General features: G+C 44.2%; 1 protein-coding gene across 1 annotated transcript; it reads left to right on the top strand.

Annotated features, from left to right (window-relative positions):
* The first annotated feature begins 67,854 nt into the window (after nt 1-67,854).
* On the top strand, nt 67,855-138,429 carry LOC115475004 (exocyst complex component 1-like). Its single transcript, XM_030210744.1, has 14 exons — nt 67,855-68,801; nt 71,189-71,337; nt 82,471-82,579; nt 83,101-83,170; nt 83,958-84,107; nt 88,231-88,333; nt 94,277-94,398; nt 97,710-97,823; nt 101,726-101,790; nt 107,701-107,974; nt 110,722-110,905; nt 116,436-116,629; nt 137,211-137,405; nt 137,916-138,429. The coding sequence occupies exons 1-14, from the start codon at nt 67,855-67,857 to the stop codon at nt 138,069-138,071; spliced, it is 2,832 nt and encodes a 943-aa protein (XP_030066604.1). The 3' UTR covers nt 138,072-138,429.
* Nucleotides 138,430-144,179: the final 5,750 nt, after the last annotated feature.

Here is a 144,179-nt window from a genome sequence, read left to right as displayed (position 1 = left end):
TGTCACTCAGTTGTCATGAACAGACTCCTGAAGCATGTCATAGGCCGAAACACATTACTGTGTTGAGTCTTTTATCAATAAATCTTCCTCAAGTATCAAGATTGTTCTTCTCGTTTCTGAACAATTTAAGAATACAGGACTGAAGTGTTAGAGGCTCTAGTGATGTGTCGCATATAATAGTCCTTTTCTGATTTCAAAATAGATGCCTTATATATATGTGCTAGATCTTTGTAAGCAGTTAGAGAGGCGAATGTATGCTGCCATCTCCATGTTCTTTGGGCATGAAGGAGTTGATATTTAAGAAGTTTTAGGTTAGGTGTATACCAGGGATCTCTAGCTGTGTGGAGGTGGCCTTGTCAGACGGGGGGGGGGGGGGGGGGGGGGGGGGGGGGGGGGATATGATCTACTGCTTATTTTAAGGCAGAGTCCCATTGTAGAGTTTGGTTAGATAAGGAGAGTTTAGCAAAGTCATGGAAACACAATTTAAGGTTGGATTCCAGGGCCTCAGATATCAGTTTGGTAAGGTCTCGATGAGTATGTGTAAAGGGCAGGGGCTTGTGGAGGGGGAGGGGGGGGACACCAAAATTGGAGCCAACTCAGTCCTTTCTTTCATTAAGGGGTCCTTTTACAAAGGCATCTCTAGTGTTTAGCGTGCACTAAAAACGCTAGTGTGCCTTTGTAAAAGCCCCTCTAACTGTGTTTTTTAAGGTGTCCTTTTATAAAGGTGTGCTAGCGTTTTTAGCGCACGCTAAAAATAAGTCTGCGCTAAATGCTAGAGATGCCCATATTATCCTATGGGCATATTTAGCGCTCACTAATCATTAGCATGCGCTACAAATGCTAGCATGCCTTTGTAAAAGACCCCCCAAATGCTGTGTGTCTGAATCTTTACTATGGATATATATATATGTCTGATGCTGAGGAGTTCAACAATTTCTAGAACATCTAGTAATTCATAGTCGTTGTGTTAAATGTAGAATTCTGCCTTTGCTTCATTGACTTTTTTGGATACAGAATGAATTGCTTGCATTACTGCTAGCCCTCCCTCAGAGAGAATAAATTAATGGTTAGCTTTTTGCATTAAGAATGCCTGTTAGTGCAATTCATTTACAAGGGAGTTTAAGATAGGTTCTTCATTTCCTCTTAAAATAGCATTCATCAAAGCTTCATAACTGTGATAAGTAAGTACTTCCAGGTCTCTTAGCAGGATTGCCAAAAACTAGCTAGCAGTGGCAACACTGGTAATGGCAGCTGTTATGGAAATCTTACACTGAACAACCACAGCAACTCAGCAGTTTCTCAGAAGCAATATAAAATATATGTTTTACAATCTGAACAGGAAATGGCAGCTGGTCTGAGTTGAAAATGAGCGGAGGAGTTTTAAATACATTTGCTTGAACATTTTTGCATTGGTACAGACTGCCTCATATATCATAAAATGTGAAAGGTCTAGGCACCATGGTTATAAGATGCTTGTGTAGTAACATAGTAAATGATGGCAGATAAAGACCTGTACAGTCCAACCAGTCTGCCCAACAAGATAAACTCATTTTACATGGTATGCAATACTTTACATGTATACCCGAGTTTGATTTGTCCTTACTATTCTAGGGCACATACCGTAGAAGTCTGTCCAGCACTGTTCTTGTACTAAACGTTCTGAAGCTAATGTTGAAGCCCCTTAAAATTTATACTCTAGCCTATCCATATCTATTCAGTCACGATCAAGACATAGACCGTAGAAGTCTGCCCAGACTGCCCAGCACTGGTTTTGCTTCCCAATTACCGGTGTTGCCACCCAATCTCCGCTAAGATTCCATGGATCCATTCCTTCTAAACAAGATTCCTTTGTGTTTATCCCACACATGTTTGAATTCCATTACCTTTTTACATCTCCACCACCTCCCGCAGGAATGGGATGGCATTCCATGTATCCACCACCCTTTCTGTGAAAAAATACTTCCTATTACTCCTGAGTCTGCCCCCCTTCAACTTCAATTCATGTCCTCTAGATGTACCACCTTCCCATCTCCGGAAAAGATTTGTTTGTGGATTAATGCCTTTCAAATATTTGAATGTCTGCATCACGTCACCCGTGTTTTTCCTTTCCTTCAAGGTATACATATTGTGCATGTAAATATAGAGAAAAATTAGCACTTATGGGTTTAAGTGCCTTAAATACTATTCTAAAAGAGCATCAGCATGAAACTGCAAGGGGAGCGTACACACACACACATACACATGGAGGGAGCACAGGTGGGGCTCCCAGTTACATAGGTCCTTATCGCATTTATGTGACCACATGAAAATCAGGTCATTCTCTAGTTTTAATGGAAGCTCTGAAGAGGAGTAAAGGGTTAGCTCATTCTTCTGCAGTCAGTGATAGTGAAGTCATAAAGGAAGTAATGAAGTCATAAAGAAAGATAGTGAATTGATAAAGCAGGTGCCAGTATTTAGGTGTCAAGAATGCAATAAATGACCAGAATATTGGCATATACTGAATATTGCCATTTAGCGCTTACCCCCAGATTCTATATATCGCACCTAGAGATCTGTGCCGAAATCTAGGGGCATTCTATAACAACATGCATAACTTAATTGGCTTAATAAGCTCATCAGCATTGATAACAGCACTTAACAAGCAATAATGAGCACTAATTGGCAATAATTAGAATTTACTCGCACAACTCACTAAGCATATTCTGTAATGAACTGCACCTAAATTGTAATGCTTGCAGTTCAAGAGGGGCATGGCTATGGGTGGGGTGTTCCAAAATTTGGGTGTTCCAAACTTAAAAAATGCGTAGTTATGGAATATGGCCTAGTGCATGTAAATGTGTGCACAGGGATTTAGGTCACGTTTTCATTGGCCTAAATGGACGCATGTGGTTTTAGGCACTAGGATTTCTGCCTAAGCATATTCTATATACTGCGTTGCTCATAGAACATACTTAGGCGGAAATCTTTACCGCATGGATATTTTAAAGGTGCCATATATAGAATTTGGCCCTTAGCGGATAACCTACTACTACTATTTAGCATTTCTATAGCGCTACAAAGCATACTCAGCGCTGCACAAACATAAGCATACGCAGCGCTGCACAAACATAAGCATACGCAGCGCTGCACAAACATAACCAGTTATATCACGTGATATAACTGACTATCCACTAATATTCAATGCATTACCAGCTAAGTTTGGCGGCCAAAATGGGCCACCGAAATAGCAGGCTTATCTTTGGCCAGTTTCAACTGAATATTGACTTACTGGTTAAGCTGAAACTGGCCACAAATAAACCGGATATTCAATGCTGGTCACCGTAAATGGCTCAGCATTGAATATCTGGGCACAGCGCTGACCGCAGGAGGCAGCCTGGCTACCCCCCATGGTCTGAATATCGGGTCCTGTATGCGTAGGATATCATTTCAAAAAACAAACACAAAGAACAAACCTATGCACAAGATGAGCAGAAGCAACAACAGCAAAGGTGACAAAAAATCCCAAAACAAACAGTGTGGTACAAAAACTTTATTGATGGGTAACAAAGACTCAACATATATCTTGTTTCAGCCGTCAGGCCTGCATCAGGTGTCTACAAACAGAGCAAAACATGCATATACATATCAATCAAATAAAGTCAACATCAATGAATCTGAAAATACAATCAACTTAAAAAATAATGTCAAATCATAAAATAGTGTGTTTTAAAAAGGTATAAACTGTGGAAACCAAAATAGATCATAATATGTATATAAAAAACATATGGCACAAGCACATGTACAGACACATACGTTCAACTCTGGACAGGGTTAACAATTTTCTTGTGCATTAAAATGCTGGACTGTTGTTAAAATTAGTAGTTCCTAAAATTGTGCATCAGTATTTTGACTTGCATACAAATACAGCTCATGTTGCTGGAATTTGGACATCCGGAAGCTGATGTACACAATCAAAAGTTTCCATGAAGAACAGAACACCGCCTATCCTTTTTTGATCCGTGTTACAGTGGGATAGATTAAGGATGTTAATTAAAACTTTAACTGGAGGAACTGTTTCACAGTCATTTGCTGTATTATACTTGATGTTTCTCATCAGTTCTCCCTTTTGGATGTTAAATGGGAACAGATTTCTACAGTGACCTCAACTAACTTTGAGGAGATTGTTGTGTACAGATCATTTCCATTTGAATTGCTTACTGCATCAGAGAACATTTTTTTTCTTCCTTTTTGTATGAGTTAGAAAACCCAACTAACCAATACTTGCATATCCTGCTCATCCAGAGCAGAGGCATTTATCGTGCAGAAAATAGATTTAAGGCAGTAGTAATACCTTATTGCACTTTAGGACACCAATCAAACCACACAGGAACTAAATGTAGAATAGTTCGCACCAGCCAAAAAAACATTCAGGAAATTACAGAAATATCAGAACAAGAGTGTTAACAACAGAATGGAGAAAAGACCTCAGTGAGACCTCGATAGTGAAGCCTTTCACAATAATATCAACAGCTTCCACAAGGTCACAAAAACTCCATTACCACCACAAGTGCTCCTATGTTATACAAAAATATCCTCAGTTCAATTTCCTCAAAAGGAACGCCCATGGTTGCCTATTCAAGCATAAAGGCTCTCAAGTTCCAGTGCTGAAAACGAATAGGCAGAGAATATCAACAACTTCGGCATCTTAAATGCGCACTAAATTGCAGAGCATCGGATTTCCAACAGGGATCCTGTTTCGCTCTCGCTGCCTCAAAGGAACCTCTGAAAGCACAAAAGCTTCCTTAGAAAAGCTATTGATATTATTGTGAAAGGCTTCACTATCAAGGTCTCACTGAGGTCTTTTCTCCATTCTGTTAACACTCTTGTTCTGGTAGTTCTCTAATCTCCTGAATGTTTCTTGGTGGTATGAATTTTAGTACACCAGCCATTTAACTGTGCAAGCGATGCAACCGCACAGGGAACAAGGGAGATGGGGGGGGGGGGGTGCCAAAACTGTTCCCCATCCATCGCCTCTCCTTCTTGGCTGTGGTGCAGTCCTTGAGAGGATGGGAGCCAGGAAGCCTTGAGCATGTGCAGATGCTCAAGGGCCCACACTGGCCCAATTTTCTTTCATTTCTGTGTTTACGGTGGTGGCAGCAGCAGCATCCAGGAGGTAAGAAATGCTGGTCACTGCGGAGGAAGGGTGGGAAGTGAGAGAGATGTTCCAGTCTCGTGGGAGGGGGGTAGGAAAGGGAGGGAAGTGGCCATTACTGCGGGGCGGATGGGGGTTGAGAGGGCAAAAATGCTGCATAGCAAGGGTGAAGGGAAAAGGGAGAAATGAAGGACACCACAGAGGAGGAAAGGATATATTTGAATATAGCCCCCCTTCCACAGCTTATACTCAAGTGAACAGTTTTCCCCCTTTTTCGGGGGAAAACTGTTAACTTATATCTGAGTATATACAGTAAGCCATAAAAAGGAAGTCACTCATTCCCAATGGAAAATGTTTCTATCATATTGGCCATGATAACAGTGATTAGTTCCCTTGCCGATAACAAGTGGTCCCCAAAATATTTTCCACAGTCTTAGTTGCATTAAACACATAGCCTTTCCTTCTTAAAAATCTCTGCTATCGATCTCTGTCCTCTCCTATCGATTACTGCTTTTCTTTCACATTGCTGTCCTCTAACCAGATCATTTAGTGGAAAGCTGCAGATTCAGCTGATTTATTTTACAATATATTTCTTATTGTGGAAAGATACTATGCAGTTTACTTTAAGAGCTTCAGTACTGTTGCTGTTATGCTACATCGATGCCACTGTGACTTTGCTAATGTAGCCCTTATTCAAGCTGGGCTGATAGCTGGGAAACAAGGCAAAGCTGCAATCCATATATTAAACACATGAAAACTTCCAGTGCACCAAAGGATAATGCAGTAGAAAACAGATCTGTACAAAGAATAGTCTGGTCAATGGATGTAGCTCCTATAATAACTATAGTATTTCATGAGAAATAGAGATCTCCTGTATACATATTGAAATACTTGTTATATCAAAAGGAATTCAGTTTATGTAATCAAAAAGTTGGGCTGTTCTCAACGGAGAGAATTTATGCATCCAATTATATACACAAAAAAAATATTTTTTGTAGTGCCCCCTTGTAGGTGTCCCAGGTCCAGGACTGACCTAGCTAGAGTCCATTTTGCGCAGACCCCATTGTCCCTGATTGATTGGTGCTTAATGACTCTACCTGATGAAGAAGGGTATTACTGAGCTGGATTTCCCTCAGGATCAACCCAAAGCAAGTGTGATTGTGAACTAGAGAACTGCATGGGAATAGGGATTGTGGGAATCCCGTAGAATCTGCAGGACTCACTTGGGGGTGGAAGAATTGCCACAGGATTCCGGTAGGGATGGAAAATGTTGCCACAGGATTCCCATGGAAGTGTAGTCAAAATCTATGACAATGCCAGAATGAGGCTTGGATTACACTGAGAGAGGCAATTGGAGTGCCACAATGAAGCCTGTAATGCCCAGAGAGGGTTGGAACACTCATTAGATGACTAATAACTACCACCCAAAACACCGCAGGAGGAAATGAAGTGCTGCAAGAGAGTAAGTAATAGCATTGACTCTTGTGGATACAGGTGGAGATGGTGGAGATCAGTTGTGGGGATGGGTGGAGATCAAGATCTTAGTTAGTACGGATGGGTATGGGTTAGATTACAGTAGGGATGGGTGAAATTTCTGTCCCCATGCAACTCTATATTGTGAACAAGGCTGGCTGCTAATATTTAAAAGCCTATTCAACTTATACAACTCTAGGTTCATGATGAGTGCCAACAGTGCAATTACACAGTGGAGCTTAGCCATTCAAAAACCAGCAAAGCATCCCTTATACAATATGCTTCTATAAACCATTCAGGTAATTTGTGGCTACCAAAAAGCATTTATAGGCAGCCTGACCCCTAGCGATAGTACCATGAGACTACTGCTAGGGGTTACCAGTGCCATTATGAACCTGAAGCCTGTAGTGTTGCCTCTAGACAGAAATATTTGGGATGGTACCAGGGGGGCAAGCTAGATATGGGGAGGGGGCAAGTCAAAGGGCATTTTCGCGCATCATACCTATCCCCCCCCCCCCCCCCCCCCCCCCCCCCCCCCCCCCCCCCCCCCACTGCTAAATTAGCATTATAATTGATAGCATCACTCAACAAATCCTTCTGTATGGGAGTGTTCTGTATTCTCTACAGGACTGGCCAGAATATTTATGTAAACCCTGAAGGTCCAGTTCTATAATCACAAACTTCATAGTCTCCAACAATGGAGTTAACCTTCTTAGAATATGCCATACAAAAAAAAAATATTCAAATTGTGATTATCACTTCGTGAACAGCACAAGCTCCTTCTACTGCAAGACACTTTGTTTAAAGCAGACAAGTTTTAGTTTGTGTGGTGACTCTATACTACTACTACTACTTATAGGAGACTACTAGTCCTTTCCATTTTTATTTTGGTAGACAAAAGCCACCTTTGGCAACTCTTTCCCCAGAGTCTGCTTTCAAACAGACACCCACCCATGAAAAGACAGTGTTATAAATATTAGACTGGGCCCTAGAACACCAATATACCTGCTGCTGGGAAACTGGAACAAGCTGGACTGTTACACAGTCCTTTACAGACACTACATTTTAGCAGAATCCTTCAGTCAGACAAGCAGAACACAGACAGACCCTCACCTGATACAAAATAGGGAACCACAAAAAACATGCAGAGAAATGGAGACCCCCAAGTAAATCAGACGTTATAAGCAATGAAAATACTGGTAAAAGAGAAACAGAAATGCATTTTCTCCCGTACTCTGCTAAATACAAAAATAGAAAAGATGTACATTTCCCAAAGCAGACACATACCAATCCTTAAAATGTATTAAATATATATTTTTCTTTTTTTACTTTTGTTGACTGGGTACTTTTCTAATTGGGTTGGTCCCAGTCTGTTCCACTATTTGTGTCAGTCTTCCAAATTTGTTCTAGGTTTGCCTTTCCATTTCTTCTGTACATCCATCTGGCACTGATCTTTTTTTTTCTTTTTAATGTTTCTTTTTTCAGTTTTCTCTCCTCTGCCTCTATATCCACCCATATGTGATTTTTACCCTGCATTTTCCCTCTCTCTCACCCCCTAGTATTTAGTCATCTACTTTTCACCTCTCATCTCCCTCTTTACCTCTCTCCAGCAATTCCATTGTCCCCTCTGTCTTTCTCTTTCCCCAGTCTACTAACCTCCCTCTATCTTTCACCCACTCTCTAGTCCCCCATTTCCATTCTCTGTACTCACCCTTTCAGCCCTCATCTACCCTCCACTGCTTCTCATCTCCTCATCAGCCCCAGCTCCATCCCTGTCTCTTCTTCCCTCATTTGTCTCCAGGCCATTCTGTCTCTAACATTCATTTTTGTGATGGGCATCCTTGGTTTCCATTATGACCGAAAACCGGGGATGAACATCTCTAAGGTCGACGATCTCAACATTGGTCAACCTAAATGTTGAGATTTGGGTGTCCCTGACCGTATTATCAAAATGAAAGATGGACGTCCATCTTGTTTCGATAATATGGGTTTCCCCGCCCCTTCGCCGGAACGTCCTTAGAGATGGACACCCTTAGAGATGGTCGTCCCCATTCGATTATGCCCCTCAATGCATATGATACTGACAAATTCAGCTCTTATTATGGAGGTGTTTTATATAATCTGCCAGTTAACAGCATAAAATAAGCCAAGTCAGCAGGAGCCAGTCCAGCTCACATCTACTTGGCAGATCTCAAAGAGTAGATGAAATGTTTCATAGCTCATCTCATGGGATAGTTCCCAAGTTCATCTGCCTAATAATTTTTTTATGAACTTTTCTTCCAGGAACTTTTCCAAACCTTATTTGAATCCAACTATAAGATTTGATTTTGATCTAAATTTTAATTGCAATGTAACTAATGCTGTGTTAATGATCACTAATATTAAATTAATATTTTAATCTATAATTATTTTAATTGAAAAAATGCTTTGTTTTGGTCCTCTGTCCTAGGTACCGACTACAGTAATTTTATTTGCTCCTGCCTCGTTTGATTACTGACATATCTAGACTTCCTGTTTTTGTTTCTCAGATGAGTCAGTTTCCTGATCATGGCAGACTGCAAAGCTTGTACTTGATTTCCTGGTGAAGACGCCACTGTCACTAACATTCATATTACTACTGCTGCCACCGGTTCTGCAAAGTCTTCTTTCTTATAACGGCAGGTTCTCTTTTTCATCTTCCTCTCATGAGTTGCTTCATATTTTACTCCCTCAGAGTTTGGTCTTATCAGAAATTTAGTTCAATAGAGATTTCTGCTTTAGCATGTTAACAGTGCTGCATACAGAAATATCACTTTAAAAGAGTCATGTGCATACTTTTATCAGTTGTAGATATATATTATGTGTGAACAGTGGTTGCTTGATTCGGTTTCTTGATTCTTAGCTAATGGTGTAACATTATGTGTTTCTGATTTTCAGTCTATAACTTCTTGTTTTGATATTTTCCACTTTTACATTCATATACTCTGGTCTGTTAGGTACAGGATGCTTGAGCATGAAGTAGAAGGGATAGATATGTATCCGCTGCAATGATGATAAAGAAGGGATAGGTATATGTACTCACAGCACAGAATGTAATGCTTCTTGATTACATAGTCAAAAATTAAGCATATATTCCCTAGTATCTCACAAAATAGGTATATATACTCTGAAGATGAAGAAAGGATAACAAAAGATGCTCTGTTTACAAACGAGGAATATGTGGTCAACAATGACATGAAAGGTTAGGTATTGATGAATGGATGAAATAGAAAGGATTGTTGCATATTTTGATAACGTAGGATATATGACCCAGTATTCAAACTGACTTGGTTGGATAGCAGTGGGTGCTGATCAGATCATTTATTTTTTTAAAATTTTGTCTTTATTCGGAGAATGCTTAAATTTTAACCATATAAATCAGTACATGACCAACGTTTATCCAACTCCAGAGTGGGACAGGCTTAGAAACTTTCTGGGGGGAGGGGCTTCACTTTATACAGGAAACTGCAAAAGTTTGGTTGCTCTCTGTTATCATTTATGTGGATAAACTGTGGCATCCAAATGGCAGGTATAACTTTGTACAGATAACTTATCCATACAAAGCTATATGCATATATTCAACAGCAGTGCTTGTTCTGAATATACCTTGTATGGATAAGTTATCGATGCAAAGTTATATGATTGGCCTTCTTCTGAAAACTGACCTTGTATTTTATCAGAGAAAGGGAAGGTACTTTGGATTTAACTCATTCTTTTTCAGTAGTATCTCAAGGTGAGTTACGGATTAAATGCCGGATTCTATATAATGCATCTAGAGATCCGCACGGAAATCCAGATGTGTTCTGTAATAACACACGTAACTTAATTGGCTTAACAAGCTAATTAACATTGATAAGGGGTCAACTTGCAATAATGAACACTAATTGGCAATAATTAGAATTTACTTGCACAACTCCCTAAGCATATTCTGGAATGCACTGCGCCTAAATTCTAATGCACACAGTTCAAAATAGGTGTGGCTATGGATGGGGGAAATGGGAGTTTTGTGGGTGTTCCAAAATTTATGCGCGTAGATTATAGAATATGGTACAGTGTGCGTAAATCTATGTTTTTGTTTGTGCAAATGGACGCATATAGTTTTAGGCACTGGGATATCAAATAAGTGAATTCTATATATCTAAATCTAGGCACTCTTTATAGAATACACTTAGATGGAAATGTTTACTGCCCAGATTTTTTAGAAGCCATATATAGAATCTGGCCCTAATTGAATTTCCAAGAACACAAGGAACAGCAGTGGACTCGAACCTAGCTTCTCTGGTTCTCAGTTCACTGCTCTAACCATTTAGCTATTCTTCCTGATGTAGAAATGACAGTTTAGTACTGCTGAACCTTTTGTCAATTCACGAACCACATTACCAATGAGCCAATTAGAAACATACCAGCCGATATTCAGTTGGCGGCAGACAGCATTTTTGTTGTCCATCACGGGTGCTAAAACTGGAAATTCAATGCCGGGCCCTGGGCGGGCCTCAGCACTGAATTTCTGGGTTTTTTTTTAAAGCTGGCTAGCACATGACCAGTTAAGTTAATATTCAGACTTAACCATACATTGGTTAGCGCATAAAAGGGGTCTTTTACAAAGGCACGCTAGCATTTTTAGTGCATGCTAGGTTTTAGAGCATGGTACACACATATACATTCCTATGGGTGTCTCTAGTGTTTAGCTCATCCTTAATTTTAGTGGATGCTAAAAACACTAGTGCTCCATTGTAAAAGGGTCCTAAAGAAAGGACAACTATTTATGCAGTCCTATGTATGCGCTAAATCTGGTTAATTAAATCTGAATATTGGGACCCAACTGGATTCTACCCCCAGAATACCCCGGCATATCTGGCTTAAAGTTCAGTGCTAAAATGGCTAGATAGCCGCAACCAATCAAGTTAACTGGTTGGCAGCTGTTTTCGGCTGGTTAACTTACTTTGAATATCAGTCGGATAGAACATTATGTTACATGAGGTCTGTAATGCCCATTCAAACTTCCCAATTTATTTCATTTTATTGATGCTTCTGTTCTGTGCATTTATAACCCTTTCCATAAAGAAAGATTTTCTAAAGCTATTCCAAAGTTGCAATTTAAGAGAAGACTCTCAGGCCCCTAGGAGGAATGAATATCTGAGGTTGTTCTAGAAACTTCCTCTTCCCTGCAGGAGTCTCAATTTTGTTCTGCAGTTGTTAAGATGTGTTTAGCTGAAGTTCCAATTACTGTAATACAGGAGTTCTTAACCTTTTTTTGCCCCTGCACCCCTTTAACTGATCAATTAAACCCTTGAATCCCCTTCCTAAACTACATGTCCAGTAGTGATTACTGGCAACTACGTATGTCACTATCGGTTAGCCTCTAACAGTGTTAACTGCTAACATGTCGCTAAAATTAGAGTAGTGCACACCAAAGAAATCACACCTAAAGCTAAAATGCTGCATAATATTGTTGAATAAAATGGCTGTTTAGAAATGATACATACAAGGAAATTTTCAGTCATAAGCATTGCAACAATAATTCAGTAATTTCAGTCATTAGGTCACAGCCTTTGTCATGAAGACGTGACTGTGCAACCTGAACTGTGCAAATGAAGTAAAAAAAAACAAAAATGAAGTTTTGTCACCATTAGTGACAACCAACACTTGAAGCTGTGGTTCAGTTTTCAACAGTGCAACATGCATATCATCACATGCCTTCAGTCTGTTTCTGTTCTGGGCAAATTTCTTTGAAAATTGTGTTAATAACTGCCTTTACGCTGTCTCTTTCAAGACGTACTCCTTTTACTTAAGGTTTAAAGCTGAGTCCATGCTTTGCCAGATTAGGTAACTTTATTTTTGATAAAGAACCCAGAGATCGTGTAATTTAAAATGCAACCAAGGGCTGCTGGGGATGGAGCTGGATGTGAACGTAATAGAAGTTATCACAAAAACAAAAACAAACAAAACAGACAACAACAAAACAATAGGATTTCAGATAGGTGAAAGGAACAGTTGTGTAGTCAGCAGTGAATTTCTGGGTGGGCCCACACATTTCCTCTCTATACCTTCTCCTTGCCCTCCCTGTATTAAAATGTAATACCTTGGCTGACTGAGATTCCCAAGGCCTGCCAGCTGAAGATATCCTCTGTCAGAACCCTCCCAGGTCATCTAAGCAGTGGGGAAGTCAGGAGCATGCAGCCACCAATAGGAGGACATCCCTGACGAACACTTGGATGTGTTCACCCGGACCTGTTTTTATTACGACTAAGGCACAAAAAGGTGCCCGAAATGACCAGATGACCACCGGAGAGAATCGGGGATGACCTCCCCTTACTGCCCAACCCCCTCCCACCCTCAAAAAAACATCTTAAAATATATTTTGTGCCAGCCTCTATGCCAGCCTCAGATGTCATACTCAGGTCCATGACAGCAGTATGCAGGTCCCTGGAGCAGTTTTAGTGGGTGCAGCCCCATCCCCCCTACCTGTTACATTTGTGGAGGAAACAGCGAGCCCTCCAAAACCTACCACAAACCCACAGTACCCACATCTAGGTGCCCCCCTCCACTCGTAAGGTCTATGGTAGTGTTGTACAGTTGTGGGTAGTGGGTTTTGGGGGGGGGGGGTTGGAGGGTTCAGCACATAAAGGGATCTATGTTCCTGGGAGCAATTTATGAAGTGCACTGCAGTGCCCCCTAGGGTGCCCGGTTGGTGTCCTTGCATGTCAGGGGGACTAGTGCACTACAAATGTCGGCTCCTCCCACGACCAAATGGCTTGCATTTGGTCTTTTTTGACATGGATGTCTTTGGTTTCAAAAATCGCAGAAAATCAGAAATGTCCATGTCTAGGGATTTCCAAATCTAGGGATGGCGAAATTTAAGGATTTGGACATCCCTGATGGTATTTTCAAAACAAAAGATGGACATCCATCTTATTTCAAAAATACGGGTTTCCCCGCCCCTGGATTTGGACGTTTTGCAAGGACGTCCAAATTGCAACTGGTCGTCCCTTTCGAAAATGCCCCTCTTTGTCTTTCCCCATTTTCATCCTCTGTACTCACTCCTCCCAAGCCTTCATCTATCTTTCTCTGACTCATTCCTTCACTTGCCCCAGCTCCTTTCTGTAACTCAACGCTTCCTGACATCTAGACCATTTCTTCATTTTCTTAATCCCTACCAAGCTTCCCAAGTCATCCTCCTTAACTTCTCTCCAGTCTCACATCCATATTCTCTCTGCTCTTCATAGTCCTATTTGTTAACACCAAGATGTCACCCCCCGTTACCATGGGACCATTTAGCGATAAGAACTGTGTGATTTTGCAGCTCTTATTGTGAGATTGGTCCTGTGGCAGCAGATGACATCATATTCACATGTCTCCTGCTGCCAATGGAGGAGAAAGTTGCCAGACCTACTAAGAGAGAGTCTCAGTCAAATTGGTGGGAGTGAGGGGGATGACCTGTGAAAAACTTGGCAGGTATTCAGAGGGAGGCAGGATCAGTAACAAGGAAAGAAACATATTTCTCTATTGCCCTCCCCTGCATCACTGTGGCATGAAGCTCCTCCCAGAGGAACCTAGATGTTACTGGGGGGTGCTTAGGCTTCTACTACCCCTACAGAGCTGGTGCCTGTGCCCGTCAGTCCTCCTTTTGTGCTTTTTCAGAAATGTCCTCCAGGTTTTTGATTTTTGGGTAAAAGTCCTCTTTTAGTGGGAGAGGAATCCTTTAATGTCCCGGTAATCAACATGCCTTCGTACTTGATCAGAGTCCATCTTCAGCCTGTCAGTCTGTACACAAGGGGGTGCTACGGAGAGAGAAAGGCATCAGACTCCAGAGACAATGATCTTGCTCTCCTAGCTATTTCCCTCTGAAACTCTTTGGTCATCTCTGTGACACTGCTGCCTGTGCTCTGAATCCATGCAGATCCACTTCAGTGAGACCTCTCCACCCAGTTCAGCTCCCCTGCTTCTTCCGTAAAGAAACAGAACTTAGATTAGGTAAGAAGTGACTATCTATAATATACTTTATAAGTGGTTTAAAGGCAGTCCTGTCACTCAAAAAGGAGCAATGGCATCACACTAATCTGTAATTCACTGGAGAAAGGAATAAAAATTCCTAAACACAAGTGTTTCTTTGCTGAGGAAATGGGATTAGGAGGACTTTGAGAATTTTGTAAGGCCTGGGAATTCAGGGAGTGGGTTGGGAATGCTTTTTTTTTTTTTAAGGGATTAGTGATAGGCACTTACTTTAACATCGCTGGCCTGGCCCATGAAAAGATAACAGCCTAACTTAATGTGCTGTGGTTAGGAACACACAATGCTCAAAATTTGCTGCAAGATTCAGTAACCTGTGTTACTGAGGTAATGTGGGTTAGTGACTTCCAAGGTAAATTTTCCATAGTTTAGAAACATGTAGGGCCTGATATTCAGCTGACAGAGTTATTCTCAGATAGTCAAAGCTGGGCCCTGTCCTGGCTTCTGCTTTGATTATCTGGTTATTTTTGAGCCGGCTAACACATTGCCACTTAAAATGACATTCAGCAGGGGTGGACTGACCATTTGGGCAACCGGGCAGTGCCCCAGGGCCCAGAGGCTCTAGGGGGGCTCAGAGGCTCTGCTCGGATACCCGATGCACACTTCAGCCCTCTCCGGTCCTACCTTGAAAGGTGCACTGCTGGTGATCTAGTGGCCTCTGTGTGTGTGTGTGTGTGGGGGGGGGGGACATGTTCATTCCTGCCCGGCCCGCTATGCTGCCATATTTTTAAAAAGACAGCCAACACTCCCTGCGGATGTCTTGCGAAACCCGCAAGTCTACCACGGGAGGTCTCGGCCACCATTTTGAAAACAAGATGGCGCCGGCAGGTGGGGGAATAGCGTCAGCGCAGCGGGCAGGAAAGAACATGCTCCCCGCAGATGCCACCAGACCACAAAGACCCCTCAGGTAGGTCCGGGGCATCAGGGGTGTTGGCTGCAGTGGCAGGAGGGGTGTCAGACAACGGCTGGGTGGGGGGCCCAGACCACCCTCAGTCTGCCTCTGATATTCAGCACTTAAGTGGCCATGGGCTAGCGCATAAAAATAGGACAGACTTTTGTGTGGTCCCATTTATGTGTTAAACCTTGTCGTTTAAGGGCTGAATATCAGCACTTAAACAGTCAAGTGCTAACTGCACCCCCCAGAATGCCCCCAAAATAGTCGGATTTGATTTAGGTGCTAACTGCAAATTTCAGCAGTACTTAGTCGGTTAAGTGTCTCTGAAAATTAGCAGCCAGCCCCGACCAAGCGATTTAACCAGTCAGTGGCTGGCCAAATTGCTTTGAATATTGTCAAGCCTATTTTTAAATTGGAACCTCAATCTCTAGTATTTACTAGTATGTAGTGGCGTAGCTAGGGTAGTTGACACCCTGGGCCGGTCATTTTTTTAACCCCCCCCCCCCCCCCCCCCCCCCCCCCCCCCCCCCCCCCCAAAAAAAAATCCAGTACTAGGCATACCGAGAATACAAAACACTCAGGACCTATAGAGCAATTCTACCATACCATAGACAGTAATTTGTACGAGTCACACAAGGAAAAGGAAAGCATCTTAAACACTACAGTAAGCACTAGAACATCAATTCACCTATTGTAAAACGAAAACAGACAAATTAGTACAGATCATCAATCCTGCACAGTCAATGCCAACCGAAAGCCATGTCTTTTTCACAAACACAGATACATCCTAATCCACTATAGAATAAGTAATCATAAACTTTCTATTTAGACAAAAATTAAACTGAACCCCCAAGATGCCAGACTCTGCATACAATGCAACACCACAGAAACAGAAAATGTCCCCTAGTACTGTGCAAAATATAAAGACAGCAGATGTAAATTTGAAAAAAACTAACAAATACCAATCACCACTTTACAAATTAACAAATAGAAATAAAACAAATACAGAAAATAAAATAATACCATTTATTGGACTAATACATTTGGCTTCCAGAGGCCAAAATCTCCATCCTCATGGCAATACAGTATAGTACTGTTACAGTATCCTATCCTGACCTGAGGAAGGGGGTTTTCTTCTCTGAAAGTTAAGTCGAAATGTATTAAAATTAGTCCAATAAAAAGATTACCTTATTTACATGTTCTATTTATAAACATTTAACACAGCTACAATACTATATCCTAAAGCAAAAAAATAAAAATATATATTTTATTTACAGTTTGTTGTCTCTGGTTTCTGCTTCCCTCATCTTTTTTTCACTGTCTTCCTTCCATCCAGCATCTGTCTTCGCTCTCTGCCATCCAGTGTTTGTCCTCTCTAATGTCCCTTCCATCCACTGTCTGCCCTCTCTCTCTGCCCCTTCCATTCACTGTCTGCCCTCACTCTCTGCCCCTTCCATCCACTGTCTGCCCTCTATTTCTGCCCCTTCCATCCACCATTTGCCCCAGTCTGCCCTCTTTCTCTCTCCCCCTTCCACCCACCATCTGCCCTTTCTCTCTGCCCCTTCAATCCGTCTGCCCTCCCTCTCCCATCCATCCAGGGTCTGCCCTCCCTCACACTCCCCACTTCCATTCAGGGTCTGTCCCCTCTCTCTCTCTCTGCCCACTCTTTTCAGCCCCCTTCATCCACCACATGCCTTGCATCCCCCTTTTTCAGCCCCAGACCCATTCTCCCACCTGCCCCAGGCATGGATCCATTTTCCCTCCTGCCCCCTTGTCAGACCCCAGTTACAGCTTCAGACCCCTTCTCCCCTCTGAGCACTCCCCTCCCCAGTCCCCTTCTCCCCTCTAAGCTCTGCCACCCTCCCCAATCCCCTTCTCCCCTGAGCACCCCTCTAAGCTCCCCCACCCTCCCGAATCCCCTTCTCCCCTCTGAGCACCCAGTGACCCATCTAAGCTCCCGCACCCTCCCCAATCCCCTGCTCCCCTAAGCACCCCTCTAAGCTCACCCACCCTCCTCAATCCCCTTCTCCCCTGAGCACCCCTCTAGGCTCTCCCACCCTCCCCAATCCCCTTCTCCCCTGAGCACCCCTCTAGGCTCACTCACCCTCCCCAATCCCCTTCTCCCCTCTGAGCTTCCCCCTCCCCCGAGCCTGTCCCGTCCTGTGCCCCCTCCATTGAGAGCGGACAGCTCTCGTCTCCTGCCGCTACCCTGCTTTTTTTTTTAATCCATTGCAGCGACGCAGGCAGCACTTCCCGTCTGCCCTGTGAAGGAGAAAATCGCGTCGCTGGCGTCGGGCCTTCCCTCGTTGTGTCCTGCCCTCGAGGAAATAGGAAGTTACCTCAGAAGAGGGCGGGACACAACGAGGGAAGGCCCGACGCCAGCGACGCGATTTTCTCCTTCACAGGGCAGACGGGAAGCGCTGCCTGCGTCGCTGCAATGGATTTGTTAAAAAAAGCAGGGTAGCGGCAGGAGACGAGAGCTGTCGGCTCTCGACGGAGCACCCCCCACCCGCCGATACCCGGGGCGGACTGCCCCCACCACCCCGCCCTTGCTACGCCACTGCTAGTATGTAAAAGCAGTAGAATGCAACAGCAGAGGTTTATTGACATTTGTTTACTATTTCTGTCCATGGGTCTTAGTTATTGTTTCAACACATGACTATAATGTGTATATGAGCAGGCAATTAATACTTGATTCTATAAAAGGCACGAGGGGCAATTTTGGCACCAATTGTGCCCATATATTATCCCCAGGATTCTATATATGGCACCTTAATTTCTGCACGGAAATCGAAGTGTATTCAATAACAATGTGTGTAACTTGATCGGTTAACTAGGTAATCAACACTGTTAATTGGGTGTTAACAAGCAATTATCAGCACTAATTGGCATTAAGATTTATGCACACAACTTGCTAAGCAAATTCTGTAACGCGGTGTGCCTAAATTATAAAGTCGCATAGTTGAAAAGGGGTATGGCCATAGGCGGGGCAGAGCTGTTTCTAAAATCTATGCACATTGTTATAGAACCCACCCACTCAGTGCCTAATTTAGGTGTCGGGATTTACGCCAAGTAAAACATGGCATAAATGGCCGTGACTACATTTGGTTGTGTGGAGAGGCGTTCAACATTATTCTATATACCATGCGAAAATTTAAGCCTATTCTATAAAATTTAAGCGTTCTTTAGAGAATGCGCCTAAGCATATTTTTTTCCACATGGAATTTTCAGGCGCCTTATATATAGAATCTAGCCCTATATGTTTATCCTTACATTTATTTGTTTCCTTGGTATACCGCCTTTCAAGAAATGATCAAATCAGTTTACAATCAATACAAATACATAAAAACTGAGGGAAAAGAAAGCCAATAATAATAGTGGACGAAAGTATACTATTTTTCTTCTTTTGGTTTTCAAAGTATTATATTAAGGGATATGTATATTTCCTAATTTCTGTATTATCTCATTTATTGGGATATGTTGAAAATAATAATAAAGTGGAAGTTAAAAAAAAAAGAATACCAATAAAATGATAGGAAAGGTATAGTGGAGGAGTGGCCTAGTGGTTAGGGTGGTGGACTTTGGTCCTGGGGAACTGAGGAACTGAGTTTGATTCTCACCTCAGGCACAGGCAGCTCCTTGTGACTCTGGGCAAGTCACTTAACCCTCCATTGCCCCAGGTACAAATAAGTACCAGTATACAATATGTAAGCCGCATTGAGCCTGCCATGAGTGGGAAAGCGCAGGGTACAAATGTAACAAAAATAAAATACATTCATTCAGTGGAGTAGGGGGAAGAGGGAAAAATTGGGAGACAGGTAGAGAAGGGGATCAAGTAGAGACTACTCATTGGTCCTTCAGTCATACCATCAAGAATCATGATGTCAATGATCCAAATGTAAGTTCAAAATAGTGAGTTTTTAAATGAGATTTTAATTTTGGAAAGGAGCATTCAGCTCTAATGTTAGCATCATGAATTGCTATATATGCAACTAAGTTCTAGGTGCTACTCTATAAAATATGCACCAAAATGGCTTAGCACAAGGGTAAGGGGGTAAACGTGGGCACAGTATGGGCAAGTCATGGGCATGTCTCTGAGGTAGGCACATACCTTATAGAATACTATAGGTTATGCGGACTTGAGGACATACTTAGACGCCAACAATTATGGCTGCCATTGACTTTGCTTAGCTGTTGGCACCTCATTCTAGGTGCACCAATGCCAACTTATTCTAGTATTCTATAATGGAATTTTGGTGCCAAGATGCTGTTATAAAATTGGTTCTAAGCACATGGCATTGGGGCACCTAAATCTGGCACCTAAATCTGGGTGCCAATTTATAGAATTGCCATCATATAGCTTTTAGTGAACTGCCTTTGTATCAGGCAATTTTCTGAATTATGCAGGTCGATGCAGAGCCTAGTAAGGTACATGTACTATGGATCATTCATCAAAGAAAAAAGTATGCACATACTTTCCTTTTAAAAATTATCTAGGGAAAAAAGTTGTCATGGAGTTTTGTATCTGATTTTCCTGTGTATAGTTTCTCCTTACTAAACACTGGGTCTGATATTCTGGACAGTAGCAGTGTGGTAGCATGGGAGACGGCCAAGCCTAGTTCCTCAACAAACACAGCTGTATAGGGCTTTGCAGGTAAAACAAACACATTTTATTACTGTAGTCATATATATAGAAGCAGCCTATTGCTTCATAGGCTTAATGCTGTGCCAATGAAGCCTCTTTCTAAATCACAGTGAACAGTTTTATTAGGGCTGGCTTCTGGCCAGGCCCAAATACAATGTGCAGTTTCAAACTACTCACAAGGCCTAGTTCCAGCTCAGACACCCAGGACCAGGGTCTTCATGTATAAATTGAGGCAACTTTGTTAGTCTTTTTTACCTCTAGACTGCGGAGACCAAAGCTTCAGACTGCTCCTCTCTTACTCCCAGTACTCCCCGTCTTGTTACTGGAACCAGCTTGGGACATGTTTAGATGAATCCTTCTCTGGGGCCTCCTTGTTCTTTTGCCACGCTGGAGTTTTTATTTCCTCTCTGCCTGAGTCCTGCCCTTCTAGCTAGGCAGGACTAACATATTGTAAGGTGACCTGGTGAGGGAATGCTCTTAAGGGGAACTAGAGTTTATCTAGGCAATTCCTTAGAGACAGCCATTATCAGGATAAATACCTTAGCAGCTGCTATCTGTGGATATTCAGCGGCACTATCTGGATAAGACTGCTGTGGAACTATCTGGATAGTGCTGATCTAGTGTGAGGGCAAAGCAGCAAGTCATCTGGAAAATGGTGTTATCCAGACCAGTGGCATACCAAGGGGGGGGGGGGCGGTGGGGGCGGTCTGCTCCGGGTGCACGCCGCTGGGGGGTGCTTGGCGCGTGCCTGCTCCGAGTTCGCTAAACTTCGTTGCTCGTTTGCTGCAGCTCCCTCTGCCCCGGAACAGGTTCCTTCCTGTTCCGGGGCAGAGGGAGCTGCAGCGAAGCGAAGTTTAGCAAACTCGGAGCAGGCGCGCGCCGTGGCACCCCCCCAGCGGCATGCACCCGGGGGGGGGGGGGTCATTTCGCCAGAGGGGGCGGGGAAGGTGTAATTTAGCTGGGGGGGGGGGGGGCGCATTGGTGCTTCGCCCCGGGTGCCATCCAGGCCAGGAACGCCACTGATTCAGACCACTATCCAGGTAACTATCCAGATAAACCTGTCCTAATTTTACTCAGCAGTCTGAATATTGAAACTGTCTGGATAGCAACACTGAAGCCTGTTCTACCTGCATGTTCAGCCAGACCTGCCAAGACTCCTGCTTTCAGCGGGAGACTACTGCTTTCGTGGGTCATTTCCCATCGAGAAATCGGGACCTCCCACTGAATGGCCTCCTATCCAGTGACAGCAGGAGATGATGTTTTATGAAGGCATTTCCTGCTGCTGCTGGATGGGGAGACCACTCCTGTAACCGCTGGCTGTGAATCAGCTGTGCAGGGGGGCGGAGAAATGGGTGGAGCAATGGATGGAGCTGGGTGGAGCAATGAGCAGGGCAGAGCTGGGGTGGGCTGGGGCGGACCCTAAATCTCAAGCTTTGTGGATCATCTCCCTTGGCAGCTCTGATTCAGCGCTGCTTGCTATCCAGATAGTGGCACTCGGTATCCATGTTTTACTTAACTTCTGTGGCCAGTGTTTAAAAGAAATGCTGAACATGGCAGCTGAATATTGACCTGACTGTGGATAGGTGTGGAAATTTTCAACCTTATCCCTCATCTGCAACTTTCTCAAACAAACAGATACATTGTTCATCCCCAAGCATAATTTCACCCACATACAGGTCTGACATTTTCAGACAATCTATGCTATTTTCCATGATAAAGGGCTTTTGAAGATTGCCCTCTAAGGGCCTGACTTAAAAGTCCAGAAACGTACCTATTTTAAGCTATTTTATAAAGACAACACAGGGACCAATGTGTCTTTAGAAAATAAGCTCCCAGATCCTGCTCTAATAGCACACAAATGCCGATGCACACATTCGCACCTGCTCCACCGAAGGTGTAAATATGTGCACGTGCTCTGGTGGGCAGATGATCAAAAGCCCCATGCTGTTCCAAACAGCAGTCTAAAAATAGCGCTGGAACAGCGCGGGGCTTTACCGCCCCTATGATCTGAGATAATAGCATGCAAATTTAAGGATGCTATTCTCTGTGATCATAGGGTAAAAGTGCAAGAGAATTGTGCCTGTGCATGCATTCAGGCACAATTCTCCTGCACTTGTTTGACAGGTCTAGGCTTTCAAAAACCCAGACCTATCAAACACAAGGGCTGGAGGTCCATGGGACCACCAAACCCCACCCATAGTCACGCAACACGGGGGGCTGGAGGTCCGGTGGACCTCCAGTCCCTCGACCTGCTCGACACAAGTTTGGGGTGGCTGGAGATCCGGTGGGTCTCCAGCCCCCCTTACCCCATAGCATCCCTTCAAATAGAGCTCTGGTGGCCCAGTGGGCCATGAGTCAACCCCCCCAACATAGGTTCAGGAGGGGATGGATATCCGGTGGATCTCCAGCCCACCCCCAACCCCACCTGGCATCCCCTCACATGATGGAGTCCTGGTGGCCCAGTGGGCTGTGAGCCAGTCCCTACCCCACCTCCCTGATGGTCTTAGTGGCCCTTCCCCACTCCATACCTTTGGTGGAGGAGGGAAGTGGCCTTCCTCCTCTTCCAACGGCACCACCTTGAAAATGGCGGCACCTAGCCCTGCCCAGTGCATCCTGGGAGTAATGGGTCACCTAGGCTTAGTAGGAAGGCATCTATTTTATAAAGACACAGAGATGTCTATATTCCACTCAAACCACGCCCCTGCGATACCTGTATGCAGATCTCATAAAAGTAGGCACACACTTTCCGTGCTTATACTTTTTATATATAAAAGCAGTCATGCTCTTTTATAAAATCCCTTTTCAGCAGGTTTTACATACGGAAAAAGCTTTATAACATTACTCTCTAAAACAAAGCCAATGCGTTCATTAAAATTTCCATGTATTGTAATACAAACATCTAAGGAGCTCTATCACTAAAGGACATTAAGCCCTTAGCACTTGGTTAATGGACACTAACAGGCTACTGCAGAATGTGTTAAAGTGTTTTGCGGTATTTTGCCTGTATGCGTGCAGTAACCCATGCATTATCTATTTTTAGAAAAGTATCTTGGGGGGGGGGGGGCATGTCATGGGTAGAGAGTTTGTGTTCTTTTGTTAACCAGCTAGTATGATATAATTAGTGCATGCAAACTGGATAACGCAGGGTTAAAACAGGAGCACTTAATTCCTCCTAAATAGGAAGCAATAAGTGCTCACATATTAATTTTTTTGGTGGTACCACATGCTAATGCAAACATTAGCATACAATTTGCAAAAAATTAAAAAAAAAGAAAAAGCTCTATAAAAATGCCACATTGAATCTGGGCTTAGTGTGTGGGAAAGTCCCACATTAGAACGCACTAAGCCCACATTTTACTGCACTTTAGAAAAAAGGCCCCTAAACTTCCAGAGCATAGTGAAGTTTTTGTATCCATGACTGCATTAACCTGCAGGGGAGGGAAATGTACCTCTGTAAATGGTTATTTAGAATGTTAAAAGGACTGTTTGGAATTGTATAGCTTGTATATGGGTAAAAGAATGTGTGTTGTTTCCTAATGGATGTACTTTAACCTGCATCCCATGGAAGAATTCCCAGATGTGGGATTGGGACAGGTTGCTACAATGCATACAGTGGGGTGTTTTGACGTGCATTATTTTAGTCAGAGATCGTACCCATAGGAAAATGTAGACGCAAACCTCTTTGGGCACATTTTCCTTAAGCAATTTTCAAAGTGAAAATACAAGTGAAAATTGGTTTAAAGAAGAGTGAGAAATACCCACAGATTTTGCAGCAATGAGGGCCTTAGGAACCAACTCTCTGGGTGCAATGGGTACTGAGCACCCTCAATATTCAGCATGTTCCTTCATTGTGTCACAAGGAGGGTAATTTGTATGGTGTTTGGCATCCCAAATCATTTTGTTGGCACCTATGTTGTGGGCAATGTGAAAACTGTTCTCCAAACACATTAACACAAAACAAAATCATATCTCATGTTCAGCTCTAATGTGAGTTTTACCATGTTGACTCTGTTTAGCAAATAGGCCTCCAACAATAACTCCAAGTATACTGTATATCCATGACCCTGAAGAAACATAAAAATATCTGAAAACATAATTAAATAAAATGGGTATGTCATATGCACGTTTTGCTGAAAACATGTTTATTTAGGGTTCCACCCATATGGATACAGGTCAGGAAGAATCTAAGATATGGTATTTCGTTTTATTTATTATTTTTCATAATTGTCTGTTTCATTTATAGCTCTGAATCAACTGAATAACTAGGAAGAGACTGATTTATTTATTCATTGGTCTGCCATAACTCACAATGACCTCCCCTTGGAGCCTGTTACAGAGAGAAGTATTTACTCCCCAGGAGGAGAAGCTGCTGGAGATGGTCCACGTGTGGAAATCCAGCAAGAGGAAGAAAATTTCTATTCTCTGTATCATAGGTTAGTGGGACTCCAGGCTAACTAGCTGCCAGACTTTCTAATATCTCTTTTTATTTATCTTCCCTGTCAGGATTTAACTTGAATTACTTAAACCATTGTTACCTTTTGTAGATTTAAAGTTTACTCATAACAAGTGGGGAAAGAATGTTGAGCATGGTTGATAGAATTATTTCCAACACTGATGCATGTGTTTGTATCTGTGTTGCCTCTCTTATGTCTATGACTTGTAGAGGAGATGAGAGAGCTATTTTGAATGGTGCAATTACTAAACATTTTTTTGGGGGGGCATTATCAGTGAGGGCTACTGTTAATATGGGCTATTTTACTGTTAACTCAGCTTATTAGTAACTAGGTCTGTTTCTAATTTGTGTATTCTTTCTAAACTTACTGAACGTATTGTCTTTGACCAGTTAACTTTCAGAGTCAATGATTTGTCTATCTTTCATCCACGTCAACCAGATTTTCGCAATTCTCATAGTACAGAGACTACCATAGCAGCACTCTTGAGCGAACTTCATTCTACTTTAGATGTCTGTAATGTCACTCTTCCAGTTTCTCTTGATTTATCTTCGGCCTTTGATCTTGTGGATCATACTCTTCTCTTATCTCACCTTGCTTCTTTGGGACTCTCGGGTATGGTTCTTTCATGGTTTGTTTCCTTTCTTACTTCTCGCTCTTTCACTGTGGTCACTGCCTCTTCTGCATCTACAGATTTTCCACTGTCATGTGGGGTTCCACAAGGTTCTATACTTTCTCCTCTTCTTTTCAATATTTTCCTTAGTCCATTTGCTACTTTGATTCAAAGTTTCAATATAAAATTCTTTATTTATGCTAATGACATTCTTCTGCTTTTTCCAACATCTCCTTCTGATCCTGACCTCAGTAATCTGCAAATGTGTCTTGCTGCGGTATCTGGTTGGCTTTCTGGCAATCATTTGGTTTTGAATACCACAAAGACTGGGGGGGGGGGGGGGGGCATTCACTCCTCCGACACTTGTTCCAGTTCTTTTTAATTCACCAATTTCTACTGTTGACTCATTTAAATACCTTGATGTTTTCTTTGATTCTGCTCTTTCCTTCCTTTCTTTCCCAGGTTTCGTCTGTCCTTCAGCGTGGTTTTTGCTCTCTTAGGCGTCTCTGGGCTATTTCCAAATTTTAAGAATATTCTGATTTACATACTCCGAGATATGCATTTGTGATTTCCCACCTTGACTATGCCTATGTGGTTTATGCTAGGTTACCATCATTACAACTTCGCCGTCTTCAAGCACTGCATAATGCTGCCGCCCATCTGCTTTGTAAAGGCCATAGGTCCGATTCTGTTACACCTCTTTTGTCCTCACTTCACTGGCTTCCAATGAGATTTCGGCCTTGGATTAAAATTCTTTGTATCATTCACATGGTGCTTCATTGTGGTTCTCCAGATTATCTTTGTTCTTTTATTATTCCTTATTCACCCTCACATTCTCTTCAATCTCTTGATTTTCACCGCCTGGTTTTTGCCTTCACCGAAACAGGCTCATTATGAATCTACCTGTCACTCTGCTTTCTATTTTCTGGCTCCAAAATTAAATGACCTCTCTCCTGCCCTTCTCTCTGAACTGTCCTTTTCTCACTTCAGAATTCTCTTGAACACTCACTTTTTTACTCTTGTGTTTGGTTTCTCACCTAGAGGAAAATGCCACCAAGAAGGTGGAGGTATGCTAAGATCCTACGCAAGGAAACGCACACAGCAGGGAGTAGGAAGGGAAGGCTCCTCCTCTTGGAGGAGCCTTCCCTTCCTACTCCCTGCTGTGTGGTTTCTCACCTACACATTAGTGCTGGGTACTAGCCATCGGCTATCTCCTCAGTCGAGCCATTAGTTTATTTATCTGTGTATGAATGATCCTGTCCTAGCAGATTATGGAGTTCCTTTTCTGTTTTAATTAACATTTTTTTTTTTTACTGTGAACTGCCGCAATCTTGCTGTAGTAGTGGCGGTATATTAAATTTTAATAAACATAAACATTGCATAAAATGGGACCTGTTCTAAAATTGTTGTGGAAAAATAACGGTAACCCACATTAATAATTTCTCCCCTTAGTTGGTTTGAAAAGAATAATAAAAGGAAACCAAGGGGTCCTTTTATGAAGTGGTGGTAAAAAGTGACTCACGGTAGTGTTGGTGCCTGGAATTGCTGCACACCAAGGACACTTTTTACCACGGCGGTAAAAAAGAACTTTTTCTTTTGCAGTCGTTAATGGCTGTCCGCTAATGCCAAAATTAGCATGCGGCCATTTACTGACTGAGCCTTACCACCACCTATTTAGCAGGTGGTAAGGGCTCACGTGCTAACTTGGCAGTATTGGGCAGCACACAGCAATGTGCCTGCACTGCCTGATTACTGCCAGGAATGCCTACTCCCCGCCCCCCATGTTAGAAAATAAAAATTATTTTCTAGCATGGGAAACGGCATGCTTCAAACTCAGAACTACTGCCAAGCCCTGGACGCACATGGTAGTTGTGCTGTTTTGCCGTGCAGTTGCCCTACCACCCTTTTGTAAAAAGGCCCCCAAGTGTGATAGTATAGCTAACCTTTAGATGTCGCTGTCAACAAATTCAAAGAATGGATTTTGCACACAGAATGACATTTTTCCCAAGGTAACAGGTATTGCCATGGCTGTCCAACAGTAGAAGGCCATAGAAATACCTGATAATAGCAACCATTAAGAAAGCTATAAAATTCAGTCACTTGATTTCACAATGAAGAAAATGGAATACACAACTGAATCAGAAATGAAATACACAATTGAATAAGTAAGAGCCAGTCTAGCAGGAATAGGGATGTGGCAGCAGGGGAAAAGGGGTTGTGGTGGTGGTGGGGAGATATGCAGAGCATGCTTCATGGAATTGTTTCCAAACCCTTTGCATATAAGTGTGTCACTGTGTCTGTATATATGTGTTTCTGTGGATATGTGTATATCAAGTTTCATGTTTTTAAGTTTGTGATACACCGCCCGATCAGAGGATTCTCTAGGTATCTGAGGTTGCGAGAAACAGCACAAACTTATTTTGGGTGCATATAAGACTAGTCCAACAAGATTGGCATTGGGAGCACTGGTCTCCATGGCTCTGGGATCTGCATTGGACTCTGGATACATATTGGCATCCAGAGTGCATTGATCACCATTGACATCCAGCGCTGATAGAAACTATTGGGGTCAGTCGTTTATCGTTTATTGATTTACTGTGCCACCTCTAGTTGCAAACAAATCAAAGCGGTTTAGAATTAAAAGTAATAAAATTAATAAAAGAAGGAAAGGAACTCCATGAGCTAATAGGAGAGAATCAGTCAGCAACCAGCCATACAGAAGAAAGGACACAGCCATTCAACACATCTCAAAACACATGAGTTCTCCACTCCCATGGCAGGATCCAACCAAAGCGCATTAGTCATTAAATGCAAGTTGAAATAGGTAAGTCTTAAGCAAGGCACAGAAGAGAACTCTCCAGCTGGAGATGTTGTGGTAGAGAGTTCCATAGAGCAGGTGACAAAAAATAGTAAGCAGAAGACTTGATATATTCCCACCTGGCTTTGGAAGGATGAGGTAAAACTAGCCTGTTGTCAGTTAAAGACTGGAGATTGCAAGATGGTGTGTAGGGAATAGTCGGTGAAGCCATATAATGGGGAATGGAAGTGGAAAGAGCCTTATGTGTCAAGGTAAGGATCTTGAATTTGATGCTACAGTAAATTCTATTGCTAACCAGTGAAGACGTTTTAAAAGTGGTGTGATATGATCACAGCAGGTGGCTAAGCATATGATCCGGGCCACAGTATTCTGGAGCATCTGAAGGTGTTTTTGGTTGACCTTAGTAATCCCTCACATAAGCAATGTTACAATAATCATACCGTGAATTAATGTAGGCGTAGAATAAAGAGTTACTGCCAACCAGATCTTAGCTGATGCAAGAAATAAAAGCCAGTCTTAAGGACATGTGAAATTTGAGGAGCAAATGTTATGGCAGAGTTGATGGTGGTCCTTAGGTACTTGAAAGATGAAACTGTGGTGATTTTCCTGTCGAACAGAACTGGGTTTATTAGAGGAGGAGATAATGAACCTGTAATTCAGCTGATTCATTGGGGTTCAGTACAACACTTTGATCCTTTAGCCATATGGCTACCTCATGCAGACAGTTTTGGAGAGGTTGCAGATTGATAGAAGAAGGGTCTATGTAATAAACTAAGAGAAAACTACTGGCATAAGAATAGGAGCTGATTCCGAAGGTCTGAATTAGCAAGGCCAAAGGGCTTACAAATAAGTGAAGGAGCTAGAACAGATCCTTGATGAACACCACATGACAGGGTATGCAAGGTAGAGCTAGAGAGGGATTGAGTCACCCGAAAATAATGGTGCTCTAGATAAGAGGTAAACTATTTATGAACTGTTCCTGTTATGCCCAGCGAGTGTAGACGTTGGAGAAGAAGATTATGGTTGATCAAATCGAACACGGCAATAGAACTAAAGACAGTACCAAATCTATCTTACCTTGTTTCAGATGGGAATGAAACTCATTCAGGAGAGCAATAACAACAGTTTCCGTGCTGTACCCTGTTCTGAAACCCAATTGTTGTGGATGCAAGGCATTACTGGCCTCAACATATGCCTGAAGAAGAAGGAAGGATTCTTCCTCATCCTTATTGGTGCCGAGAGACATGGATGCTTGACATTGGGTGGAAGCCAAAGCACACCAAAATCTGTCCCCTTAATAACACATACAAACAAAACACACAGAGAAAAAACACACACATACAAATAAAACATAAACAGAACACTTAATAGATAGTCACACAAATAGTCAAACAAAACACATTCTCACATAAATTTATGCTAATAAAACATGAACTTAGAAGGATTGGAATAAAATTTCATGAGGCCAGAAATGTCCTGAGCTGGAATAGCACCCTGTGTGACACAACCCCTAGCGCCCCCACCCCTCCCAGTGTACTGGATCACTGCAGGCAAGACAATGGATTGGGAGAAATTTTTACACTCTTGTCTCCCTTGCACCCTGTGCTTGCCACACCACTTGCACAGTCCTTGGGATGGCCTTGCATGGGACATTCTGTGCATGCTTTGCCTATCCTGCTATTTCAATACCTAATACTGCTGCACCTCCTATTCTTGCTGGACTAAGAGTCATCGATTCAGATGTGTATCTCATGTTCCTTCTTGTAAATTCTTCTGTGAAATCTAGTGATTGAACTGTATGGATTGGATTAATGGTTGCTTTTTATGATGACACCAAGTAACTGAACTGTGTAGTTTGCTACTAGGTGATATCTGTACTGCCATTAGTGGTGGAAAATTACCAATTGCCAAGGGACTAGCTCCCTCTGGTTAAGCTGTAAAATCTATCTTTTGAAATCTTTGACAGTGGCATCACTTGGTTTCATTTTATTGCTATCTTAAAGCCAACAGAATATTTAGGTACTGCTCCTTTCAAACCGTCCCATCCAACTTCCCTCCAGGCACTGACACACACACAGAAAAATATACACCCCCACACATAGACAGACATGCACAAAGGTTGAAAAGATTTCTATTAACCATGAGCTTCATAAGGGATGGGCAACCTCGTTTCTCAAGAGCTGCAACCCAGTTGGGTTTTCAGGATTCCCCCAGTGAATACTGTATGCATGAGATCTATTTTCATACAATGGAGGCAGTGCATGCAAATAGATCTCATGCTGCCAGAATGGAGGAGTAGCCTAATGGTTGTTGCAGTGGCCTGAGAACCTGGTGACCTTGATGTGATTCCCACTGTAGCTCCTTGTGATTTTGAGCAAGTCAATTACCCCTCCGTTGCCCAGGTACAAAATTAAGTACCTGTATAATATGTAAATCTTTGATTGTTACCGCAGAAAGGCAGCATATCAAGTCCCATCCCCTTTCCTTTATGTGTTCATAATGTGGACGTTTTATTTTGAAAAATGACTGTTCATTTTGGACATTCAAACAGGAAACCCCAATGTTTTTCCTGTTCCAAAAATGCTTTGAGATGGATTTGGTTTTGGACGTTATGAGCAGGACGTCCCAATTCTGACTTGGATGTTCTTTCAAAAATGCCCCTCCTCAGGATAGATTTCAAAGTGTCTAGCTGGCTAATTTTGGGAGTTAACTGGGTAAACCCAAGGTTTTGACAATGTATCCCTCCCAAGTGGCTAAATACAGCTAGATCAGGCTGTCTCAGTTAATTGTCCATAGAGCACAGACAATTCATTCAACTGATTCTGTCCATAAGGCACATTGATTGACACTTAGATTTGTGAGCCCTTCTGGGACAGAGAAATATCAAGAGTACCTGAATGTAACTCACCTTGAGCTACTACTGAAAAAGGTGTGAGCAAAATCTAAATAAATAAATAAATTGTGAAGCAGGGTTACACTGTTACTGCTCAAACTTACCAATTCTCAGGACAGATGGAGGATGCAGTTTCAGCTGGTGCAAGCGTGTTATTTTTAACTGGCACTATTAAAAGTACAGAAAGATCTCAGTACCTCTCTTCAAGGACATGATTTAGTATTTAATACATTGCTTTTAATTTACAGTAGTAATAGTATAACATAATCTTTTATCACTCTTTAGTATCTGCCTTTCGGCCCAAGCAGCTGTTCTTGGTGAAATTAAAGAAGGCTGATCGTGGGGAGCTGTACAAGCAGGCAGAGAGATGGTCCCTGCAGGATCTGAAAACAGTAGATGGGAAGGATGTCATTCAGGTATTGAAACAATTATATTTTTCCATCTCAGGATGTAATGATTTGCAGTTGTGATATCGGGTTACATTCGCCATATCTACCTCCTTATATATAGTACCAGTGTTTCAAAGAGTGGACTCTCATTTTTTTTTTTAAATAATGCCATTTATTTTCAGCACTGTGACTGCTAAAAGACTCACAATCCATTAGAACATAAGAAAATAAAAGATATTCTGAGTCAGTCCAAGGTCCATCTCACCTAGCATCATGTCTCTGACAGCTGAGCTGGTGCAACAGGTAGAAAGTAGGTGCTCTAGGGAAACCTTCACCCTTACAGCCTCCTAAATTAACTTTCAGGTCCCCAGCCTGCAACTGCCCCCCCCCCCCCCCCCCCACACACACACACACACAAGATTTTGCTGTACTCAACAATCATGACCACAATACAAGCATCCTATAAAATGCAGTTTAAGATATATGTTTATTTATTTTTGATATTCCACAAAATATCAAAAATATGGGAAGCAAAACCGGTGCTCGGTAGACTTATACGGTCTACACCCTGATCGTGACTGAATAGATAGGGATGGGCTGCAGTGTAAATTGTAAGGGGTTTCGAAGTTAGCTTCAGAACTTAGTACAAGAACAGTCCTGGGGAGATTTCTATAGTCTGTGCCTTGAGAATGGCAAGGACAAATCAAACTCAGGTATAAAGTATTACATACCATGTAAAATGAGTTTATCTTGTTGGGCAGACTGGATCTGCCATCATTTATTATGTTACTATGCCAAGCCTCAAAGTGGTTTGATGTTCAAAAGGATGTAAGCGGCCAGGAGAGGCACTTACTAGGACAGTGCCACTGAATATCCACTCTGACCGCCCATGCAGAAACTGGCTAGTTTGTGGGTGGTGCGAAGGCAAAGTTAGGGTGGAGACAGGGTGGTGTGGAATGCTAGCTGTTTAGCAAAGATTTTCAATTATCTAACTGTCTCAGCAATGCAAAAATCTCTGTGGAAAACCAGTGACGTAATTCACATTCGTTTCTAACTTGGGCACAGTGATTTGCACAGCAAAGGGAAAGGGAAATGGGACTTGATATACTGCCTTTCTATGGTATTTTGCAACTGCATTCAAAGTGGTTTACATATATACAGGTACTTATTTTGTACCTGAGACAATGGAGGATTAAGTGACTTACCCACAGTCACAAGGAGCTGCAGTGGGAATTAAACCCAGTTCCCCAGAATCAAAGTCCACTGCACTAACCACTAGGCTACTCCTCCACTAAAACCTTTGGATTTAAGTTTCCTTTCTACCAACATTAGTCTGATAGGCTTGTTGACCCATGAGGCAGGCCTATGTGCCGAAACACAGTCATGTTGGGTCCCTTTACGCGATTGCCTACAATAAAGGTCCTTGCATATTGGATATCCTCCTGGTATTCGTCTTACATTTTGTTTGATCTTCATTATGTTTATGTTAAAAACAAAAGCCCTGGTTGTTCAGCATCCAGCTTTCTACAGGAAACATACAGCTACTAGATCACATATTGCAATCACTAACCTGGATGTGTGTGTTTTTTACCGCTAGGATAAAAGAGAAAAAGGATAGAACAGGGTGAGTAGGGGCTGTTCTTTGATCTGCAGCTTCTGCTCTAATCACAGGCTGAATTAAGAAACAGGATGACTTTTCTATACTCTGTCTGCTTCAGACTTATCCTTTCCCTTCCTGTTCTTTAAGTGCTGCACAAGAGGAGATGGGTCTGGGGTAGAAAGCAGAAAGCTGCTCTCTGAAGTATTGGCCAATATAGATAGGAAAACACATAATGAACCCGTCCATAGCCATGCCCCTGGCTGCCACCAAGGCACACCAAGGACTTTGCTAAGGCACATCTGTATGCCACTGAACACTGGTTGAGAAGCACCACCTTAGATCACTTATCTTTTTGGTTTTGAGTAGGTGACACCAGAGTTCGACCTGAAATTTGACAAGGTTTATAAGTGGACAGCCAGCAGCTATTCCCAGAAGAGGGCATTCATTAGTTGCTTATGGAAGCTGAACCAGCGTCATCTGTCTAGCAGGGTCCTATTTGTCAACATTTTTGCCTGCATTTTGGAAGGTGAGACCCACTGGCCACAGGGCTATATTTATTAGGGGTTTTTCATAATTTTCTTCAGAAGTGTATATCACAGTGTCTACATAGAAGTCAAATAATGCTTGGGATCCCTGACAAAATTAGATGACTTACCTTAAACCAGGGGTTCTCACCCCAGTCCTTGGGAAACACCTAGCCAGTCAGGTTTTCAGGATATCCACAATGAATATGCATGAAATAAAATTACATACAATGGAGGTAGGGCACATAAATCTATCGCATGCATATTCATTGTGGGTATTCTGAAAACTTGACTGGCTAGGTGTGTCCCTAGGATAGGGTTGAGAACCCCTACCTTAAACTAATTAATGAACAGTTATTTTGTGTGCCTATGACTTATCATACTCACTGGTGTTTTGCATGACATGTAAGTTTTAAGGGGCTAGAAATTGTACTTTCCAAGATATAAGTGATCACACCAAGAAAAAACGAAGTTTCTTGTAAAATAGGAGCAGGGCTGCACATCCCAGCCCTACCACATATACGAGAAGCAACAATTTTAGAAAACTTGATGTGGGTAAAAACCATGTACTTGCCCTCCCCACATAGACGAGGGAGCAGCTTTCTAAAATTGATGCTTCTCGATTCCAGCATCAGCATGCTCCTTCCCATCACAGCTGTACCCTGATGCATACCTCCCCACCCTTTCCCAATACCATTAAACAGCCCCCCCCTGCCATCACCTGACCCCTGCGGCACCCATCCTACCCTCCCTCACTATCACTCGACCCCTGACAGGCTCCCATTCCAACTCTTCCTATTATCAACTGACACTTGACAGACTCCCATCCCATCTCCTTATACTTTCACCTGACCCCTGAAGACACCATTTGGGAGCCTCTCCAGACATCTCCCCCACCAAGCCAAAGGTCCTCGAAAACAGATGTTGGGCTGCAAGCCTCTCAACCTCCCCCCGCCCCGTCACTGTTCCCAGGCTTACCATGGTTTCTGGTGGATAGTAGGGCAGAAGCAAAGCTCGCTCACTTCCACCTTGTGGCTGCTGCAGTCCAATACGACCACCAAGACTTCTAGCACTAATATCATGGTATTACCACTAGGGGTCAGTCTTCCATGTATAGGCAATTCCATATATGGAAGCCTGCCCCCCCCCCCCCCCAGTGGCAATACTGTGATATTACTGTTAGATGTCTTGGTCTTGCACCAGTACCCACCGGGACCCCAGTAAGCCCAGGGACAGTGTCAGGGGGGTTGGGGATATAGTTTATATTTTTGAAGGCTGGGGGGGGGGGGGGGTGAGCATGGTGATGGCTGTCAGGGTCAAGTGATAGTGATAGGGGTTGGATGATTGTCTGTTGGGGGTCGAGGGGGCTGGACAGAGTTGGTGAAAGGTGGGGAGGCTGGCATGAGGGTAGGGCTGTGATGTGGAGGAGGGGAGCTGTTTTTGCGGGCCTGATGATGTCAGGATTTGGCGCTACACTTAGTTATGCCTCAGAGCAGGTTTAAATCCCAATGTCCAGGTTTCCTAATGCATATGTGGATTCCCTTTATGAAATAAGGAATACACGTCTATATTTTCATCCCACCCAGACCACTCCCTCTCCCTTTTCTCCCTAACCCCCCCCCCCCTCCCCTTCCACAATCTGAATGCACCCTCTTTTGAAGTGGCATTGGGATAATTTATGCAACTGAATCAATTTACTCCCTTGACCTTTTTTGCATGCTAGTGCTCAAATGCTAGTACTTGAAATGAAAAATAGACAACTTAGTGCAACTATAATGTTTTTGCCAGTGTTTTTTGAAGTGTGGAGAAGTGAGGTGTATGTGTGTTGTATGCATGTATGTGTGTTTGTGTGTATATACATGTATAAGTGTCTGAACATACAAGTTTGTGAATATGTTGTGTTGTATTTATCTACTGCCTTCTTTAGACATAGTCTAATCTAAAGCAATTCACAAAATATAGCATACTACAACAATATATCATAAAAATAATCAAAATTCCATATCAAAGCACAGTTCAGATTTTGAACCCGATATTGAAAACCATTTAACCGGCCAGAAACGGTGCCTGGCCGGTTAAACGGCACTTATTCGGATATTTTCCGCTGAATAAGAACATAAGAGTAGCCATACTGGATCAGACCAATGATCCATCTAGCCCAGTATCCTGTTTCCAACAGTGGTCAAGCCAGGTCACAAGTGCCTGGCAGAAACCCAAATCGTGGCAACACTCCATACTACAAATTCCAGGGCAAGCAGTTGCTTCTCAAGTCTGTCTCAATAGCAGACTATGGACTTTTCTTTCAGGAATTTGTCCAAACCTTTTTTTTAAACCTAGACACATGAACCACTGTTACCACATCCTCCAGCAAAGAGTTCCAGAGCTTAACTATTTGTTGAGTGAAAAAATATTTCCTCCTATTTGATTTAAAAGTATTTCCATGTAACTTCTTCGAGTGCCCCCTAGTCTTTGTAGGCTAGGAGATAACCAGCTATATTGCACGATATAGCCAGCTATCAGCGAATATTTACCACATAGCCAGCTATTATAGGCGGCCACATAGGACCACTTAGGTGGAATATCTTTGGCCGGTTTAAATGTAACCAGCTATCTCCGAATTACAACTTAGCTGGTTAAGTTTAAACTGGCCAAAAATAAACCAGATATTCAATGCCGATCAGTGGAAATGGCCCAGCATTGACTATCCGTGCTGACCGCCAACCACAGGCATTAGCCAGGCTCCCTCCAACAGTCTGAATGTCGGCTGCAAAGTGTTTGCTAGGAAAATATTTGAGCATGTAGTGAACGGTGATAGCGAGAGATTAAAACATCAGTTTCTCACACTTAGGCAAAACTGAAACCACTTTTGAATGTCATGCACAATTCTTTTACATACTATTCTCTGGTTGCTGATCATCAAAGGTCTGAGAATGGAACAGGACCTCTGTCCAGTTGCAGACAAGCTTTTCATCAAGTGAGGCCACAAACTAGTGATGCCTGCTGAATTAATCTGAGAACTGCAGAGCAAGGTTGAACAGTTCAAAACAAGACAACTTCTGATAAGAACTCACAGTTTCATTAGCATACCATAAAGTATGAGGCAAACACGGCAAAATGTGCCAAGCATAACATTAATAATGTAATAAAAAGAAGAATGTAAGCAGTGTGTTATTTCAGTAGGCAATGGAAGGAACATAGTGTAGTAATCCCAAAGCATGCATCTTTAAACTTTAATTAGATTTATAAGGGCTTCAGCTCTACTCAATTATTTTGTTGTGTTTTTTTTAGCTATTTATAGTATTATAATTAAATTGTATACAGTAACTTTCATCCAAAGAGAATTCCAGCACTCTTATAATGTTAATAGTTCAGAATCATGCCTAGCACATGAGTGGTTAAGTCAATATTCAGACTTAACCAGCAGTGGCTTAACAGGCAAAGATAGGGCTGCTATTTATGTGGTCTTTTATGCCCGTTAAGCCTGACCTGGTTAAGTTCTGAATAAGGGGACTTAACTGATTATGCCTCCGGCATGGCCCCAACATTGCCGGATTTATTTCCAAGCACTAACCAAGCATTTTCAGCAGTGATAACCAGTTAAATGCGACTAAAAATGACCGGTTATCCGCCGAGACGTGAGTTAACTGGTCGGCTGCCCTTTCTGGCCAGTTAACTCACACTAAATATTGGCCAGAATGTCTATATACCATTATTAGCTGGGAAAACTTAAGAAAGTCATTGCCTATCATAAGCAATAAAGAATGTATTTACCTCTTGGGTTTCTGCTCTGTACATGTGGCCTGGATAGGTGAATGTTGGACACAGGATACTGGGCTCAATGGGCGTTTGGTTGGACCCTGTATGGCACATTTTGGAGATAATTCTATAAGGGAGTGCCCCAGTAATGTGCAGCAAGAGCCTATTCTATAATGACATCTGGGCACCCAGATTCCATTATGGAATGCTAGAGTAACCACCATCGGCGCAGCTAACATTTATTCGCTGGTGTAACTGTGGTCATGCAAAGGCAGCAAAGGTGTGCATAAATTACAATATTCTTTAAGTTACGTACATAGTGGGAGCCCTGTCTGTTGTGCACCCATGTATATGCCCTCTTGTATTTATACACTATCTAGCTTATTTTCAAAAGGGAAGGACGCCCATCTTCCGACACAAATCGGGAGATGGCCGTCCTTCTCTCAGGGTCGCCCAAATCGGCAAAACCGAAAGCCGATTTTGGGCGTCCCCAACTGCTTCCCGTCGCGGGGATGACCAAAGTTCCTGGGGGGGGGGGGGTGTCGGAGGCATAGCGAAGGCGGGACTGGGGCGTGCCTAACAGAGGGGCGTCCTCAAGCGATAATAGAAAAAAGAAGGGCGTCCCTGATGAACACTTGGCCAACTTGGTCCTTTTTTTTTACGACCAAGCCACAAAAATGTGCCCTACATGACCAGATGGCCACTGGAGGGAATCGGGGATGACCTCCCCTGACTCCCCCAGTGGTCACTAACCACCTCCCACCCTGAAAAAAACAACTTTAAAAACTTTTGTCTTTTTTTTTTTAAGAGTATGGGTGAAGGACCTCCTTTGCTATGCCTCCATCCCTGAGGACGTCCTTCTCTATGCCTCTGTCTGTGCGAGCGACGGCAGTTGATATGCCTCCGTCTGTGGGAGCGACGGTAGTTGAAGACGTCCAAAATGTGGATGTTTGTGAGAAGGACATCCATGCCTGGATGTTTCTGTGAGAAGGACATCCATGCCTGCTATGCCTCTGACACCCCCTTTATTTATTTGGATTTTAGATCACAAGTAGCAGCAGCATAGGAGGTCAGTGGCCCAACTGTTTGGGGAGGCTAAAGGGGCGGAGTTAGGGGCGGTGCCAGGGGTGGGGCTTATATCCATAATTATCTGACAACACACAGAAAAAAAAATAAGTAAAAGTAAAATAGTCACAATTAATACCTTTTATTACATTTAGATATTAAATATGTATCATATGTCAAAGAATAAAGTGGTTGTTCAAAGCACATATTAACCAATGTATACTATTAGAAAATGTTATCAATTATTAAACACTGCTATTTCCATCAATTGAAAATCCCAAAATGAAATGGTCACATTAGTGAAGTAACATTATGCATGAAAAGGCAGCACTGTAAATATTACACTGGGCAGACCCTAATACACCAATATACCACCCATACGGTAAACACAGACCATCAACAATCTTATTTATTTATTTATTATATTTGTATCCCACATTTACCCGCATAGCAGTAGGCTCAATGTGGCTTACAATATGAAACAATATTTCAATATGAAACAAGGGATCATAATATCACAATCCCTCATGTACAGCCACAAAACAACCTATCAGGGTGGATAGTGTTCACATTATAGCCCATTTAGTTATGTTTAAACAAAAGAGATCTGCATGAAACAAAATATTTATTTTTATTTTAACTTATAAAACCTCTCTCTCTCTTTCTGCCCCAATCCAGTATTGCCCCACTGTCTTGCCCCTCACCACCATCCAACATTGCCCCTATGCCTCCCCATCTCTCTCTCCTCCCTTCAACATCTAGCATCATCACCCCATCCCCTCACCACTTGTTCAACAAAGCAATAAGACTACATTACTATGATGTTCGCTATGTAGTATTATGTGGGCCCAGAATTAACTTGGATGGGCCCTTCCACCCCCCCCCCCCCCCACCCTGTAGATACAATATATTTTTTACCTTCCCCTCCCCCAACATTTCTCCTTCCCTGAGGAGACTCTCTTGCACGTAGATACATAAAATATTTTTTAACCTTCCATTCAGCTTCTGCTTATCTCACCCCACCAACATTTTGCCCTCTCTCCCCAATCCCCCCACCCGTAGATATATAAAATACAGTTTATACCTTCCCTCCCAATTCCCATTTCTTCCCCAATATCCCCTCTCCGGCCCAGCAACTCCCTCACTCTCTGAAGTTGACCGACCCTCCCCCCCCGGTCCAGCAACTCTCTCACTCTCTGAAGTTGACCCCCCTTCCCGAAGTATTGCTCTCCACCAAAGTTACCTTTCTTCTTCTTCTCCTCCGCCGGCGGCCTGGTATCTTCCCCCCGTCTCGATGTACCGCAGAGGCGCTGCCTGCAGCGATTCATTTTCGCTGTTTGTACCGGTCCGGCCAGAAGGTTTCACTCTGCTGCGTTGTGCAAGACTGCCTGCGGCCGCCTCTGGGTGGGATGTTACTTCCGGCAGAGCCGGAACCGCTGGGGAAGGAGCCTATCGAGTCAGAGAAGCAGCTGCAGCTGGTAAGAAACTAAAAGAGCCAGGGGGGGGGGGGGGGGGGGCGCCAGCAGGGAGCAGAAATTACAATTTTGTTCCTGGCTGCCCTGCTGAATTTGAGAAGGTAGGGGAAGCAGGTCACAGTTGGGCTGGGGAGGCTTAGCCTCCCCAAGCCTCTTATATGGGGTGCCTATGAGCAGCAGTGGGATTTGAACTGGCCACCTGCTGGATTGCAAAACCAGTGCTCTAACCACTAAGCCACTCCTTTGAAATTTGGCCATTCCTGTGTGTGTGTGTGGGGGGGGCAGTATGCAGGTCCCTGGGGGGGGGGAGGTATGTGTGTGTCAGCGGAGGCATAACAATGGCATTTTGGACGTCCTCAACTGCCCCCCCCCCCCCCACACACACACACAGGGATGGCCAAATTTCAAGGGAGTGACGTGGAGAGGAGTGGCCTAGTGATTAGAACACTGGCCTTGCAATCCAGAGGTGGCTGGTTCAAATCCCACTGTTGCTACTTGTGATCCAAAATCCAAATAAATCAAGGGGGTGTCAGAGACATAGCAGGCATGGACATTCTCCTCACAGAAACATCCAGGCATGGACATATTTCTTACAAACATCCACACTTTGGACATCCACAACTGTCATAGCAAAGGACATACATCCTTCAACTGCCATTGACAGAGGCATATCAAAGGACATCCTCAATAGAGGCATAGAAATATCCAGTGTACCTGAATGTAACTCACTTTAAGCTACTACCAAAAAAGGTGTGAGTAAAATCTAAATAAATAGCAAAGGACATCCTTCACCCATACTCTAAAAAATAAAAAGGTGGGAGGTGGTTAGTGACCACTGCATGCCTTTTTCCATTCAGTTAGTGCATCAGTTAGTCCAGTGCAGTGCCCCCTAGGGTGCCCGGTTGGTGTCCTGGCATGTCAGGGGGACCAGTGTGCTACGAATTCTGGCTCCTTCCACAACCAAATGACTTGGATTTGGTCGTTTTTGAGATGGGCGTCCTCAGTTTCCATTATCGCCGAAAACCGGGGATGACCATCTCTAAGGTCGACCTAAATGTTGAGATTTGGGCGTCCCGACCGTATTATCGAAACAAAAGATGGATGCCCATCTTGTTTCGATAATACGGGTTTCCCCACCCCTTCACCGGGACGTCCTTAGAGATGGGTGCCCTTAGAGATGGTCATCCCCGTTCGATTATGCCCCTCCACGCCACTTATATGCACCCTTATAGAATAATGCTTAGATGTCTGCTAGCACTTATGCACATAAGTATACACTTCCTACTATTTTCTGTAATTTTAGCGTGTAAATGCAGGCACCCTATTATAGAATTGCTCTTTACCTATTCTTATATGAAAGTCTTGTGAATGTTAAACTCCATTACCACATTATGCAATACACCATAGTAATATTAATGGAATCAAGTCTCCTGTCCCTGACAAGGCAGTATGCTACATAAGTGAATCTGCTTTACTTAAATTTCATTATGCTGCTTCAGCACAAAATTTCACATGATGCTACTGATTGCTTTCATAGGAATATGTTAACCTTTTGTGTGCATTAGGACTACTGGATCTGATGCATCCTGAGCTAAGGTTAAAGCAGTGGTCAGATTGTTGTAGTGTGTTTTTCAGATCAAAAATAGAGTGAGATCAGATGTCAACATTAGAACTGTATTGAGGTATAGTTGTGCCCTGTGCAGCTTGTCCATTGGCTTTACTACTACTAATGAGAGGAGATGGTGGGCCTCTCCAAAAATGTGTCTTTTGCAACCTCACTGCTCACACAGCCTTTGGTATATGCTGGTCAGGATCAACTACAAAAAAAAAAATAATAATAAGAAGAAGAAGAAGAAGAAGAACTCCATACCAGTTGATATTCAAAGTGATTTAAGTGGGCAGAAGAGAGGCTTCTGGTGTGAGGGAGTCAGGGTCCATCCTTACCTGGATAATTGGTTGATCAGGGCTTCTACTCATCAGGAGAGTTTCCAGGTCACCTCTAAAGTGGTGAATCTTCTGAGTCTTTAGGTTGAGTAATCAACTTTGCCAAAAGCAAACCAATACCTTATTCAGTCTCTGGAGTATTTGGGAGCTCTCTTTGATATGTAGGCAGGGAATGTTTATCTTATTGTACTCAAGAGACACAGTTGCAATCTTGCAAATTTGACAGCTGTTGAAGTTGCAGAGTGCTTGGACATGGGACTACATGCAAGTCCATCAATGTCTCCTGAGTCGCTAGTCCCCGTGTCTCAGGATTATGATTGTTGCTTTCCCTGGACCTTATGGGCAATATCCACCATGAGGTGGTGGCTTCAAACTTGCAACTTTCAACAAGGTGTCTCTTTAGCAGCTTCAGAGTGGACAGTGATAATCATGGATGCCAGTCTTTCTGGCTGGGAGGCTCATTGTTTTCACCACATGGCTCAGGGCAAGGAAAACAGCTTAGTCAATCATGCTTCTGGAAAGCCAGTAAAGGTCTTTTCCAACAATTGTGTCATATATCAACAGACAAGGAGGAACTCGAAGTGCTGCCCTGGCACTGGAGGCCCTTCTTTTCTTCCAGTAGGTGAAGGATGTGGAGATGCTATAAGCGGCACACATTGCAGGAGTGTTGAGTTATGAAGTGGATTACTTCAGAAGGAACTCTCTAGACCCTGGAGAGTGGGAATTCTCCAGGAACACTTTTTCCTTCATCTCATCCCGTTCTGGATCTTATGGCCATGAGGTACAATGCCAAAGTACCCAGATTTTTTCCATCAATGAAAATAGTACAGTTTGGTTGGCCTAGATTCCTTCATCCATGGCTGCAGAATGTTCTTTATGTGTTCCATCCCTAGCTAATAGTAGGCAGAGTGCTTTGATGGATTTCAGATTGTATATAATTTTGGTGGCTGCACCTTCAGATAGATTGCCCACCACATCATCCACTTCACAAGGCCCAATCAAAATGGAAGATCTGTCTTCTTTTGGTCTTACAGCTTGGCTCTGAGGAAGAAGGGATATTTTGAAGAAGTTATTACAATGCTAGAAAGTGTTTTACCTCAGCGGTATATGCGAGAATTTGGAGGGTTTTAAGGCATGGTGTTCCAAAAGGGTTATTTCTCTTTTCAGTCTTTGGAAGCTGATTTTATGGATTTTCTACAAAATGGTTTTAAAAAAGGTCTAGCCTTGAATATCCTGAAGATCCAGGTAGCAGCTCTTGCTTGTTTCTGAGGACATCTGCAGAACTCATTCTTGGTGGCACATCTTGACATAGGTGGGTTTTTGAAGGGGGCTGAACAGTTTGTCCAAAGTGGAATCTTAATTTGGTCCTTAAGTTGTTGCAGAGAGCACCCTTTGAGCTTCTTAGGAGAGCTACACTGAAGGATCTTATGCTACAGACATTTAGCGAAAGGTAGGCCTGCTATTTGGGTGGCCCGATTTGGCCTCCAAACTTAGCTGTCGATGTACTGAATATCTGCAGAATGAATATAGCTGGAATGTTGGGGATGTGCTGCATAGAGGGGCATAATCGAACAGAAACGCCTATCTCCATGGGCGTTTATCTCCGAGAACGGGTCCGTGAAGGGGCGGACCCAAGCATATTTTCGAAAAAATTAGACGTCCATGTTTTATTCGCCAAGTTGTGAGCTGGGCGTTTTTGCTTTTCAGCGATAATGGACAATGAAATCGCCCAGCTCAAAAACGAATAAATCCAAGGCATTTGTTCGTGGGAGGGGCCAGGAGTCGTAGTGCACTGGTCTCCCTAACATGCCAGGACACCAACCAGGCACCCTAGGGGGCACTTTTACAAAAACAGAACAAAAGGTAAAAGAGCTCCCAGGTGCATAGCACCCTTCCCTTGTGTGTAGAGCCCCCCAAATCCCCCTCAAAACCCACTGCCCACAAGTCTGCACCATTACTATAGCCCTAAGGAGTGAAGGGGGGCACCTACATGTGGGTACAGTGGGTTCGGGGGGGGGGGGGGTTGGACGACTAAGCATTAAGCAGCACAATTGTAACAGGTAGGGGGGGGATGGGCCTGGGTCCACCTGCCTGAAGTCCACTGCACCCCCTAACAACTGCTCCAGGGACCTGCATACTGCTGCCAGGGAGGTGGGTATGACATTTGAGGGTCAAAATAAAAGTTGTGAAACATCATTTTTTGTGGTGGGAAGGGGTTTATGACCACTGGGGGAGTCAGGGGAGGTCATCCCCGATTCCCTCCAGTGGTCATCTGGTCATTTAGGGCACTTTTTGGGGCCTTATTCGTGAAAAAACAGGGTCCAGGAAAAGTGCCCTAAATTCTAGCTAAAAACGCATACTTTTGTCCCATTATCTGTGAAATGCGCCCATCTCTGTTCGGCAGATAACCACGCCCCAGTTCCGCCTTCGCCACACCTCTGACACGCCCCCATCAACTTTGTCCGCATCCGCGACGGAGTGCAGTTCAAAACGTCCAAAATCGGCTTTCGATTATACCGCTTTATTCGTTTTTGTGAGATAAACGCCCATCTCCCGATTTAGGTCGGAACTTGGGCGTTTTTCTCGTTCGATTATAAGCTGGATAGTGTCCTTAATTGCAGAGCACAGTTTTGTACTCTCTATCTCCATCTGCTTGGAGATGGGCACAAACCCGCAAGCTCTGGTTTGTTAGGACTAAAAGAAAGAAAGTTAGCAGATAAGAACTAATTTTTCCTTCCTATCATCTCAGCTGGCTAGGCAATGAATAGAGATATAAAAATGTGCATCATTCAGCTGATGTCGACGAAGACTTTAATTACATTTGTATTTTCAGACTGTCTCATTCTACAGGAGGTAGGGAAAAGAGGCCTGGAAGCAGTTCCTGCAGAAGAAGATGAGTACCAGGAAGTGACTCCAAAGGAATCTGCTGATATGCTGAAGCAGATGGAAAAGTATGAGTCGCTAGTAGCCAATGCAGCAGTATTTGCAGAGAGATTGAACAAAGACCTGCAAGTGTTGGATGAGGTAAGTAAACGTTCTGTTGAAAAAGTATCAGTAGTGGAATAACATCACTTGCACTAAAGATCTCATCATGTATCTAAATTGGAAAAAATATAGTAACAGTTCTGTGAGGGTACAGTAGTTCTTAACTTGAACAAGTTTGCAGTAATCATCTAAAATGGATCTCTTCTTTTTTCTAGACAGTTCTCACACTTTACTTCTCCCTTTTGATTGTGATCCAGTTCATACTTTCCTTCATTTCATGGAGAGATTCTATTGTTTCCTAGATTATTGCTGGCAGTTGGCAGTTGACTACCAATGAGGAAGCCATTATGAACAAATACTGTTTCATGACAGGTGGCAGCAGTCATTTCTCTCAGCAATACTTTTCAGCTTGGCAGCCTTCCTAATCAGTGTGGATACATTAGCAATATCTGATCTTCTATTGCATCCGTTTCTTTACCAAAACCGTTGTGCTATCACCCAGAATGAGCAAAGAGAAGCAGAGGTTTAATTAACACAAATGTATTCTAGTGCTGAAGGCCTATATATGTTATTACACAGATACAGCGATCAATTCTTTCTACTTTATATGACATATATAGCTACCAATGTGTATGTTCATCCAGAATATATTTAGTTCCAACCTACTGACTAATGCTAACAATTACACATCAAAACTGCATAAACAAAAAATTACTTGATAGCTTTTCAGTTCTTCTATGATTTCTTATCCTCCATACGGGACCAGTCCAGATGAGTAGGTTATGTCTCCCTGCCAGCAGATGGAGGCAGAGAATAAAAACTCAGAGCTGACTTCACTCTTCATGTAGAGGTCTAGTGATGCCTTCAGCTACTCAGTGTTTTTCTGTCTCCAATAGATGATGCAGACGTGGCCTGGTGCAGCAGGAGTAGGTCACTTCCAGGAAGACTAGAGGCCCAGGCTCCCGGTGAAGCATAAACAAAATTTGGGGGGAGAGATGTTTTGAGAAACAGTTTTTGGTACTGATTTCCCTACCACCTTGAGGACCAACTTATTTGGGGTCTGAGTTCCCATACCAATGTGTCCACTGCTAGTCAGTCCCTGGCAACTTTTCACCTTTGGTGGGTTTGATAGCATACTCTCCCACTATGCTTGGAGAGCAACAGGGAGGCAGTAAAATTTACAAACAATTAAAAAGTCTTTCAGTACAGCCTTTTCCCAGACTGCCTTATGGTCGCCTATGGTGCTATGTCAGTTCTGGACTCAGTCAGGGGGTCTAAAATGCACATCACCCTTTCCTCCACTTGTAACAAAATGTCTAGATAAAAAGGAGGTGAGGTGCTGCATGTAAGCTACAGCTGGTGGGTGTATCAGCTGGTGCATTCACCTGGCCTGTGAGCTGGCAAGCAGGTGCCAGCTGGTAGAATGTGAAACATGGAGGGTTAGAATGAAACCAAAAGTGAAACTGGGCGATATCTGTATCATCTTCAGAAAACAGAGAATACTGAAGACCTGAAGGCCTCTCCAGACTTTGTAAAGGGGAAATATATCAGTTCTAAACTTATCTCTGTCTCCATCTGCTGGAAGGGGGCATAACCCATGGAATTGTCTTGCAGGACTGCAAGGAAGGAAATACAGAGATGTTGACATTTAATTTTATATTTTCTGTCATCATGGTAAACTGCAGCTGGCTCTATCAATATCAACCCTGGCAAGTTTGTAGGACAACTATGATTTGCCAGAAGTGTTCATTTTTGTAGTGCATTGTGTCTCTGGGGTCCTCTTTTCCTTTTCTTCATAGTGATGAACACTGAATTGTATCATCAACTGGTAATGCATTGTGGAAATGAGACACTTGACAACTAAGATGTCAATTTTCATGTCCCTATTTTAAAGCACTCTAAATATTTGAAATTATTTGTAAAATGATGTATCAGGAAATTATCAAAATACATGAGGGATCTTAAAGTGAGTAATGAGTTTTTATTTTCTTTAATTTGGGAAACTTGTACTTTTAGCAAATGTCTCATGTAAAAAATAATCAGTCAGGTAATGTGTACTTGAAATACCTAGTAGAGTGCCTAAAGTGAAGCCTAACATTTAAGTGTTTAACCCTTCAGTTCTATTCAAATACCTCAAAAGATATTAATAATGTACAAAAGGCAGACCTTTTTTGGATGGAAGAATGCTCTAGAACAGTGGTTCTGAAACCTTTCCTGGGGGACCTGTAGCCAGCCAGGTTTTCAAGATATCCACAATGAATATGTATGAGAAGGAACCAAATTCACCCTTCTCCAGTCCTCCAGGATCACTCCAGTTTCTGAGGAAGCATTGAAGAGGTCAGTCAACAGAGCCACCAGAACTTCTCCGAGTTCCTTGAGCACCCTCGGGTGTATCCCATCAGGTCCCATCGTTCTGTCTACTTTTAGTTTGGCTAGCTCTTCATGAACACAATCCTACGTAAACGGGTCTTGGTCTATCACACATCCATCCCCTTTAGCCTTTGTTTTCTGCAGCCCTACCCCCGGCCTTTCATCCATGAACACAGAGCAGAAATAATTGTTAAGCAGTTCAGCTTTATCCTTATCCTCTTCTACATATTTCTTGCCCTCAGCTTTGAGCCTCACAATGCTATTATGGCACTTCCTCTTGTCACTTACATATCTGAAAAAGGTCTTATCCCCCAATTTTACCATATTCGCTATCTTTTCTTCCTTCACTAGTGGCAGGTCGTGTCAGACGAATCTGACTGACTTCTTTGACTGGGTGACCAAACAGTTGGACGTGGAATGGGCGCTTGATGTGGTATACTTGGATTTCAGCACAGCCTTTAACACGGTTCTGCACAGGTGACTGATAAATAAATTGCGTGCCCACGGTATGGGGCCTAGTGTAACTGATTGGGTTAAAAATTGGTTGAATGGAAGGATACAGAGGGTAGTGGTAAATGGAGCTTGCTCTGATGAAAAGGATGTTGTCAGTGCCGTACCGCAGGGATCGGTCCTTGGGCCAGCTCTTTTTAACATCTTTGTGAGCGATATTGTGGAAAGGCTGTCTGGTAAGGTTTGTCTCTTTGCGGATGATACCAAACTTTGCAACAGGGTGGACACCCTGGAGGGTGCGAATGACATGAGGAAGGACCTATCAAAGCTGGAGGAATGGACCGATATTTGGCAACTAAGATTTAATGCCAAAACAATGCAGGGTTATGAATTTGGGTCACAAGAATCCGAGGGAGTGTTACGGTATAGGGGTGAAGTGCTTCAGTGTACGAAGGAAGAGTGGGACTTGAGGGTGACTGTGTCTGATAACCTTAAAGCTTCCAAACAGGTAGAAAAAGTGACAGTCAAAGCCAGAAGGATGCTTGGGTGCATAAAAAAAGGGATGACCAGCAGGAAAAAGGAAGTGATAGTGCCATTGTATTAGTCTCTGGTGAGGCCCCATTTAGAGTACTGTGTGCAGTTCTGGAGACCGCACCTACGAACAGGATGGAGTTGGTCCAGAGGGCGGCTACAAAATTAGTAAACGGTCTTGAACACAAAAATATAGGGACAGGCTTATAAACCTCAACATGTATATGCTGGAAGAGAGGAGAGAGAAAGGAGACATGATAGAGACATTTAAATATCTCAAGGGCATTTATGTTCAGGAAGTGAGCCTTTTTCAACTGAAGGAAAGCTCTGGAACGAGGGGGCATACAATGAATTTAAGACAGCTGGGCTTGATGGCCCCATTGTTATATCTCCTCCCCAACATACACAGAGAAACCATGATGGAGGCTTGGCTCCAATATAACATTTTTGCCCCCCTTCCCCACCCCCCCGTAAAAAGAAACAATAAGAGCTCAGTGGCCTCAGCATAACACAGCCGGTCCCCACCCTTTCACCCATCAGTGTAGTTTGCCTGCTTACATTGACAGGGAAAAGGGTAAGGAAGTCATATTTGTAGAAAGGGGAGGGGACTAATTCAACATTAGTACCTGAAACATTCAGAGGAAGGGTGCCACCTCCTCACCCCTATGCCCACACCAGATTATGCCTATACTCTTGCACCATGCAAGGAAATGATATTGATAGTGAGGGGAGAGTACCAATTCAGAATTAGTACTTGCAACATTCAGGGAAAGGCCACCCCAAAATATGCCTATGCCCCTGTTCCATGGTTCCATTTTGACAGGAATGGCTCTGCTGCTATACCCTCTCTCTCCCTCTGTGACTTCCCATTCTCCTTTCTCTCTCTCCCCACCATCTTATGAACTCTTTATCTTCAGCAACATTCTCTCTGTCCAACGGCATCCCCCCTTTTTTGTTGACCCTCTCTTTCCATTTACCCTCCTTATCTTCCTGAGCAGCCATCCAACAGCTAATCTGTCATGTGGGCTGCCTCTTCTCTTTTTCAGCTGGGAAGATGGGCTCTGCTAATTTGTCCCAGACCTTGTTACCCCTGTCCTCTTTATGTGTTTGGCAGCTGGTAGGATAAGTGTTCTCTGCTGGCCTGGGCCTCCTACTTTTCGGTGACTGCAGGGATGGACCCTGTTAGTTACCCTGGACTCTTCCTTCTTTTTGGTGACTAATGGGATGGGGTATGCCAGCAGCCCCATGCTTGCACCATGAGGATTTTCAAAGTTGACTGCTGATCTCATGATTCACATAAGCAGCCTAGGAGTCAGAAAGTAGCAGCACATTCTCAGAGTCTGGAGGCCATGTTTCCTCTACCATGGAGGGCAAGGAGCAGTCTGGTGTAGTGGCGGTAGTCCAAACATCTGAGTCGAGGTATGAGCCTGGAAACTCAAATTGGATAGTGGTAACAAAGATCTATCTGCTACTATCTTGGATCCCCCACCTTGAGCTAAAACACAGTAAAATAATGTCATTTAAATAATAGAAATAACAATGTGTCAGAACTTTGCAGGCACGCCAACAAATTTCCTTCATGTACTTTGAGGGAGGAAATAATGGTTCCCCTTTTGAATACCCATAAACAACTCTTTACAAAATGGGAAGCAAACATTGACAAATACAGACATGTAATCTAAGACAGACAAACTTTTATACAGACTGGAATGGAAAATTATTTCTTACTTTTAACAAAGGAAATTATATATATATATGTATACACACACAAAATAATAAAGGCAGCTACTATTAACTAAGTTCTTGTGACAATAGGAAGTCACTTGTTCTACAGTACAGTATACTCACTAAGTTTATAAGATGGTATAATCCCTTTTGATGGCAACAGTTTCCTGATTGCTGTTCTTTATGTATTTTTCTTGCTGTAGCATGTGGGCTGAACACAGTGGTAACAAAACTGTGAACATTTTGAAAGCTGTTAATCCTTAATAGATCTTGTCAGCAGTGATTTAGCAAGCACTTATGCCCACACGTCCTACAGAAGTTCCTGTCTCAGCTCTAGGCAAACAGTTCCTTCAGGGTTATTTTCAATAGCCACGTTTCATGCATGGTTTAACCATTCATTAGTTTGATCAGTAGTCAATAGGAAACACAGTGGAAATATAGTCATTGAGTCTTGAGCTGGTTTTTGTTATCCTTTTATCCTTTATATTCTTGACTTAGAGGCTTCTAGTCACATTCTAGTCTGATATTGTGTTTTGTACCTCCTATCGTTCATAATAAGTTGGTAATGCCCAAGAGTTGATGGTATCTGTGGGTTATTTCATGGCCAGTATTAAATGCATTGTTAATGTCAATCTTTACACAGCGGGCATTTCCACATCACAGAAAGCAAAATAATATCAGGCATTGACTAAGGGCTCCTTTTTACAAAAGTGGCGGTACTGATTAGTGGTGCGCTGAATGCGAAAAAGCCCATTCAATTCCCATGGGCTTCTTCACATTCAGTGAAAGTCCACCTGGGTGGGAACATGCTGAAAACCCACAGAGGATCAGATGCAGTAACGAAACAGTGGGAAAGCGACCATGGACTCAAGAGTCAGGGATGGTAATTTTGAATATGTAGACAGTTTATTGCTCAAAGACTCGGCACAGTAACTGTGTTTAGGCCTTGTTTACTGATATGTGTCTGAACATACAGTGTATTTGGATTGAGCATTTTTTAAGTTGTGGTGCCTGGACAGAGACTTGCAACTCAGTTATATGTGGTTAGCAAGCCTTATAAAAGTGACGTTTTGAGATGACTTACAATGCAAGTCTGAAAAGGATCATTCCAAAAAGAAAAGCCACTGTTTTGTGCTTGAGTCCTGAAAGCTGGTATGATTTTCCATTGAAATCTTCATTAACCACAAACTCACTGGCATTAGATCTCCTTTAGAAGATGCCTTCGCTGAGTGGGCCTTACATCTTATGAACTTTTTGGTGTTCAAAAATCTGGGATATGGAATCTACCGGGTTGATATTCAAAGTGATTTAACCGTCCCAAAACAGCTTATCACTTATTCGGGGTTACTGGTCACTTTCAGCAGCACTTAACCGGTTACTGCCATTGAAAATGTCCAGTTAGCGCCTATCTCAAAACCAGCTACAGTATGTTGGGGGTGTACCAGGGACGGAGTCAGCACTTAGCCCGTTAGTAACAAATCCTTGGTCTTTAGTGCGGGGTACTTAATTTAAATCTCACGCTTGACATTTCACTCAGTAGAAGTAGCTGCCTGGACCAATCGCCGTTAAATGCTGCTAGATTCTACAAGATAGGATTGAGGGAAGATAGAAGAAAGAGCCTTGAGCTAATTATTAGAGTAGCAGGACCAGCAGGGAACCCCCTAGAGTGTGTAAGAGCCTTGCACTCACCCTGCTTGCTGTAGTGCCCTCACTAAGACAGCACTCAACACCTTTTTTTTCTCCAGTGGTGCAGGCTTTATCCTGCGCCTAACCCCACTGATGCTGGAACTTGCTTAGGCCATTATCAACTGGACAGAAGAGGAAGGCAAGCGTCAGCTTCTCTCTTGGGAACACTCCTTTCCCTTTAGGCATCCCACTGCTTCCTTCCAGTGGCGTAGCCACAGGTGGGCCTGGGTGGGCCAGGGCCCACCCACTTAGGGCTCAGGCCCACCCAACAGTAGTACACGTTTAGCGGTAGCTGGTGGGGATCCCAAGCTCTGCCAGCTGAAGACCTCCCCCTGATGGTAACAAAAATGCTGCTCTCTACGATACTAGTACCTGCGAATGCTCAGTTTTCAGCACATGCCTGCTGCAGATTGCCAAGGTGGAGCGAAACATTTGTCTACCAGCTATTTTTTTGGTGTGTGTGGGGGGGGGGGGGAACACTTGGTGCCCACCCACTTCTTGCCTAGGCCCACCCAAAATCTGCTGTCTGGCTATGCTCCTGCTTCCTTCAGAGATACTGTTGTCTTTTCCCTTTGGTCTGAGGCCATGATGGTACCTTGTGGTCCAGATCTCACAAGATCTCGGGCTGTGGCTACTGCTGTTCTTGTTCTGGATGGAAGAAAAGAGGCAAAAAACCCATGTCCTTCCAAAAACTTTACTATAATGACTTTTGGGACTTGATATCTCCTCTCCTTATTTCTCCTTATAGGTAAACCAGCTAGAACATTACTGGGGGCATATACAGGGCATGCACTTCCCCTGAATGGTCAACACAGGTACAAAAATATTGCCTGTTGGTGGGGCAAGAAGAAACCTTAGATTTAATGTATAAATTTTCAGCAGCAATTAGAAGATTAATGCTGGACTTTAAAATGCTATGAAACCCCTTGCTGTAGTGCTCTGAAGCTGTTGGATAAGTGTAGAGGTACACAGGTGGAACATTATCACCACTGCCCACTTGTTCCTTGATCATGCTTTATTTTTTGACTACCACACATGCACAGCACATCGTTTTCATAGTGAGCGTTTACTGATTTTAGAGTAGGAATCCGGAGTTGGTATAAAAGGTCTGATAATGAAAGAATTCTGGCTAGCAAACAGAAAGTGAAATCATGTGTGTTTTTTTGGAAAGGAATGAATGATGACAAGTTTACAGGAAAGCCTAGCCCAGTGCAAATTGTAAGGTTAATGTCACCAGCTGCTATTTTTCTACTTTCTTACCAGTCAGATCAGATCAGACTGTTGCCTGCTGAGATTGCTTTAAGCTGCCATATGACAGCCTGGGCTCTGCACCTGATCCAGAAAAATCAGCTCTGGTGACACATCCATCAGAATTGACAGCAGCAGTTCTAGTATACATTTGAGGTCCCAAATGCCTATCTATGATCTACTGATTTCAAGAAAACCTTGCCACCTTCTCCTTATGTGTGGAGTCTTTCCCTCTATTACAGTTTACCGCAAAAACAGGAGATTAAACGTTGTGGAAACACTCGGCAGAAAAGCATGGCTCGTCTTTTAGTGTAGTATGGAGGGACATTTTCGAAAGGACGTTCAAGTCAGAACGTCCCAAATGAACGTCCACCTCGCATGTATTTTTGAACAGGATACAGCCTGTTTGAAATTTTAAACATCCATCATGAACATCCATTTTACAAATGGAAGCATTCAAATTTTGAATGGGGGGGGGGGGGGGGACAAGGAACATGGATGTCTATATGGCAGTATTCTTAGAAAATGGCCACATAGACATCCATGCAGAGCAGAGGATCAGCCTAGTGGTTCATACAGGGGGCTAGGGGACTTGTAAAGCAAGGGGCCTATGTTAAAATCCCACTTTAACACTTTTCTTTTTTAATTATGAATCCTCCAGGAACTGAAAAATACCTATTGTAACTGAATTTACACCACTTCAGTAGCCTTCAGGCTTGCAGGTGTCATATATTTAGGTACAGTAGGAATATTTATGTTTCTTATGGCTCACAATTTAATTTGAAAAAGAAAGGAATTCAAGTGAGATTTGAACCCTGAGTCTCTTGGGTAATAATCCACTGCACCAGCCACTAGACTACTCCTCAGACCTGCTTCCTACTCTATTAAAAATGCTTATAATACCTGAAGCTATATTAGAGCCTAGTATCCCCTTCCAGTTTCATTTTCAGGGGAGAGAGGAGAGGAGGATTAAGGAGGTGTTATCCATTAATCCTTCCAGTGGACAGCTGCCTAATCAGAGCACCTTTCTTTAACCTAGAAGTTCCTGAAACGGCCTAAATAATGTGGACATTTCTTCCCCTTCGATAATCGTTGTTGGACATCCAGGTGTCAGGCCCTCCTCCCTGGTGCCACCTAAAACACACTCAGAACACACCCCCTTGCTGTTTGGACGTCCCTATTCTGCCTTTGCAGCATCGAGATTTGGTCATTTCATATGCATGACCATTTCGGCAAAATGAGCACATAGTATCATAACAGACAAACTTTAATCAATAAAGCCCCAGTATTGTGCAAAGTTCAGAGCTGGTTGGTTTCAGAGTTAGCCCTTTCTTTCTTTCTTTCTTCATAACATATCTGCCATGGCTTGGCTAATCACTATAAATCACCTTCCTTTGGATTTTTTAAATTATTACAATAATTCACTCAAACTGGAGTTAAGCAAAATTTTTTATAATATTTCTTCTCTAAACATTTATATTGACAAAACAGAAGAATGCTTAGAGAAAAGATATTAAACTAGTCCCTATTCTGCTTTTTCCTCTGGTTTCCTAGTTTCTAGAGGCCTTGACCATAAGAATCGAAAGAAGGTACAGTTGGAGATCCTGGTTTCTGTTAGTCTTTCTTTATTTTATTCTATAGAATGATTGTGTCTCTATCCTGTCTTAAATGGAGTTTTTTTTTCATTTTCTGTATATTATTATATGAACCACTTTGACTTGCTTGACAGAAAAAGGCATAAATACATAAGTAATGCCATACTGGGAAAAGACCAAGGGTCCATCGAGCCCAGCATCTTGTCCATGACAGCGGCCAATCCAGGCCAAGGGCACCTGGCAAGCTTCCCAAATGTACAAACATTCTATACATGTTATTCCTGGAATTTTTGATTTTTCCAAGTTTGTTTAGTAGCGGTTTATGGACTTGTCCTTTAGGAAACCGTCCAACCCCTTTTTAAACTCTGCTAAGCTAACCGCCTTCACCACATTCTCCGGCAATGAATTCCAGTATAGCAAATCTTAAAAAATAATAAACATATAGACTAGGGGCTTACTCTGTTCCAGGGCTAAGTCTCATAGACAGTCTGCAAATCCTGGCATGGATTCTCAAAGTAGGGGGAAGTAGACACAGTAGTGATATTCCACAATAAAAATGTTTACTGAGTGAAATCAATCCAAATCAAACAATGCATATAGTAGGGGCATAAGCAGAAGTTTATTTTTGGGGGCCTCCAAAGGTGAACTGAGGGGGCCAGGTATTACTGCCCTATCCTCCTCCCCCTTCTACTGCCACCGCCACATTAAAATATACCTTTGCTGGCGAGGATGTCATGTGCTGCCAGCTGGATGTCTTCTGCACAAGTCCTGCTGTACTGCCAGAGCAGTACTCAAGTCAGTGGTGCACTTCAATCGCTAATGTTAGCACTTCTGCGTATGCTCAGTTCAGTTGCTGAACTGAGCATGTGCGAGAGAGCCAGCAGTATAGGAGATGTCCTCAGGTGGTGGGACTTGGCATCCCCACCAGTGATTAAAGCAGAGGTGGTCCAGGCCCCTGAGGCCCTCCATGGCTACACCACTGGCCTATAGTAACAGGTTCAGTTGCAGCATCCCATTATACAGATGAAAAGAACAAAGTTCTCTTTCTGGACTTCCAATGATGTCCCTGACTCTTTCAAGGACCCTCCTAGTGCCTGTTACTCCAAATACTCAAATCTCTTCCTTTAATTCCTTTCTCATTTCTTCCTCTGGACTCCTGGATTAAAGATCGATTGCATAGCGCCTTTCTTTCTTCTATATCACTCTGCACATGTCTGAGTCCCTGAAGCAGGCCTGCTGAGAGGGGGGAAAGGGGGGGGCAAGATTCCCCAGGCCCGACCTCAAATGGGGGTCCAACTGACCCAGTGGCATGGGAGGCCTGGGCCTCTCCACTTTGGGGGGCAGACGCAGGCAGGGAGGTGGGCTGGCACGGGTGGGGCCACTGATCTGGTCTGCACAGGGCTCCGCAATTACTAAGACCGGCCCAGTTGCCACATACTTGTAACCTGGATTGGCCGCTGTTGGAAACAGGATTCTGGGCCTGATTGACCTTCAGTCTGTCCCAATATGGCAACACTTATGCACTTATTAAATCCCTAGACCACCAGGGCTGTAAGGTAGACCAGAGGAGGGGAGAGGAGGAGGATTGATGTGCTACACATAGATGGGAAGGAAGAAGGGGACAATCTGCTCATAGATAGGAGGGAGAGAAAGGGGAAAGCTGCATATGAATGGGAGGGAGAGAAGGGGACAATCTGCTCATAGATAGGAGGGAGAGAAAGGGGAAAGCTGCATATGAATGGGAGAGAGAGAAGGGGTCAAGCTGTACGTGGAGGGAAGGGAGAGGAGAGGGGGACATGCTGTACATAGAGGGAAGGAAAGGAAACGGGGTCATACTGTTCATGGATTGGTGAAAAAGGAAAGGGGGACATGCTGCTCATGGATGCTTGCTTTTTGGAAATGTACATATTTTCTCATTTTGTATTTAGCAGAGTACAGAAGAAAATGCATTTCTGTTACTTTTACCAGTATTTTCACCGCTTATGGAATCTTGCTTTCCGGGGGGTGGGGGGGGGGGGGGGGGGTCAAGGTGACTGAGTGAGCATTTTGTGTCCTCTTTTTTGTCTCCACGAATATGGTATCCCTACTCATGCCTCCACCACTACACACCAGTTACAGTAGGCAAGCTTCCTTCCCCTCTGACCCCAAATACATTCCTTCTCCTGATTGTCTCTTCTCAGAGCCAGAGACGAGTCTTCTCTCTGGAATCACCTTGTGAGCCTCTCTGACCTCCATCACTGGCCTGTACCACTGTGCTAACTCCTGAAGGGGAGTACATAGTAAAATGGTTCAGCCCAACCTACTTTCGCAACTCTCAATATGCCCTCTGTTGAAAGGAGCATGGACCTGATAAAAGTCCTAAGAACCTTTTACATTAAAAACAGACAAACAAAAACAAAACAAAAAAAAAGACTGATGGACTTTATCACACAGGACTTGTGGTTAAGTGGCAGCTTCAAAACATTATAAGGAGTGGAAGAAACAGAGACAATAAGCTCATCAGTCCTGGATCTCACAAGATGCAGTCCCAGAGGTTCCTTACATCAGGGTTAGACAAAAAAAAAAATTCTGCAGCAGTCAGTTTTTTATGATTGCACTGACTGCAGTGGGCAGAATTAAGCCCAGAGAGGCAAAACATATCCGGGCACCTGCACAATATCTGGTCTCTGGTGGTGCCCAACTGATATGCTGGTACAACCAATATCCAGTGCTGTTATCCAGTGCTGTATCCTCATAGATAATTAGGCTTAATTAGGACTGCATTTTATGCGGTCCAGCATGCCCATTTACCTTTTTGGGCATCAGCAATGAATATCAGCGATGACCAGATTACTTCCGGGTCCACCCCTGGACTGCCCCAGCCAGCGGCGTACCAAAGGCAGGGTGGTGGGTGCGATCTGCCCCGGGTGCACCCTGCAGGGGAGGGGGCGCAGTGAGCAGCTGCATGGCTTTCAGCTCGGCCAGTTCCCTGCTCCCTCTGTTACTTCCTGTTCCGGGGCAGAGGGAGCAGGAAATCGGCGGATCCAACAGCCGCGTGGCAGCTCCCAGCACCCAAGGAGGTAAGAGGTAATGTATTCGGGGGGGGGGGGGGTCTTCAGATGATGCTCTGAGGGGGGGACAACGCTGCATCGAGGGGGTGCGCAGTGGCGATGTACCCTGGGTGCCAGCTGACCAAGGAACACCACTGGCCCCACCACTAACCAGAGACTGCTACAGGGATCAGAGCAGATATTTAACAGCAATGTCTGGTTAAGTACTGCTGAATATTTGCTCCTGGGCTGGGCCACTGCAGTTTAACTGGGCAGGAACAGTTAATCAATCTACAAGAGGAAAAGTAGTAAGAGATTACTTAAGGGCCCTTGTACTAAAGCTTAGCATGTGCTAACAGAATTAGTATGCGCTAGATGCTAAGAAGCCCATTTTATACCCATGGGTTTCTTAATATTTAGCTTATGCTAAGCTGTAGTAAGAGGGCCCCTTAATTTCTTATCCTTTTTCTTACAGAAGAATTTGTGAAATAAGCAGCTGGGATCACTCATATCTTGAACTCACCTTCTAGTACATCCTGGTGAATGTAGCTCTGCATGCTTCAGTGGAAAAATATGGGTATATTCCACATATGTTCCAGAGGAAAGCAGAAAAATCATTGTTCTTATGGGTTTTATTTTCATTTTTGTAGTAATGCTGGAAGTTGTACAGCAACTTGTACTAAAATATCTGGAGGCATCCAGTAATAACAAACCAATGATGTCAGAAAAATGTTCATTGGTCCTCCCCCATTACCCCCCCCCCCCCCCCCCCCCCCCAAAAAAAAGAAATCATACATAATAATCTTTAGCTGTCAGCTAACCTCAGATATCTGTTATTCATCTTTGTTTAGGCAGCTTGTGCCAAAAACAAAAACGTAAAAACTTAAGAGTTTCATCATTCAAGTTACTTTATTTTTTGTCTCTGAAGAAGCAGAGCAGAAATGGGCATATCATATGCAACGGAGAGCAGCAATTAAAGGGGCAAGCCTGCCACCTGGTGGTCATGTGGAAAAGAAGCTATAACAAGTCCATCCCCCCCCAATAATCAGCAGTCTGTGGGCAACACTTTTGCTGTCCACTACCGGCGTTAAACCTGGATATTTGATGTCGGGCCATTTATGACGACCGGCATTGAATATCCAATTTCATTTTTGACCGTGGCAATGTAACCGTTTAAGCCAGTATTCAACACTAACTGGTTAAGTGCTTAGTGTTTAAAGATAGGCCTGCTGTTAATTTGGCCTATTTTAACTGCTAAATATAGCCAATTTGGTGCTGAATATCCACACCTAATCGCTGAATTTCTGCTGTTAGGTGCTAAAACACTATTTAACTGACCAGGAACCATTGCTGGCCAGTTAAATAGTTTTGAATATCAGGCCCCATATGACCAATGAAACTAACTTAGGTTTTTTTTTCCAAAAATCAGACTGACATGTTTGACCAAGAGATCAATAAGAACAAAACATGTAGGGGCAATTCAACTATTGAGTTCCTCTATTTAGGCTCCCTGAGGATATGTGATAGGAGCCTATTATATAAAGGAATCTAGGTGTCTGGATTCTGTTATATAATACTAGAGTGTACCAATATCAACATGCCTAGCATTGAGGCAGCATACTTATAGCAGTTATAGAGCTGACAAAATGATGATGATGATGATGATTATTATTATTATGCAGTAGGGATGCATGTAACTTACAGTATTCTGTAAGTTACCTGAATAATTAGGAGCTTTGCATACGTCCTGCAGAAGCTCAACCCATGTGTATGCCCTCCTTGCAAATACATGCCATGTAAATTATACACATAGACAGAATTTTTGCATTGACACACACATGTGCACATACACATATATATATGCCTGAAAAAGCACTGTCCATCCGTAGGCATTGGGCCAAGTATCCGTGAAGATGTTGCAATCACAACCCACCTGGTGGTTTGGGTCAAGTGACCGTGCAGACTTCTCCTTGCAAGTCTTGCAAGAAGTCTTCAGGCTCCTGTCAGTACAGAAATCTCTGTCCTCCAAACAAGGGCATATGAGCAAGTGCAATGTGATGCATGTGGGAAAGAGGAACCCAAATTATAGCTAAGTAATACAAGGTTCCACGTTAGGAGTCACCGACCAAGAAAGGGATCTAGGTGTCGTCGTTGATGATGCGTTGAAACCCTTTGCTCAGTGTGCTGCGGCTGCTAAGAAAGCAAATAGAATGTTAGGTATTATTAGGAAAGGAATGGAAAACAAAAATGAGGATGTTATAATGCCTTTGTATCATTCCATGGTGCGACCGCACCTCGAATATTGTGTTCAATTCTGGTCACTGCATCTAAAAAAAGATATAGTGGAATTAGAAAAGGTACAGAGAAGGGCGATGCTAAACGGGATGGGACAACTTCCCTATGAGGAAAGGCTGAAGTGGCTAGGGCTCTTCAGTTGGAGAAAAGACGGCTGAGGGGAGATATGATACAGGTCTATAAAATAATGAGTGGATTGGAACAGGTAGACGTGAATTGTTTGTTTACTCTTTCCAAAAATACTAGGACTAGGGGGCATGCAATGAAGCTACAAAGTAGTAAATTTAAAACGAATCAGAGAAAAGCTTTCTTCACTCAACGTGTAATTAAATTCTGGAATTCGTTGCCAGAGAATGTGGTAAAGGCTGTTAGCGGGGTTTTAAAAGGTTTGGATGGCTTCCTAAAGGAAAAGTCCATAGACCATTATTAAAATGATTTGGGAGAAATCCACTGCTTGTTTCTGGGATAAGCAGAATAAAATGTATTGAACTTTTTGGGGATCTTGCCAGATATTTGTGACCTGGATTGGCCACTGTTGGAAAAAGGACACTGGGCTTGATGGACCTTTGGTTTGTCCCAGTGTGGCAATACTTATGTACTTATAAGCAGTCAGATCCTTGCCTTTATGAGGTTAACCTCACTTAACCCCTTATTGGTCAATCTGTTGAGAGATTACCCGGAGGAGGGCCTCATCCAGCCCGGCCTCTTTCCCCTCTCTGGAGTTCATCAAAAAATGTGAATCCAGCAAAGTTCAAACAAAAGGTCTGTATACATAAACCAAAAATATTCAGAAAATCATCCTTTATTTCAGATCCACTTGTAGCACACAAAAAGAATCCAAAATAAATACCATGTTGTTGGGGTCAGACCCTGTCCCAGCCTGACCGCTTGCCACCACCTGTGCAGCTCTACTTACAGCTACATCCACCTGATGGCAAGAAAATACTGTCATTTAAACTTATTCAAAAGATACTAAAAAATGAGTAGCCTGTGAGTAAATAGCGTAACAAAACTAGGGCTGCATTTTGATGAAAATGTGTAATTGCGATTTATAACATGATTAAAAAATTTTGATCACGATTAATTGCACGGTTAAAGGGATTGTATTTTTTTTTTACCCACTACAGCTCTTTGTGACTCCGGGGAAGTCACTTAACCCCCCATTGCCCCAGGTACAAAATAAGTACCTGTATAAAATACGTAGGCTGCTTTGATTGTAAACACAGAATGGTGGTATATCGAATCCCCCTTCCCTTTCTTAAAAGGACTGATAATCTCTGTCCCTCCCATATCCAATATCTCTCTATTTCTCTTCCATCCCTCCCTCTCATTTAGGGGTCCTTTTACAAAGGTGCACTAGCATTTTTAGCGCGTGCATTAAATGTACATGAGCTGAATGCTAGAGACGCCCATATATTCTTATGGGCATCATTTAGCATGCACTAAAAGCACTAGTTTGCCTTTATAAAAGGCCCCCTTAATAAAATTTTTAAAACTTTTATACAGTTTTATGTTGGTGATCTGCTACTATTTCCAGAGCTACTGCAATAAGACATATCTGGGAGTCTAATATTTTGCACCTCTACCAATTATATGGCTTGAAATCAAAGATATCATTCATGCCCTTAAATAGCTATATTGTGTGTTTGGCTAATGTCTGTTCTATTTGACTTTGTAGGAGAACCTGCAGTCCATGATTTCCTCAGAGGAGCAGGTAATGTTGCTGATGGGCTTCGTGGAGGAGGCTCTGGAAGAGGTGTGCCGGGTAGAAAGGTCATTGGATGTCCATGTCAGTATGCTGGGGAGTGTGAAGCAACAAATGGATCATATCCAAAAGGGAAACTCCCTGCTACAACTCATAGACTCTAACCGGCAGAAGCTGATGCATGAGGTTCATTTCCTCACTGTAAGTATCTTGGAGAACTTTATTCCTGGAGGAGTCTGTCTTTTTTTAGAGTTTTCTAGATTAAAATGTCTTCTACGTTATTGGTCTCATGCAATATAAGATGGTTTGGTGCTTGAGATATCTTAAATCAACTACTAAATGGTTATTATTTATATGAACTTTCAGGAGTATGCTTACTAAAGTTCATTATGGTTTTGCACTTACCGTACGTTATTTGCAAAACTGAATGCATGGTAATTGCAAAGCCCTAGGCGTGCATAGAGAAACTGATATAAAGTAAATTAGAGTAAAACAGGTTTGATAGAACAGAAGCCTGAATCACTAGTTTAAAGTGATCAAACAAAAAATATTTCCTAATCCTACTCCTACTACTACTTATCATTTCTATAGCTCTACTAGACGTACGCAGCGCTGTGCACTTGAACATGAAGAGACAGTCCCTGCTCAACAGAGCTTACAATCTAATTAGGACAGACAAACAGGACAAACAAGAGATAAGGGAATATTAAAGTGAGGATGATAAAATAAGGGTTCTGAACAAGTGAATAAGGGTTAGGAGTTAAAAGCAGCATCAAAACTGTCTCAGTTTAAAAAATACCTTTTTTTTAACTAAAAGATTAATATGAGTTCATAGTAAATGTTGAATCCAATGTCATTCCTAACACCTTTAAGGAGGATTTAAAAGGGAAAATCATGTTAATAATAATAAGATTACCATTTGGAAAAGTCCCTGAAGGACCCAACCAGTTGTTTTATCTATATTCAATTTTAAATAATTAGATTTCACTCAGTTGTCAACTATTTTAATACAGAAGAACAGCAACCCTTGTAGCCGTACAAACAAAACAATCACAACAAGGACGATGGAAAAAGTGTGGGGGGGGGGGGGGGGGGGGGGGACAGCAGATGATGTAGAAACTTCCACTTTATTAATCATGCAGGACTCGACACGAGCTGTGTTTTTTGGCCCACAGGGCCCTTTTCAGGAATCACTAAAAAGATGTATACAAATTAAAAATTACAAACATAGTGCATTGACACAGATAAAATATATAAAAAGACAGGCATATAAAAAAGATACATAAAAAAAGAAGAATACAATAAAATGTGAAAAACAACGGGTAAAGTTGCCAAGAGTAACAATTATCGATCAACAGTAAACTCAACAGGCTCAAGAAGCACAGAATCAATACCATCAAAAAAATCCAATGGTAGAAAATATAATTTATTTATGTAACAATATTTATAGCCCGCCCATCTAACCATCTGAACGGGTTACAATAAACACACATAATAATTGTGCTCTCAGATTTATCACTTTCCCCCAGATTCTATATAGTGTGACCAAAATTGTGCGCGCAAATCCAGTCATATTCTTACTTGACAAGCTAATCAGCACTGATAATTGCCACCTAAGAAGCAAGTAGTTATACTAATTGGCATTAATTAGAATTTTGCCCACAACTTGTTAGGTGTATTCTGTAAAGTGGTGTGCGTAAATTCTAATACATGCTGCCAAAAAGGGAGCATGGCCAGGGGCGTGGAATGGGCATACTGTGGGCGCTCCGTATTTACACACTAACCCAGTGGTAGTGCCGATTTTGGTGCATGCTACCCGCGCGTTAGCCTTCCAGTGACTTTTTAAAAGGGCCCCTCAGCATGGTTTCTGCAACCTCAAGCAGCACTCCTGAGACTGCCGCTAGAAATTGTGGTAGCCATTTTGGTGGCCGAGAGGACACGGCCAAGAGTGACTGGGCATCATTCCTGCCCCGAACACCCACTAAGACCACCAGGGATGGATGGTAGGCCTTGGGCGATGAGGGGAGCTCGCTCTGCATATTGGGGGGAGGAAAGAAGGGGGACTTGTTTCGTGCATGAGGAGGAATAGAAGGGACTCGTTCTGTGTGCAGGTGTGTGTGGTGGGGGGGAAGCGAGAGCAATAGGAGCCACCACTAAGTTTCAGCTTCAGCCCAAAATGCACTGGCATTTTTGGCCGAGACTGAAACAAGGCTCAACATGAATTTCATGCCAAAGCTGAAACTGAAACCAAAATTTGATTGGTCTCTAATTCTCAATGGAGCTGATATTCAGACTGCAGGAGTTAGCCGGGCTGTCTCCCATGATCGGTGCTGAGCCTGGATATTCAATGCCAGGCCATTTCCAGAGACTGGCATTGAATATCTGGATGGTTTTTTGGCCAGTTTAAATTTAACCGGCCAAGCTGATATTCAGTGCTAGGTGGTTAAGTTGAAACAAGCCAAAGATAGGCCTGCTATTTTGGTGGCGTGATTTGGCCAAGGCAACACAACAGGAAAAACCTCTGCAGTATAAATACAGGTGGCAACAAACAGCAGCGGTGGTCCAGAGGAAAAGGAGACTATCATTGGTACGTCACATGTAATTTTATTGTATGAAGACCTGACTCGGCCAAGTTTCGACACTGTGTTGTCCTTTTACAAAGGTGTGCTGACAAATGGCTTGTGGTAGCGTAGGTGTGGGTTTTGGGCGTGCGCTGATCCACTTTTTTTAGCGCACCTGTAAAAGAGGCCTATGCCAAAACATTTCACAGGTGTTACACTCTGTTCCACTCTTCCACAGGTGCAGCCTGCTTGCGCAGGGTATGGGCATTTGAGGATGCGGTGGCCATCTTGGATGTGGTATCTCCAGGATAGGACGGCCATCTTGGAGATGAGCATCTCAGGTTGTGGCAGCCATCTTGGAGATGGGCAGCTTCAGGAAGGAAGCCCATATTTGGGCCTAGGGCATCTCGTCTGATAGAGGCAGCCATCTTGGATCAGCTGCACATGTTTGAACCTAATTCCTATAGTATTTAAAGCCCTGCCTCCAGTCCTTCCTTGCTTCGGCTTCTAGTGCTTAGAGGTCGTGGTCTACATCTGTGTTCTACAGCCGGCTATCTTTGTTTCTGTGATTCCTGTGCACCAGACCCTGGATTGTTGCCTGACTATGCGCTGTGTTGCTGCCTGCCTAGACCTTGGACTGTTTCTCTGTCTATTTGCTGTGCTGCTGACTCCTTGGCTCCTGGACGGTGTCTGCTCTCCCTGCCTGTCAGGTCAGTGGCCGTGCAACCCCGCCGGTCCTGGAAGTCCTGGTGGCCGCCTGCACCTGGGGGCTCAACTCTTAGGGAACGGCGGTCGCTTCCCAGGTGAAGCTAGGGGTTGTTTGGCTGCCTGACCGAGTGCAGTGTCACTCCATCTTCGCCGTGCTCAGTCAGGGCACAAGGGCTCACATTCCCAGACATAACAGTAAGCCGAAGCCATGAGCTCGCCAGACAAGATCGAGCTGTCCAACCTGGCTCAGGTTCTACATCAGCAGCAGGCTCAGCTAACCCGCTTGTCCAAAGTTCTGCAGGATGTCTGCAACCAGCTACCGGCGCTCCAGCAACAGGTTGCCGTGGATCCTCTGGGCCCTAGGGCGGAGGCTTCCGCCGCACGGTTGTGGCTTCCAGAACCTCCCTGGTTCGATGGCACCCCTTCAACATGCCGGGGTTTTCTCAACCAGTGCTAGATCCTGTTCAAGCTGTAACCAGAGGCTTTCCCATCCGATAAAGTAAAGGTGACCTACATCATCTCCTTGCTTTCCGATGCCGCCCTGGTCTGGGCATCCCCGCTATGGGAGCTGCAGAGTCCGGTTCTGGTGGACCTTGATGAGTTTCTGCAGCAGTTCCGGATGGTACTCGACATGCCTGGCCGGCCTTCTTCTGCCTCTGGGGAGCTACTGAGGATCCAGCAGGGCTCTGGGTCGGTCGGGGCGTATGCTGTCCGGTTCCCTACCTTGGCCGCAGAACTCCGGTGGAACCAGTAAGCTCTCTCGGCCATTTTCTGGCAGGGGTTGAACGGCCAAATAAAGGACGAATTGGCTGGTAGAGAGATTCCCGCCACCTTGGACGCCCTCATTGCACTCTGCACCAGGGTTGATATCCGGTTCCTGGAGCGAGCCCAGGAGAGGGCTACGCAGCCGGCGGAGCAGAAAACCAGGGGCCGCTTCCGTCGCCCAGAGACACCTAGGTTCCTCGAAGAGGGTTCGGAAGGAGCCGAAGAGGAACCCATGGTAGTGGGGCGGCATCGCTTGTCCAAGCAGGAGAGGGCCCATCATCTCAGGAATCGGTTATGCCTGTACTGTGGGCAGGCCGGCCATTTCTCGGGCACCTGCCCAAAAAAGCCTGGGGCATCGGGAAACGCTCCGGCCCGAGTCCCGTGAAGGGAGTGGCTCTAGGTTGGCTGTCATCCCTTCCCGACAACCTGCTCTCTGTTCCCGTCCTGCTCCTTGGAGAAGGGGTCCAGATCCAGATGCGGGCCTTGCTGGACTCTGGGGCAGGCGGGAACTTCATTGATGCCGAGTTCCTGTTGCAGTTGGGTGGTTCTACAGTGCCCTGCCAACCGGTTCTCAGGGTCACCTCCATCCAGGGGGACAGTCTTCCTCGGACTATCACCCGGATCATCTCGCCTCTGTGTCTGCAGGTGGGGGCATTGCATCAGGAGGAGATCCAGTTCCTGGTACTTCCCCGAGCCATTCACCCGGTGATCCTTGGACTACCCTGGCTCCGACTACACGCTCCGGTTATCAACTGGTCCACCGGGGAGATCGGGCAATAGGGTTCCTAGTGTTTTCAGCACTGTCTCCAGCCGGTTAAGGCCCCTATACCTCTCTGCTCAGTCCAAGTTCAGAACCCACAGGAAGGGTTGCCCGGGCTGCCTAAGGACTATCAAGATTTCTGGGATGTGTTCAGTGCTCGGGCGGCAGACACGCTTCCTCTCCATCGGTCTTTCGACTGTGCCATTGATCTACTGCGGGAACCAACCCACCCAGAGGGCGTCTTTACACCTTGTTCCGTGATGAGTCCTGGGCCATGAGGGACTACATCCAGGAGAATCTCCTCAAGGGGTTCATCAGAGCTTCTACTTCCCCTGCAGGGGCCGGATTCTTCTTCATTGACTACCGGGGTTTGAACAAAATCACCGTCAAGAACTGGTATCTGCTTCCACTCATCCCGGAATTGTTTGACCGCATGCAAGGGGCCAAGATCTTTACTAAGTTGGATTTACGTGGGGCCTAAAACCTGGTGCGGATCCGGGAGGGAGATGAGTGGAAGACAGCATTTAACACTCATGAAGGACACTTTGAATACCGGGTGATGCCATTCGGCCTCTGCAGTGCCCCTGCAGTATTTCAGAACTTTGTTAATTTCATATTCCAGGACCTGCTCTACACCTCAGTGATCGTCTATCTGGATGATATCTTGATCTTCTCCACTTCTCTGCCACAACATGTCACCCATGTCCGCACAGTGCTCCAGCACCTCCGGGAGCATCGGCTGTATGCCAAGTTGGAGAAGTGTTCGTTCCACCAACAGAGTCTGCCTTTCCTGGGGTATATCGTTTCCTCCACCGGGTTGCAGATGGATCCCGGTAAATTGACAGTGATCCGTGACTGGCCGGCTCCCCAGGGTCTGAGGGCCTTGCAGAGGTTCCTGGGGTTCGCCAATTACTACCGGCAGTTCATCCAGAATTACTCCCTCATCACGGTTCCCCTGATGGCCCTCATAAGGAAGGGCGCCGACGCGAAGAACTGGACGCTGAAGGCTTTCACCGCATTCGCCACCCTGAAGAAAGCTTTCCTTTCTGCCCCGGTACTCCGCAGTCCAGACCCTACCCAGCCTTTCATGGTGGAGGTGGACGCCTCATCCCTGGGAGTCCCAGACGTCGGCATCCAGAAAAAAACATCCCTGCTTCTTCTTCTCCCGCAAGTTCACCCCCGCGGAGCGGAACTATACAGTGGGGGGGAACTTCTGGCGCTCAAACTAGCCTTTGAGGAGTGGCGCTACTTACTGGAGGGAGCAGCGCACCCAGTGACGGTGACAACTGACCACAAAAACCTGCTGTATCTGCAAAATGCCACCAGACTGAATCCTCGCCAGGACCAGTGGTCTCTGTTCTTTGCCCGGTTTGACTTCTGTCTGATCTTCAGACTGGAGGAAAAGAATGTCCAGGCGGATGCCCTGTCCTGCAGCTTCGAGGCTCCCGAGGACCAGGAGGAGTCCTACCCAATGTTGAATCTGGCATGTATTCCCTCCATGCCTGGGGTCAGTGCCGCTTGCCAGAAGGCCGTTCCGGTGGGTCTCTGTAGGAAGGTGCTGCGCTGGGGGCACGCTTCCGAATTTGCCGGACACTTCGGCTTCCACAAGACTCTGCATCTTATCTTCCAATCGTACTGGTGGCCGCGGATGGCGTAGGATGTCTTGCAGTATGTGTCTACCTGCCCGGTGTGCGCCCGAACTAAAGCGTCCCATCAGAAGCAGTGGGGATTGATGCAGCCCATGCCGGTGCCACAGCAGCTTTGGGAGGACCTGTCCATGGATTTCATTACTGATCTGCCGCTGTCGCAGGGCAATACAGTCATCTGGGTGGTGATCGACCGGTTCTCCAAGATGGCCCATTTCATTCCTATGAAGGCTTTGCCCACTGTTGCCAACCTCTCTGTGAGCTTCATCACGCACATTTTCCGGCTCCATGGATTGCCCCAGAGGATCATTAGTGACCGAGGCTCCCAGTTTACGTCTCGCTTCTGGAGGGCGTTGTGTTCAGCCTTCGGGGTTACCACCCTTTTCTCATCTGCATACCACCCACAGACCAATGGTATGGTGGAGCGGGTCAACCAGACTGCGAAGGCGTTCCTCCGGGCATACTCTAACCAGCGCCAGGATGATTGGGCTACTCTGCTACCCTGGGCTGAGTTCGCTTATAACAACAATCTGCATTCGGCCTCCCAGACGACCCCATTCAGCACCATCTATGGTCACCACCCACGTCTGCCTCCACCAGTTTTCCCCGCGGAGGTTCCACCGCAGGTGCAGCCCACGGTCCGTTCTCTTCAGGATGTGTGGAAGAAGGTCCAGGAGCAGTTGCAAAGAGCTGCGGTCAAGGCCAAGGAGATCTACGACCGTAGGAGACAGGCGGCTCCCACATTCCTGCCGGGAGAGAAGGTATGGTTGAGCACCCGGTACCTGAGACTGTGGCTCCCATCTCTAAAGTTTGCCCCACAGTTCATTGGACCTTTTGCTGTACGCTCCCGGATAGGAGCAGTGACTTACCGGTTGCACCTACCCAGCCAACTCCGGGTGCACAATGCTTTCCATGTATCTCTCTTGAAACCTTTCCGCAGGTCCAAGTGGCACCCCGAACCCAAGAGAGTGGCCGTACCTGACAGCGATCCAGATCCGGAGTATGAGGTGGATCGCATCCTGGATTCCAAGCGGTGTGGAAGGTAGCTATACTATCTCCTCGCCCAGAAGCATTTTGGACCGGAGGATAACTCCTGGGAGCCAGCGGATAATGTGCATGCTCTAGATCTGATCCTGGAGTTCCATGCTCATCATCATCCTGCTAAGCCCAGACCGAACCGGTGAGGGGGAGATCTTTCCGGAGGGGGTACTGTTACACTCTGTTCCACTCCTCCAGAGGTGCAGCCTGCTTGCGCAGGGTATGGGCATTCGAGGATGCGGCAGCCATCTTGGATGTGGTATCTTCAGGATAGGACGGCCATCTTGGAGATGGGCATCTCAGGTTGTGGCAGCCATCTTGGAGATGGGCAGCTTCAGGAAGGAAGCCCATATTTGGGCGTAGGGCATCTCTTCTGATAGAGGCAGCCATCTTGGATCAGCTGCACATGTTTGAACCTAATTCCTACACTATTTAAAGCCCTGCCTCCAGTCCTTCCTTGCTTCGGCTTCTAGTGCTTAGAGGTTGTGGTCTACATTCGGCTATCTTTGTTTCTGTGATTCCTGTGTACCAGACCCTGGATTGTTGCCTGACTATGCGCTGTGTTGCTGCCTGCCTAGACCTCGGACTGTTTCTCTGTCTATTCGCTGTGCTGCTGACTCCTTGGCTCCTGGACGGTGTCTGCTCTCCCTGCCTGTCGGGTCAGTGGCTGTGCAATCCCGCCGGTTCCAGAAGTCCTGGTGGCTGCCTACACCTGGGGGCTCAACTCTCAGGGAATGGCGGTCGCTTCCCAGGTGAGCTAGGGGTTGTCTGGCTGCCTGACCGAGTGCGGTGTCACTCCATCTTTGCCGTGCTCAGTCAGGGCACAAGGGCTCACATTCCTAGACATAACAACAGGACCCCACAGTCATTCACAAAGGAAAAATATTCAACATAAAGGAATCCTTTACAAGCTCATCTTCCAATGTGGTATACATCATTCAGTGTAAAATATGTGACGAACGATGCTAAAGACATGTGACAAGCCAGATGCTAACGACAAGATTTAATTTACATAGACATCACATGAAAAATGCTAGTGCCAGCCAGGATTCCACTCCTGTGGGGCAGCACTTTACAAAACCAGAACACTGTACCAGTGATTTCATAGTAAAAATCCTGAAAGGTAACTTTAAAACAATACAGGAAGTAAGACCTTTGAAGTCAGAATGATTAAATATTTTGACACCCACCAGACAGGACTTAACAAAGATCTGGGTTTTCTAGCCCATTATAAACCATAAAGTTGTATTGCTCTGTTTGTCACCCTCCTCTCACCTATCCACCCCCATCCTGTTAGACTGTCACTGAAATGCTGTGATGTCTCACTTATATATACTGTCATCTACCAACACTTGCTTATTTCCGATCTGACAAAGAAGGGCAACCTTTGAAAGCTAATCAAGAAATGTATTAAGTTATGTCCAATAAAAAAGGTATCATCTTATTTTCTTTTCCATGTTTTATTTTGTTTTATTTCTGTTGATTACATAATCACTGAAATGTGTGATTCCAGACTAGAAATTGAATCAATCTTTTCTCCTAACAACAATGTAAATATAACATTTGGGCAATCTCATGAATGGATATCATGGACCTCTCGTCTTCCCTTAGCTTAACCATTTGTGCACCGTAATAACATAGTAGGTGATGGCAGAAATAGACCAATTGATCCCTCCAGTCTGCCCAATTATTATTTATTGTTTATTTATAGCCCTCCTAGACCAAGGTGGGTAGCAATTATTCTATCCTGCTGAGGATATATCACAGCTCCCAACTATAGAGTGTAAAACTATATACTATCTGGCCAATATTCATAGCTATTTAACTGGCCAGAAACGACTGCTGACCGGTTAAGTAGCATTTTGGTGCCTAACTGCTAATATTCAGTGCCAAATAACCTGTTATCTCTGCTGAATATTGGCGGTTAGTGCTGAAAAGATAGCTGACTATATTGTGTAATAACCGGCAATATTCAGCACTGACCGGCTAAATTTAGCCACCAAATCGGATTGTCTAAATAGCAGTTCTGTCTGTGGCTGCTATAAACTTATACAGCCAGCGCTGAATATTAACATAGCTAGTTAAGTTTGAGCCAGCCAAAAAAAACCCTGGATATTCAATGCCAGTTACCGGAAATGGCCCAGCATCGAATATTCGGAGTCAGTACTGATTGCGGCACTTAAGCGAGCTGCTTCCCGCGGGCTGAATATCGGCCTCTATTTCTTCTTGTCAATGACACCTTATGCTATCTTATTTAAGTATGATTTACAATCACCACAGGCTCAGTTTGATGAAAAGACTCAATTTGATGCAAATTTATTTCTGTTACCATATTCCAATATGTAATGAGTGAGCTGTGAGTATAAACAATATTCATATCTAATGTGGCAGAATTGATCTTTTTCAGGATAAATTGGATTTGAGTGATGAGAACGTCCAGGCCCTGCATACTAGTGACTGTTCCAGCCCTGACGCACTCAGGGCTTGCATTACTGCTGTGGATACACTGCATTGTTGCATGAGTATCCAGCTGAAACCTGGTAAGCAACATGTCCAACATTCTTCCAGCAGCACAGATCATACCACAAAACAAACCTTTCTCCTGGAATGTAAATCAATAATCAGAACACTGCTCAGGTGATCCATACTGTCCATATCACTCCTGGGAAACACTCATATCCTAGTGAGTTATATTACCTTTCATTGGACCAGCATAAAAAGATGATGGAAAACATGAGGGCTTATCTGAAAATATGACCTATCTGGTTCTGAATGATCATGAACGACATATCCTATATAATAAAACGCACCTCCAACGTTCTGAAGCCGAGAAAGTGAAGCCTTGAAGCATTCATGCGCTCTGTAAGGCTCCATCTCCTCAATTGACCACACGTAGTTCCGAGTACGTCACCCGCAGCACTGACCAACCGAACAACAGCAGTATGAGGCCCCGCTCCTGCTGCCCTCACCGCATCGCCATGTCCCCCCAGGAGAACGTTGGAGGTGTGTTTTATTACCGCACGACAGCAGCACGATGCCCCACCCCTGCCGCAATGCCACGCCCCCCAGGAGAACGTTGGAGGCGCGTTTTATTATATAGGATGTGCTCGGTGCTTTTCTGTAGCACATGGGGGGAATTTAATATATGCTGATTAAAGTGGAGGAGTGGCTGGAGGGGGGGGCAGGGCAGATAGGACAATCGCTGGGTGGCTGGAGGGGGGGCAGGGGAGAGAGGAGAATCGCTGGGTGGCTGGAGGGGGGGCAGGGGAGATAGGACAATCGCTGGGTGGCTGGAGGGGGAGCAGGGGAGACAGGAGAATCGCTGGGTGGCTGGAGGGGGAGCAGGGGAGAGAGGAGATTCGCTGGGTGGCTGGAGGAGGGCAAGGGAAAAAGGAGAATCGCTGGGTGGCTGGAGGGGGGCAGGGGAGATAGGACAATCGCTGGGTGGCTGGAGGGGGGCAGGTAACAGAGGAGACTTGCTGGGTGGCTGGAGGGAGGGCAGGGGAGACAGGAGAATCGCTGGGTGGTTGGAGGGGGAGCAGGGGAGAGAGGAGATTCGCTGGGTGGCTGGAGGGGGGGCAAGGGAAAAAGGAGAATCGCTGGGTGGCTGGGGGGGCAGGGGAGAGAGGAGACTCGGTGGGTGGCTGGAGGGGGAGCAAGGGAAAAAGGAGAATCGCTGGGTGGCTGGGGGGGCAGGGGACAGAGGAGACTCACTGGGTGGCTGGAGGGTGGGGCAGGGGAGAGAAGAGCATCGGTGGGTGGCTGGAGGGGTTCAAGGGAAAAAGTAGAATCGCTGGATGGCTGGAGGGGGAGCAGAGGAGAGAGGAGAATCGTTGGGTGGCTGGAGGGGGGACAGAGGAGACATACTCGCACCCAGCAGTCTCACTCTCTCTCTGTCACACACACACACTCACACATTCACTCTCTCTCTCACACACACAGTCAATCTCACACATACTCTCTCAAACATACACACTCCAAGGAAAACCTTGCTAGCGCTTGTTTCATTTGTGTCAGAAACGGGCCTGTTTTACTAGTGTTTATATAGTTCTAAAGTATCACAACCTACTAAGACTCCAACAGTTCATGAAATATCAAGACCCAGTTCTGCTATGTAGGGAATCTCCAAGTTAATTTTGAAAGGGAAACTCTCTGGAAAATTTCCCTTTGAAAATTGAGTTGGTAAAGACCATGGCTACAAAAGTACCCTTGGACTTTACACCTGTTTTACCATGATCTAACTGGAGCAGCTAGCGCTGAGCGAACCCCTCTTTCCCCTGCAGAGTCCACCCTCCAAAGTAGATGACACATCCCTCTCAGGCAAAAACAATGTCCACTCGTACTCTGTCATTGCAGAGCCAAAGCTTTCCTCTGGCCCTCTGCACTTGTCCATATTATGAAGATAATTTAATAACAGGGTACCATGGGTAGGTGCTTACAGATGCATTGTTTTATAGAAACAAGTAGGCACCTACTTGTCTTTACTAGCATATGTGACAGATAATGTGCCTTGAATGTAGGCACAATTGCAGGAAGGACAAGGCCATAGCAGAGAGACTGAATTCATTCTTTGTTTCGGTCTTTACGGAAGAAGATGTAAGAAATCTACCTGTACCAGAAATCGTTTTCAAAGATGATGATGCAGAGGAACTGAAAGAAATCTCGGTGAACCTGGAGCCAAATTGACAAATTAAAGAGTAGTAAATCACCTGAACCAGATGACATGCATCCAAGGGTACTGAAAGAACTCAAATATGAAATTGCTGCTCTAATGTTAGTAATCTGTAACCTGTCATTAAAATCATCCGTAGTACCTAAAGATTGGAGGGTGGCCAATGTAACGCTGATTTTTAAAAAGGGTTTCGGGATGATCTGGGAAATTACAGACCGCTTAGCCTGATGTCAGTGCAAGGCAAAAGAGCAGAAACTATTATAAAGAATAAAATTGCAGAACACATAGATAAACATGGTTTACTGGGACAGAGTCAGCAGGGATTCAAGCAAGGGAAGTCTTGCCTCACCAATTTGTTTCATTTCTTTGAAGTCATGAATAAACATTTGGTTAAAGGTGAGCCAGTGAATGTACAGCAATGTATCAGATTTTCAGAAAGCTTTTGACAAAGTTCCTCATGAGAGTCTCCTGAGAAAATTAAAGCATCATGGGATAGGAGGTAATATTCTGCAGTGGATTAGGAATTGGTTATTGGACAGAAAACAGAGGGTAGGGTTGTGGCCATTTTTCTCAATGGAGGAGAGTGAACCAGCCAAACAAACAAACAAACAAACAAACAAAAGCAACAGCAGCAGAGACCACCTATCCAGTTCCATATCCTGAGCAAGTCCAGGTGGAACCAACTGACCAAGGAGGAGGAGGTGCTCCAGTTCTTCCAGTAGAACTAGTTCCTGAGGTGACTGGGTCCGTAAGTATGGGACAGCCTGACTTATCTGATACACCTGTTGATCAGACTGTTGCCCTGATTTGTCAGAGTCACCAGCAGAGACCCTTCCAGATATGGATACTGGCATAGGACAAAAACACGCTTTCCAGGAAGCACAGCACTCTCACCCCGACCTGGAAGCCCTGCGGCAGAGGGCTGGTCAGCCAACTGATGAGATTCGTAAAGACCGTATCTTGTGGTAAAGGGGCTTGCTGTACAGAGAGACTGATCCTGTTGATCCTAACAGGCCCTGGGCTTCAGGCAAACAGCTTATAGTTCCCAAAGCATACAGAGAACAACTCCTACAGATTGCACATGACATTCCACTAGCAGGACATCAGGGGGTGACGCACACACACTAGATTAACACAGAACTTCTATTAGCCGAAAGTATCTTGAGCCGTAACTGACTATTGTCAAAACTGATGCATGCCAGAGAGTGGGCAAGCTCCAAGATCACCACCGAGCACCCCTGAAACCTTTACCCATTATCAGTGACCCATTTGAGAGGATAGCTGAGGATATAGTAGGAACTCTAGCTGTCCCTAGCTGGACTGGGAAAAGGTATATATTGACAGTGGTGGACTTTGCTACCAGATATCCTGAAGTGGAGGTCTTTTTCTCAATAGAAGCAGAAAAAATTGCCACTGCCCTTATAGAAATATTTTCCTGGGTAGGATATTCACGAGAAATACTCTCAGACCAAGGGACACAGTTTATGTCTGAACTGATCCAAAACCTGTGGATACATTGTGGAGTGAAATCTGTCCGTACCACTCCATATCACCCTGAAACTAGTGGGTTGGTGGAGATATTTAATGGGAAATTAAAACATATGTTAAAAACTTGTGAAGTTGGGAGACCAGGACTGGGAAAAGTACTTGCCCTACTTATTGTTTACATATGGTGAAGTACCCCAGGAGTCTACCGGGTTCTCCCCATTTGAGCTGCTTTATGGCCGGAGGGTGACAGGGCCCCTTGACTTAATGAGAGAACATTGGGAAGAGAAAGTTGACATATCTGACTCCCCTATAATTGAATATATAGTCAATATGTGCCAGAAATTAGAAGACCTCATGGGCTTTGTTAGAGATAACTTGCAGGCAGCCCAAACTAAGCAAAATACCTGGTATGATCATAAAGCCCAAAATAGAGAGTTTCATGAAAGCCAGCAGATACTTGTTTTAGTCTCAGTACATCAGATTAAACTTCAGGCTAACTGGGCGGGACCTTACAAGGTCATACAGTGTCTAGATGATACAAACTATGTTATATCTCATGACTCTCATGACAGAAAGCAGCTTTTTTTCCATGTAAATATGTTAAAGGCCTATACAGATCACACAGCTATAGTGTTAGCTGTGTGCAGCCCACCAGAAGAATGTCAGGATAGTGAGCCCATACCTGACCTCTTAGCAGAGACATTACCAGAGGCATCTACACAACAAATTGTAGTGGGAGAGCAGTTAACCCCCACTCAGAAAGAGCAGCTGGAAGCAGTACTGCACCTATGCTGATGTGTTTTCTACTAAATCAGGAATTACTCATTTGGCTAATTACAATGTAGACACTGGTGACCACAAACCTCTGAAGCAGAGTACCTAGCGAATATCTGCTAAGGTGGAGAAGCACATGAAGCAGGAGACCGATGAGATGCTAGCCCTAGGTGTTGTGAAGAAGTCTCATAGTCCATGGGCTTCTCCTGTAGTTCCTGAACCTAAGAAAGATGGCACAACCCGCTTCTGTGTGGATTATAGGAGACTTAAAGAATGTACTATATCTGACACCTATTCGATGCCTTGGATGGACGAGTTGCTAGACCATTTAGCTGGAGCCCAGTACCTGACCATGATGGCCCTTAGTCGAAGGTACTGGCAGATTCCCCTAATAGCTGCTGCTCAGGAGTAATCAGCATTCATTATCCCATTTGACTTTTATGAATTTACTGTGATGGCTTTTTGAATGAAAAATGCCCCTGGAACCTTTCAGTGCTTGTGAATCGTCTGTTAGATGTACTCCAGGAGCATGCTAGGGCTTATCTTGATGACATTGCTGTGTACAGTCAGACCTGGTATGACCACCTGATCCATTTAAGTGGACTATTAGACCGGATCCAAGAGGCCTGTCTGATCATCAAGCCCAGCAAATGTCAGATGGGGATGGCAGAAGCCGAGCCACAAAAGGTGGAAGCTATATAAAATTGGCCCATTCCCCAAAATAAAAAGCAAGTATTAGCCTTCCTTGGGACAGCAGGATATTACAGAAAGTTTGTGCCTCACTATAGCCAAACCCCTGACTGACCTGACTAAAAGAGACTGCCCCAAATTATTACCTGGTAACCAGAGTGTGAAGCGGCCTTCAAAGCATTAAAGACTGCATTAGTTACCGTTCCAGTGCTGGCTGCACCGGATTACCATCAAAGATTTGTAGTACAGACTGATGCCTCAACATATAGCATTGGGGCTGTACTCAGTCAAGTGAATAGCAGAGGGGAGAAGCACTCCATTGTGTACCTGAGTCGCAAGCTCTTTGACAGGGAGGTAGCATATGCCACTATTGAGAAAGAATGTTTGGCCTTAATGTGGTCCCTTAAGAAACTGCAACCATAACTGTATGAGCGAGACTTTACTGTCATCACAGATCACAATCCATTGGTCTGGCTTAAATGAGTCTCAGGAGACAATGAGAAACTACTCTGGTGGAGCCTATCCCTGCAGATGTAGAACTTCACCATAAAGCACCGGAGGGAAGTGAACATGGCAATTCTGATGGACTCTGTAGGAAGGAAGAGCCAGGACTGCCATGATACTGGACTGTTGAGACCCGACTAGTGGACTGAAGAGGCCGCAGTCTGGGATCTCTCTCTTAAAAGGGGGAGGTACGGCGAGCAGGGGGTTTTCAAGCCTGTGAATTGTATTGTTTTCATGTAGTGTATTTCTCTTGTTTGGCAAGCAGGTGGCGTTTGTTTTCTGCTTTAAAACTGTTGCAAAGAAGACTGCTTTCTTTTCAGTTGAAGCCCTTTGGGAAGGTAGTCTGCAGTGCTGTTGGCCAGATACTTTCAAAGTTTGTGCTCTGGGTTCTGATTGACCCTGGAGTTCAAATTCAGCAAGGAGGTACTGGATTTTCTCCAGTCTCAGATAGGAAGTGCAGAGGATAAACATCTCTGCCCTGAGGCCCTGTTCAAAAACTCTGAGCAGTTATTTTCTTGAAACTCCCCAGGTACAACCAATGGCGTTCCTAGGCTGCCTGACAGCCGGGGCAGATCGCCGATGTGCCCCCCCCCCCCCCAGGTGCAGTGCCCCCTGGCGAAATTACACCCTCCCCCACCGGCAAAATTACACCCTCCCCCACCGGCAAAATTACACCCTCCCCTGGTGCATTTTTACCTGCTGGGGGGGGTGCTGTGCACCTGTTGGCCGAGTCCACTCGTTCCCTCCCTGCTGCTCCCTCTGCCCCGGAACAGGAAGTAACCTGTTCCGCGCAGAGGGAGCAGCAGGGAGGGAAAGAGTGGACTCGGCCAACAGGCACGCTGCACCCCCCCAGCGGTGCACCCGGGGCGGACCGCCCCCGCCCCCCGCCCCCCCCCCCCCTTGGTACGCCACTGGATGCCACCCAGGTAGTGACAAAGTGTTTAGATAGTTTTAATATTGATCTTTATTCAGTTACCTGTTATTGCTTGTTGTTTTTCCACCTGTTTTAAATTGGTCACTGTCCTATTTCTGTGATAATAAACCCATTAATTTATTAGCTCTGATGTCTTGGACTGACTAAGAATCCTGGTGGTTTGTGTTTTGGGTTTGTGAGTGCTTTGGCCTCAGTGTCCTAGAAATCACTGTGGAATAACCTGAGAGTGGGAGACTAGCCCAGAGGCAAGCAGGACCCAGTCGGTGGGAGGAGAGTGCAGTGTAGAGCATTTGCCCAGGTGCAGACAGGCCTCAGCAATGCTGGGGACAGACCCTCCAGGTGGCTGCAGGGTTAACCCGAGGTGGTGCTAGGCATTTCGTGACAGAAGTATTTTAAGGAAATTTTGGGGTTAAAAAATGCTGATTCTTTTCCAATTTTGAATTGCTATTATCTTCCAGGTAAAAAGAAGATTCAGGGTGACCAGCAGAAAGGAGATCAGTTGGTCTTCTCTGGAGTGGACCAGATAGCTTTTTTTGAAGATAACCAGGATACTATTAATATTAGGTTCACTCTGCTGACTACCTTGCCTTCTGACTTGGATAAGAATTTAATATTGAAAATATATTTTTCAGAAAAAGGATATTTTGTTCTGTGGTGTTAAAATTTCTGTATTACCTGATGTTTCTAGAGCTGCTCAGTTCAGGCGCAGGGCTTTTTTTTATCCCTGAAGTCCTGGGTGGTAGCTCTGGGTGCATCTGTCACGTCTGTGGCCGTGACCCCTCTCAGACTCACCTTATTTCCTGTGGTCAGCTTCTGAGCTGGCTTCTGTCTGTTCTTTGTGAATTAGTTCTGTCTCTGTGTGCTGGCTGTATTAGATTGTCGGTGTGCTGTCATCCGTTCCAGATTTCAGCTTAGTCCAGTCCGGATCTTCCAGGCTGCCCGACCCTTAGTTGCCTGGCGATTGTTGCACCTGAGTCTCAGCTGCCTGCTGGGCTTATTAGCCGTTTGGAACCTCTCTGCCTTTGCCTTTGCATTGCGTCTAAGGCCCTGGTATGTTGTTGCTTGTTGCACTTCAGCTAGTCCGGCTGTTGCCTGAGATTCTTGCCTGTTTCTTGTTAGTCTGTGTTTAGTTTAGGTTTGCTTGCTTTCCTTGCCTGGTTTTGTTGTTTGTAATTCTGTGTTTAGTTTCTGTTTGTCTGTGTTCTGGCTTTGGGGCTGCTTGCAGCTCTTAGTTCTGTGTCTTGTTAGTCAGTGTTTGTTCCCTGTTTTTTGGCTGTTCTGCCCTTTAGCTTTCCCTTCCTTGCCCAGTCTCCTGCCGTGCTGCCCATGTTCCTCCATTTCCCCTCTGACCCTCAGTCCCTTTGCTACCTTGCTGTTATCCAGTCCTGCCCTGTCCAGCAAGTCCTGCCGGCCACCTGAAGCCCAGAGCTCAACTCTGGGTGAAAAGTGGTCAAGTGCAGGTGAAGCCTAACTGCTTGCCTGAGATTTGCCTAGTCTCCGGTGTGGGGTGGTTTTGCCTGCCACTGCCGCTCCTCGGCAGTGACCCAAGGGCTCACAACCCAGTTCCTGCGTTGAAAACGTGACAGCATCCTTTTTGCTCAAATTTCCACGCAGGGGCGTAGCCACGGGTGGGCCTGAGCCCACCCACTTTGGTCTCGGGCCCACCCAGCAACGGTGCACCAAACCACGACTTTTCCCTTCCTGCTGCTTTCCCTCCTTCCAGCCACCTGCCAGTGCACCGCAGGGTTTTGTTCCCTCCCTGCTCCCTCCCCTGTCATCCAGAGCTGGTCCAACCCAGTAAGCATGGCAGGGGGGCGCCACTGCTGCCGCTTACCTCAGCAGCTCCTGGACCCTGACGGCATAGATTGGGGGGGGGGGGGGGCGAGGGGACAAGATGCTGGGCTCGATGGACCCTTGGTCTTTTCCCAGTATGGCATTACTTATGTACTTATGTACTTACCGGAAGTCGCAGCGGCGAACTGTAGGGCGCTAGTAGTAAAAGCATAAAGCAGCCAGGCTCGACTCCGTCCTTCCTTTTCTTGCCCTCTCTGCGTCCCACCTTCCTGATGTCATTTCCTTTTGGTGGGCGGGATGCTGAGAGGGCAGGGAAAGGAAGGACGGAGTCGAGCCTGGCTGCTTTATGCTTTTACTACTGCCGCCTGCCAGTTCGCCCGCTGCGACTAGAGAAGGAAGGGAGGAAGGAAGCCAGTCATTTGGGAAATCTCTGTTTCCACTCCCCTGCGCAGCTGTCACTGTTCGCTCAAAACACAGCAAGCAAACCTGTGAGCTGCTGCCTGCATCCACGTTGTCGTTCTTTATTGAGGGGTGGTGAGCAGAGGGAAGGAGCAGAAGATGGATGGGACTGGGAGGGGTGGTGAGCAGAGGGTAGTGCTAGGTGGGGTGGAGGAATAATTGTTCGATGTGGGGGGATGGATGGATGGAGAGATGCTGCAAGGGGAAAGAGAGGGAGAATTGTTGGATATGGGTGGGATGGGATGGGGAGAGGGAGGGAAAGGCTGCATAGGAGTGATAAAGGACCAGAGAGAGAAAAAAGTGTTGGACATGGAAGTGGAAGGAAAGGAGGGAGAGATGAGAGGGGAAATGTTGAATATGGCATTGAGATGAGGGGAAGGAAGGATGGAGAGATGCTATGTGGCATGGGGAAGAGAGTGAGATGTTAGACCAGGGGCTCAAGGCAGGGAGAGGAAGAAAAGTTGGACATGAAGATGGAGGAGAGGAAAGGGGAGATGCACAAGTGGGGGAGTGGAGAAAGAGGGAAGATGGATCCAGGGAGAGAAGATGGACAATAGATGGTAGGGGAGAGAAAGGGAAAAATGCTGAACAATGGGGGAGAGAGATGGGACAGGAAGATGCTGGTGGTGGGAGGTAAAAGGGATAGGGAGATACCAGGCTACGAGGGTGAGGATGGCAGAAAGAGGGAACAGATGCTGGGGTGGAGGGAGGGAGACACTGGGAATGGTGGAAAGTATGGGGGGAGGCCCAAGGAGTGAAGATAGCAAGGAAATAAATGAGAGAACAGTGATTACAGGGGTAGAAATATGGTAATGGTGCGCAGATTGAAGATGGAAAGGAATGATAGGCTGGGAAGGAGAGAGATGGGGAATGGGAGAGCTAGTGGGTGAAAGGAAATGGAAATGTGATAGATATCTGAAAAGTAAAAAGAAGGAAAAGATTTAGAAAGAGGATGAAATTTGAGTGTATAGAGGCAGAAAAGAAAAAAGAAAGAAAGGAAAGAGCTAAAATGGAAAGATCAATATTTCAGAGGCAGGTGTACTGAGGAAATGAAATGACAGGAGAAAAAAGACAAATGGACAGCCGTTTGAAGAATTAGCAGAAGACAGACAGGAAAGCGGGAAAGAGAAATTGGAACCAACACGATGGGAAAATAAAATGTCTAAGGGTAGAAAAATCATTTTATTTTGAATGTTTTAAATGGAATATGTTAGTTTTGGGAAATGTGCATAGTGGATGTCTTTTTATTGTGTTAAGTAGAAAAGGAAATGCACTTTTGTTTTGGGGTTTTTTCTCCAGTGTTGCAGTGGATGCTGAGGTTCCCGGTTCAATTTTGTCTACATATTTTTATTTCTAATTTGTGATCCCTTGTTCTGTAATTTGTGAGGGTCTGTCAGTGTGACTGTAACGGCAGATGAAGAGATTGGAGAGGAGAGGGAATTGGGGGAGGGGCTTCTTTATTTTCTGCCCTGGTCATCAGCATGGTTAACAGCAGCTCTGACCCTTGCTGTGGCTAGTGGGGATCCCCAAGCCCTGCCAGCTGGGGATCTCTTCTGGGGCTGGCCGGAGCTGCCTTCCGCCAAGCTTGGCAGATGGGGGCAGCATCCTGGAGCCACTGACAACTAAGCATATATGGGGTGCTGGCATCAGTGGCTTGAGGAGTTGCTACTGCCTGCTGGGCTTGTCGGGGAGGAGTTCTGGCCATCTCTGGTGGAGGTCCCCAGCTGACAGAGATTGGGGATCCTCATCAGCTAAAGTATTTATATTTTGAGTTGCGGAAGTACTGGGGGAGAGGGGGGAGAGAGAAAATTTTGTGCCCACCCACTTTGTGCTCAGGCCCACCCAAAATTGGTTGTCTGGCTACGCCATTGTTTCCATGTAAATGTCTTCTTACTTTTCAAGGTAAGGAATTTATATTTTGGGATTCATTGCAATTTGAAGAATTTCTAAAGGGACATGAGAAATAGACTTTTGGCTTCGGGCAAATAGAGTTCTGTTGGAATATATAGGACCTAGTTTTGGAGTTGGGTTCTTTTCCTAACTCTTTAGTTTCCTAAATAATTTCTTTATTGTTTGGTAAATTTACCTCCCGTAATGTGGGCTTGTAGATTTTTTTTTTTGTATTAACTTTCTGTCATGATTTTCCTTCTGTTTCTCATTCTATTATTTTATTGTGTCCAATTCAGCATTATACTCCTTAAAATTCATTTTTTTAAAAGTTAGTTCTTACTGGGATTCACCTATTATTATAGCCAGTTGTTACAGGGGATTTAGAATGAAACACAGACCTGATGTATGCTTAGAAAGTTTCTTCATTAGCCAGTGTGGTGCTACCACATCTCTCTTATGCTTCCTCAGGACACAGGAAGCTGCAAGCTGTAGCAGAGCAGCTGATCAAGTTTGAGAATCTGAGACAGAGCTTTGAGAAACATTTTGTCACTCACATCACCACCATTTCCAGCAGCAGGTACGAGAAGTTAAAATATACTCCTTCTTTTCCAGAAAACCCCAAATGCAGCCATTCCAAGCTATTAATAACTATCTACCTTTCAGGAAAATGTTCAAGTCCCATTTTTTCAAGCAAGTTTACCCTAATGGACCAGCTTAATTCCACCAGATCACCTACGATACTCCTGCTAAGACGTCGACGCTTACTCTGACCCCAATGTTATACTCAATCCCTCATCTTCTTCCCTCCATCCTTTACCATTTCCCTCCCATTCTCCTTCCCTTTCACCTATCATATCCTTGTCTACCTTCCCTATTCTAGTTCATTACGTTCTTTCGCATGTCCTTTGTAATGCCTTTCATAACGTAAGTAGTTATGATCATCACAATTTATAATACTGTTCCTACATTTTCTTGTTTTTACTGTATTCTTTACCATGTAAGATGCTTTCTTTTACCACGTAAGCCACACTGGACCTGCTGTATGTTGTGAAAGAGCGGGGTACAAATGTAATAAATAAATAAATTCTGTATTCACAGTTTAATGCTGAAACATACTTTGGGGTTTATGTGTTATAACATGAGTTACCTGCTGATTTTAATGCTTGATGTACTAATGTAACATGCAGAATGCAGCGGTAATATCATAGACATAGTAATAACACCAAGCTCAGTAAAAGAACAATTAGCACAGAGAAGTCTACCTGCTCTGGAAAACAGATATCAGACCTGCAAGCCCCACTTCCAGCACCAATCCCACCGTTCCAACATACTGATACCAAGATTCCCAAGTCTGTGATTCCCCCCAGTTCCTTCCCCAAGCAGAAATCAGGCCTCTGATAATCGAGACAGTACGCACTAAGCTTTAGTAAAAGAGTCCCTATATCTGGTTAGCTATGCAGCTATGGCAATGAAAATCGACCACACCTGGATAGCTTCCAGGCATCCCCAAACCCCTGGATATTCAGTGCCACTGACCAGATATGACCCAGCATTGATTATCTGGGTTTAATTTAGCTAGCTGAAGATTGACTATGCATATTATAAAATTCTTAATTTGTATGCATACTTATGGAAAATATGCATAATATTTACACCAGCCCTGGTCAAGTAGGTGCATTCTTGACTTTATACAACAGGCGCTAGATAGTTGTATGAAATTGCACGTTAACTAGGCACATTTTTTTAAAATTACCCTCCACATGGTTTTCAAATTTGTCCTTCACAGCCAATATTGTATTGAAGTGTATCTGCAGTGTAATTACATATTTGCAAATGTTCTTTCTTTCAATGGATCTGCATTAATATGTTTATTCAAGGTTTTCCTTAGATTTTCTGATCATAGAGTGACGAGTGCATTTTTGAAATATATATTTTGCTTGTTTTTCTGTTTCAAGGGTTCTGATCAGGGGTCTGCCTTGATGCACCAGGCTGGAAGACTGACCTCCCCAAAGCACACTTCCTACCACCAAGAGCTCCTGCCATACATTCCACTCATGGCCTGGTTGAAAAGCTCCAATGCTGTGATTTTCAATGAACTCTCTAAGGTGCAGTCCATTTTCTGTTTCTTCTTAGTTCAGTCAAGCATGGAGCAATTTTAGCAGCATGTTTTCAGCTTTCCCACTTTTCATAAATTGAAATGCCAATACAGGATTATTGCCCAACTAATATGATTTTTAAAAAATCTCAAGTATGCAAAATTAGAGTGGAAATTCTTCAAGAATGTGAAATCCTCATTGATAGGTGGTGTCATCTGATGAAGCTTGGTTCAGTGAAAATGAGCAACTAGCTCTTGAAGTTTAAAGAGTTTTCTAGCAAACTCAACCACATAGCACACGTGGCAGCTTTTCCTGATTCATGGTATATTTTTATCTTTTAAGTAACTTCTCCAGAAGTACTTCTCCCTCTTCCATGTATCTCCTAGACAAGTTTCTTGTTCAATTATAAGTTTCTTTCAATTTTTTGCCTTCCATTGGCCTACATTGTGCATTATATACCACAAGTCTATGTCCCTGAAGAGCCGATAGGGTTCTTCTATACAGGATGTGAGCATAACATTCAGAAAACATTTCCTTACAAAAGACTCCAGTATCCTAGCCTTCCTCCCAGGGGACAATGAGGAGTGAGTTTTGGAGCTTTTGGCTCGTTCGAGAGCAGATAGGACTACCATGAAATGGCGAGAAAGCTGCTGATTCCCAAATCTAGGAGTCTTCTGGAATCTATACACCTTCTTGTTAATAGGAGGGGGGGGGGGGGTGAGTATCCCTCATTCTTCTCTGAATCTCCTTGCGGATTCTGTGAATGGTTACTGTCACAACCACCTTGAATGGATTGAGAAATTGGAGGATATCCAGTGTTTCTGCCCTGGACTCCTTCTCCATCTGTAACTTAAATAGGATGTTCTGGGCCATCTTCCTCACAAAGAAAATGACGAAGAGCTCCTCAGGTGGGGAGGGATCAGAAGGAATGCCTGTCGATTCCTCCTCTAAGAAGATCTCTGGCTCTTCTTCAGAAGCCAGGAGTGCTAAAATTTATAAGGGTACTCCACCAGAGGTGTTTGAATCTCAGCCTGTCCCAGCGTTAGACACCACGGATTCCCCATATCTTGGGAAGCTTCCTCCTCTGATGCACTGGAAATTGATACTATTGCAGTCAACATTGAGTCCAAGCCCCTTTCAGGCCTCATGTCAGGATTGACTCGAACATTTCTGGTCTCAACATCAACAGTGTCAAAACTATGGAATTGCATTGACCAAAGAAACGCCCATCCTTTCCTTGAAATTGTGCATGAGCTGCTCCTCAAAGACTGACATCAGTATCCCAGTAGGAGCGGCAACATCTCCTAAGTCACCTGGACTGTTTCAGAACCAGGGTCTCAGGTTCATGGTGGCTGTCACATCTTCTCCAATGCTGCAGAGGAAAATGGTGGGCTTGGTGCCTTGGTGCTCTCGGTGCCGTGCTTTGATGAGGGGCAGTGTTGAGGCAACAGCTTCTTCAACACCAATGAAGATGATGTTGAATTCTTCTTTTTCTTTGGGCAGGGATCAGACAATGACTAATTCCTGTTGCCTTTATTGATGTTTGATGTCAAGGGTGATCAAGACACTTGATTCCGATGCAGCTTGAGCATCTAATGCAATTCTGGGACCCATAGAAAATGATACTTTTGATGCTGATGTCTCTGGACCAGTCTTATCACTGCTGAAAAGCCTTTCTTTCTGCTTTTCTCTACTATAAAGCCTTCTCTTTGACATCTGTGAACAGAGAATACACTGAGAGGGATCATAATTGTGTCCCAGGCATTGCAAGAGGGGAGGGGAGAGTTAACATCATCTGGAAAAACAGTCACAGCAAAATTAAACAACCTGATGATGGGGAATCACCTCGATGGGATCTTGAGACCTAAAACTGGACTGTATGACAGCAACAGGACTTACACACAGCAAAAAAATGTAGCTATGACTTAAAACTGGACACTGAGGCAAAGGTGACATAAATGTCATTTGGGTCTGCAGAAAATGAAGGACAGAGGGGTCCTGTGCCACATCAGTAGGCTGGAACAGGCATACAAGCATGGTGAAGTACTCTGTAAATCTCTGGAAAATGCTGGAGAAAACCTCTCACATGGACTCTGTTGGATGACATCACCTCAGAAAAACAGATAAATGCAGAAGAGTTAAATGACCATTTTTCTCAGTAGAGGAGGGTGAATAGTGAAGTGTTTCAGGGATATGTACTGGGACAAGTGCTATTTAACATACAAAACCTTCAGGGCTGGATTGACCATTGTTGGAAACAGGATGCTGGGCTTGATGGACCTTTGGTCTGTCCCAGTGTGGCAATACTTACATACTTATGGCTTAAAAATCGTACTGATTTTGTTCAATGGGTTGCATATATTTATGATATTTTTTTATTTATTCCAAAAACTTTCTTCTTATATATACAAATTATTCAGTAGTTTCAGGTACAAAACTTCTGTTCACTGTTATATCCATTCAGAGATCAGTTGGTCACATGTCCAATTACAATCTCATCGGGACCTGTTTCTCCAAAAAAAAAACAAGCTTCATCAGGGGTTTACCGTTGTCAATGTTGGCACTAAAATCTTCTGCCCAATGTGTGGCGGTGGCCAAAAAAGCAAACAGGATGCTAGGAATTATTAGGAAAGGGATGGTAAATAAGACCAAGAATATTATAATGCCTCTGTATCACTCCATGATTGACTTCACCTTGAGTTTTGCATTCAATTCTGGTCGCTATATCTTAAAAAATATATAGCAGAATTAGAAAAGATTTAGGAAGAGTGACTAGAATGATGAAGGGGATGGAATACCTCTTATATGAGGAAAGGCTGAAGAGGTTAGTGGTCTTCTTCTTGGAAAAGAGATGGCTGAGAGGGGATATGATTGAGGTCTACAAAATCCTGAGTGGTGTAAAACGGGTAAAAGTGAATCAGTTTTTCACTCTTTCAAAAAGTACGAAGACCAGGGGACACTAAATGAAATTATATAGAAATACTTTAAAAACAAATAGAAAAAATGTTTTCACTCAAAGAATAATTAAACTCTGGAACTCTTTGCTGAAGAACGTGGGAACAGCAGTTAGTGTATCTGGGTTTTAAAAAGGTTTGGACAAGTTCCTGGAGGGAAAGTCCATAGTCTGATATTGAGATGGACATGGAGGAAGCCACTGCTTGCCCTGGGATTGGTAACATGGAATTTTGTATCAATTGGGTTTCTGCCAGGTACTTGTGGCCTGGATTGGCCGTTGTTGGAAACAGGATACTGGGCTAGTTGGACCATTGGTCTGACCCAGTATGGCTATTCTTATGTTCTTATGACATAATGCCACCAGCAAAGGGCCCTCAAGTCTTATAAGCAAAATTCAGTAATCAAAATCACATCCAGTTTAGTATCAGGGTCAGGCCATGCATTAATATTGTCTTGTTATATACCTGAATGAGTATTAAAATAGACATTTTAAAGGTGTTGAGTTGCCCTAGTAGAAGCCTAGAGACTCTTTTAGGAATAACCAGGATTCATGTATATTTTTGTGGGGTGGATCTCGTGGATAAAAATGATTATACCTACCATAACTGGCTCAATATTATATGTATCAACAATCACTCAATCACATCAAATGTTATTAGAAGAAATTCTTGTACTTGCCAATAATCCATCCATGGCAGTGCTGGTAGCTCACTTTATCTGACCATAATTCACAGCTCATTACTATTTGGAGAAGAATTCTTTGACACAAAGAACTGTAGTATTGCAGTAGGAAGAAACAAATTGAAAAGTGTACTCTTAACAGTTTGACACAATGGCACATTTTCCTTTCCCCCATTTGCAGACTTGCATTATATCTGTTTGGAGAACTCAGTAAAAGAGACATTTAAAAGGTACCTCACAAGTAATGTGGTTATATGTCATGTAAGATGCCTTGCTTAGGCAATGTTCTGAGATTTTCTATGAAGTGATAATCATGGCATGTCAGGTGTGATGATATTGCGGTCATCACACTGGCTGGTAGACATATTTTGCATTCTTATTAAAGAAAAAAAGAAGAAATATAAACAACATACCTGTAGTACTAGAAGGGAGTTCTGGGCATGAGGGTACATATCAGCTGCAGAGTATGAGCATTTCTCGCTTGTGTTCTTTCCAGGTATATTCACAGAATCTCAGTAAACTTTATGAGAAGGAAATCAAAGCCTTTTTTGAAGTTGCAAAGCTATTACTGGGGAGATCTAAGGAAGGCCGGAGATTCAGTGAGTATAGATACATATACAGTACTGTATAAATGAATAACGACGTCACAGATAGCAGATAAGAATCCTGCTACTGCTGTTCATGCTGGCCTCTTGGGAAGAAAATGTTTAGAAATTAGTGATAAAAGAACACTCTTTTCACATGAGTATAAGGCTTCTTCCAGCTATTGCCCTGTGTAGATCCTTTTTAAAACACTTTTATCTCCTTTCCTTCCTAGGATACAGTTGAAATCAGGAGGCCGACACTCAATGGTGCGGCCACTGTTTAAACAAATCCAGGTGATTACCTGGGTATCTTTAAACATATTTTCAGTCACACTATCATTTACATTGAAATGCTCAATATGCAGTCCTAAACTTAAAATGGATCAGTTTGGACAGTTATTGATACAGTCCTGCTTGAATGGATAAAGTTATGTACATAGCACTGAATATCCTTGTAAATTTTGACCCTGTCACCTGAAGCATGTCTTGACCATCCTCCTCCTAAATGCATAACTGTCGGCCAGACATCAACATGTTCAGCAAAAGGTTATGCAGAGATAGGTGGCTTGTCCCAAAGCTGGAAATTTATTACTGCTATGCTGAGTAAGGTTTTTCTTGCAGGGCCCCAGCTATGTCTAAAACCAGCTCTGGCAGATGTATGTTTCAAAAACGTACATATTCTAATCATTAAATAATACAATTCCTTTTTCTATCTTTGTCTTCTGGTCATTTAATTTTCCTCATCATGTTGGTCCCATTCTATGGGTTCTGCTTTCCTCTGTCTTCTCTTAACTCTCTTGCCAAGGTTTCTTGGTTCATTTGACATTCATTCTCTCTCCATGTCCACTATCCATCTTCCCTCTGTGTCGCTATCACCCTGTCTATTATTTCCCCTATGTCCCTGCTCCTATCCTCCCACCATGTTAAGTATCCCTCTTCTCTGTGTCTATATTAATACCCTATCCAGTATCACCCTTCTGTGTCCCCATCCCCCTGATGTGTCATCATCCCTTTGCATCCCTACCCCCCCATCCAACCTGTGTGGCATCATCCCTCTGTGTCTCTCTCCCTCCTTGGGTCTAGCATCTCTCCCTCTAGCCCCCCTTCCTCATGACTTCCTCCCCAGGAATTCAGAAAAGGTCCCTCTCTCTTGCCACACTCCCCACTCCCACATCTTGCAGTTCCACTGTCTCTCTCTTTTCCTCCTTCCCTCGCAGATCATGGCATCATTTCACTTCATTCTCTCTCTCTCTCTTCTCCTCCCCCTTCCTGTATTTCCCTCCCTTTCCCTGCGGATCCCGCTTCCTCTAGCTCTCCCCCTCTTTCATGGTTAGGCATCTCTCATTCCTTTCCCTCCTCCCTCCCCTTCGGTTTAGTATCTGTGACTCCACCCCTTCCCTCCCCTTCTCCTACTTCAGCAGTTGTCACTCACTCTCTCCCTCCTGCACTCTGATGTCCTTTACGCTTGCCTTCCATCCTGGCCGGCTGCAGCATTGAAAGTAAGCTGTCTGGGGGCAGTCTGCTGGGCCTTCCCTCTGCTTGTTCCGCTTCCTCTGATTCTACTTCCTGTTTTCGGAGGAGGTGGAACCAGCAGAGGGAAGGCCTCCGGACCGCTGAATATCAGGGGGTAAGGTGGCCACAGGTGATTTATGTGGGCAGGAGCCTCTCCTATCTGCTTAATTGTTGAATATTAGCCCATTAACATTAAAATTAACTGCATAAATCATTGTGAATATAGGCCTTGATGTTGTGATTAATAAATTAAACACTAGGACCAATTAAGATGTTCTAACATATGTATAAACTAGGAGGAAACAACTTTACATCTGAATCATTGGTTCATCATTGTCCATCTCTGTAGTCAGTTATATAGTCTCTTAATGTACCTTGAATCTTGATATTGATTAAAACAGACTGCACACCCCTGTTTGGCATTTTGGCCCCTAGTGGTAGTATTGTGTGGCAGCGTGTGATCTTGGGTAAGTCACTCAATCCTCTTTTGCCCCAGGTACAAATTTAGATTGTAAGTCCTCTGGTGACAAGAATATACCTACTGTACCTGTATGTAACTTGCCTTGAACTACTGAGAAAGGCATGGGCAAAATCCAAATTGTTTTCTCCCACTCTAGTCAGAAGCACCATTATGAACCCAGGTGCCTGCCAATATACATCAGGGAAACCCTCACTAAGAGTTGAGGTGTCTGTGGTAAGGGTATATTAATGATGTTGTGGGGTCTAGGACTGTCTGGGGGGAATTGGAGGGGTGTGCCATTGGCTTGTGCAGGTGCTTCTTGATTGAGAACCTAGATCTTAATCGGAAGCTAGAACTTGTACGTGCTTTGGAGTAGGTGCAAATGCCAACAGGGATATTTTCCTTACTGTCCTAGTAAGACCAGTCAAGACATGTGGGTTAAGATGGAAGAAAAGACCATCAAAACGGTGAGGTACCTGTGCAACCTCAGCATTCTGGTAGTCTCTGCTTCCAGTAGATGGTGGTTTGGCAAACCTGTGCTCTGGATGTTTGGTGTGGCTTACTTGTAGGCTCGGGTATAGCTGGGAGGCCCTCAGGGTGATGGTTCCTTGGGATTCCTCTCCATGGGTGGTCAAGTGATAAGCAGTTTCTAGTTTACTCCCCCTTCACCACTCTTTGGTAGCAGCAGGCAGAAACATAGGTCTTTTGTCTGTTTGCGCAACATTAGATGTAATAAGTTATTTTTAAAAAATGCAAAGAAGATAACATAAGAAGTGGCAGTGCAGGCCTTGTGTGAAGCTTTGTTGCTGGGTAAATGATGCCTACTGAAACAACTGTGTATGGGTGGGGGGGGGGGGGGAGGACTCCAGCATTGTTGCTGCAGCAGCTGAGGCACTTTTGATAGAAGTTTGTCTGTCCTAATTAGATTGTAAGCTCTGTCGAGCGGGGACTGTCTCTTCATGTTCAAGTGTACAGCACTGCATACGTCTAGTAGCGCTATAGAAATGATAAGTAATAGTAGTAGTATTAAGTAGCTGCCATTTTGTCTTCCTACAGGCTGCAGGGAAAGTGCTCAGAGGATCTTTTGAAGCAGGAGGATGGGATTTCACTGGCCCAGAGACAACAGTTGTAGAGGCATTGAGGTCCCTCACCTGTGTAGCTCAGTAGCCTATTTCCCTGTCCTTTGTGTTACTTATGCACCAAGCATTTAAGCTTATAAGGGATTGGGGGGGGGGGGGGCATGATGCCCTCTGCCACTGGACTGTTCGAGTCCCAGATTTCTATCAGGGTCCCTCCTTTTACTCCAAAACTCATCATCCTCCTCTTTTTCTTCCCCTTCCACTAATCCATTGTTCCTTCTGACAGCATTGGCTTTAGAGGCATCAAGGGCCATGCAATCTAGGTTAGGGAGTCACCTGGGTGGCTCTTAGCTTAGCAAACTTGATGGAATGCTAAGGATTCACCATCTAAGGCTGCATCACTGGTTTCATGGGTGAGATGGAAGAGGATGTACTGGAGTTGGATTGGTCTGAGGTGAAGGATTCCATGATGATCCAATTATTCAATAAGGAGGAGTACCCAGTTCTTATCATTCAGTCAGTGGAGGCTGTGTAAAATTGGAGGAAGCAGCAAACATGCCACCCCCAGGAGATGTGGTCCTCACTGGGTTTCGAAACTTTCCAGGGCCTTTCTACGTCAAAGGAGTATCAAGGAGTTGATTTTGGCAGTGTGGCAAGCTCTGGACTCTGGGCCAAAGGTTTTAAGAACCATGAGGAAGCTGTACCCTTATGGTGGTGACCTGTAAGACCTGTAAGGGCTACAGCTCTTAAGAATTCATAAAACAGGAGAGTCAAATCTCTTTCAAAACAGTGATTTGAGGTGATGGGGTTAGTATTTCAGGCAGATATCTGTAGCAGTTAGGTAGCTATGGTTTGTCTCCAATAGGTACAGGAAGATCGAGATGGAGCTCTGGAGGAACCAGCCTCATTGACTGGTTCTTCAGACTATGTCAAACCAAGCATGGCCTCTGTTGCAAATGTCCTGTATAATATTGTTTGAGCTTCAGCCAAGAGAATGGTCAATGCAGTGACAGCTCATTAGTTCTTCTGGTTGCTCAATTGGTCTGAGAATTCTGCATCCAAGGCACATTTAAGTAAGCTGCCGTCTTTTCAGTGAGGACCTGCAGAAGCTGATGAAGGACTTGAAAAATAAGGCTTCTTTCCTTCATTTTGAGAAGAATTTTATTACAAGGTCCACTTGTGCCACAGCTGTGCAAAAGCAAATGGAATGCTAGGTATTATTAGGTAATGAATGGAAACTAAAATAGAATATTATCCATGGTGTCACTGCATCTTGAATACCATGGTTGCCTTATTTTAAAATCATACAGTGAAGGGAGATGAAAATAAAAAAGGGGGGGGGGGAATGGAATAGCTCCCCTATGAGAGACTAAATAAGTCTCTTCACTTTGGAAAATACATAGCTGAAAGGAGACAGGATAGATGTCTATGCATGAGTGGGGTGGAGCAGGTAAATGGGGAACAGTTTTTATCCTTTCGAAGAGTACTAAGACTGGGAACTAGGGGGACTCTTTATGAATCTAATTGGAGGTACTTTTAAAACTAATTGGAGGACTTCCAGTGGAGCTGTGTGAATGAGAAGATGCTGATCAGTCACGTTCCCAGGCCCTGGACCCCACTTGGCTTACTTGCACCCCTGAAGTAGCCTTTCCACAACTGACGCTTTAGTGCTAGAAGCAAAATTAAATCCCCTTGAGTGTCCAGGATATGTTTAGATGGCAATGAAGCTCCCAAAACAAACACTGTGTCAAGCCTCACTCCATGGACCCCAAGATGGCCAATGCTGCGTTTGCCAGGCCCAATGATGGACTCCCTCGGGGTGATGGAAGTTTTCCCGGCAGTAGCTTTGTTCATACAAAAAAGGTGGTATAAAAAATTTAATACACCATAAACCATGGAGAAATCTTGGAAGGGAACATTTCAAAAGATGTTTGACACATTAGAATCAAGGCTGCATGGAGATATTGGGACCTTCCAAGTACAGCTTGCCTATTTGGAGGGCATGGTGCAGGAAGCTGATAGAGCACGCATGAAACTTACAAGAAAGGTGGCTGTGCTGGAAGAAAAAATGGATGGCATCAAGAACCGCACTCGCTGGAATAATCTTTGGTTAGGTGGGCTGGGAGAGCATAACTGACTCGGAATTGTGGGGCTTTCTTGAAACATGGCTGCCCCAGTCTCTTGGACTCCCCAGTCATGCTGGACCCCTTAAGATCAAATGTGCCCGCTGCCTAGGGGTGAAGAGACAGGTAAGCAACACCCTAGAGTGGTAATTATGAAACTTTTCTTATGGATGCATTGTTTTTTTCTAATGTTAACCTTGTTTCATTGTTGTTTGTATTGACCTCTTAAAAAAAAAAAATTAATATATAAAAATAATTGGAGGAAGTATTTTTTCACCAAACGCACGACTAAGTTGTGGAATATGTTGCCAGAATATGTGGTGAAAGCAGTTAGCATAGCTGGTTTTAAAAAGGAGTTGCATTTCCTTCAGTGCAAGTAACAAGGAAAGGACTGATTCCTTAGGATCCTGCTGGGTACTTTTGACCTGGATTAGAAATGTTGGCAACAGGGTGCTGGGCTTGATAGACCTTTGGTCTAAACTGATATGGCATTCTTTTATGTTCTAACGTTCACTTCCTTACTCACTGGTTTTATGTTTTGATATCCCTTTAATGTACTGGGGCACAGCTCCATTGCTCTAACAAAAGGAACATCTAGTAAGTTTCCCATATGTGTATTTGCATAATGCCTACTAGCTGAAACCATGTATTACACCACCAGAGGGGTGAACAATACCAAGAGCATGACTAGTGTTTTTCTACGGCAAAGATAATTTACAATTAAATGAACTGGTGAAACCAGAACTGATTCCCCTTAGAGAAATTTATTGCATTTCTTTTCCAGGCTTGCATGAAGGTTTAGACAAACTCAGCAGTTCCACAACCAGTCTCCACAAGCACTACCTCAGACTGTCTGAGAACACAGATGAGCAACTGAATGAATTAGACCAAAGAAATGTTGCTAAGGTAACGAACAAACAATTTAACAACAGAATTCAGCATTTTATTTAACTTTAATTTTTATTGGAAATTTTTATCTGAACTTACAAAATCAATACAGTTGTCCAACCATACATAAAAACTCAGAACAACCTTTAGTACCCCAGTATCCCATACCATCCCTCCCATCCTCATGATTGCCATAGAAACCCCTTTTTCTCCCTAGAAATAAATTATAAATGAATGCAGTAAAAACACCATTTACACAATTGACCTCCAAAGAATGGTATCATAACAATAGTATCAAAGGGTCATTTTCAAAAATATTTGGTTAGGCCATATGTATTTATGTATGTATGTACGTACGTATTTATTTATTTATTTCTGCATTTATACCCCACATTTTCCAATCTAGTTGTTGGTTCAATGTGGCTTATAGATTGATTTGAATAGAGCAGTTACAAGGTTGTTTGGTGTAGACGCGGGCTTAGATCAGAGTCCATGATTGGTCAGTCACTGCGGTGTGTTGTTGTTCTGTAGAAGTAAGCTTTCAGGTGTTTCCAGAAGATTATGTAATTATGTGTGCCTTTTAGGGCTGATGGTAATGTGTTCCAGATCTTCGAACAAATGTATGTGAAGTTGGTGGAGTATGAGAATTTGTATTTTAGTCCTTGGCATTTGGGAAAGTGTAGAGTGAGGTAGGCTCTTTCTCCCTTTAGTACGTTGCGTGTAGGTAATTCTATTAGGATTGGCATGGATTCCGGTGCAAGGCTGAAAATTATTCTGTAGGCCAGCGAGCGTATCTCAAAGGATATGCGTGATTTTATGGGTAGCCAGTGGAGATTTTGGAGTAGTGGTTTTCCGCTTTCGAACCGCTTTTTTTCTGAATATTAGTCTTGCTGCTATGTTTTGAGCTGTTTGCATTTTCTTTAATAATTGTTCCTTGCATCTGGCATAAACTCCGTTGCAATAGTCAGCATGTGAGAGGACCATGGACTGAACTAGTGATCAGAAAATATTTCTAGGGAAGTAGTTTTTTATTCATTTTAGTTTCCACATGATTTGGAACATTCTGTTCGTAGTGTATGAGATTTGTTTATCAAAGGATAGGTAGTGGTCAATATTGACTCCTAATATTTTCAGATTGTTGGTTATTGGGAGGGTTGTACCTTTGATGGTGATGTTTGAGAAGGGATTGGTTTTGTGTGGTGATGTGAGTATCAGGCAATGTGTTTTTAATTTGCTCAGTTTGAGCTTGAACCCTGCTGCCCATGAGTCCATTATATTTATACCGTCCATTATTCTGGTCTTGATTTCATGTAGATTTTTGTGGAATGGGATATAGATGGAAACAGACATGATAGATTATATAATCCTAGCGTGGCTTAATAAACAGGGGGATACGTTTGAAAAAAAAAATTTGCCACAGAAGTTTAATTTGTGCTTCAAAAATCAAGGATGAGTCAAGAATACCCTAGATTTTTTTTCCACTGGAAGATAATCCCAAAGACAACACTATCGTATCTGGAACAATAACATTTATGATTGTGGAACCATAAAAGCTTTGTTTTATTTGTATGTAGTTTTAACATATTACCAATAGCCCAATTTTGAATTCGATCTAATGTTAATTTTTTTGTATTTGATGAGCTGGAGAGGATAGCACTCCAGAAAGTAATAATTCATAGTGGTGAACCCCCCCCCCCCCCCCCCCCCCCCCCCCCCAGTTTTTTCTGTTGAAATGATTGAGGCTAGAAAAATACTCAGAGAAGGATGCAAAGGCTTTCTGTGTTTTGTCCCAGAAACTGCCATAGGGTCCAATCTTCATCAGAATGGCACACCAGCAGATTTAAGGTAGGGAAGAATTGCATAGGAGCAGTGACTACAGTTACTGAAAGTTTTTCCCTTTCTGAGCAGTGCCCTAGACCAAGAGTATTTTCATTGAAGAATGGTACAGAAATCATTGCAATTAACTTCTTTAAAATAAAACTAAAAAAAAAGAGACCACTGAATTGAAGATGAACTCCCTGGAAGAGAGAGAGAAGGTAACAGAAGTGTAACAAATACATTGCTGGTGAATGTTAAGTCATCTATGATATGTAGAAAGACTGAAGCTCAAAACGCTGTAGATTTTAGGGAAAAACGTGAGATGTAGTTACCTGTTCAATTTTAATTTCTCACTATTTAGAGATGTAATTGAAGACAACATCTAGAGAAAATTATGAGAAATTTTGAAGCTGCTATATAAGTTTTATTTGTGGGCTGATAAAGGAGGAATAGCTGATAAAGAGATGGGTGACTATGAGGAAAGCTTAGCCAAGTGCTGTTATGGGTCTGTGACCACCCAAAGACTGTGCCAAGGAAAAACTTCTCACCCAAAGATTCAGGAAAGCATAAATATAGGAATTAATAGTTTATGGGCCCTGTTTACTAAGGTGGACTAGCATTTTTTAGCGCATGCTAAACACTAGAGTATCCCATATGTTCCTATGGGCGACTTAGTGTTTAGTGTGTGCTAATCATTAGCGTGCACTAAAAACGCTAATGCGCCCTTAGCATGGTTTAGTAAACAGGGCCCTTTGTATGCAAAGAGGTCATACTGAAAGTACTGCAGTAGATCAATGAGGTTCAGATCGATATTAAAATAAAAAATAGGATTAGATAACAGTAAAAAGGGGTAGAGGAAATTTTCAAAAACTAAAGGTTGTGTAGGTTGGTTGCATGCATCACACAAGGCCCACTGCTCAAGGAAAGAGGAGGCTTGACTCATTAGTTAGAGATCATGCTTTGAGTTTTTTAAACTTATGCTTAGACCTGGATACTGATGTGTTTGTGCTTATTATCTGAAGATGGATAAGAAGAATAAAATATAAGGGCCCACGCCCACAGGGGTTGGAAAGAATTCCATGAACCATAAGTACGTAAGTACATAAGTGTTGCCACTCCGGGACAGACCAAAGGTCCATCAAGCCATCATCCTGTTTCCAACAGTGGCCAATCCAGGTCACAAATACCTGGCAAGATCCCCAAAAAAGTACAAAACATGTTATGTTGCTTATCCCAGAAATATTTTCCCAAGTCCAATTTAATAATGGTCTATGGACTTTTCCTGTAGGAAACTGTCCAGACCTTTTTAAAACCCCGCTAAGCTAACCACCTTTACCACATTCTCTGGCTACAAATTCCAGAGTCTAATTACATGTTGAGTGAAGAAAAATGCTTTGTGTGCTGTAATGTACTTCCTATGTATTCTTGTTTTCCATAAAACAATTCCAAGTAGTATGAAAAGAAGGTGTGCAAGCTTGGATCTAAAAGGTTGGTTGTTTTTTCCTTCCTAGGTGCTAGAGCAAGTGCTGACACAGCTGGAGCCCATGTGCCGCAAGGAGGAGTCCTTCATCAATTCTTTCTTTCTGCTCACTGACTCCAGATGCCCAGAGGATCTGCAGTCTGAGGTAGAGAGAATTTCAGAGTTCTATATCTATTTCAATCTTAATTTTATCAAATAAATATTCAGCTAGTGGCTGTCAACATCTTTTTAAGTGCTGACTTCCACCAGCTATTCAGTGCTGGACCATCTATGGGGTCTCCATCCAACTCTGATCCTGGAGTCCACAACAAATATGCCAGAATATCCACAACAAATATGCATGAAAGAGATTTGAATATAATGGAGGCAGTGTATGCAAATAGAGTTCATGCATATTCATTGTGGATATCCTGAAGAGGGAGTTAGTGACTTCCTGCCTGAAAGAGAGAGAAGTGAGGACATGAAAAATTTTGTTTTTGTGGTAAAACTTTCTCTTCTTAGTTTGGACACATTCTGGTAAGCCTTTACGAAATTTGAATTATCAATATCTCAAAAATATTCTTCTTTAACTGCTTTAGCACAAAACTTGCTAGGTAATTATCCTGGTTATAATCGAAAGAGAAAAACGCCTATATTGCGACCCAAATTGGGAGATGGGCGTCTTTCTCCCGTGGGTGCCCAAATTGGTATAATCGAAAGCCGATTTTGGGCATTTCCAACTGCAATCCATCGCGGAAACGGGTAAAGTTGACGGGGGCGTGTCGGAAGCGTGGTGAAGGCGGAACTGGGGCGTGGTTATCGGCCGAGGAGAGATGGGCGTCTTTAGCTGATAATCGAAAAAAAGGCGTTTTTACCGTGATTTTGGGTCACTTTTTGTGGACCCTTTTTTTTCACGAACAAGTCCCAAAAAAGTGCCCCAACTGACCAGATGACCACTGGAGGGAATCGGGGATGACCTCCCCGGACTCCCCCAGTGGTCACTAACCCCCTCCCACCAAAAAAAACCCACTTTAAATTTTTTTTTTCCAGCCTGTATGCCAGCCTCAAATGCCGTACCCACCTCCATGACAGCAGAATGTGTTCTATTCTGTGACAGCCTTTCCCTGGTTCTGATGTGGCTCTCGGGTGAGTGTGACACCTTTTCTGTTATGCGCACTGCAGAGTCACATCAGCAATGCATTGTGGTGGGTGTAGGGTATTGGGCACCGTGATTCCACTAGCTTGTGGCAAATGCTCACGATGTTGGTAGTTGGTAGGCTCTACTCCCATGGTGCTTTTCCCCCTGCTTACTGGGTCAGAGTGTGCCCTGTTTTGTTTCCGGTAGTCCATGAGGTAGTGGCCATTTTTGTAAGCCAATTTTAGATCCCTTTCACATGTTAGCCACGTTACAGAACTTAGTTCTTACCTTGAATGTGGCTGAAAGAGGGCATTGTACACCATTCTGCCAGCTCTGACCTACTGCTAATCTCAGTACCAGGGAGACTCTTTGCCTGTGGGGCACAACCTCTGATCTGCAGTTAACTGTGAGAATTGCTTATTCCAATAAAGGACATTTTCGGAGAGAATCTTCAGGTGTCAACTGGTGTGCCAATGTTATATAGTAGCAACCAGTCCTAGAGGCCTGCGTGTATGCAGGTCCCTGGAGCACTTTTAGTGGGTACCGCAGTGCACTTCAGCCAGGTGGACCCAGGCCCATCCCCCCTATCTGTAACACTTGTGCTGGTAAATGGGAGGCCTCCAAAAACCACTGTACTCGCATGTAGGTGCCCCCTTCACCCCTAAGAGCTATGGTAGTGTTGTACATTTGTGGGTAGTGGGTTTTGTGGGAGGGGGGTTGGGTGCTCAGCACCCGTGGTAAGGGAGCTATGCATGTGGGAGCATTGTCTGAAGTCCACCGCACTGACCTCTAGGGTGCCCAGTTGGTGTCCTGGCATGTCAGGGGGGCGAGTGTACTACGAATCGTGGCCCCTCCCATGACCAAATGGCTCGGATTAGGACTTTTTGAGCTGGGGGTTTTTAGTTTCCATTATCGCTAAAAAAAACAAACGCCCAGCTGAAAAACGTCCATTTTTTTGAAAATACGGTCTGTCCCGCCTCTTCACGTACCCGTTTTCAGACATAGACGCCCATGGAGATAGGCGTTCGCATTTGATTATGCCACTCCACATAAGCTTGGAGAAGACGGTTGTTTCAATATAAAACAAATTATCTTTAATGGAAAACTCGTCTAAATTATTATCAGAACAGTATGGGCTGTAATCAAACATAATCTTTCTTTACATTGAAAGCTTGAAAATTTGGAAAATGTTATTTGCAGAAAGATGCTGGGTCCCTTTTACAAAGCTGTGGTAAAAGAGGCCCTGCGGTGGCGTCACAACGTGGATTTGCCGTGTGCAAAGGCCCCCTTTCACTGCAGTGGGTAAAAGGCTTTAAAAAATGAAATGGCTCTTCGGTAAGTTAAACAGTTGCCACGTGTCCATCTCCTAGGGGAGCCCTTACTGCCATCTATTTAGGAGGAGGTATGGGCTCCCGCTAAACATGGCAGTAACTGTGCCGATTACTGCTGGGTAAGCCCTCGGTGCTAAAAATATTAAACTATTTTTCAAGCACCAGAAATGGCTCGCAGTGAGGGCAGGAACTACCACCAGTCCCGTGGTGTAGCTATGGGTGGGCCTGGGTGGGCACAGGCCCAGCCATTCTTGCCTCAGGCCCATCGTCTAGTAGCCCATACGGCCCCCAAAGCACCTCAGTGCTGGCATCTCACGCTCCTCTCCCTCTTCTCTGTTCATGGCATGGGATCTCTCTCTGGACCCCCCCACCCCACCGTTCCTCCAGGTCTACCTCAGAGCTGTCACTGGTGGCGATTCCTATAGGCAGCCTGTGTTGGCCCTGCAGGCTTCCCTCTACCGTGTCCCACCCTCGATGATGTCACTTCTTGTTTCTTCACAGGGATACGGTAGAGGTTGCCTATAGGAATCATCACCGGCGACAGCTCTGAGATAGACCCGGGGGGGGGGGTAGGGTTCAGAGAGAGATCGGCAGAAGTCAGGCCGTGGGTGGGGAGGGGGGAAGGAGCAGATGCTGGGTCTGGGGCAGCGGAGAGGGAGAAAGATGAAGATATGTGAGTAGGGGCAGAGAGGATGGAAGGAAAGAGAGAGGGAGAGATGTGTCTATCCGTACTGACATTTTCTTGCCTTAGTCTGGATAACATTTGAAACCAATTTGTATGGCCCAATAGAAACAATTTGAGCATAATGAAATTCTATTTTGATGGAATTAGTGGCTGAAGGGAAGAAAAAAGGAAAAAAAAACTCAACTGACTTCAATCATTAATTCAACAACACAGAGAGGGTCCAAAGAACAGAACACAGTCCAAAAGCACCAGAAAAGCGCCAAGAGCCTTCAATAAATGGGACAAAAATCCCAAGATAATGCTTGACTGAAACGAGATTTGTCAGGTTATGCTGTACTTTAAGTCTAGTATTATCTTGGGATAAGGATTTCTTTCTTGTGCCTTTGGTGGGCAATCTTATTTTAAGGATTTTTGAAGATATATGACCCCTGAGGCAAGCACTTTGTGCCGAAACACGGCCCATGTTGGGTCATTGTGTGATTGATCTACACTGTGCAAATAAAGATCTTTGTCCCATTTATTGAAGGCTGTTGCACTTTTTTTTTTATGCTTTCAATCATTAATTCTACATTTTTATAAGAGAGGTTGCCATTTTTTATTCCAATTTTTTAGAGTTTATCTAGTCAAATAAACCTCATATGGGCAGGGATCTCCATATTCAGGAGTTATTGCTGTATTGAAACTTATAGTTTAAAAGTAATAAAAATAACTTAAAAAAAAATCTGATGTTTGAGCTTGTTTCTAAATTCTTTCAGTGAGCTGAGGTGTCAGATCAGGAAGAAACTGAAAGGCCTTTGCTAGCTTTCTGCAATGTCAGTACAGCATCATTTTTTATGCAGGATGTTTGTGTGAAAGAGGATTCTTCTGGTTTTTTTATGTGGATGATTTAATACCTGTTCTATATTTTTTCTCAGCTGCCTTTGAAAAGTGACACTCATGTGAGCTATGTCTCAGAAGATCCACAAAACAAAGAGTGCAAGTAAGTGGCATATTTATTGATGGAAACATATAAAGTTTTTAACTGGTCAGACTATTTGAGTGGACTATTTGGTGTTTATTTACTGTCATGATGTTTGATTTTAATATTGTTTGTATTATTTAAAAACTTTGTAATATGCATTTCTTTTGTTGTTTTTCTACATAATCTTAAATGGACTATAATTGTAATTTGATTTGATTTGATAGTCACACTAGTAAGAAAGGCCCGTTTCTGAGGCCAATGAAACGGGCGCTAGCAAGGCGCTTTCATTACCATCCCCCTCCCCTTGTTGCTGGACTTACCCTCCGTGCTTGAGGGTGGTCGTGGTCGCCTCGCCGTGCCTCGCCCCGCGACGTACAGAGTGGCTGGCTGGCTCCCCCGCTGCGTGTGACCTACAGCCTGCCTGCCTCACACTCCTTCCTTTCGTTGTCACGTAGTAGATCGATGTATGCCCCGCCCTCGCATCAAACGTGATGACGTCGAGGGCAGAGCGATGCGATTGGTCAAGTGTAATTGCTCCGCCCTCGACATCATCACGTTTGACGTGAGGGCGGGGCAAACAGTAATGGGGATAAATTCCGATCTATGCCGCTTCACAAACTGGAAGTTGCAGCTTCATTAGAACGTTCAGGTAGGGAATTATGTGCGGAAGGGGCGGGGCTGAGGGTGGGGCTATCAGTAAGAGTGAGTGGTGCCTGACTGACAGTGAGTGGTGAGTGGTGACAGCCTAAGTGCAGGGCTCCAGTGTTTCCCTGCCACAGAGTGAGCTTCAGAATGTTTGAGGTGAGAATTATTTATATAGATGGTAACATATGTGGAGGAGCATTTTCAATATGATGTCTAAATCCAACTTTGGACATTTCGTTAAAAACATTCAAAAATCATGTGACAAACAAGGCTATTTTCGAACCTGAAAACCATTTATCTTTTGGTTTCGAAAATGGCTATTTCCTAGGTGTTTTTAGACATTTTGGGGTATGTTTACTAAGGTGCATTAGCGTTTCTAATGCACCTTTAAATTTATGGCATGTTAAACATTAACACACCTACAAATTTCTATTTATTTATTTATTTATAGCATTTATATCCCACATTTTCCCACCCATCGGCAGGCTCAATGCGGCTTACATCAGTCTGCAAAAACATACATCAATTCAGCAAACACTCAAAATCAATGAAGTAAAGAGATTACCGAGTAACAGCAAAGGAGAGGAAAAGGAGAAAGAGTAATAGAGTTCAATATGTCGTAGCGACTGCAGCAGTTCAGAATTTAGAGATGCTAGGCGGGTCTGTAGCATAAGCTTTCCCAAATAATAGGGTCTTTAGAGATTTTCTGAAGGCCAAATGATCTTGAATAGATTTTACAGATTTTGGTAATCCATTCCACGAGTGTGCGCTAACATAAGGAAAGGTGGATGCATAGGCGGTTTTATAATTGATGCCACAGCAGGCTGGGTAGTGAAGATTCAAGTATGTGCATGACGATCTGGAAGAGTTCCTAGGTGGTAAGCTGATAAGGGCAACCATATATGCTGGAGCTTCACCGTAGAGAATTTTATGCACCAGGATGCAAACTTTAAAAGTTATCCGGTCCTTGATAGGAAGCCAATGCAGTTTCTCACGCAGTGGTCTTGAACTTTGAAACCTTGATTTACTGTAAATCAGTCTAGCAGCTGTGTTCTGGGTGGTTTGAAGTTTGTTATGAAGCAGAGCTTTGCACCCTGCATATATATCATTGCAGTAATCAAGATGACTTAAGACTAATGAGCAAACTAAATTGCGGAATACATCTCTTGGGAAATATGGTTTAATAGGTTTCAGTTTCCAAAGAGAGAACAATACTTTCTTAGTGGTGGTTTGTTTGCTGCTCCAGCGTTAAGTTTCTATCGCCAATTACACCTAATAGTTGTAGAGTCTCTGAGATTGGTAGGGAAACTTCTGCGAGGGCGGGACACAAGGAGGGAAGGTGGGCCGAAGGGAGGCGATCTGCTGCCCTGCTATCTGCAGCGCTTTCACACAGAGGTGAGAGGTGCTGTGATTTCAATGCAGGGAGCCCGGCCCCATGGCAGACAGAGGGGGTGGGTGGAGTGGGGGGAGTGGTGGCGGCGACCTCGGGGGGGGGGGGGGGGGGGGACCCGGGAGCGGCCTTCCCCCAGACCCTGCCCAGTCTCTCGGCAGCCCTGGAATATATATATTTTTTCATACAATGCATAATTAAGCTGTTGAATCTGTTGTCAAAAGATGTAATCAATGCAACTAAGAGCAGGTTTAAAAGAGCTATGGACAAATTCCTGGAGACTTACCCCATATTCTGAGCTATGAGAAATTTCATCTGCTTTGTTGAGGTCTGCTGGGTACTTGCAACCCAGATTGGCCTACTACTGGGGACACGATTTGGGGATTGATGGACCTTGGTCTGACTCAAAACTGCTTATCTTGTATTATAATCTTGAAGTTTCCTCACAGCCCCTATAGTGACAGGGGTTTTTCTCAGACCAGTGTCTTCAAATTGGTTAGTTTTGCGCTTACCATGACAGTAATGAATCTCACTGTTAAAGTGGGGCATGTGAAGTATGATCTCAGTTTCTCAGATTTACTGCTAACACTCGCCAAAGAGAGTTTCCTTCTGTAGTTCATAAGATGTAGCATGGATAAACAACCTATTTATTGTTGGTATTCCTGTATCTCTGTTGATTTTTCTTTCTTTCCCGGAGTGGAAATAAGTGATTCAAGCCTTTCAGAGCTCCTGCTAAGTGCTTTCACCCTCCATCCCTAGAAAACGTCTGTGTCTTTGTAGCCATCCTGCTATAGCTAAGATGTGGATGTAAGAAAAATTAGAGGGCAGAGCTTTAACGACAAAGTGTGATGGCACAGTGTTCATTTTTCAGAGGGTTATATACTGAGCTCTCAGAGTTGGAATGATTGCCCACTCCTGTTTCAACACAGGCTATGACATTCTCTAATAGATGTTGGAGCAAAGCCTTCTGTACTAGGAAAGTTCCATGTTTCTCCTTTAAAAAAACAAAAATCTAGTACATCTTGTACTTGGCTGCTTGGTTCCTAAGTTTTTCCATGGTTGATCATCTTTGATCCTTAAGGTCTGGTGATCTAGACAACTAGACTTTGCAAATTAGCCCTATTATTTAAATATGAGTTGACATATGAAAATAAACCTCACGAGAGAAAGTTTTATAAACTGGAGTGAGGAGCAGCTGTTCTCTAGCTTCATTAAGGATAGTAAAGGAAATTATGATCTTAAATTGCAGCAGGATAGATTTTGATTTAGACATTGGAAATATGTTTTGAACTGTAAAGATTTTTGAACCTTAGAAGAAGATACCTAGGGAGATATTGGAATTTCCATTATTGTTGGGTTTTAACAGCAGAATAGACAGCCATCTCTGTCCATCTTGCCTGAAGACAGAGAATGACCAAGATAATTTTTTAAGTTGCCTTCCATTCTTATCTGTACATGATTCTAAGAATTTATGATTCTGTTTGTTAATTGTGTAGTGTACTGATATCACAGCAGCAATAACTCATGGTGAGTCATGGCATCAATTCACTGCAGATGGGAGTTGAGAGTTATGGTTATTGCAGCAGTCATAATTCTTACATTTGTTGACTTTCATTAATTTATGTTAGAATTATAAAGTTGTTTTAAAACAATTTTGCAGATGTAATTGTTTAACATATGCAGTCCTTGATTTTTCTGTCATCTCATTCATAGGAAAGCTATGAACCCCTTACTTTGAATGTACAGAGCAATCTCCCCTTTAACTTTCTCTGCAATTCAGACCAGTTTGAAAAGTGTTTGGATCTATTTACTGATTTTTCCAAAACCAAAAGCAAATTACATTTGAAGTACAAGCATTTGATTGCATTGAATGGGACTGTTTATTTGGCACCATGGAATGGTTCAGGCTAGGTCCCAAGTTCATCCATTTGGTTCATATTCTGTACAGCTATCCCAGGGCACAGCTACGTGTTAATGGTCAGACATCTAACTATTTCAGGGGTCCTTTTATTAAGCTGCGGGAAAAAGGGACCTGCGGTAATGGCAGGAGCCATTCAGTAAGTGGCAATGCCTGATTACTGCTAAGTTAGCTCCGCACTACTACATTTTAAAAGTTTTCTGACGTGCCAGGAATGGCGTGCGCTGGAGCCAGAACTACCGCTGCCGGCCGTGTTGGGCCGGTGGTATTTCTGGGATAGCATGCGGTAAAAGGACACCTCAGACTTTATAGAGGAACGTGCCAGGGCTATCTGCTTTCCTCACAACTTTTCAACGTAGCAATTTAGTCACTTGCAATTGTGGAGTATAGTACATAAGCTTTCAGTTTATGCACATATTTGTACTCCCCATTTGTTCAGCACAGTAGAACAATTTTAACAGGTATCAGGATATAAGCTAGTCAAAATTAGAGGTCTTTTGGATCCATGTATGCAAACCATATGGTAAAACATTTTTTTAATTTTTTTAGGAGAGGGTGTGTCTGTCTACATTACTGTACACTGAATGAGTAGTGCAAGCTGAGCACGTGAGCCTTTACAACCTAAAAAATAGATGCCCACGTGCTAATTTTTTAAATGGCCATGCACGAATGGCAAAATTTGTGCATGCCCAATAATTTTTTTTTAAATGAGAAAATTGTCCATTTTCCAGCTGTGGTAAAAAATGACTTTAGTGCGGGGAAAACCCCACCCAAATTGCACTAAGGCTTCATAAAAGGACGCCAAAGTGGTTAAAAAAACACATTTTACTTGAGATAATCGGCTGCAGCTCCGCACAGGGCAGAAATATGGAATGCTACAAAAATTGCTCCCATCCCACTATTTCCTCTCATTGCTGGTGGCAAAGCAGGGAGGGCGGGGACACCGGTGGGCAAGTCATACAGGGTGTAACTCTAGCTTGGTAAGGTCCTGATCGGCTAGCTGAAAATTGCCCTTTCTTAATGCAGACTACAACCTGTGCATTAGTCTGAGCTACGTGCAATTTTTTTCTGCATTGAGAGACTCATGTTTAGGCTGAAGGAAAATAGATTGCATTTCAGACCTTAACCTGTACTTTTTAGGCAAAAATTTATTCACAAAAAAAGTAACCATGCATACTTAGTACCCTTTGCTTTGAGAACTAGTGCAAAGCTGGTAAGAATAAATTTATGTGCAAGCTTCACTCCAATGTCAGTAGATTGGGAATTGCCCTCCTAGTGTGATCATTAGAGCTGTACAATAACAACAGGTTGTCAAGGCTAGTTTTGTATCACTGCACTCAGTGCCTTGTAGTTCTAGTTTTGCTATGATACATAGCACTAACACTATCCCCCGGATTCTATATATGGTGCTCAAAATCATGTATGCAAATTTAGTTGTGTGCCCAATTTGTGTGCGCTAACAATCAACTGTTGGCATTAATTGGCTGCAGTTTGGACTTACATACGCATGTTGCTAAGCCAAAGTGTTATTCTATAAAAATGTGCACATAAATCTTTTAGCACACAAGCAAAACAGGGCATGGCCATAAGAAGAGCTATGGGCAGGTCAAGAGCGTTCACTAAAGATGTATGCAGTAATATAGAATTCAGGGAATCCATGCCTAATTTATGAGCGAGGATTTATACTTGGTGTCAGTTGGTGTAAATCTTCACACCAAAAGCTGTACGTAGATCCTGGCACTATGCACTATTCTATAAATGGCACCCAACTTGGAGCGTCATCTATAGAATAGCGCTCAGAGTGCATTTTTTTGGTGCCCAATTTACTGAATCTAGTCCAATATGTCCAGAGGTATGTAGGGGCAAAATAAGCATTTGTTTAGCCTTCCCCTGATAACCTAGAGTTATATGGTAGTACTGGGCCTAAATTCTTGTTTATCTGTTTTCTTTCACATGTGCCTTTCTGTCATTGCAGGGCTTCTAATGGTTTGGGAGATATGGCTGCCCACTGGCTGAATGAGATCTTCAACTGCCTAGAACCAGAGTTGAGAACCTTTGTAAATACCTGCAGTAAAGTGAGCCAGTTCAGTTGCATACAGGTGCTTGTAACAGTGAATAACTACACACTGAAGATCCGGAATGACTCTGAACCATCATCATCGTCATCATCATCATTGTCATCTACTTTCTTCGACTGCATCATCAGTAACATTTTGCTTTTGGCTAAGAATAGTTTCAGCAAATGTGTTGTAAGTATGCAGTTCTGATTTTCTTAAACCCACAGTGCATTCTGGGACGTAACTGCCAACGTTTTAGTATGGAATGTTCTGGGATTTACCACCCTTTTCCCCCTGCTGTCATCTCTTTCTCTCTCTTGCAACACTGGTGGAAGTTGAAGGAAGTACTCTGAGATATTGCTGCTGCTTTCCTATCTCCCACAACCGATTGCTTCATACTGCTTATAAGAATCAATCAAGCAAAGACGATAGAAAATGCAGAAGATCATTATTATTTCTTCTAACTCTGAGGCCTTAATGGTCCAGCTGACCAGTTACCAGGCCAGAGGAGACACACAGTCATGTTTAGTGGTACGAGAGGGTGACACTCTTGGATTCTTCTACTGCCACAGTCTCACATGGGAACTGACTGTTCCCACTTTTCTGTTATCAGCCTTGCACTTCTGGCTTTTCCCTCTCTTTAGGGCTGTGCAGGTGCATTCCTAGTGTTCCTCAAGTTGTGGGCCTCAGTGTAGTTACCTTATTTGCACTAGCTGAAAAATGGCCCTATCTATGACAGACCACTAGGTGTCACTATAAAAGCAATGTATTCTCCCTGATTCTTTCTTGGAACGACAGCTATTCATTAATGGTGATTTGTGTTACTTAGGAACCAGATTTTGTATCATTGTATCTTTTGTGAATTTCGTACAAGCTCCCAGTACAGGAGTAAAGAACTCCCACTTCTGTTCTTGCTTTGATCATTTCTGCACAGATAAAATGTTGTGGTACCCTAACAGCAATTTTGTAATATGTATTCACTAACCTATCGGATATCCGTGGAGCACAAAGTCACATGCTAGCTCATTAATAGCATGTCACAGGATATAAGTTTGCCTATTATTGCTGTAATAGTATGACTAACATAATTATGCTTCCTTTTCAACCCCAAACAGTCCAGACACACAGGTTAACCAGCAGATGGAGACTGAGAACCATTGGTTTGCTGACATCACCCTTTATGGCGTACTGTGCAGTCAACAAATCTGCTAGTACTTCTGAGTCTCCAGCAGATGGTAGGTGAGGTAAACAACCTGTGCAGTCTGGATTATCTAGTACCCATTGAGGAGAAGGAGAAGTTACATCTCCCTTAGGTGGATGCTTTGATATTGGCCATGACTAAGAAGGCAGTCATTTTGGTAGTTCGAGGTATTGGCTCCAGTTCTGCAAGCATCAATCTGTGAGAGCCTGTTTCTGTTGGGCTCAGTGGTTGCCAGATGGATCCTTGGTGAGATCATCTGAGGGAATTTGGGTGGTGGCATACCTAGTTTTATAGCCAGTGCTTTGTATGACTTAATCTGGGCACTGATGAAGAACATGGTCACTGTAGTGATGCTGCATTCTCTGAGGACATCTGGGTGATGTCATCCAATAGTGCCCGATGCGATGCTGACTAGCAAGTACAGTAGAAAATTCTAGCAGTGTCCCACTGCACATGCACTGGTACTTTCCACCTGACGTGGGAGCACAGGTCCTCCAGTCTTTTTTTTTTCTGCAGAGCTTAAGTTATGAAGTGAGGCATTATTGCACATGTATTTAGGCCTGCTATTGACATGGCATAAATGGGTACACTTAAATATAGGTGTGCAGATGCTGATTTACAGTAGTGTTCTATAACAGAATCTGGGTGCTCAGGTGGCATTATAGAATTTACACTCAGCATGTTGCATTTAGGTGTCTAACTTTGGCACCCAGTTATAGGATTGCCCCCTGAATGTGCAGGCTCAGCAAAATGCAGCTTTGGAGAAAGTATATTGAAGGCAGGCTTATCTAGGTCTCTTTTTCAGTAGATAGTGCTTGGGTACTTCCCATGCATCTGGACTGGTATGAAAGGATGAATAAGAAGGATAAATTAGATCTTTCCTGTTAATTTTCTTTCCTTGAATCCCTCCAGACCAGTCTAGAACTCACCCATGGACTACATATCTGACATGTTGGAGCACCTAGCAAGCTTTTTCATTCTTGAGAACTAGAGGGAGTTAGTCCCACTAGTCTCTGGTAATAGAATGCTGAATTCGTTTTATTCAATGAACTAACTTTTGGCTCAGTAATCAGTTGCTTCTTTGCCATTTTGTTTTGGTGGGAGGATATATTGCTATGTTGCTTTGTTACAGAAATACTGACTGGTTGTGGACTGCATAGAACCCTATGTATAGGATGATGTCATCAAACCTGTGGTTCTCATTCTTCATCCTCTGGTAGGAGAGCATAAACCCATATATCTGGGCTGGGCTGGACTGGTCTGGAGGGACCCAAGGAAAGAAAATTAACAAGTAAGATCTAACTTCACCTTACCCATTGTTATCCAAGTCATCCAGGAATTGTGACTAAGATCCTTGTGACAGTTTGTAGCTCTAATAAGCCATACCATTATTAATAATGGTTGTCAGAGATTAACATGGAGGTTTTGAACTTATATTTAACCTTCATGTATGGTTAGCCTATACTTGTCACCTTCTCACTCTTCCTAAATATTGGTGTTCACTCACTGCTTTAAGATTCTAAGGATTTTTGCAATTGAGATCTTGAGTATATGCAAGCGCAATGCAATCTTATACCATCCTCCACAGAACTAAGGCATCACACCTCTGTCCAACTAATTTAAAATCTAGGGTTGGTGCCTAAATCTAGGCATCCTCTGCATAAGTCTAAAACATTGCTCTCAGTGTAATTAGTCTAGATTATATTGTATTTTAATCTTTTCTTGTGATCTGTGACAGTTCTCACTATGCAAAGAAATTGAGGAAGCCAAAGTGCCTGGGAAAAAAAAGATTGGGATTCTGCCTTTCATCAGCCGTTTCAAAGACTTTGTGGTATTCTCTGAAGACGTGTTCAGAAATGCTGAGCAGAGAAGAGACTTAGATAAGGCCCTGGGCAAGCTGATGGACACAGTCTTTAACAGCAGTAGGTATAAGGGGTAATTTTGCAACAGAGCAGACGCATAATTTCCCCTGTGCGACTTGTGGCAAATTTTCAGAACAAAACTGTGTGCATGCTTCTGCTTTGATAGTTACCCAGATAATTTATGCACCAGTGTTTACACCTGCTCTTGACCACACACAGAATTGCCAGATTAATTTATATGCATATGCAGGTATTTTCTAAATTCTGTACTTAAACACTAAGAGCCAGTGCCGTAGCAAGGGCGGCTGACACCCGGGGTGGGTCGCCGCTGCGCACCCCCCCTCGGCATGCACCCTCCCCCCTCCGGAGTGCACCCTGAGGGCAGATCCGCCCCCGAGTGCAGGTCGCTGGGAGCTGCGTCGGCTCCGCTGGTTCCCTGCTCTCTCTGCCCCGGAACAGGAAGTAACCTGTTCCGGGGCAGAGAGAGCAGGGAACCAGCGGAGCCGACACCCCCTCCAGCGGACCGCCCCCCTTCCTACGTCACTGCAAAGAGCTAGATTCTATATATGGCGAGTAAAAATTCCATGCAGAATTAGGCGTACTCTATAAACTTTAGGCACGGTATATAGAATATGCTTAGTCGATACCGTAACGCCTAAATCTATGCACATGTATTTACACCAATAAAATCCTGGTGTAAATTTGTGCATGTAGATTTACACGCACTGACCCATATTCTGTAATTATGCATGGAAATTTAGCAACGCCAACGAAATGCCCATAAATACGTCTATAAACACACCCCTTTTAAGCTATGCATGTTTATTTTGAACTGCATGCTTTGTAATTTAGGTGCAGTTCTTTATAGAATATGCTTAGCAATTTCTGTGCATAAATTGTAATTATTGCCAATTAGTGCTTGTTATTGTTTGTTAAGAGCTGTTAAAAACGCGTCTGACTCACTTCTACCTCATCTGACCACAACACAATCTTGTATTTGTTATCAACTGAAATGGCAAATGCCTTTACGGTACTTTGTAAGCCACATTGAGCCTGCAAATAGGTGGGAAAATGTGGGATATAAATATAACAAATAAATAAATAAATATGAGTATCTCTGCGTGGAATCTAGGTGTCATATATAGAATCCGAGGGTAAACCCTCTTCATCCCAAGAAACAACTGTTGGGGACGAGTTTTGGACCGGACTAGGGAAAAAAACTTATGATTTGGATGTTTTTCTACAGCAATGGAACATTGTAAAAATATCCAGGGCAAAAAATAGGTCCTTTTTGGCTAGGCCTGTTTCAATAATGACTAAATGCCTAGGCCTGTTTCAAAAATAATTAAATGCCAAAAAGGTGCCCAAACTGACCAGATGGCCACTGGAGGGATAAAGGCATGAGTCCCCTTAATCTCCCAGTGGCCAGTGACCCCCTCCTACCCTCCTAAGAGATGAAAGTGACAGTACATACCAGGCTCTATGACAGTTGGAGATATAATAGGCAGTCCTCTTAGAGCATCAAGCAGGTCTGGAGTAGCCTAGTGGTCAGTGCAATGGACTGTGGAGAAGAGGACCCAGGCCTTTATCCCACTCTAACTGGTACACTTGTGGTGGAAAGTGTGAGTGCCCCAAAAACCACAAAATACCTGGTGAACTCACATACAGGTGACATCTCCAGGCATAAGAGCTATTGTAATAGTGTACAGTTGTGTACAGTGTATTTTTTGCTATTCCTGGAAGGCTCACCATGCAATATAGGGGAGCTATGATATGATGTGTACCACCACCTTTTATGTGAAGCCCACTGCAGTGCCTGTAGGCTGCCCCACTACTCTGCTGGGATGTCTGTGTGGACAATCTAGTAAGCCTGCTGGCCCCCAAATATCCCAGTGGCTTGTTTTTGTGCGTTTTCTCCTTGGACATTTTTTGTTTGAAAATGGCCCTTTTAGAAAGATGCACTGAGCACATAATGTCTAAAATAGGGCCATTTTCGAATAAAAAAAATAGACATTTTTCAGGGTTGAAAATGACCATGTTTGGCACTGGATTTTTGGTCATTTTTCACAAAACGTCCAAGATCAGACTTGGACGCCATATCAAAAATGTCCTACTGAAAACTCCCTTCTCCACCCTACTACTCCCACCCCTACCTAATTCTTCGGACAGTATGAATAACACTTCTGCAACATCTCCAGAAATTTGCTCCATTCTGATATATTCCAATACAAGAATTATATTGTGTGAAAATACTACAGTCCTAATCCTAAACCATATATCTTTCTTCCATTTCCAGTTTTATTGGCTTGACACATCTGGCCAAAAAGAATTAAATCATGTAGTAAGGAGGAATTTAAACATGGGAATAGATGGGCAAGATGGCGGATGCAACCTGCGGTTTGGGGAAGCGCTCCTAGATCTTCGGAGCCTCTTTGTGAAAGTTTTACCTTTTTTCTTCATTTTTTGATATCGCTAAACAAATGCCACACACAAAGAGGAAAGGCGCGACGAGGATGAGAATCCCGCCTGCCTCATCTTCGATTCCGCTTCAGTCGACTCTTGAGCGCTACTTAACCGCCGGATCCCAACTCGGAACGAGAGGGACGGGACCCGCAGTAGAGAGCCCGGGAGAAGAGGACTCTCTAAGGGCCAATGAAACATCTTTATCCCCTCCCCCGGCTCCAAAAATACTTCCGCATCCAGTAGCGATTGCAGAAAGAGAGGGAGACTCGAGCTCCACCGGAAGTGTGAGTAGCGAGAACCCAGAGCGGGATCCCGAACTGCAACAGAAACGCCTGGAACAAGCTCCCCCAGTATTGGTGGAGAGCGTAGAAAGAGCTGCAGAGGTGAATCTGGAGACTATTTGGCAAGTGTTGAAGAAAATGGAGGCTTCTTTACAGGAGTCTCGAGGTGAGGTTACAATTTTAACCACTAAGGTTGGAGAACTTCAAGGTTCAGTAGAAAAGATCCAAGCTGAACTCTCAGAGTTAAACATTTACAGCAAGAATCAGAACAACTAACTGAATTTAAGGCAACTGTTGTAAAAGATAAACTATTTGTGCATAACAAAATAGAACAACTTGAAAATTACAACAGGCGCCTAAATTTAAGGGTTCTGAACTTTCCAAGACTCCCAGGGATATCACCTTTGGACATGTTTAAAAGATATTCTTTTGAGATATTAAAGTTACCCCAGGAAGTTTTTCCTCCTATAAGTACAATTTTTTATTTACCCCAGAAGAAAGGAAAAGAGCCGGGTGAGCCAGGCGGTCTAGGAGAGAAAAGTCTGGACTTGGCGAATATATTTGAAATATTAGAACAAACTTTGGATGCTAATACGGAGCGAAGGACTTTATTAATCTCATTTACTTTTGAGCAAGATCTTAATGCAATTTTATGTCTTTATTTTCGGAATTCAGTTACTCTATTTGCGGGAGCCAAGGTTTGGATGTTTCAAGATGTTACTAAAACTACTCAACAGAGAAGAAAACTTTTTCTGGAATTAAAACAAAAAACTTTGGACTTGGGAGGATCTTTCCTGCTGGCCTATCCATGTAAATGTATAGTTCGGTTAGGTTCAACAAAATATGTCTTTTTTTCGCCTGACCAATTGAGAGTCTTCTTAGATTCTAAAAAGCCCGTTATGATATGAGTTTGGGATTGCATCAGTTCTTCTTGAAACTGAATATAATAAGTAACTTCTCTAATATATTTGCCCGTCCCCTTCCTCTATATGTGGTCTAAGGAAGCAATATAACTGAATGTTACAGATTAATAGTTTAGTGGATACTGATGGTAGAAAAAAAAATGTTAGTTGGTAGGGGGAAAGAAAAATTTTTCTTTCGTTTTTTTTTTTCTTTTCCCTTTATATTTGAGCTGTATCCATATACTTTATATAACATTATGATGCTGTATTTCATGACAATGTAAAAATTTACGTGTCAATTTAATTTGAAATTAATTAAAAAAAATAAATAAATAAACATGGGAAGAATGTTGATAAAGTAGGGGTTCAGTGCAGGACCTAAGAAGCTTTTTCAACTCCAAACCAAATGGAAACTAGGGGGCATGCGATGAAGCTACAATGTAGTAAATTTAAAATGAATCAGAGAAAATATTTCTTCACTCAACGTGTAATTAAACTCTGGAATTCGTTGCCAGAGAATGTGGTAAAGGCTGTTAGCTTAGCGGAGTTTAAAAAAGGTTTGGACGGCTTTCTAAAGGAAAAGTCCATAGACTGTTATTAAATGGACTTGGGGAAAATCCACTATTTCTGGGATAAGCAGTATAAAATGTTTTGTGACCTGGATTTGGCCACTGTTGGAAACAGGATGCTGGGCTTGATGGACCTTTGGTCTTTCTCAGTATGGCAATACTTATGTAACTGTGTTGTTTATGAGGCCCTTTCACTAAAGGGTTGGCGCATGGCAATCCAGAAGTACCACAGGAGCCCAGCAGTATTTCTCATCCCCAGAATGCGCCATTTCCAGTGCTACCAAAATATTTTCTATTTTTGTAGTGTCGGTGCTTACCAAGTGGTAATCGGGCAGTGGTTACCGCTGGGTTAGCGTGGGAGCCCTTATCGTTACCTCACTGGGTGGCAGTAAATACGCCCTCCCTGAAATGGTCAGATGGTAAATGGTTCACTTACCATATGACCATTTCTTGTAGAGAAAAAAAGACAGCCTTTTGCCTGCTGCGGTAAAAGGGGGGCCTCAGAACTCATCAAAAACATACACTGACTCTAGCACAGGCCCCCTTTTACCGCAGCTTAGTAAAAGGACCCCTGTGTTTCCTGGAGCATAAATGTAGTGCTCAGCACTTCTTTTCCTTAGGGGAGAAAGAATTATCAAGACATTTCACTGTAAGATCATGAGCCTCTAAATGAAAATATCCCAAGAACTTTTTTCCTTTACTAAAAGGTAAGCAGATTGCAATTGTTTCAATTAATAAATTCTATTTACTTCATGCCCATAGAAGTTGCGTAGTATTTGTCAACAGTTTACTGCATTCCTCCTCCTCCTCCTCCTCTGTATTAAAAGGACAAATATTATTACAAAGTCAGTCACTGGTTACACCTCCAACACCAAACCAAATAGAAACATTTTTTTAAAATTTCTGAACAGGATGTTATGTTCAGAACAAGTAGGGTAAATGTAATGGCTTTGTAATGCCTGACCAACACAACTACCAGCCCAAAGTTTTTTTTCTGATTTTCCCAGAGTAGTATATAGAGTGGTTTATCAGAGATGGTGGTTTTTCCAGCGGAGGTTACTCAGAATGCACATCTTTGTAATCTATGAATTTATTAATCCACTATACTGAAATCCCATATTCTTTCATGGTAAAAAGACTCTGTCTTGTCACCTCTATTGCAGAGAACACTATAGACTTCTACTAGACTTTGTGCACCCCTATCTGGTATAGTTGTTATAAAGTGAATCCATATGGGAACACTGAAATGCATCACTACTTATATGAATGAAGGACTTTGTTTGAAATAAGAATAAAGAGCATTGCTCTATGTTTTGTTGATGGACATGCAAGACAAAAAAAAATCTCCTTAGTGACATGCTTTGTACTTTGCTAGTTAACAGCCTCTCCACGTTGAAGGTCAATGCTAACATGGTTATAATGGAGAACTTCCACCACATCTATTGCTTCCTGTCTGAAATGAAGATTCACAGTCTAGAGAGCAAGAGGAAAGAGGCTAAGCAGAGGTACAGTGAGCACCTGGACAAATACGTCATTAAGCACCTAGGACAGCCACTGCAGAAGCTCAATGTGAGTATTTCCAAAGGGGTAGAGAGACTGATGTCAAGAGGTGTCATGTTAGAGAGGAATATATGGGTCACATTAAGAAGGAGACTTTTTTTTTAATTGTTGACCCCTTTTACTCTCCACCCCCCCTAAAGAAACATACTTGGAAACTGCCCCAGGCAAAGTTAGCATTTAAATAAACGCACTGAGCATGCAGAAAGCAGACCAATCATGATCACCTTAATGAGATGCAAAAAGTAATTTTGCCTTCTAAGAAAGAAAATATGACATCATTGAGGCATGTATGATGCAACTCTATAAACTTGGTGTTAACATATAGAATACTAGCATATATGCAAATATGTGTGTATAAATGCCCGCCTGCTGCCTAATACCCACTTAACTTACATAGCATATATTTGCAAGGGAGGCATTCACAGGGATGGGATATGAGTCGGTCTTAGGCATGGCTCCCACCTAGGTGCAAAATTTACAGAATAGTGTAAGTTAGATGGATAGCTGTTGCAATTAAGTGCTCAGACTTACACCAGCTCTATGACTGGCATAAATGCAAGCACCTAAATGTTAGGGACATAGTAATATAGTAGGTGACGGCAGATAAAGACTTGACTGGTCCATCCAGTCTGCCCAACAGTCACATTCATTCTGAATTCTAGATTAAATCAACAATGAACATGATATTATACACTTGACCATGGTCTTTCTTTGGTGTTTCTGGGACATAGACTGTAGAAGTCCGCCCAGGTCTGTCGTTACGTTCCAACTACTGAAGATGCCGTCAAAGCCGAGGCGAATCCATCTTGTCATTTGTGGGACACAGACTGTAAAAGTCTGCCCGGCATTGTCTTCACATTCCAAATTGCTGGAGTTTCCGTTGACGCTCTCTCTAGCCCATCCTAAACCCGGATTGCTATATGCAGGACTCAGACCGTACAAGCCAGCCCAACACCGGTCTTCCATATCATCATGCTGATCAATCCATAGACTGGTGGGTTGTGTCCATCTACCAGCAGGTGGAGATAGAGAGCAATCCTTTTGCCTCCCTATATGTGGTCATGTGCTGCTGGAAACTCCTCAGTATGTTCTCTATCTCAGCAGGTGGTGGTCACACACAGCAGCAGCTCTGGCTAGGCCTCCAAGCCTAATTTTTAGGTTTTGTTGAGTGCCTGGGGTTGAGGGCTCTTCTTGAGCAAGTGCAAACCTGGTGGCGCCAGGTCCCTCCTTTTCTCCCCCCTCCCGCTGGCTCTGTAAAAAAAAAAAAAAAAAAATTTGGACGTCCTTAAAGGCGTTTATTTCGACGTTTATTTAAACGTTTATTGCAGCTACTCACTGGGACACCAGGTCGTTACAGCTCGGAGCGAGAAGCAGGTAATTTTTACCTTTTATAGCGGGCAGGGGGTTCCCCGATCGATCTCCACGTGGCCTATGGCGTTGGAGGGCGAGGGCGCGAAGAATCGCTCCCCGGACTGCGTGTGCGCTGTTAGCGGGGATGCAGGGGTCTTAAAGTCTGATTCGCCCTTGTTGGGTGTCAGTTCAGAGACCGGTCAGTGTCCCGGGTCTTCCTCCGGTGCGGCGGTTTTTCCCGCCATAAGCGCCCATCCCCCGCTGCTCGCCTCCGCCATCTTGGCCGGCCACTCTGCTCGGACGGCTTCTTCTTGGGCCGCCCTCGAGCTGGGAGACGTTAATGCCATGGCCGCCCTTGATTTGGGCGACGGCAAAAAAGCGGCTAAAGTTAAGCGCCGTTCTTCCCGCGCGGCTCCTTCTCGGAGTGTCGCGCCGGACGCCATCTTGGATGCGCAGCATGTTTCTCCCCCGCTCTTGCGAGCGCCGGTTGAGGGTGCGTCTAGGGCTGTGGCCCAGGCTGCTGAAGTGCTCAGTCTGGGGGGTTTCTCCCCCGAGTTTATTTTGCTGCTGCATCAGGCCTTTCTTATGCAAAACGCTGCCCCTTCTCCCTTGTCCATAAAGGGATTGAGGCCCCCGGAAGTAAACGCCCTCGGGTGGATTCCCAGGCCTTAGAGGACTCTGTCTCCTCTGATGTAGATGAGGGCAGCGTATCTGAGTTCTCCCAACGGTCCTTTGGGGATTCCTTGGAGGAGACGGATTCCCGCTCGGATGGAGCGGATGACCCCTCTGCAGCACGGATCTTTCGCTCAGAGGATTTGCCCAACCTGTTACTGCAGGCCATGAGCATTTTGAAGATTTCCTCTCCAGAGGACGTCTCTCCCTCAGCCCCTGTTGGCTCCGCCATTATGCTGGGGACGAAGCGCCCGCCTAGAACCTTCCACGTGCATGATGCCATGCACACCTTATTTTCGGCTCAATGGGATGTCCCGGAAGCGAGCCTTAAAGTGGCTAGGGCTATGTCCCGCCTCTATCCTTTGCCTGAAAGTGAACGGGAGGCCTTTCTTTGGCCTACCGTGGATTCTTTAATCACTGCGGTGACTAAGAAAACGGCGTTGCCGGTGGAAGGTGGCACGGCCCTAAAGGACGCCCAAGACAGAAGATTGGAGGCGGCCTTAAGGTCGTCCTTTTAAGGCGGCTGCCTTAAGTTTGTAGGCCTCAGTTTGCGGCTCCTACGTGGCCAGGGCGTGCCTGACGATTGTGCAGCGGGCTTCCCCCTTGGATCCTTCCTTGAGGGCTGATTGGCCGGCCCTGGAATCGGGCTGGGCTTATTTGGCAGACTTACTGTATGATGTCTTGAGAGCCTCGGCTAAAGGTATGGCTCAGACAGTCTCTGCGCGGCGGTGGCTTTGGCTGAAACATTGGTCTGCGGGCCACGCCTCTAAGTCCCGCCTGGCTAAGTTGCCTTTTAAAGGCAAGCTGCTCTTTGGGGTCGAGCTGGACAAAATTGTGACCGATGTCGGCACGTCTAAGGGCAAGAGGTTACCAGAGGTCAGGGCTCGGGCTAGTGCTCACCCCGGTAACTCCAGAGGACGGTTTCAAGAAGCCCGTCGGTACCGCCCGGGCAAGTCGGGCTCCTCTGCCCCCTCTTCCTTCAAGAGGAACTTCTCCCCCAAGCAGCATTCCTTTCGCAGAGACCGCCGTCCCGGAGGTGCGCCCTCCGGTCCTCCCCCAGGGTCTCGTACCCAATGACGGGGTCCTGGTCCATGGCCCAGTGCAGAGACCAGGGTAACTTCAGACGCTTGGGTGCTGGAAGTCATCAGAGACGGCTACAAGCTAGAGTTCTGCCGACCCTTAAGAGACGGGTTTGTACTCTCTCCCTGCAAGTCTCCGGTCAAAGCTGTGGCAGTGCAGCAGACCTTGGACAATCTGATCCGCCTGGGCGCGGTCGTTCCGGTGCCAGAAAATCAGCTTGGCAAGGGACGTTACTCCATTTACTTTGTGGTACCAAAGAAAGGAGGTTCTGTACGGCCTATCCTCAACCTCAAAGGGGTCAATCGGGCCTTGAAAGTTCGGCACTTTCGCATGGAGACTCTCCGCTCTGTTATAGCGGCAGTGAAGGCAGGGGAGTTCCTGGCATCCTTGGACATCAAGGAAGCGTACTTGCATATTCCCATCTGGCCTCCTCATCAACGCTTTCTGCGTTTTGCAGTCCTGGGCCGACACTTCCAGTTCAGAGCCCTCCCGTTCGGGTTGGCTACTGCTCCGCGGACATTTTCCAAAGTAATGGTGGTCATCGCGGCCTTCCTGCGAAAGGAAGGAGTACAAGTCCATCCTTATCTGGACGACTGGTTGATCCGAGCCCCCTCTTATGCAGAGTGCGGCAAAGCTGTGGACCGGGTGATTGCTCTTTTGAGCTCCCTGGGGTGGATCATCAACTGGGAGAAAAGCCAGCTGCGCCCGACTCAGTCCCTGGAGTATCTGGGAGTTCGATTCGACACCCAAGTAGGCAGAGTGTTCCTGCCGGACAATCGGATTGTCAAACTTCAGGCTCAGGTGGACCAGTTCCTAGTAGCCTCTCCGCTCCGGGCTTGGGACTATGTGCAGCTGTTGGGCTCTATGACGGCCACGATGGAAGTAGTGCCCTGGGCCAGGGCTCATATGAGACCACTACAAACACTCTCTGCTGCAGCGCTGGACTCCGGTGTCGGAGGATTATGCTGTGCGCCTTCCCTTGGACCCAGCAGTGCGCAAGGCGCTGAGCTGGTGGCTGCAGACAGACAAGTTGTCTGCAGGGATGCCTCTTGTGACCCCGGAGTGGATTGTCGTCACGACGGACGCCTCTTTGATGGGCTGGGGAGCCCACTGCTTGGGAAGGACAGCGCAGGGGCTCTGGTCTCCTGCAGAGGCAAAGTGGTCTATCAACCTCCTGGAACTCAGAGCCATTCGGTTGGCGCTTTTGGAGTTCCTCCCGGTACTGGCGTTGAAGCCAGTACGGGTCCTGTCGGACAATGCCACGGCTGTGGCCTATGTCAACCGCCAGGGAGGTACCAAGAGCGCCCCTCTAGCCAAGGAGGCCATGAATCTATGCCAGTGGGCGGAAGCGAACCTGGAACAGCTGTCAGCGGCCCACATTGCCGGAGTCATGAATGTCAAGGCGGACTTTCTCAGTCGCCATACCTTGGATCCCGGAGAGTGGCAGCTATCTGCTCAGGCGTTCTTGGACATCACGAAGCGCTGGGGCCAGCCGAGCCTAGATCTGATGGCGTCATCGGCCAATTGCCAAGTGCCGCGCTTTTTCATCAGGGGACGGGACCCTCGATCCCTGGGAGTAGATGCTCTTCTCCAACAGTGGCCGACACAGGAGCTTCTCTATGTGTTCCCGCCCTGGCCCATGTTGGGCAGGGTGCTAGACCGGGTGGCAAAGCATCCGGGCCGGATAATCCTGGTGGGTCCGGATTGGCCCAGACGTCCCTGGTATGCGGACTTGATCAGGCTCTCAGTGGACGATCCTCTGCGGCTGCCAGTGGAGCAGGGCTTGTTGCATCAGGGTCCCGTGGTGATGGAGGATCCCTCCCCCTTTGGTCTTACGGCCTGGCTATTGAGCGGCAGCGTCTGAGAAAGAAGGGCTTCTCAGACAAGGTCATTGCCACTATGCTAAGAGCGAGGAAGCGCTCTACTTCTACTGCTTACGCCAGAGTTTGGCGTACCTTTGCAGCATGGTGTGAAGCAGGCTCACTTTCTCCCTTCACTGCTCCAATTTCTTCAGTGTTGGCGTTCCTGCAAGAAGGTCTGGAGAAAGGCCTGTCGCTCAGTTCCCTTAAAGTCCAGGTAGCGGCTCTGGCTTGCTTCAGGGGCCGCCTGAAGGGTGCTTTCCTGGCTTCGCAGCCAGATGTGGTGCGCTTTCTCAAGGGAGTTAATCACCTGCGCCCTCCTCTGCACTCAGTGGTGCCTGCGTGGAATCTCAACCTGGTGCTAAGAGCCTTGCAGAAGCCGCCTTTTGAACCCTTGTCAAGGGCATCTCTGAAAGACCTGACGTTGGAAGCAGTCTTTTTGGTGGCTATCACTTCAGCCAGAAGAGTTTCCGAGCTCCAGGCACTCTCATGTCGAGAGCCCTTTTTGCAGTTCACTGAGGCAGGAGTGTCTATTCGCACAGTGCCTTCCTTCCTGCCCAAGATTGTTTTTCGCTTCCATGTGAATCAGCAGCTCTGTCTCCCTTCCTTTCGTAGGGAGGACTACCCAGAGGAATTCTCTGCTCTCAAATATCTGGGTGTGAGACGAGTCATGATCAGATACTTGGAAGTGGCCAATGATTTCCGTAAGGGTCTGCAGGCTGCTAAGCCTACAGTGGCAAGATGGGTCAAGGAAGCCATTGCAGCGGCTTATGTGGCCGCGGGGAAGGTGCCGCCTATCCAGCTGAAGGCTCACTCCACTAGAGCTCAGGCGGCCTCGATGGCAGAGGCCGGGTCCGTCTCCTTGGAGGAGATTTGCAAGGCGGCAACTTGGGCATCGGCCCATTCCTTCTCCAGGCATTACCGCTTGACTGTGGCTGCTCGGGCGGAGGCCCGGTTTGGAGCTTCAGTGTTGCGATCAGGGATTTCTATGTCCCGCCCTGGGTGACTACTGCTTCGGTACATCCCACCAGTCTATGGATTGATCAGCATGATGATATGGAAGGTAAAATTATGTATCATACCTGATAATTTTCTTTCCATTAATCATAGCTGATCAATCCATAGCCCCTCCCAGATATCTGTATTGTTTATATTCTTGTTGCATTTCAGGTTCAAGTTTAGTCTTCAGTTCCTGTTCAGGAGGACTTCGTGTTCAAGTTTTTCAATGGATTCTTCAAGAGTTGAGACGAATTTGTGTTACAGTGAGCTGCTGCATTCCTCTGCCCTCCGTTTTACGGGGCTGGATTGAGACTTAAATTCTGCCGGCGCTCCCTCCCGCTTCGTGCGGCAGTAGGGCAGCTTTGTACCCCTCCCGCTTCGGCGGTGTTAGGGTCAGTCAGCTCCTCCCGCGGTTGCGGTTGCAGGATAAGCCAGATCCCCCCGCATCGGCGGGTGTGGTGTCCCTCCCCCGCTCCGCGGGGATGAGCTGGACGGATTCCCCTCCCCCACTTGTGTGGGGATGAGCTGGGTTAATTCCCCTCCCCCGTTTCGGCGGTGGTGAGCTGGGCAGAGTGTCCCTTTGTGGGTGTAATTCTCTAAGTGCTGAGTCCTGCGGATGGAGCTTGGATATCGACATACTGAGGAGTTTCTGGCAGCACATGACCACATATAGGGAGGCAAAAGGATTGCTCTCTATCTCCACCTGCTGGTAGATGGACACAACCCACCAGTCTATGGATTGATCAGCTATGATTAATGGAAAGAAAATTATCAGGTATGATACATAATTTTACCTTAGTTGATACAGCCAGAGTTGCCATCTAAGCACCACTTGACATGCACGTATACACCTCTTGCCCTCAGAGTGCCGAATTGGAGATGCCTAGTTATAAAATTCCCACCTTAATCACCAAGGAAAGTAAATGAAACTAGCATAAGATGCACTTTTTAAGAAAATACTTTTAAAGACTCATGCAGACAGTTCCAAGTTTAGTGCAAATAAAGAACATGAGCAGCATAGGTCAGAAGTAGCAATCAACACTGTAACAAGCAGCTAAGAAGCACTTGTCATATGAGAAAGTTAGGGGTAAAAAAGTTAAATTCCACTCCTTCAGCATAAGGAAATGCTGGACTGCATTTCCCACCTGGCAATAGGGCTAGAGTTGGAAGGAGAATGCTTGAGGGTAGAGAGCTCTGGACTACATTTCCCAGAAGACAGAAGAGTTGGAGTTGGAAGGGGCAGGTAAGGTGTTTGAGGAACTGGGAGGAGGGTTAATTAGCAAGCTCCCAGATGCTTGAGTATCCACCTGGCTCATGCTACACAGAGGAATTTAAAAAGAGAGTTTTGTCTCTTAGAAGACAGACGTAGCACAACACAGCATTTTGGGAAAGGAGGATGGATTTCCACAAGAAAGTGGGCGGCTAGCCACTATAGCAAGGTTCCCTCTCCTTCCTTGCTTTCCTAGGCACAGGTAGATGAGCTTGGAGATTTGCTGGGTCCAGGAGCGTAGCCAAGGGTGGGCCTGGATGGGCCCAGGCCCACCCACTTTTGCTACAGGCCCGCCCTGCCCGTGACAGCCCCCTGCACTGACCTGAAGCGCGTTCTCCCTCCAATCCAGCACCGGCGATCATAGCCAGCCTTCTACCACGTCCAGCAGGAAGTTGCAGAGTAGGCGGGAAGCGCCTGAGAAGAAGCTCAGACGACGCGCGCTGGACATGGTAGAAGGCTGGCTATGATCGCCGGTGCTGGATTGGAGGGAGAACGCGCTTCAGGTCAGTGCAGGGGGCTGTCGCTGGTGGACACAAAATGTGGTGGTGGCGGCGGCGGGCGGGGGGTGGACGGTGGAGAGGAAAGAGGTCTGTGCCCACCCAGTCCACCTCCAGGCCCACCCAAAAATTAATCGCTGGCTACGCTACTGGCTGGGTCTCCACAATAAGTAGCTGGGAGCCTGGAGAAGGAGAAGCATTCTGCCTCCAGAATGCTGCCATGTCAGCTGCTTACGGAGCTTAAGATATTTAAAAGTAAGGTTATCATATGGCTCCAGAAAAAGGAGGACACGTTGATCCAGTCTGGGTTTTGCTTCCATTGAAAGCAATGGAAGTAAAACCCAGACTGGCTCAATCTGTCCTCCTTTTTCTGGGGCCATATGGTAACCCTATTTAAAAGCCCATGAACAAGTGAAGACCAGTCCAGGTCTCTCTTATCCAGATTCTAGAAAATAAGTGATAGGTAATGGAAAACAAAAAGGTTGCCCAGAAATATGAAATACAGGTGTATAATAAAGAAGGTTTGTTAAAGCTGGGCAGTACTGGAAAAGGGAAACTAAAGTTTCAGCACATAGGCTTTGTGTTAGGGCACTGCTGTGTGTGGGCTTGGTGTGTCAGAAAATCTGAACTGGAATTTCATGTAAAACAGGTATTGAAAGGGGGGGGGGGGGGGGGTAGGAAGTACCTGCTGTCTGGCTTTAACAGAGAAAAGAAAGTGAGGTGGAGATGCCTTTTTTTTTTTTTTTTGCTAAGATATATTAAAGCTTTTGATTTCAGAAAGTTTCAGTGTTGTTCTGCTATGTGAAGTCCTTGAAATTAGGGAAACTGCCTAATAAGGCCTTGGCAGGGTTGTCTCATTGGCCTATAGAAGGCGCTTGACCTCGAACACTGAGGATCTGAAACTAGGATGACCTGAGATCATCACAAAGGGCCATCATTTCCTTCTCACTCGGATTTCCTAGAGCCAGGGGAGCTGTCCCCTAAGGAGGAACAGCAGTTGCCAGTAATATAGCTCTTCCAGAGGGAAAAGCTTTCCATCTATGTTGATGAGGTGGCAGAGGTCCTAGAATTGCAAGTAGCCCCACCAGAAAGAGACATCCCATACTTGCTCATTATCATCAACCAGCAAAGTCCTTTCCCCTTCATTGGGCCCTCTCTGAGATGGTTGGTTCTGTAGGGCTCTAAGCTTATGTGGTGAATCTACCCCTTGCCCCAGGCTCTCGGCTTTCTTTCTCCTCCCCAAAGTAGATGCCCTACAGTGACCAAGAAGACAACAGTCTCTTTGAAGAATAGTGCCACCCTCAGGGACCCTCACAATCGGAAAATGGAACTACTCTTGAAGCAGCTGTTCAGTTCTGTAGCCTTGGATGTTCAGGGGGCTATTTGTAGGGATTATGTAGACTAAGCCCTGCTCCAATGGGTGCAGCAGCTTCTGCCCTCCATGGAGTCAGCCTGGCTAGAATCCAGGTCCTAGAAGGCTTGCTTTCTGACCTGGTTTGTATGTGCTGAAACAGTCTCTTCAGTGGTGGGAGCTCATTGTTGGCTTTGGCTACAGTATCTAAAGACTGTCTTTGTAGACTACCCTTTAAGGGTATATCATTGTTTAGAGAAGACCTTAAGAGGCTGGTCAAGGATGTGTGAGATACTCAGCCCCAACATCTCCCCAGGGACAAGCCCATGGGGACAGCTTAAGCCTTGGGAACCATTTTCACTCCAAAAAGTCCTTGTCTGATGAGTCTGTGGTGAAGGGGTAGAAGGGCCATTTATTTTGGAACTGAAAGCAACCCAGAGATGGTGGAGGGACCTCTGGTCCTGGTTCCACCATCCAGAAAGGAGCTCAATGAGAATCAAGGGGTTCCTGCCTGACCAGGACAGATCAGAGGGCATCTTGGTCTTTTTATCCAAGAGTTGACCCTAATTACCACAGACCAGTGGATCTTGAAAGTGGTTTGCAATGGTTATGCCTGAGAGTTTGAGTCCCCCATTTCAAATGCCTTTATGATGTCTCCCTGTTGCTCCCCCCTCAAGCACAGAGCAGTGGAGGAGACTCTGACCCATCTGCTTCACTTGTGGACTGTGGAGGAGAGGCCCCTAGTAGAACAGGGACAAGGCAGATATTCCAACTGTTTTGTGGTCCCCAAGAAGGGAGTGTCCTAATGATTCATCTTGGACCTCAAGGGGGTCAGTGCAACCCTATATGCTTCTCAGTTTTGAATGCAATCCCTCTGTTTGGTGATTGCATTAGTCCACCCCAGGGAGCTCTTTGACTCCCTGGAGCTGGCTGAGGCCTACTTCTGTAACAACATTCATCTGGACCACTGGCAGTTTGAAGTTCTGTGTGTTGAGCAGACACTTCCAGTTCAAGGTCCTCCCATTCAGCCTAGTCACAGCATCTCGGACCTTCTCTAAGGTCATGGTAATGGTTTCCACCTTTCTCTGCAAGCAAAGGGTGCGAGTACACCCTTATTTGGATGATTGGCTATTTCTGGCTAACTTGGCGGAGGAATCTTGAGCAATTATATCCCATGTTGTACAGTTGTTTGGAAGACCTCATTTGGGTGGTCCCACACATGCTCATCTTCAAATGTAGTGTATATTATTCAATGCAAAAAATTAGGAAAAAGACACTATGTTGGAGGGGTAGGTCAGATAATAGACAAGAGTCAACCTATATAAGCACCACATCACACCACAGTGATAACCTCCGTGGGACAGCATTTTTCAAGATCAGAGCACTTAATTAATGACTTTAAGGTGAGAATTCTAAAAGGAAATGTTAAAACCATCTAGGAAGGTAAAACCTTTGAAGAGCAAATGATGAAATATTTTGACACACACCAGACAGGACTAAACAAAGATCTGGGTTTTCTATCACATTGTAAGCCATAACATTATACTGCTTTCTCACCCTCTGATCACACATCCATCTCACCCTGTGTCTCACCCCCTCCCCTACTCTTACCTTTCTCCATGAGATTGTCATTGGAATGCTTTTATGCTACACTTATATATTCTGATACGTCTTCATTTTGCTCATTTCTGATCTTGCCCTTGAAAGCTCATCAAAAAATGCATTAAGTTCATCCAATATAAAATATATCATCTTCTTTTCTTTTCTTTTCTTTGTTTTATTTCAATCTATTAGCTGCAAGAAATAAAATCATTTTTAAAAATTAAAAAAATGGGCAGTTTCCACATTGTGGAAAAACAAGCTAACTTGAAGGTTTTTAGTACAATACCTTTCATTATCTGAAACTTGAATCTGACCTTCTGCCTAGCTTGGACTTTGTAAAGTTTGCATACAGAATGGTTTTCATTTCATTTATAGTTATTTATTCATTGCTTTTTGCCTTTTCTCATGATTGATGTCATGGCTAGGCTTCCAAAGACTCGGTTCTTGGCTTGAATGTTTCTCACCTGCTATTTTAAGGCCTCTAGGTGGATTATATATTTTACCATCACTATTGCTACAATGAGAAAGGATTTCAGCAAAATTTCTGCAGGTGAGGAATAGAAATTCAGGGTTGACAGGTGCACTTTATCTTTCTGAAATACCCAGACTGTTTCTTGACATAAGCCAAATGTTCTTGTAAATATATTAATAAAGAGACTGACACCATCTTGACCATCATCCTTTAGAAAATCTAATGTGTCCTGCCATATGATGGAAGCAATCACTCTTTCTTCTGTACACTCCAGCATATTTGCCCCCTGAAACAAAGACTGGAATACCAGGAGCGAGAGTCTTGGAAGCAGGAAACACTGAAGCAAAAGTATGTATAACCTGGACTGGAATACTAGGAGCTAGAGATTTGGAAGCAGCAAACGTGGAAGCAAAATAGATATAACCTGGACTGGAGTACCAGGAGCTGGAGTCTTGGATGCCAAAAAACACCAAAGCAAAAGCATGTGTAACCTGAACGGGAATACCAAGAGCTGAAATCTAGGAAGCAAAAGGTTATTGAATCATGGCTTGAAGCCACAGACTTAGGGATCATTGGAGAAGTTGAAGGCATCCCAAATTTGAGAATCATGGCAGTTAGGAAGTCTTTTAGATTGCACAGAGTAGCACTGCATAATACATTTCTTTGAGGAATAGGCACATTCTACTACTACTAATCATTTCTATAAATTCTACTAGATGTATGTATGCAGCACTGTACACATTATATACAGGTACTCTGTCCCTAGAGAGCTCACAATCTAAGTTTTTGTACCTGGGGCAATGGAGGGTTAAGTGACTTGCCCAAGGTCACAAGGAACTGCAGTGGGAATCACACCCAGTTTACTAGGATAAAAGCCCACTGCTCTAACCATTAGGCCACTCCTCCACCTGGCCCTCTTGTGTAATAAATTCATATGGGTGTGCCATTACCAACAGCTGTGAGGGCACAATATCTCTCCTTACTAGTATATGATGGAAACCCTATAGTGGGTTGTAAGAAGGGACTCAATCTGTCCTGGATTTGAGGGGATTTCTGAAGTCATCTTTAGATGTGGTTACACAAAGAACCACCTTGCTACCAACTTTTGTTCATGAATACAACTTTGTGATTTTATGTCAGGCATCTGAACGACTGGTTTGGGGATCTGAATTTTGTACATTTCCTGATTTGTCTAAAGCGAGACAGAAAAGGGGGTATGACTTCTTGGTGGCTAGACTGAGAATCATTGCTTTGGGTGCCTGCTTTAATTTGAAATTTCCTTGTCATTGTTTTATTAATTTTGGGGGAAAGAATGTCTTATTTTTTAAATTCAAAACAGCTTTTAGAATTTCAAGTGCAGAGGAAGTCTGAACTTCTATGGTGCCTAGGTGAAAAGTCCAAAATGGAGCCTGTTTTATAAAGGCACTTAGCCAGCTTTATACAACAAGCACTTATGGTGGGAACCATCCTTAACACTGCACATATCCTAACGCCCTTTTCTATGTGTAAAACAAACTTTACATCTGGATACCTATTTTACAAAAGCACATAGGTACTTATGTTGCTTTTATAAAACAGAGCATTCAAGTATTTATTTCACACACTCTGTGCACACAGCAAACAGATCAAAACCTCAATGTAAAATTTAAAAGCACATCAGACATGACGTTCATTGCTGATACTTATCTCTGCTTTATAGTGGCGTACCTAGCTTGGTCACCACCCAAGGCGAGTCACCACTTCACTCCCCCCTGGCGTAACACCCCCCCAAGGCGCACCCCCCCCCCCCAAAGCACGTCCTAACCCCCGAAGTGCATCACCCACCACCCTTCCTCCTAGCAAGGGGGTGCACAGAGTAGGTGTACAGCTGTCGGCACTGCCGGTCCTCTGACCTGGAACAGGAAGTACCAGAGGGGGGCAGGGGACCGGCACAGCTGACAGTCACACACCTGCTCCGCGCACCCCCTTGCTGCCTGCACCCGGAATGGATCACCCCCACCGCCCCTGCCATGGTACACTACTGCTGCTTTATTTGTTTAAAGAAACTCCTCTATTCAGTCATCTGTCCAAATTTCACAGAAAGTCTCTAATAAATTTTATTGGAGTAGATATTCAAAGGGGTTTAACTGGACAGGAGAGAGAGTTAAGTGGGGGACCTGTGAGCAGCAGTATATAGTAATCTGTGGGAGGTGATGAGAGTGTGGATAAAGATTTTGATACTGTGCTCAGAAAGGAAGGGATGAATTTTGGTGATGTTATAGAGAAGGAAGCAATAGGTTTTAGCAGTCTGTTGGATATGTGCACAGAAAGAAATAGAAGAATCAAAGAAGTGTGAATTCTCTGATATTGAACATTTAGCCTCTCAAGCAGAGTACGTCTGTTGACAAAATTCAAGTTGAGCAGGAAGGAGGGAAACATTTCAGCATTGAGATAAGTAATCTGGGATTTTGCAAAGAGAATTTTATGTAAAAGAACATTTTTAAAAAAATATAAGATTCATTAGAGACTTTCTGTGAAATTTGGCCGGGTGACCAAATACAGTTTTTTCAACCAATAAAGCAATGAAACACACAGCAAGGAACTCTGTTTCTGAGATGTTTTAATAATTTAAGTTTCCAGTATTTGATCTGTTTACACATCACACACTCAATGCATGCAGCATACCGCTCGCTGCCAACAAAGAGGCCCTCCCTGCCTCGTCGGCAGCTCTTATGCGGTGCCTGGAACTCCCGCTGGAGCCCCGCCCCCTTCCGGCCTCCCAACCAACTGCAGGCAGGTCCTCCTGCTGCGTCATCCAGACCGTCAATGGGGAAGCCGGAAGGGATGGGGCGCTCCGGCCGGGGAGCTGCCGTGCGGCAGCCGCCATGTTATGTGCGGCTGCTCGGCATGCTCCTCGCCGGCCTTCCTATTTTATAAAATACTGCAAATGGCCAAAAACTTTTTTTCCCCCACAAAACTATCACAACTTGTAACCCCAAAGTGGAAAAAACAGATTCACAATCTTCAAATAAGAAATATTGCTCAACAACTACATCTAAACAATGATTGAACAATCAAGAAATGGCAGGAGGAAAAATACCTGGGAAATTGCAAAGATTCCAATGTACTGTTTAAATCATTGGCTGGGCTCACAATCTTTTAGCGAGAAAATCAATCATTGTTCAAAAAAAACTCCTTCCTGCTTGTGTTCAAAACTTTATTCATTACAATGCAGATTTGCAAAAAATAATTTGATCTTATTTTTAAAAATTTTAAAAAGTGTAATACAACATGAAAGCAAACCGCAAAGTATGACAAAATCAAAAGAACATTGTATCAACTTATCTGGAAAAGCTGGATCCCAACATAGGCCCCTATGTGCCTTTATAAAATAAGTACATACAGTGGGGGAAATAAGTATTTGATCCCTTGCTGATTTTGTAAGTTTGCCCACTGACAAAGACATGAGCAGCCCATAATTGAAGGGTAGGTTATTGGTAACAGTGAGAGATAGCACATCACAAATTAAATCCGGAAAATCACATTGTGGAAAGTATATGAATTTATTTGCATTCTGCAGAGGGAAATAAGTATTTGATCCCCCACCAACCAGTAAGAGATCTGGCCCCTACAGACCAGGTAGATGCTCCAAATCAACTCGTTACCTGCATGACAGACAGCTGTCGGCAATGGTCACCTGTATGAAAGACACCTGTCCACAGACTCAGTGAATCAGTCAGACTCTAACCTCTACAAAATGGCCAAGAGCAAGGAGCTGTCTAAGGATGTCAGGGACAAGATCATACACCTGCACAAGGCTGGAATGGGCTACAAAACCATCAGTAAGACGCTGGGCGAGAAGGAGACAACTGTTGGTGCCATAGTAAGAAAATGGAAGAAGTACAAAATGACTGTCAATCGACAAAGATCTGGGGCTCCACGCAAAATCTCACCTCGTGGGGTATCCTTGATCATGAGGAAGGTTAGAAATCAGCCTACAACTACAAGGGGGGAACTTGTCAATGATCTCAAGGCAGCTGGGACCACTGTCACCACGAAAACCATTGGTAACACATTACGACATAACGGATTGCAATCCTGCAGTGCCCGCAAGGTCCCCCTGCTCCGGAAGGCACATGTGACGGCCCGTCTGAAGTTTGCCAGTGAACACCTGGATGATGCCGAGAGTGATTGGGAGAAGGTGCTGTGGTCAGATGAGACAAAAATTGAGCTCTTTGGCATGAACTCAACTCGCCGTGTTTGGAGGAAGAGAAATGCTGCCTATGACCCAAAGAACACCGTCCCCACTGTCAAGCATGGAGGTGGAAATGTTATGTTTTGGGGGTGTTTCTCTGCTAAGGGCACAGGACTACTTCACCGCATCAATGGGAGAATGGATGGGGCCGTGTACCGTACAATTCTGAGTGACAACCTCCTTCCCTCCGCCAGGGCCTTAAAATGGGTCGTGGCTGGGTCTTCCAGCACGACAATGACCCAAAACATACAGCCAAGGCAACAAAGGAGTGGCTCAGGAAGAAGCACATTAGGGTCATGGAGTGGCCTAGCCAGTCACCAGACCTTAATCCCATTGAAAACTTATGGAGGGAGCTGAAGCTGCGAGTTGCCAAGCGACAGCCCAGAACTCTTAATGATTTAGAGATGATCTGCAAAGAGGAGTGGACCAAAATTCCTCCTGACATGTGTGCAAACCTCATCATCAACTACAGAAGACGTCTGACCGCTGTGCTTGCCAACAAGGGTTTTGCCACCAAGTATTAGGTCTTGTTTGCCAGAGGGATTAAATACTTATTTCCCTCTGCAGAATGCAAATAAATTCATATACTTTCCACAATGTGATTTTCCGGATTTAATTTGTGATGTGCTATCTCTCACTGTTACCAATAACCTACCCTTCAATTATGGGCTGCTCATGTCTTTGTCAGTGGGCAAACTTACAAAATCAGCAAGGGATCAAATACTTATTTCCCCCACTGTAAGTAATGCCACACTGGGAAAGACCAAGAGTCCATCGAGCCCAGCATCCTGTCCACGACAGCGGCCAATCCAGGCCAAGAGCACCTGGCAAGCTTCCCAAATGTACAAACATTCTATACATGTTATTCCTGGAATTGTGGATTTTTCCCAAGTCCATTTAGTAGTGGTTTATGGACTTGTCCTTTAGGAAACTGTCTAACCCCTTTTTAAACTCTGCTAAGCTAACCGCCTTCACCACGTTCTCCGGCAACGAATTCCAGAGTTTAATTATGCGTTGGGTGAAGAAATATTTTCTCCGATTTGTTTTAAATTTACTACACTGTAGTTTCATCACATGCCCCCTAGTCCTAGTATTTTTGGAAAGCGTGAACAGACACTTCACATCCACCTGTTCCATTCCACTCATTATTTTATATACCTCTATCATGTCTCCCCTCAGCCGTCTCTTCTCCAAAAAGCCCTAGCCTCCTTAGTCTTTCTTCATAGGGAAGTCGTCCCATCCTCGCTATCATTTTAGTTGCCCTTCGCTGCACCTTTTCCAATTCTACTATATCTTTCTTGAGATGCGGCGACCAGAATTGAACACAATACTCAAGGTGCGGTCGCACCATGGAGCGATACAACGGCATTATAACATCCTCACACCTGTTTTCCATACCTTTCCTAATAATACCCAACATTCTATTCACTTTCCTAGCCGCAGCAGCACATTGAGCAGAAGGTTTCAGTGTATTATCGACGACAACACCCAGATCCCTTTCTTGGTCCGTAACTCCTAACATGGAACCTTGCATGACGTAGCTATAATTTGGGTTCTTTTTTCCCACATGCATCACCTTGCACTTGCTCACATTAAACATCATCTGCCATTTAGTTGCCCAGTCTCGTAAGGTCCTCTTGTAATTTTTCACAATCCTGTCGTGAGTTAACGACTTTGAATAACTTTGTGTCATCAGCAAATTTAATTACCTCGCTAGTTACTCCCATCTCTAAATCATTTATAAATATATTAAAATGCAGCGGTTCTAGCACAGACCCCTGAGGAACCCCACTAACTACCCTTCTCCACTGTGAATACTGACCATTTAAGCCCACTCTCTGTTTCCTATCCTTCAACCAGTTTTTAATCCACAATAGGACATTTCCTCCTATCCCACGACCCTCCAATTTCCTCTGTAGCCTTTCATGAGGTACATTGTCAAACGCCTTTTGAAAATCCAGATACACAATATCAACCGGCTCTCCTTTGTCCACATGTTTGTTTACTCTTTCAAAGAATTGAAGTAAATTGGTCAGGCAAGATTTCCCCACACAAAAGCCGTGCTGACTTGGTCTCAGTAATCCATGTCCTTGGATGTGCTCTGTAATTTTGTTTTTAATAATAGCCTCTACCATTTTCCCCGGCACCGATATCAGACTCACCGGTCTATAATTTCCTGGATCTCCTCTGGAACCTTTTTTGAAAATTGGCATTACATTGGCCACTCTCCAATCTTCCGGTACCATGCTCGATTTTAAGGATAAATTGCATATCACTAACAGTAGCTCCGCAAGCTCATCTTTCAGTTCTCTCAGTACTCTAGGATGAATACCATCCGGTCCAGGAGATTTGCTACTCTTCAGTTTGCTGAACTGCCCCATTATGTCCTCCAGGTTTACCGTGAAGTCAGTAAGTTTCTCCGACTCGCCAGCTTGAAATGCCATTTCCGACACCGGTACCCCACCCAAATTTTCCTCGGTGAAGACCGAAGCAAAGAATTTATTCAATCTCTCCGCTACGTCTTTGTCTTCCTTGATTGCCCCTTTTACCCCTCGATCATCCAGCGGCCCCACCAATTCTTTTGCCGGCTTCCTGCTTTTAATATACCGAAAAAAAAATTTATTATGTTTTTTTGCCTTTAATGCTATCTTTTTTTCGTAATCCCTCTTGGCCTTCTTTATCTGCGCCTTGCATTTGCTTTGACACTCCTTATGCTGCTTCTTGTTATTTTCAGACGGTTCCTTCTTCCATTTTCCAGCTCCAGTGGGGGTAATTTGGCAAAGCATTTTCTATATGTAAAGACTATTTTAATACCACAACAAGGGAACCAAACTCCAGAAACTTGTGTACAAACAAACAAGCCAAAAGTGGAAACATGATCACTTTATAACTGAATAATTGATAGAGCGGAGGGAAAACCTCATAAGCTCAGGTAGTGGTTTTACAAAATGAACAATAACGCTGCATATCAAATGACCTAAATCTTAGTCATAAGTAAAAAAAGACTGCCACTCTTGAAACACTTCAAACATGAAAATAATATTTGTGAAATAATTCCACTTATCTGGATGAGATCCCAATGGGATCATGACTGTTTCAATCTTGCTGCAAATTCTACTCAGCAACTCATCTGAGTCAAAAACTAGGCTTCCCACAGATGTTAGTTTTGCAGGAACAGCAGCGATATTACACACGTCAAGTAAAAGCTGCAAAACTGGAATATTATAAATCTTAAAATTGTGTGTGCCCCTTGCCTGGTTCACACTGTTTTCTGGGTCTTGCGTAGTTTCAGTCCCAATGTGTGTGTTCAAGAATCTTTGCCCAGACCAAATGTGGAAGCTTTAGCGAGATATTTCTCGGATAAGGTTGCGGGTTTATGTCTGGATAGAGGGTGAGGTGTTTAATGTAGAAGCATGTGTTGAGGGAAATTTGCTAAACTCAAGATTGGATGATAGGAGAATTGAGGGAGTTTGGGAAGTGTTTTGTCACCCATTCTGTGATGAGTTTGTCCGTATTGCTTCTAATTTGCGGGGAGGATCGACAGAAGATTTAACTCTTTTGTCCAGGATGAGAAGTAGAGCACATGGATTATTGCATTTATTGTACTCCCTGGCATGTAAGAATTTTGGAGGAGGGAATTGTACCCAATGATGGAAAAGAGCAGTAGAATGTTCTGTTTTCAAGGATCTGAATAAGAATAGTAGGGATGTTTCTAATTATAGGCCTATTTCAAATCTTTGTAGTCTGGCAAAATTGGTTGAGAAGGTAGTATTAATCCAATTGGTCATATATTTGGAGAAGGTAGGAGTATTTAGTCCCTGTCAATCTGGATTTCGTTTGGGGCATGCCCATGACTAAATTTATGCTCAGAGCACCGGAGAGAATCGGGGATGACCTCCCCTTACTCTCCCAGTGGTTACTAAACCCCTCCCACACTCAAAAAATATCTTTAAAAATATTGATTGCCAGCCTCAGATGTCATACTCAGGTCCATGACAGCAGTATGCAGGTCCCTGGAGCAGTTTTAGTGGGTACAGCAGTGCACTTCAGGCAGGTGGACCCAGGCCCATACCCCCCCTACCTGTTACATTTGTGGAGGAAATAGTGAGCCCTCCAAAACCCACCACAAGCCCACTGTACCCACATGTAGGTACCCCCCTTCATCCATAAGGGCTGTGGTAGTGGTGTACAGTTGTGGGTTTTGGGGCACTCAGCACACAAGGTAAGGGAGCTATGAAGTCCACTGCAGTGCCCCCTAGGGTGCCCGGTTGGTGTCCTGGTATGTCAGGGGGACCAGTGCACTACAAATGCTGGCTCCTCCCATGACCAAATGGCTTGCATTTGGTCGTTTCTAAGATGGATGTCCTTGGTTTCCATTATTGCCAAAAATCAGAAATGACCAAGTCTAGGGACAACCAAATTTAAGGATTTGGACGTACCTGACAGTATTTTCGAAATGAAAGATGGACGTCCATCTTGTTTCGAAAATACAGGTTTCCCGGCCCCTGGATTGGGACGTTTTGCGAGGACGTCCATATCAAAACATGGACGTCCCTTTCGAAAATGCCCTGCCACATGGCTTAAGCACACTGTTTATAGAATGGAGTCTAGCAATTATACACTTATCTGCCAACTATTGGCATTAATCACATGCACAAGCACTACTATAACCTAGATGCACTATTAGCTCCTAAATTTAGGCAAAACAGAAGTTGGCTTTACTTGTACGTCGTTTGTAGGGACTGAGCATTCCTCCATGCCTATGGTTGATCTCTCTCACCTAAATTTAGGCACCAATGCCTTTCATGTAGTACCTGAGGCAATGGAAGGTTAAATGACTCACCCAGTAGCAGCAGGGGGATTGGAAATGGGCTTCCCTGTTCTCCCCACTAGGTTACTCCTCCACTCACCTAAGCAACTATTGCAGTATTGTTGTTGGTTTAGTGGATTAGTCAATGGAACTCAGTATTCATGTACTCTGAATCTGGCCAGTAGATGTCACTGTTGTATAACAGCTGAAATACTTGGGTATCCCAGGGGCTGTAAACACTGCCTGTGTAGCATCTCCAGCTCTGATGGGTTAAACCGCAGGAGCAGACAAGTTGTTTCTTAAAGATATGAACATACATTCATGTACACTGTATTATTTCCAACTACAAAAATTTCATTTTATAATATAACTTATATCTCATCTCTCTGGCCAGTGTTTCTTGGATGGAATAAAAGCCTGTATTGCTCAGGGGCTGAAGGAGGAGGATGTGAGCTTCCAGCTGGCATACAGTAAGCAAGAGCTCAGGAAGGTGACTGAGAAGTATCCTGGCAAGGAGGTAAAAAAATCCCTGGAGATGCTGCATGGCAAGATCCTCAAGCATCTTTCACCAGAAGAGAACCTGTTACCGGTAATTATGACTTTAGCATAGCTGCCATGGGAAGAAGCAGAATAAATTGCAAGTTCAGGTTTTGGCAGAGGAGGTGTTTTCAGTACTAAATGGGGCTGGTGGGTTCTTTATAGCAGATCTTTCAGGAAGCTGTCAGGTGAAGGATGAGACAGAGGGATAAAACTTTGGGAATATATTAGACAACTGGTGGAGTAGAATGAGAATGACAATCTATGACATGATAGGCAGGAAGAAGAGCAAAGGGCTATGGTGGCAGAGCAAAGGAGGGATAAGCTAAGAGGGACAATGGTGGCAAGACACGAATACAGCTAATTACTATTGAAAACCGTCCTTTTCATGTCAGAACCTTAGACAATGCATTACATAAAATACACTGGCCCACTAACAACAGAAAGCTCGCTATGAATATACCTGGTATGCTAGGCTTTAATTATAAAGAGCAATGGATCACTCTTGAATGTCAAGTTGAGCATTGGTTGTACGCTTTGACTCTGAATGTCTTCTTCTTAGGTGGTGTGGCATGCTATGCAGCAAGAGTTCCTTCGCCAGTACAAAGAAATCGAGGACATGATCAGCCGCTGCTATCCGGGGTCAGGAGTTGCCATGGAATTCACAGTGCAAGACGTGTTGAATTATTTTATCACCATCACTCAGTTGTACCAGTAGCAGGAATTGACTCTTAAGTAGCCCTGGACAATGCCAGATCACATCAAAGATTAAAGGATGATATTGCTGTGGATTTGAAAATTCTGTCCTGTTCATTTTGCCTTGTGAGATTTCATAAGAAACAAAGGCATGTAATTTGAAAGTAAGTCTTTTAGGGGCCGTTTTACTAAGCCACCTACACACGTGTCAATTTTGAGTTACCGCCTGGCTACCGTGTGGCCCTTATGGTAATTTCATTTTGATGCGCGTCCACTATGTGTGCCAGTAATCGGGTGGTAATTGATATTTTAAGCACGTAGACCATTACCGTCCGGTACCTGCATGACACTTTACCGCTACGTCAATGGCTGGTGGTAAGGTCTCAGACCCAAAATGGCCACGTGGCAATTTTCATTTTGCCGCTCGTCCATTTTCAGCAAAAATTTTAAAAAAAGGCATTTCTTACAGGTGCGCTGAAAAATTATTCTGAGCGTGCCCAAAACACACATCTACACTACCGCAGGTCATTTTTCAGCACGCCTTTGTAAAAGGGCCCCTTATTTCAAGTTTATTAAAAACTCCAGAGAAGGCCCTACCTCGGCAAACAGTCATGTGTCTTCAAAAGCCCCCTAGGACTATTTATGTGGATTTTTTTCTTGCTTTGATTTCCTTGTAGAAATAAGTAAGTGTTATTGTTGTGTTAGTCCATTAGCATAGCAGCCACTATCCTTCCTTCCGTATTAGAGGCAAAATACTGCATGCAGCCATGCAAAAATGCAATTGAACAAATTCCCTGCAGAAATAGAAACCTTCCTTAAGAAGTCTTACTTGTAACTAAAACTCCTCCTTTATAAGTCTTCATAAAGAAAGAATCATTTTCCTTTACTGAGCTGTCAGCAGAGCTGAACTTGGCATCAAGAGTAATCCAAAACTGGGGACTTAGAGTGTAAGTCCACTAGGGATGGAGAGAGAACCTGTACATAATGCACTAAATTCTGCAAATGGTACCCAAATTTGGGTACTGAATAAAATGTGTGCTGCACGGTAGTGTATAAACAGCTCTCCGAGTTGGGCGCCATGCAGAGAATAGAAGTGCATAGTGCCGGGATCCATGCTCAACTTTTAGGTGCGAGGAGTTACACCAACTGAACCCTCATGCTTAAATTAGGTGTGGATCCCCCAAATTCTATAATAGTGTGCTCATCTTAAATGAATGTCCCTGACCCGCCCATGCCCCTCTCATGGCCATGCCCCCTTTCGTTGCATGCTAAAGGATTTATTTGCACATCTTTATAGAATAGCGCTTAGCAAGATGCACGCATAAATCCAAATTGTTGCCGATTAGTTCCAATAATTGATTGTTAGCACCCAATTATTCACGCTAACAGGCTCATTACTTAAATTACATGTGCAAATTGGGCACACCCCCAAATTTGTGCTCACAATTTTAAGTGCCATTTATAGAATCCCCCTGCATATGTAAAGCACATTGGTTGAACCACAGAAAGGTGGAATGCATGACCCTAAACAGACAGGTTTTAGTAAGTTTGGGAGGTACCGAAGCAAATCTTTGGCTTGTGAAATCCTTCCTTGCAGCACAAAATTTAATAGGAAGAGAAGAAGCAGAGTTAAAGACATTGTAGAAATGCAGTTATAGTTTGGATGGACAACACTAGTCAATGCTGTTGGGCTAAACTTAAACCAAGTAAGTCTCATTGAGAAAATACCTGTCATAAAGTTATCCAGATAACTTTAAATCAATTTTGTTCAAGAACAGACTTATCTGCATAAGTCCTGCCACATCTGGTTACAGTTATTCAGATAACTTTATCGGGGTAACTTTACTGCTTACTGCCTGGTAGAACATTTGTCTTTGTGATTTTAATAGTGGAGTCAGGTATTGATAAGTCAAAGCATTCAGTGATACACTTTCAGCAATGTGGGAACACCTAAATTTGAATCCAAGAGATAGTTCAGCAATTCAAACTTTCTCTACCATTTTTTTCTCTACCATTAATTATATGTGTGGCATTTGGCAAGTCAATTTCTATGCCCATATTTAGAACCGAGTTGAAAACAAGGTTTTCCATTTAACAAACAGTAATAAACAGCGTTCTAAAAACTGCACGTAGGTTGGCAGAAATGGTGTGGTGGTCAATTATAGCATTGCAATAAATGTGAACATGATTCATTTGCAGCCAGTATTGCCTCACTGCATACAAAGCAGACAAAAATGTTCATAACTGTGCAACAGCATCTGCACTTGCTCTATAGCAGTTTATAGGATTTTATATCACAGCTGTTATTGTTAAAAATCTAGTGGTTTTAAAGGTACAATGAGATGTTGTGTGTTGCTATTTTCATGTAACCCACCCTGAGCTATTTTTGTAAGGAGAGTTTAAATATTTAGTTGAATACATGTTGTTTCTGTTGCTTTTGTAAAATGTTTTAAGAATTTCAGCCAGTTATTTTTCAAGGGAAACTGTTCTTTGTAGTATTAATAAATCATTCTATTTTGTTAGTCCATTTGTTGTTCTAAAAATCACATAAAGTTACTTTAATGGGCATCAGCTAGAAGGGAGTGGGCTGGAAAAGAAAATCACTCATAGGCACCTGTGCCTCACTTCATAGGACTTCAGATGTAGACACTGTGATAGATCTCCATTGTATTTATTTATTGGTATTTTTTAACTGTCTTTATGAAAATATTCATCCAGGTACAGAGAGTGTAAAATTTACAATTGTGTTAAAAGCATAGCAATAGTAAAATGACCAAATATATGCATAAAAACAATAAATGAGCTAAACGTGGAGATAGGCAAATTCAATCCTAGCAATAGGAATAACATGTTACAGTGACAGAACCTTACACAGTAAAACAGTACACTAGAACAATCATAGAACAGAAATATCAATGGAATATAAATATCAGAGAGCGTGGATGAACATTCATAACAAATGATACTTAAGATATCAGCACAGTACACATGAAACTATTTATATATACACTAGCCCTTAAGCCCGTTAAAACAGGCGAGATTTATGTTTTGCAAAATGTAATAATTCTCACCTCCATCCATCCATGTCCAGCAAACCTCCTCTCTCCCCTGCCCTCCCCTCCCCATGTCCAGCAACCCTCCTGTATCCCCTGGCCTCCCCCCCCCCCCCGTCCACCAACCATTCTCTCTCCCCTGCCCTCCCCCCATATCCAGCAAACCTCCTCTTTCCCTTGGCCTCAGCAACCCTGCTCTCTCCCCTGCCCTCCCCCCATGTCCAGCAGCCCTTCTGTCTCCCCTGGCCTCACCCCATCGACCGACCCTCCTCTCTCCCCTGCCCTCCCCCCATATTCAGCAACCCTCCTCTTTCCCTTGGCCTCTCCCCCGTCCACCAACCCTGCTCTCTCCCCTGCCCTCCCCCATATCCAGCAACCCTCCTCTTTCCCTTGGCCTCCCCCCCCCCCACCCTGCTCTCTCTCCTGCCTTCCCCCCATGTCCAGCAGCCCTCCTGTCTCCCCTGGCCTCACCCCGTCCACCAACCTTCCTCTCTCCCCTGCCCTCCCACCATATTCAGCAACCCTCCTCTTTCCCTTGGCTCCCCCCCGTCCACCAACCCTGCTCTCTCCCCTGTCCTCCCCCCATGTCCAGCAACCCTCCTCTCTGCCCTGCTCTCTCCCCATGTCCAGCAACCCTCCTCTCTCCCCCCTGCCCTCCCCCCATGTTCAGGTACCCTTCTCTCCGCTGCTCCCTCCCCCCTCCGTGCTAGGCCCCCTACACTGACATGAGAGCGCCTCTCACCTCCGTGTGGAAGCGCTGCAGGCAGCAGCAGATTGCTCTGCTGCTGCCTGCAGAGCTTCCACACGGAGGTGAGAGGCGCTCTCATGTCAGTGCAGGGGGCCCAATAAGGAGGGGGGCGGGAGCGGCGGTGGCGATGACATCGGGGATGGGGGGGGTGGAGGTTGGTGCACTGGTGACACCTATGTGGGTGTCAGCACTAATTATTGGCCAGCATTTGCATAGCATCAGGGGTTCTGGCCTAAGTGTATGGATCCCCTTTCCGATCCTCCCTTCTCATCCCTTAAAGCACATGTAGAGGCCCTCATTCCACCCTGAGACAAATGAAGACCTTCTGCTCCCCTCCCTCCCTGCAACCCCCCTGACATGGCAAGAGACACCCCTCCACCAGTCCCAGACCTTTTCCTCACACCCCTCCCACTCAGGATTGGTCCTTCACTTAGTCTTGCCCCTAGCACCAGCCTCTAGAAAATGTCACAGCCTCAAATGGTAGTCTTGTGTACTGCAGAGCTGCCGCGAAAGGTCGCAGCAGCCATTTTCTAGAAGCAGCTGCTAGGGGCAGTAGTAGGTAGGGATCACTCCTGCCCCTATCCCCTCCCCCATGGACTTCAGATAGGTCTGGGAGGGTCCCATCCTGAGTGGGAGGGAGGAATTGGGTCTCAGCCGTGGGGGTGGGGTGGGGTATGGATCTCTCTCAGGCAGTGGGAAGGAGGATCGGAGGGGCAAGGCACCTTTTCAATGTTATGCAGGCCCCAGCCCATATTCAGTAAAGGCCCACATAACTGTCTTATGCAAGCCCTGGCTGAATATTGGCTGGGACAGGATAAAAATGCTAGAATGCCTACAGTGCGACTTAGTAAACGGGGCCCAAAATCTATTTTGTAGCGTGTGGGAAGCATGTGTAGATGCAAAAATTATGAGTGTGTCCCACGGTACAATTTTAAGCTGCAGTAAGCTTAGTAAAAAGAGCCCTGCATCGGTTATAATGATGCTTCAGTGTTTTTAAGCTTATAAGGGCACACCAGTGTGCTCATTCTGACATCACTGGAAAACTTTAATAACAATTGCAGAGAATAATAAGAATTCATAGTAATAACTCTTAGTAATAGTCACCATCCATGTTTGCTCCACAACCTTTTACCTATTAGTCAGTTTTTAAGGGTTAAACATCATAGGAGCCAACTTTTCAAAAATATTGTGGGTGCAAAGTTCAGTGGAAATAACCCCTCCCTGGACACATACAAGGAATTTTCTCAATATTGGGGGTGCTCAAGCACCCACATCACCCCCAGAGTCGGCTCTTATGTTAGACATATATATTCAACTCAACATCAATTTAAGCAACATGGAAAAGATCTAGTGCACACATTTAAAAATCAGGGTTAATCCAGCAATGTTATCTGGGGATGTGCTGGCTATTCAATCAGTTTTTTTTTTTGCAGAACTGTTGTATTGCATTCACATGTGGTTCTAATCTTAGTAGTCATTTAGTCCATTTTGGGTTATGGTTTGAGGACTTGGTTATTTCACAGTTTGAAGGCCATCACCCTTGTGCTAACTGCAATTACCAAGCAACATAAGAAATGAAGTCATCCCTTTCTCACAAGGTTTATTATATTAAATGTTCTATTATGACTTGCACATCATCATATATGGTATACCTCATACAATTTCTGTGTAACACATACATTGGGCATACCACTGGACCTGTTAAAATACATTTGTCTGAACATAAGATGCTACATACCCAAAATGTTGTGGCCCCTTTGGTAGCTCATTGTTAGGGGCAAAAGCACATTTTCTCGATTTGAAATGGTTTGAACCCATCCCCTCAAAGTACTGTGATTTAAAAACTGAAGTGGAATGACTGGAGGAAAAAAAATCAGTGGTAATACCATTTGTAATTGGAGCCCTTAGAGCAATACCAATTGTCTCCCAAAACGTGTGGGAAATGAAAAATTTAAAAGACATACCCCCCCCCCCCCCCCCCCCCCCATATATTTCAACAATTTACTCTACTTGGAACAACATACATATAATTTATCATTTGCAATTTACAATACCTTTTCTGACAAACAGATCAAAGCAACTTGCATTATAAAATATATGGTGAGAAAAGAAAATAGAAGCTCTTTCTCAAGAAAATCAGCTAAGCCAGAGAGAAATTAAACATGTTCACAGCTGAATCATTTCCAGTCTTCATGCTCCCCAGGCTCTAGTTCCTAAAAGATAATCCAAAGAAATGACTCTTCAGACCTGCTCTGAATTTGTTATGGGAAGGATCTGCATGAAGGGACAGGCAAACGCCATTTCACAGAACTGAAGCAGTTAAGAAAAA

Source organism: Microcaecilia unicolor, chromosome 7, assembly GCF_901765095.1.
Source record: "Microcaecilia unicolor chromosome 7, aMicUni1.1, whole genome shotgun sequence".
NCBI classification, from domain to species: Eukaryota; Metazoa; Chordata; class Amphibia; order Gymnophiona; family Siphonopidae; genus Microcaecilia; species Microcaecilia unicolor.
This window is presented reverse-complemented; position numbering and strand designations above follow the sequence as displayed.

Excerpts from the sequence above, each read along its gene's own strand:
- LOC115475004 (XM_030210744.1), top strand. The coding sequence starts at position 67,855 with ATGCCGGTGCCACAGCAGCTTTGGGAGGACCTGTCCATGGATTTCATT. Across the intron at positions 82,580-83,100 it reads ACCACCATTTCCAGCAGCAG|TTTAATGCTGAAACATACTT; the intron begins GTACGAGAAGTT and ends CTGTATTCACAG. Across the intron at positions 116,630-137,210 it reads AGCCACTGCAGAAGCTCAAT|TGTTTCTTGGATGGAATAAA; the intron begins GTGAGTATTTCC and ends CTCTCTGGCCAG.